The sequence below is a fragment of the Ornithorhynchus anatinus genome, chromosome 17 (genome assembly GCF_004115215.2).
Source record: "Ornithorhynchus anatinus isolate Pmale09 chromosome 17, mOrnAna1.pri.v4, whole genome shotgun sequence".
Taxonomy (NCBI): Eukaryota; Metazoa; Chordata; class Mammalia; order Monotremata; family Ornithorhynchidae; genus Ornithorhynchus; species Ornithorhynchus anatinus.
In genome coordinates this window covers 41,867,591-42,011,769 of record NC_041744.1, presented here as the reverse complement: position 1 = coordinate 42,011,769, position 144,179 = coordinate 41,867,591, and the positions used below count along the sequence as shown (strand labels likewise).

The following is a 144,179-nucleotide window of genomic DNA, read 5'->3' as shown; positions in this document are numbered from 1 at the left end:
GCAAAGGTGTGGGAGGACAGATACTTAGAAAAGGGAAAGCAAAGGCTGGCAATGTGAGTTTTAAAAGAAAATACAGTTAGATGGACAATGCCAGAAGGGAATAATGCTGATATCTCCCAGTCTTTGCTTCCAAACAGCAGCAGCTTCCTTTTCCAAACAGCTGGGAAAGGGCTATTTGGAGACCCTGACTCTTGGAGAGAGAGGTAAAGAGGGGAAGATGGAGAATGGATTTCCAGGGGTCAGGTGGGTGGGGGAGACTGCTCTGAGCAGAAGCAGTCTGCAGAGCTCCCAGTGGCCTGGCTGCTCTGGGCACTCTTCATTTTCGTTCCCTTGGATCCATCTGCATTCCTGGGAGCCCCTGGAAGCCTCCCACTGATCTTCCTAGGGTCAGGCCCCTGACTCTCCCAAATGCTTAATGATCTCCACAGGGAAAACAGGGAAAACTCTCAATAAATCTCAAGTGATTGCTTGACTGATTGCTTGCTCAGTGATTCTGAGAGAGCACTTGCTGAAGATAACACCATTATTAAGGATTGCCACATTGAGGAGTGGGGGAAGCAGATGGTCTCCAATCAGTCAGTGGCATTTATTGAGTGCTTATTATGTGCAGATCACTGAAGTAAGCACTTGGGACAACAGAATTAGCAGACACATTTTCTGCGTTTAGGGTCCTTACAAGAGGGAGGGGCCCAGAAACTTCCTAGGGGGTTTTTCAGTTTCAGTCCTCCTGGCCGGAATGAGGTGGGTGTTGGCTGACCGTGACCTCATGGAGGGTGGGAAGGGAGTGGAAGTGGGATGTAGAAAGAGAGGAAATATCTGCTGCTCCAGCTGCTTCCTTCTTTAAACAAAGGCAAACACCTCTGGGTTTGAGGGGTGATTTAAGGAGCCACACTGCCGCAGGGGAAGAGAGTTCTGTGCTTTTTACCTATGCTGGATGAGGACAAAGAAGGCTTTTATGATTTCTAATTCAGGATTCCACAGAAAGTGTAAGTAGGAAGGAAGGAAGAGGGAGATCAGATCAAAGTATAATTTAAAACCACGTGAAACTAATCAAACAGGTGGCCTTCTACCCTGCCTGGATGATAGACAGAGTTGAACTCCACTGGGCAGGCAGGAACTCTAAAATTTCAGGAAGCTGTTTTGTACCACCTTCCTGGCTGGCAAGGAGACAGGCCCAGCTAAAGAGAGGAGCCGTATGGTACAGGCAGAAACAGCCTAATAGAATAAACTGCAAAAGACAGCCTTTATTGTTCAATGGGCAGATTATAAACAGGCACAAGATGGGGTTAATATGCTTATTTAATTTTTCTGTATGTGGGATGAAGGGGAGGTGGGCCATCTAGGCATCTACCCACTCTTAGATAGCAAGAAGCAGGCACTCAAAAAGGCAGAGGCTTGGGGTGGGACAAATGCCAAACTGTACATTCCAAGTGCTTAGTAGAGTGTTCTGCACATAGTAAGCGCTCAATAAATACGATTGAATGAATGAATGCATTAACAGAGAAGAACCTGCTTTCATGTGCACAAAACACAGGAAAAAAATGTGTCACACACCAGCCTCTTCTCACACACTCACATTCATGCTATTTTCATTCATTCAATAGTATTTATTGAGTGCTTACTATGTGATAATAATAATAATGTTGGTATTTGTTAAGCGCTTACTATGTGCCGAGCACTGTTCTAAGCGCTGGGGTAGACACAGGGGAATCAGGTCGTCCCACGTGGGGCTCACAGTCTTAATCCCCATTTTACAGATGAGGGAACTGAGGCACAGAGAAGTTAAGTGACTTGCCCACAGTCACACAGCCGACAAGTGGCAGAGCTGGGATTCAAACTCATGAGCCCTGACTCCAAAGCCCGTGCTCTTTCCACTGAGCCACGCTCTTGGAATGTACAAATCGGCAAGAGATAGAGACAGTCCCTGCCCTTTGACGGGCTTACAGTCTAATCGGGGGAGACAGACAGATAAGAACAATGGCAATAAATAGAGTCAAGGGGAAGAACATCTCATTAAAACAATGGCAAATAAATAGAATCAGGGTGATGTACATCTCATTAAACAAAATAAATAGGGTGATGAAGATATATACAGTTGAGCAGACGAGTACAGTGCTGAGGAGATGGGAAGGGAGAGGAGGAGGAGCAGAGGGAAAAGGGGGAAAAGAGGGTTTAGCTGCGGAGAGGTGAAGGGTGGGTAGAGGGAGCAGAGGGAAAAAGGGGGGGCTCAGTCTGGGAAGGCCTCTTGGAGGAGGTGAGCTTTAAGTAGGGTCTTGAAGAGGGGAAGAGAATTAGATAGTCGGAGGTGAGGAGGGAGGGCATTCCAGGACCACGGGAGGACGTGGCCCAGGAGTCGACGGCAGGATAGGCGAGACCGAGGGACGGTGAGGAGGTAGGCGGCAGAGGAGGGGAGCGTGTGGGGTGGGCAGTAGAAAGAGAGAAGGGAGGAGAGGTAGGAAGGGGCAAGGTGATGGAGAGCCTCAAAGCCTAGAGTGAGAAGTTTTTGTTTTGTGCGGAGGTTGATAGGCAACCACTGGAAGTTTTTAAGAAGGGGAGTGACATGCCCAGAGCGTTTCCAAAATGAAGGGTTGATGGAAATAATTAACATTCTAATTACTAAATCTATGGCTAGATCACATTTGCAGGGTACTGTTCTAAGGAAGTGGGAAGCTTTTGGAACAAGGTTTGAAGCAGCTTATGCCCATACCATGCATCCTTAGATCAGTGGCTTAGCTTCTCCAGTTTCATTGACCCTATACATTAGTACTGGCAGGGAGATGGAGTCAGAGGGTGTGGGTTCTAATCCCAGCTCTGCTGCTTGTCTGCTGTGTGACCTTGGGCAAGTCACTTAACCTCTCTGTGCCTCAGTTACCTCATCTGAAAAATGGGGATTAAGACTGTGAGCCCCACGTGGGACAGCCTGACCACCTTATATCTACTCCAGTGCTTAGAACAGTGCTTGACACTTAATAAGCACTTAACAAATACCATTATTATTATTATTATCATTATTCCTTCATTTTGTTTTTGCTGAACCGTTTTGCACCTGCCCTTAATCTCCTTCAGTTCATTTATTACTGAGCAAATGGATGTCTTTGATTCATTTTGTGTCAGACTACTTTGTATTCCACAGCAGATTTGGAGCATATTTTACCAAGTTAGTGGAAATATTTCAACATGGTGCAAATAGGTACTAATTTCAACCTGGAGGACTACACCTCATTTAACTCCATTGACAGATTTCAATCATTGTTGTTTCAAAAAAATACAAATCGAACTATTGATGATGTTGCTAATTGGTTTTGTTGATAGCTGGAATGTTGAGGAATGGAAATTGCAAAGGATTCTTTGAAAATTGTCTTTTAGGCATTTGGTTTTCAGTATTTTTGAAATGGACCTTCTCGATGGATCTGCAGTTGGGAGCAACTGATACACCAAGATTAAAAAATAACCTTCAGAGCAAACTAACAGTTTCTGTGAAGCAGGCAACCAACATTTGGATAAAATAATTAAACTAATTGTCCTACTGTCTCCAGAGACTTTGACTCTAGGGTATGCAATCTTTAGCAACATAAATTTCTATATGATTTTATCTCATTTTGGAGTTGGAATTTTCTGATTGGAGCCTAATTAACATATCTTAGTGCTAAATAGATTCTTTGAAAATATTAAAATGTTCTCTTGCAAAATGTGTGTGTGTATGTATGTCTTTGTGGTCTCTGTGGGGGAATAGCACAGATTTACAGCGGGGAGAAGTTTGGGAGGGGAGGGGGTGGCATTTGAGAGGAGGCAGGAGATCTCCTCTGGAGATATTGCTGGGAAGGATAGGAAGGGGCAATAAGGGGAAGGGACTGAGGAGGGGCAGGGGCAATTTTAGGGAGCTTGCACTTGGCGTTCAGTTTCTTAATAAAGGGCCACATCAGTGGGGGCAAGGGAAGGGGCAGGGATGGGGGAGGAAGGAGGACAGGGAGCCTGAGGAGGGAATTAAATGTCTGGAACAACTGGTGAGGGCGATGGGCATGAGTGTCAATAAGGGAAGAGAAATAGTTTTGCTGGGAAAAAGTGTGTGTGTGTGTGTGTGTGTGTGTGTGTGTGTGTGTGTGTGTGTGGGGAGCGGTCTCTGTAGGGGAATAGCACAGATGTACAGGGAGGAGGAGTAGGGGAGAGGAGGCAAGTGGGGTGTGGGGGAGGTTGGGGTGTGCTGCTGGCTGGGCATGGGAGTGTCTCACAAATGCTGCTAGGAGGTGGCATCAAGGACATGTGCAGGTTTCTGAATTTCTGGTATTCTGCCTCCTTTGCCCCAACAGCTTTCCTCTAGGTCGACCCCTTTGGACGGTGGGCAAGACCATCTGTTTGAACTCTTGTTTCATTAGTTTCATTAATTTATTTAACCAATTTGACCCCTTTCTCACCTTCCTTTTCTCTTTTTTCATGCCCACTTTGATCCTTGAAGACTTCAACATCCACATGGATGCCCCCAGGGACCCCTCTGCTGCCCGCCTTCTATAATAATAATAATGTTGGTATTCGTTAAGCGCTTACTATGTGCAGAGCATTGTTCTAAACACTGGGGTAGATACAGGGTAATCAGGTTGTCCCACGTGAGGCTCACAGTCTTAAATCCCCATTATACAAATGAGGTAACTGAGGCATAGAGAAGTGAAGTGACTTGCCCTCAATCAGCTTCTATCACTCCTTGACTCCGCCAACCTCCTGCTCCATCCCCACTTGCCTACTCACCAACTTGGTCACATACTTGATCTCATCATCTCTAACCGCTGCACAATCTCCACCCTCACCAACTCTGAAATCCCTCTCTCTGACCACAATCTTCTCACTTGCCTCCTCTCTCACACTCCTCCTCCCCATAAATCTGTATTTTCCTCCACAGAGACCTCAGCTCTCTCAACCTATCCAACTCCGACACTACGGATCTTCGCCCAGCCACCAGCTTCCAGTCCACCCGCCCCCCCCGCCGCTCGGGCCCGGGAACATTGCGCTCCCCTTCTCGATCCTGGGGACATTGTGCTCCCCTTCTCGGCCCCAAGGACATTGTGTCCTCGGGGGACATTGTGTCCCCCTGCTCGGGCCCGGGGACATTGTGCTCCTTCCCTTCTGCCTTCAAACATGCCCACGTCTCCCCCATCCTAAAAAAACCCGCTCTTGACCCCACTTCCCCCTCCAGTTATCGTCCTATCTCCCTACTACCCTTCCTTTCCAAAATCTTAGAACGAGTCGTCTACAATCGATGCCTAGAATTCCTTAACTCCCATTCTCTCCTAGACCCCCTCCAATCTGGCTTCCGTCCCCTCCACTCTACCGAGACTGCTCTCTCTAAGGTCACCCATGACCTCCTTCTTGCCAAATCCAATGGCTCCTACTCCATTCTGATCCTCCTTGACCTCTCTGCTGCCTTTGACACTGTCGACCATCCCCTCCTCCTCCATACCTTATCTCACCTTGGCTTCACGGACTCTGTCCTCTCCTGGTTCTCCTCTTACCTCTCTGGCCGATCATTCTCGGTCTCCTACGCTGGAGCCTCCTCCCCCTCCCATCCTTTAACTGTTGGAGTTCCTCAAGGGTCAGTTCTTGGCCCTCTTCTGTTCTCCATTTACACTCACTCCCTCGGTGAACTCATCCGCTCTCACGGCTTTGACTACCATCTCTACGCAGATGACACGCAGATCTACATCTCCGCCCCTGTCCTCTCCCCCTCCCTTCAGGCTCGCATCTCCTCCTGCCTCCGGGACGTCTCCACCTGGATGTCGGCCCGCCACCTAAAACTCAACATGAGCAAGACTGAGCTCCTCATCTTCCCTCCCAAGCCCGGTCCGCTCCCAGACTTCTCCATCACCGTGGATGGCACGACCATCCTTCCCGTCCCGCAGGCCCGCAATCTCGGTGTCATCCTTGACTCGTCCCTCTCGTTCACCCCACACATCCTATCCGTTACCAAGACCTGCCGGTTTCACCTCTACAATATCGCCAAGATCCGCCCTTTCCTCTCCACCCAAACGGCTACCTTACTATTGCGGGCTCTCGTTATATCCCGGCTAGACTACTGTGTCAGCCTTCTCTCTGACCTCCCTTCCTCCTCTCTCGCCCCGCTCCGGTCTATTCTTCACTCCGCTGCCCGGCTCATCTTCCTGCAGAAACGATCTGGGCATGTCACTCCCCTTCTTAAACAACTCCAGTGGTTGCCTATCGACCTCCGCTCCAAACAAAAACTCCTCCCTCTAGGCTTCAAGGCTCTCCATCACCTTGCCCCTTCCTACCTCTCCTCCCTTCTCTCCTTCTACCGCCCACCCCGCACGCTCCGCTCCTCTGCCGCCCACCTCCTCGCCGTCCCTCGGTCTCGCCTATCCCGCCGTCGACCCCTGGGTCACGTCCTCCCGCGGTCCTGGAACGCCCTCCCTCCTCACCTCCGCCAAACTGATTCTCTTTCCCTCTTCAAAACCTTACTTAAAAATCACCCCCTCCAAGAGGCCTTCCCAGACTGAGCTCCTCTTCCCCCTCTACTCCCTCTGCCATCCCCCCTTTACCTCTCCACAGCTAAAGCCTCATTTTCCCCTTTTCCCTCTGCTCCTTCACCTCTCCCTTCCCATCCCCACAGCACTGTACTCGTCCGCTCAACTGTATATATTTTCGTTACCCTATTTATTTTGTTAATGAATTGTACATCGCCTTGATTCTATTTAGTTGCCATTGTTTTTACGAGATGTTCTTCCCCTTGACGCTGTTTAGTGCCATTGTTCTTGTCTGTCCGTCTCCCCCGATTAGACTGTAAGCCCGTCAAACGGCAGGGACTGTCTCTATCTGTTGCCGACTTGTTCATCCCAAGCGCTTAGTACAGTGCTCTGCACATAGTAAGCGCTCAATAAATACTATTGAATGAATATCCATCTCTCTCAGCGCATCACACCCCACCTAGCCTCACTACCCACTCTACTCACTCTGCATGACCAAATAGGTGCTCTCAACTTCATCCTCTCTAATAATAATAATAAGGATGGCATTTGTTAAGCGCTTACTATGTGCAAAGCATTGTTCTAAGCGCTGGGGAAGATACAAGATCATCAGGTTGTCCCACGTGGAGCTCACAGTCTTAATCCCCATTTTGCAGTTGAGGGAACTGAGGCCCAGAGAAGTGAAGTGACTTTCCCACAGTCACACAGCTGACAAGTGGCAGTCGGAATTTGAACCCATGACCTCGGGCTCTCAAGCCGTGCTCTTTCCACTCAGCCACACTGCTTCAATTCAGTTCACTCCCCTATCCCTTCGTCACTCTCGCACCACTAACCCACAGCCCTGGATCACCTCCACTGTCCATCTCTTTCAATCTTATACTCAAGCCGCTGAGCGCTGCTGGCGAAAGTCTAAACATCAGACCAACCTTGTCCACTTTAAGTTTATCCTTTCTTGCCTTAACTCTGCCTTCTCCTCTGTCAAGCAAAACTGTTTCTCTTCCTTTATTGACACCCTTGCCCATCACCCCCGTCTGCTGTTCTGGACATTTAACTCCCTCCTCAGGCCCCCTGTTACTCACCCTCCCCAGTCCCTCAGCCCCAACGATCTGGCCACCTACTTCATTAGGAAAATCAACACCATCAGATCTGAGTTTCCCCGTCACCCCTCTCCCTCCTCTATCCCCCCCCACCCCCTCTTCTACTTTCCCATCCTTCCACGCAGTATCTTCAGAGAAAATCTCCCTCCTCTTAAGTGACACCTCCTCCAAATTGCACTTCAGACCCCATTCCCTCCCACCTTATAAAAACTCTCGGCCCTTCCCTCCTCCCCTCTTTAACTTCCAACTTCAACCGATCGTTCTCCAATGGCTTCTTCCCCTCTGCCTTCAAACATTCCCACATCTTCCCCATCCTAAAAAAACCCACCTTTGACCCCACTGTCCCCTCCAGTTATTGCCCCATCTCCTTTCTACCCTTCCTTTCCAAACTCCTGGAGTGAGTCATCTACACTCTCTGCCTCGAATTCCTCTCTTCCAACACTCTCCTGGACCCCATCCAATCTAGCTTCCTTCCCCTTCACTCCACTAAAACTGCCCTCTCAAAGGTCACCAGTGATGATTTCCTTCTTGCCAAATCCAACGCCTTCTACTCCATCCTAATCCTCTTCAATCTCTCAGCTGCCTGTGACACTGTCGACCATTCCCTTCTCCTTAACACGTTATCCAACCTTGGCTTCACCGACTCCATCTTCTCCTGGTTCTCCTCAACTCTCTGGCCATTCAGTCTCAGTCTCTGGGCTCCTCCTCCCCCTCCCATCCCCTAACTCTAGGGCTTCCTCAAGGGTCAGTTCTTAGTCCCCTTCTGTTTTTCATCTATACTCACTCCCTTGGTGAACTCATTCACTCCCACGGTTTCAACTGTCATCACTACACAGATGACATCTACATGTCCCCTGTTCTCTCTCCCTCCCTCCAGGCTCATATCTCCTTCTGCCTTCAGGATATCTCCACCTGGATGTCCTCCCTCCACCTAAAACTCAGCATGTCCAAGACTGAGCTCCTTATCTTCCCTCCCAAACTCTGTCCTCTCCTTGACTTTCCCATCACGGTGGACAGCACTACCTTCCTTCCCGTCTCAAAAGCCCGCAACCTTGGTGTCATCCTTGAATCTGTTCTCTCATTCACCCCACATATCCAATCTGTCACCAAAACCTGCCAGTTTCATCTTCACAACATTGCCAAGATCTGCCCTTTTCTCTCCAAACAAACCTCCATCATGTTAGTACAGTCATTCATCATATCCTGGCTGGATTACTGCATCAGGATTCTTTCCTATCTCCCAACCTCCTGTCTCTCCCCACATCAGTCTAGACTTCACTCAGCTGTCCAGATTTCTACAGAAAATGCTCTGGGCATGTCACCCCTCTCCTCAAAAATCTCTTATCAACCTCCGTATCAAGCAAAAATTCCTCACTATTGGTTTCAAAGCTCTCCATCATCTTGCCCCCTACTGCACCTCCCTTCTCTACTTCTACAGCTCACACCGCACACTCTGCTCCTCTGCCACTAACCTCCTCACTGTGCCTCGTTCTCACCTGTCCCACTGTCAACCCCTGGAACACATCCTATCCCTGGCCTGGAATGCTCTCCCTCCTCAAATCTGCCTAACTAGCACACTTCCCCCCTTCAAAGCCCTACTGAAAGCTCGCCTCCTCCAAGAGGCCTTCCCAGGCTAAGCCCCCCTTTTCCTCTGCTCCCCCTCTCCTCCCCATAGCCCTGACTCACTCCCTCTGCTCTACCCCTTCCCCCGCCCCACGGCACTTGTGTCTATATGCACATATTTATAATTCTATTTATTTGTATTAATGATGTGTATATATCTACAATTCTTTTTATTTATAATGATGCTACTGATGCCCGTTTACTTGTTTTGATGACTTTCTCCTCCCTTCTAGACTGTGAGCCTGTGGTGGGCAGGAGTTTTCCTATTTGTTGCTGAATTGTACTTTTCAAGCGCTTAGTACAGTGCTCTGCACACAGTAAGTACTCAATAAATATGATTGAGTGAATGAATGAATTAGCTTTACCATCCAGCCTCCCTTCCTGCTGGTGTCCAGTAACTGCCTTTCTACAGGCATCCTGAAGTGATCCAGCACTTAGAACGGTGTTTGACAAATAGGAAGCACTTAAAAAATACCACTGTTATTATTATTCTGGCCCACGGAGCCATCCAGCATCTGGCCAGTGCTGAGGGTTTGACAGCTGTGGGTGGATAGATATTTCCCAGGCCAGTGGGAATTGCAAGGATTGCAGCACTGGAATTCCCTTTCTCTTCTCAACACTAATCTAGTCTGGAAGCTTTTTGTGGGTTTTTGTGCTGTATTGTACTCCCTAGTCACCAACCCCTGAATCCACCATTACTTGGGCATACCACAATCAAGATGATGCCCCCTAAAACCTAGCTGTTCTAAGAGATACCCAGTGAAGCTGAGAAGATGAGAAGAATCAGGAAAAGTCCCAGAGGGTCACAGGCCTGAACACAATCCATGTGCATCACACAGCATAAGAAGCAGCATGGTATAATAGTTAGAGCGAGGGCCTAACTAACTTAAAAGTCTAAGTCAGAATCAAGGAACTCATTGGCTATGTGCTGAGATTGAATGTTTTTTTTTTCAGTACATGCCAAGAGGGTAGTGTGGAATGTACTGTTGATTAAAGCTTAGGCATAAATTGGGCAAAAATCTCTCATGGTCACCACTCCATTAACTGTCATGTGGTAAAACAGCTGTAGATACACTCTGCCAAGGGTGCAATCGGCAAAGGAGTGAAGCAGCATGGCCTAGTGTAAAGAGCACGGCCTGGGCGTCAGAGAAGCTGAGTTCTCATCCCAGCTCAGTCACTTTTCTTTATATGATCTTGGACAAGTCACTTAACTTCTCTGGACCTCAGTTACCTCATCTGTAAAATGGGGAGTAAAATGGGGATTAAGACTGTGAGCCCCATGTGGGGCATGAATTGAGTCCAATCTGATTATCTTGTACCTACCCCAGAGTTTAGTACAGTGCCTGGCACATAGTAAGTGCTTAAGAAATAGCATTAAAAAAAAGAGGGGAGCTAGGGCTGGTTGTCTCTACACCTTTCATCCCTGAAAGACTCCAAACTCCAGGACCTACTTTTTCTCCATCTGCCACTTCTACAAATAATGCCAGAGCTTTCCCATTGTAACTCATCTATTTGCATCTGATAATCACTTAGAAAGAAAGTCTGGGGTATACACTATCAACTCACAGGTTGTTTAAGCAAGTATTGGCTCCAGGCCAGGATTCTCCAGGTTTTGACATTTTTTGTTAATGAAATGACTCCCTTTCAAATGAATGATTTGCATCAGACTCAGAAAAGTTCCAACCATAGTTTTTTTTCAACTCAGGGCCCAACTCTATCAAAAATTACCCTGCTCACTGCCCTCTCCCCAGGCCCAGTCCACTCTTCCCCACTCCACTCTGAAAAAGAATTTCTTTATTTAGGAGTTAAAGAGCAAACAGGATTTAAATTAACCGTTAAGAAACAGATGGTAAAAACAGATGGTAATGATGTTGAAAGGCAACCGTTAAATGGTTGGTTTTTATTTTATCATAGCAAGATAATTTATTGCAATTGTAAAGTATCATTATTATACATCTATTATCTTCCTTTAGTGTTTCAGTACCGGTTCATCACGTGATTTTAAGAACTATGAATAATCATATACATCTAGAACCATCTTCTGAAACTTTAAGGATATTCTAGAATGCCTGAGAAATTCATGACAAAGGAGCCTATCCTTTTCACTTGAAACTGTGGTATTTGTTAATCACTTACTATGTGCCGGGCACTGTACTAAGCACTGGGGTGGATATGAGCAAATCAGGTTGGACACAATTCCTGTTCCACATATGACTCACAGTTTCAGTCCTCATTTTACAGATGAGATAACTGAGAAACAGAGAAGTGAGATTACTTGCCCAAGGTCACACAGCAGACACGTGTCAGAACCAGGATTAGAACCCATGACCTTCTGAATCCCAGGCCTGTGCTCAATCCACTATACCATGCTGCCCACTTTTTCTGAAATAGAATAACACAACTCTTTTTTCTAATTCACTTTCATTATTCATTCTCCTCTCCATACAAAGATTACAAACAAGTGCTTAGTACAGTTCTTTGCATACAGTAAATGCTCAATAAGTATGATTAAATGTATTAATTTTCATTCATTCAATCGTATTTATTGAGGGTTTACTGTTGATATTTATGTCACTGTGAATGATTTAAGTGGTAGATTAGCAGGACTTTTAGTGTAGGAACAATATTTATTAAGCATGTGTCATTTGCAGAGCCCTGTAGTAAGTAGTAGGGTAGAAAGGTACCCAGAGAAAAATAGACATTCATTCATTCATTTAATAGTATTTATTGAACGCTTACTATGTGCAGAGCACTGTACAAAGCACTTGGAATGTACAATTCGGCAACAGATAGAGACAATCCCTGCTCAATGATGGGCTCACAGTCTAATCGGGGGAGACAGACAGCAGAGCAAAACAGAACGAAACAAAAACAAGACAACATTATCACAATAAATAGATTCAAGGGGCTGTACTCCTCATTAATAAAATTAATAGGGTAATAAATAATATGTACTAATGACCCCAGTGCTGAGGGAAGGGGAGGGGGGAGCAGGAGGAGCAGAAGGTGGGATGGGGAGGGAAGGGGGAGCAGAGGGAAACGGGGCTCAGCTGCGGAGAGGTGAAGGGGGAAAGGGTAGGAGCAGAGGATGGAGGGTGAGCAGAGGGAAAAGGGGAGAGCTCAGTCTGGGAAGGCCTCTTGGAGGAGCTGAGCTCTCAGTAGGGCTTTGAAGAGGGGAAGAGAGTTAGTTTGGCTGAAGTGAGGAGGGAGGGCATTCCAGGACAGCGGTAGGACGTGGGCCAGGGGTCGACGGCGGGATAGGTGTGAACGGGGAACCGTGAGGAGGCGAGTGGCAGAGGATCGGAGTGTGCGGGGTGGGCAATAGAAAGAGAGAAGGGAGGTGAGGATGGAGAGGGCAAGGTGATGTTCACAACCTTAAAAATGAGAGGAATAGGGGATTTGTGATAGATACCACTCCTCAGAGGAGCACAGTGTAGAAAACACCTAGCAGCTCATTCCATTCCAAGTGACTGTTCTCTCTCCTTCTTGGCAGGTCTCCACACATGATAGAGAAGCAGTGTGACCTAGTGGATAGAGCATGAGTCTTGGAGTCAGAAGGCCCTGGGTTCTAATCCTGGCTCTGCTACATGTTTGCTGGGTGACATTGGGCACGTCACTTCATTTCTCTGGGCCTCAGTTACCTCTGTAAAATGGGGATTAAGAGTGTGAACTCCATGTGGGACAGGGACTGTGCCCAACCCACTTAATTTGTATCTACCCCAGGGCTTAGAACAGTGCTTGACCCATTGTAAGTGCTTGACAAGTATCATATCTGCAGGTTCAGGCATTGAGCCTGTGTTACCTACAAATCTGGTCTTTTATAGTTTCGGTCCCTTCTCCCGGCAGTCTTGCCAGCACAAGTCCTATGTAGTCTTCCATTGGTTGCTGGGCCATCAATCCGTTCCTGCAGCCAATCAGTGGTTGCCCCCATCAGAGTTTGCTCCTCCTGGTGGGGCATATTGGGACCCGCCATCTTGGCTTTCCTTCTACCATGGGTCCAGGGTCCAGGGCTTGAGTTCTGGGTGAAGACAAGAAATGTGTGAGTTTGGGAGTAGTGGGAGAAGAGTGACGATAAGTGGCAGGGAGAGGATGAATGAGTGCCTTGAAGCTGATGAGGCTGATATGAAGAAGATTGGTTGGAGGGTTTTGACAATTGTGCCTCAGTCTCACCTGTCTCCCTGCCAACCCCTGGCTCATGTCCCACCTCTGGCCTGGAACACTCTCCTTCCTCAAATCTGCCAGACAGTTATTCTCCCTCCCCCTTCAAAACTTTACTGAAGGCACATCTCCTCCAAGAGTCTGAGCCCACTTTTCCTTATCTCCCACTTCCTTCTGCATCATCCTGACTAGTCCCTTTGCTCTTCCCCCTCTCCCAGCCCCACAGCACTTATTGTATATATCTGTAATTTTATTTATTCGTATTGATGTCTGTTCATTTGTACTGATATCTGTCTTCCCCTCTCTAGCCTATGAGCTTACTGTGGACAGGGATTGTCACTCTATTGTTGTATTGTACTTTCCCAAGCCCTAGTACAGTGCTCTGCACACAGTAAGTGCTTTATAAATACAATTGAATGAATGAATGAATGATTTTGTATCTACCCAGTACTTAATACAATGCTTGGCACATAATAAGCACTTAAATAGTATTATTATTTCTAGGAAGAACCAGTAGAATGAATATGAGAGTTGGCTGTAGATTAAACCTGAAAGAATATAGGAATGTGAGAAAAGGATTTAAGAAACACAACCAAAAGCACCAGGGAATGGAGGGACCATGTGGAACCAGAACTGGAGATAAAAATATAGGCAGGGGAGTCTTTCTCTTCTAAAGTTATTTGTTAAGTGCCTACTTTGTGCCAGCCACCATACTAAGCGTTGGAAGTGATACAGGCTGACACAGTCCCTGTTCCAAATAGAGCTCTCAATCTTAATTCCCGTTTTACAGATGAGGGAATTGAGGCACAGAGAAGTTAAGTGACTTGCCTAAGGTTACACAGCAGACAAGTGGCAGAGCTGGCATTAGAACCCAGGTCCTCTGACTCTCAGACCTGTCTTCTTTCCCCTAGGCCAAGCTGCCTTTCTGGATCGTATGTGACTTTACATGGGATCCCCACCTCAGGGGCTTCTTATGCTGTCAATTCCAATCAATCAATCAATGATATTTATTGTGTTCAAACTGATTATCTTGGATTTACCTCAGTGTTTAGAACAGTGCTTGGCACAAAATAAGTGCTTAACAAATACTCTAATTAAATGTCATAATTAAGGCTCCTCACCAACCCTCATCTTACACATCAGCCCTCTTCATTCACTACTCTCCAACTTGCTCTTTTTGTTCCTCTCAGGTCAAGCTTCTAGCTGTACTTCACTTTTGATCAATGGTATTTATTGAGCAGTTTCTGGGTGCAGAGCACTGTACAAAGAAGTGCTTGGGAGAGTACAATACAACAGAGTTGGTAGATACATTCCCTGCCCACAATGAGTTTAAAGTCTAGAGGAAAGGACAAAGGATAGAAGATATAGCTGATTTCAAAGAAATCCTTCCTACTCAAGAAGCATATTTCTCCTTTAGACTGGTGACCCTACATATTTTTGTGTTTAGGTATAGATTACTGTTCTTCACATGCTTTCTACCAAATTCATAGAGAAGCAGCATGGCTCAGTGTAAAGAACACGGGCTGGGGAGTCATGGGTTCAAATCCCAGCTACGCCACTTGTCAGCTGGGTGGTGACTTTGGGCAAGTCACTTAACTTCTCTGTGCCTCATTACCTCATCTGTAAAATGGGGATTAAGACTGTGAACCTCATGTGGGACAACCTGGTCACCGTGTATCCTCCCCAGCACTTAGAATAGTGCTTTGCACATAGTAAGTACTTAACAAATGCCATCATTATTATTATTATGACCAGGCTGGCCACTTGCCCTCATTTGATTGCCCCTCTGAAAAGGAAGTACACACACCTTCAGAAATACTCTACTCAGATAAATCGAAAAGACACCACTAAATGAATAACTTTGAGAGCTCTGTCTGAGGAAATTCATTTGCATACTCTTAACTGACTTCACATCTGTGGATTCAAGAGGTCTCAAACACATCCTGTCGTTTAAACACTGAAACAGTTTCAAAATCTCCGTTCAGTACTGTTACTTTCATGTGATATTTGTTAACCTCTTCCTATGTACCAGGCACTGAACTAAGTGTTGGGGTAGATTGAGCTGATCAGGTTGTACACAGTCTATGAACTGCATGGGACCCGCAGTCTTTAATCCCCATTTCACAGATAAGGTAATGGAGGCACTGAGAAGTTAAGTGACTTGCCCGAAGTCACACAAAAGACAAGTGGCAGAGTCAGGATTAGAACCTAAGTTCTTTGACTCCCAGGCCCATGTTCTTTCCATAGTGATTATCAGCTACTGAAGAATAGATTGTCTTGTTGTGAACACTCACTCCCAGAATCACAGAATGGCTTCAGATGATAATGTAGCACAGTGGACTTGATCTTTGCATTCTGTCAGGGACAGAATCCTGGCTTGGAGCCACACCAAGACCCGTCTGTGGTTTCCACAGACCATTCGATAGATTTCAACACCATCAGGCGGCACAGATTCTGGGAGCAGCTTAGCCAATTTGGCCATCTTGAAAAATCTGTTAAGATTCGGAGGTCATTTCAAGATGGCAAGGCTGGGCGGGGGGAGCCATAGATGCTCTGTCTGATCCACCCCGTCTTCGATGGGGCAAAACTAGGATGCAGAGTGGGCTAGACTGTAAGCTTATTGTGGACAAGGAACATACTCTCCAAAGTGCTTAGTATAGTGCTCTGCACACAGTAAGGATTCACTAAAAACCATTGATTGATTGAGTGATTATTCCACACAGCCATGCTGGAAGATGCAGAGAGATTCTGTAGCAGGTATTACAATATAATATTGCTCCTCGGGGCAATTCTTCCAACTCACCAGACTCTGAGCGTCATCCAAAGTCCTTGAGGCAGTCACTGAAGAATGACTGTACTAACATTACCACAACCTAGAAGAAAACATAAGAAGACATGATGATTAACCTCTTTGCTGAATCTGCCAGGCACCAGGTAAGCTATACACACATCTCCAAATTTGTGTTCTGTTATCAAGACAGCACACTGATTGCTGATGTAACAGTAGGCACTGGAGTAGAAAATGGAATCACTAAAGTCAGTCATTTGGGAAGCTGTCAAATGGAATGTTGAAGCCAAAAAACATTAGGGTCTAGGCTGAACGAAATGTCTTCAGAGCTGGGGGTGCTGTCCAAACTTCTTAATGGCCCTGAGACCTGGACTCTCACAATCCTTCCACAATTCTATCACTGTCATTTTGGGATGTCTTTCAACATCAACTTGCAAGGAGGGATTGAAAGCACTGATGTCCTAGAGTGGAATCAGTCTGTCCTAGTTACACTCACTTCATCATAGCTGTACTAGGTAGGATCTGAGAGGAGAATAGAAGGTGGGACCAGAGAGGAGAATGGGAGGAAGGATTTTAGAGAACACACCACAGTAGGAGACCTAAACAACTGCTGTAGAGAGTGGGCTCAAGCTGGAAAACCACAGCAAGGGGGACAGAGGATGTTTTAAGGACAGAATAGAACAAAACCTCAGCCGATGCTGAAAACTGGGAGTCAAATGCTGCTGTTAGATCAGCATGGCACACTGTAATGAAGAAAGCAGCTGCTCTTTTCACAGTGTGTTCAGAACTGTGGATCCCCCACTTGGCTTATCAGCCTCATCTACACCCTGTAGGTAAATTTGATCAAAAGTGGTGTTTTCTTTGAATATGAAGGGTATAAGCATATATACCCTTGCTTACTGTGTGCAGAGCCCTGGGTAAGATTATTGGAAATGCTTTTTAATCACTTGTCACTGAAAAACCTGCGATCACTTTAGTTTGCTTTGTTACTGCTATAGTTGTTCAATTTTACTCCTTTTATCTATTAAAAGTAGTGTAGTGATCAGTGTCCCTGCTGTCCCCCGGATTTGTTCTGTGACCACAGAAGGGGACCACACTGGCAGCTAAAGAGACAGCTGTGATTCCCACAGTGAAGACGGTTAAGGTCTAAGGTTGGTGGTCTTGTATGATTTCAGGAAAGTTGTAAACCACTTAGTCTCAGGGTACTGGGGGCAGTGGCTAAGTCACCTCTAGATTTCTGAATCTGTGGCTTCTTGTCCCCCCGTAGCTTGGTGGAGCCCCATTTGCTGACCTGTTGGGCAGGAGAGCCCATCTATTTGAACTATTATTTCACTGATTCTAAGACTCAGCCCTCTTTCCTGCTGCTGCAGGTTTTCAGCGTCTGATGCTCTGCTGGTCCCTGAGATGAGTTCACACCCAGGAAACAGCTTACACTCAGGCCCCATGCTGAAAGGGAGGCGGAAAGCCGACATTTCATGGGCCAGGGGTGTTAGAAAGAGCGGAACTGGCTGCTGCTGCAGCTTTGGCAGCAGCTCCTGGAGGCTAAAGGACAGAGACAGCCCCACCAGAACTAGGATGAATCCTGAGGACTGAACCTCACCTCCACTGCTGATGCTCTGCAGTTCTAAGTAAGTTTCTGGACACTGAAGCTCAGCTTTGTAGCTATTTAAAGATTTGAATTTCAAAGCTGAAGGGAGGCCATAAGCTTGGTTCCTGTGATGAAAAAGGACAAGTTTCCTTGCTGGAGTGATGACTCTGAGGACAGTCTTCCTGGGGTTCAAGTGGAGCTGTTGTTCCCCCATCTATCGGGGGAGGGGAGCAGCAGGCGGAAAGGATCCCTCCACCCCCCAGGGCCCCCGCACTCAGAGCCACATGGCTCTGGCCATTGCAGGATGCCTGGGCTGACCCCAGCTGGGCCACTTCAGTCCACAAATGACCAGTGCTCTCGGGGAGGGACCATGGACCTGGCAGGAGACTAAGAGGAGGAGCAGGGAGAGAGCCTGGGGAGTGGGTGGGTGCCGGGATCACTGAGCACCAAGACTTACCATGCCAGGCTGCTCTATTGGTTTTGGACCACTGCCAAGACTGGGCTGATTGTGCCATCTTCGGCTCTCTGGGCCCCTCCCCTCCTCCATGTCCCCTCCAGCACCTCCTCCATCCTCCAGCCCTCTGCTTCATAGTCTTTTCCAATCAATCAATCAATGTTGGATGAAGCGCTTACTGTGTGCAGAGCCCTGGGTAAGAGCTTGGGGAGTACAATAGGATCCCTGCCCGCCAGGAAAGGCAGTACCCCAGAAAGTGGGAGAGCAGAGCTCCTTGCCAATGGATTCTTGCTGGATGGTCTGGGGAGCAGAGGACACCAGGGGCAGAAAGTGAGCACTCTTCTACAAGCCTCGTGCTTGGACCAGCTCCAACTATGCCCAGGTTGGTGAGGGGAAGGGTGCTAGGCAGGTGTTTGGTAGAGGGGCAGGGGGGATCTTGGGCTAGAGCTGGCTGTTCCCTGCCCTCCCTCCCCACTGCCCTCCCCGCCCAGTTGAGGTCTTCCCCAAGTACTTGTAGTGGGGAGAACAACCAAGTACTTGGGGTCCCCATGCAGGAAAAGGCCCACATATGGGCTCCTTGCCAGGCCAGAGGTCATGCCTACCTGGCTTCTCTGATGCACACCTGCTTTCACCCAGCAGTGCCAGCTGTTCATCCTGGGCCCTGGATGGTTTTGTTTAAATAGGAAAAATGTTCACATTCAGACTCAATGTGAAATCATAAACCACCCCTTCATTGAGAAAAAGGCAAATAATAAAACAACACGAAAGTGGAAGTAGGAGATGAGTGCCATATGGTAGAAATCTCCAGAACCAGGGTCTCTGATAACATGAGAATTTTTTATGGTACTTGTTCAACATTTACTTCATGTCAAGCATTTTTCTAAGCACTGGGGTGTATACAAGTTAATCAGGTCAAAGACAGTCCTTGTTCTAGATGAGGCTCACAGTCTGAGTAGGAAGGAGTAGGATTTAGTCCCTATTTCACAGATCAGGAAATGGAGGCACAGAGAAGTTAAGTGACTTGCACAAGGTCACAAAGCAGACAGGTGGAGGAGCTGGGATTGGAAACTAGTCTTCTGACTCCCAGGCCCATGCTCTTTCCACTAGGCCATACTGCTTCTCTCTCTTCCTCCTCCTAAATCATCACTCCCTCCCACCCGCTATTTCCTTCCCACCCCCCACCTCTCTCCCTGTAACCTTCCCCCCAACTGCTCGATCAATCAGTGGTATTTACTGAGAGCTTACTGTGTGCAGAGCACTGTACCCAGCACTTGGGAAACTACAATTCAACAGAGTTGGTAGATGCAACCCCTGCCCAAAAGGAGCTTACTCTGCTCTTCTTCTTCCCACCCATTTTCTACTGAGATCTTTCCTTTTATTCCTGCTTCTTGCTAACTTGTTTCCTCTGGATCCTTTTCCTTTTCTCCTTTCAGTTTTCCTTCTCCACTTATCTTGCTCCTTGTTCTGTTTTGTGGGTTTTCTCCTTTCTATTGCCTTTCTCTGCATCGTTTCCTCTTGCAATGCGCCATTTGCATTTTGCTCCTTTTCACATTCCTGTGTCCTCCATCCTGTCTTTGTTTCGCCTGCCAATTCTTGAGGGTCCTTTACCCTCTCCATTCTGTTTTCTCCCTTCTCCCCCCTTGGCCACCAGAATCAGTCCTGCAGCCAACTGGAACTTCTACAGCAGAAGTAGGTCCTGAGGAGAGAGACAGAGAAAGGGAGAAGAGAAAGAAGACAGAAGCAGAGATGAGAAAGTTTCCCTGGACCTCAGGCTCACATGGAACTTTCTGGTTGACTTCCTAGCTAGTGGTGCCAACTGACCCAAGAATGTAGGTGATGTGGGGACGTACTTGTGGGGCCTAGCTTGTGTTGGCGGGGCACAGTCCTGACTGCTGGGCTGCCTTGTTGGCATCCGGGAAGAGAGAGGACTGCCTAAGCAAAGTCAATTTGAGAATGGAAGAATATGGAACTGGAAGTAGGGAGAGCCTTCATGATAACCACTTTCTCTGTTTTTGAGTTGTCTCCTGAAAAAAACAACTCTGGGCTAATACTGGTTGGGAGCTGCCCTAAGCTCCTGAGAAAACTATAACTCCCAGCCCTAAATCTTTCCCCTCCTGGCCTAGCTCCCGAATGGCTAAATAGAGAGTGTCAAGAATGGCTAAGCGAAGATCCTTGGGGATCCTGAAAAAATCTGAACAGGCCTCCTTGGGCCTTTCCAAAGCAACTCTGAGGTCAGAGCCACTTGAGAGAGAGTGGTTGAAAGGGCTCTTCCCACAGCAGGAGCTCAGTAAGTACTTTTGCAGGAGATGTGTGTGTATGTGTGTGTGTTTTTGTGTGTATGTATGTCCTTCATCCTTGAGAAAAGTTCCATGATAGTGAAATTTGCCTATGGCCAGTGTGGGTCCCTCATTCCCACTTGCATTGTGCACACCTCAAAATGTTTTGTGCTGACATGATTGTTTATAATTGACTCTGGCACTCTTTCCCCTTTTCCCCCCTTATCTCACATGCATAAGAAGCTTCTGCTCAAACAGAGGCATTTCTTCCTTGTCAGCAGTGCACCGAGCTGGGCAGACTGCAGCACTGCCTGAGGTCTTGTCTTACTCTATCACTGAAACATTTCTCCGTCTTCCTTGGTTTTGATTTCTGGATTTTCAATTATCATACAGCAGCTGGTTGGACACTCTTCTGGGGTCCTGTAGTTGGTCTAGTGATTAGAGGACTGTGTTGCAAGGCAGGCCTACTTTCAACGCAGTGGTTGTGTAGCGAGGGTGAGCTTGGAGTGTATCAGAGAAGTACAACAGTAATGTTGGTTAAAAGCATACTGTGTGCACAGCTCTGCACTAAGCATTGCGTAGATACAATACAATCTGATCAGACACAGTCCCTCTCCAACATAAAGCTCATAGTATAAGGGAAAGGGAGAACTGAGGATGAAACTGAATCACAGAGAAGTTAAATGACTTGCACAAGATCACACAGCAGGCAAGTGGAGGGGCTAGGATTACAACCCAGCCATCCTGACTTTCAGTCCTGTAGGTCACATTGCTTTTCTCTGATGATGGTCCAGCCATAATTCTGCTCCACACATGGCCGCTATGATCTGTACATTTTTGAGATTGTTTTGCTTCATTATGGTAGAATGAGTTAAATGCCACTTTAGATATTGGACGTGCTTTCTTTTTGTTTGGCAGGCAGAAGAAGGTACTTGGTGCATTCTCTCAGGAGACCATCACTGATGGCCAATCCCTTGTGGTCCCTAGTGACATTTTTCTAGTGGATGGACTTTGGTTCTAATTTCAGTGATAAAATTGTCCATCATAATTAGTTTATCCAATTTTGATACTCTTGCAATGAATTTGTTTAGAGCTTTGTATTAACAATACTTTTCTTCACCGCGGTCAGTTATTATGCAGGCATATGCCCTTCTAATGGTGGTCACCTTTCTTTGTGGGTAAATTTGGAAGGACTGATATTGGTGACTGTCAGATTGCAAATCCAATCACTCAATACCTCAATAGCTGTTATTCTGAGAAAGAATCTCCAGAAGAAGGTGCTTTCAGTTGCCTACCTGTGTGAGCTGCCTTTCATCAGGTCTTGATTAATGTTTGCATGATTGCCTCCATCTCTGGCTGGTTCATGTCTAAAACTCTTTCTCTACTAGGCCAATAACTGTTTTCATTATGGCATTGCATCCTGATGCGAAGCAGCGTGGCTCAGTGGAAAGAGCCCGGGCTTGGAAGTCAGAGGTCATGGGTTATAATCCCGACTCTGCCACTTGTCAGCTATGTGACTTTGGGCAAGTCACTTAACTTCTCTGGGCCTCAGTTACCTCATCTGTAAAATGGGGATGAAGACTGTGAGCCCCATGAGGGGCTCTCTCCCACATTCCCTAGCCAATCCCACTGATCACCTTGTATCCCCGCAGCACTTAGAAGAGTGCTTTGCACGTAGTAAGTGCTTAACGAATACCAACATTATTATAATTATTATACTATTCTCTTAATATAATTTTTTTTCTGTTATTGATTTTTGCATCACAAGTGTTCAGGTCACTATGATGAATTAATTTGTTTGGGGCAAGCAATTTTTAGGGACACATCTCTCATCCACATTCTCATCAGGGGTAAGCAGTGTGCCCAACAACAGAACTGCTCAGACATCCAGGGTACTGTTAGTTGCTGCAGCTGACTGTTCAGTGACCAAGCGACTGATGACATCTCGGACCTGGACCTTGGTGCAAGGATGATGATCTCATGACTGGGACAGCTTGAGCTTGATTTTTTTTTCAATTGGCAGTTTTGATTGTGTAGAGCCATCCACACTCTTTTACCCAATCCCCCTGTGGACAACAGCATACACTGTGAGATGGTTGTTTAGGGAATGGGATGCGGTCACGGACCAGCATATCTGTGTGCACCTCCTATAGCAGGCTTTGACCTCGTTGGTCTCTGCACTGTGACTGAGTCACTCACACCCACCCTATAAATCTTTGAGGTCTTTACCGGGGGACCAGTTGCCGTCTGTTGTTCGGGAGCAGCATATCTGTCCCTCCACTCAAACCAAGCTCACCGTGCCCTCATCCGCTCCGATCACCGATGCTGAGGGAAGCACTCCCATCTGCTGGACCAATCAGTGCGGTCTTCACTGGGAAGTCAGGTGTGGCCCATGGTGGTGGAACAGGATAGCTCTGTCAGCTAATTAACAGTAGAATCCCAGTGATGGAAGATAGATGGATGGATGCTGGAAAGATGCCTGAGACTCCTGCAGGAATGGGTATTGGGGCTTTTTCCACTCGGTGTTCAATAGGTTAGGTGGAGATGAAATTTAACTGATTTCATCAAATTATAATGGCCTCATTCTTCTCATTGCCACGAGCTACCAGCAGCTTGTCTCCATGAATTCCCAGAATGACTCTCTCCCACATTCCCTAGCCAATCCCACTTCGCCATACCTCATTCTCTAAACTCACCCTTCCCACATGGGGCTCACAGTCTTAATCCCCATTTTACAGATGAGGTAACAGAGACACAGAGAAGTTAAGTGACTTGCTCACAGTCACACAGCTGACAAGTGGCAGAGCCAGGGTTCAAACCCATGACCTCTGACTCCTAAGCCCGTGTTCTTTCCACTGAGTCACACTGACATCTTACCTGATGGTTTCAATTTTCTTAATAATGTACATGACAGAGACTCAATACCCATTCCAGCAGGAGTCATGAACATCTTTCCAGCATTCAGGTCATCATTCTTGTCTTTCCTGTCTCTGACCTCTTTCTCACATCTTTCTCCCTACCTGGAATTCCCTCCCACTTTAGATCTGACACACCACAGCCTTCCTCATTTTCAAAGCCCTTCTGAGGTTACATCTCTTTCAGGAAGTCCTGCCCCAATTAATCTCTAATCTCCCCAACTGCCAAATCAGCCCTCCTGCACCACTTAAACCCCCAAAACAATCCCAGAAGCATTTACGAACATATGTTATATCCTCTATTACTTGCTCCTGTCTATTAATTTAAATGTCTATTTCCAGGGCTAGATTGGCAACTCCTCAAGGGCAGGGATCATGTATTCTATTCTATTGTATTCTCCCAGGTGTGTAATACAGCCCCCTCCCCGGCCCCCACAGAGTAGACACTAAATACAGTTGATTGAATGATTGATTCTTCTGTCCACTCTATTTGTGTCATGCGTATGGCGTTTGTTGTGGTACTCCACAGTAAGCTTCTCATTGTGGACAGGGGATGTGTCTGTTTATTGTTGTTTTGTACTCTCCCAAGCGCTTAATACAGTGTTCTGCACACAGTAGGTGCTAAACAAATATGACTGAATGAATTAATGAATGAAAGTTTCTTCTGCTTTTGTGCTCAAGCCATGGAGTGCTGCTGAGGAAATCCAGGCATTGACTGACCTCGTCCATCTCAAACTCATCCTCACCTACTATAGCTCTGCCCTCTCCTCTGCCTAGCAACAATAGTTCTCCATCCTTATTGATTGCCATGCCCATTCCCTGCACCAGCTGTTTCAGACATCTAACTCCCTCCTCAAGCCCCCTGACTCTCCACCACCCCAATCCCCACAATAACCTGGCCACCTGTTTCATCAATAAAATTGAAACCACCATGATCGGATCTCCCTAAAATCTCTCCTGGGCCTCTCTTGTCCCAATCTCCTCCTGCTTCCTTTACCATCTCCCATCTTTCCCAGAAGTATCGAGGAGACCTCCCCTTCCTCTTAAAATCTACCCCCTCTACCTATGCCTCCAATCTGCATCCTTCTTACTATTAAAATATTTGCCCTCTACTTTTATTCCCTGCCTCATTGCCATCTTCAACCATTCACCTTCCAAGCCAATATTTTTTAATATAACCTTGTATCCCCCATCCTACAAAAGCCTTCCATTGACCTCACAGCCACCTCCAATCATCACTGCATCTCTTTTCTACCTCTACTTTCCTGAATGAGTTGTTTACAATGGCTGCTGCCACTTCCTGCTCTCCATCTCCCTTCTCAACTCTGTGCAATCTGGCTTCCTGCTCCTCCACTCCATGGAAACTGCCCTCTCTAGGGTCATCAGTGACCTCTTGCCAAATTCAACAGCCTCTAGTCCATCCTAATTCTCCTCGACCTCTCAGCTTCCTTCCACATTGTGGACCACCTCCTTGTCCTGGAAAAATTATCTAACCTTGCCTTCATTGACACTGTCCTCTCCTGGTTCTCTTATCTCTCTGACTACTCCTTCTCAATCTCTTTCACAGGGTCCTTCTCTGCCTCCCGTTCTCTAACTGTGGGAGTCCCTCAAGGATCAGTTTTGGGTCCCCTTCTCTTCTTCATCTACATTTTCATCTACACCTACTCCCTTGGAGAATTAATTTGCTCCCACGGCTTCAACTACATACATGGATGCTCCCCTTGAGCTCAATAAATCAGCTGTTGCCTGGCCAGCTCTACAAAGGCCTCCTCTCATCTGTTCTGAACACCCTCTAGCCCATCCCTGGGCTGATGGTCATGGGGCACCAGAGTTCCCAGCAGGTATTTCCTTAATCCACGAGGACCCTAGCTGTTTCCTCTTGTATTCCCAGCTGATGTCTTCAGATTCCAAGAGATCTCCCCCTGACCTGGACACCATTTATTTCTCTTTTGCCAAACCCCCGACCTCGGTGACTGCTTCCCCAGTGTCTGGTTCCTCATACCCTTCCAGCCCTGGACACAGACCTGAGCCCTCCTGGCAGCCTCTTGGGAAGCTCAGAGAAAAGTAGCCTCATCTTTCTCATTCCTTTGAGAGGCTTCACAGCCCAAACCATGGTGGTGCCCCCCGCCCAACACACATCAACCCCCCACAAGGGCTGGTTGAACCCCACTTTGTCAATATCCCCATTTCTCCACCAGCCAACAGCGTCTTCCACATTTGATTTTGGTTCTGCACTGAGTGTTCCTCCACCATGGTTACCCCTGGGACTGGCCATTCTGGAAACTCATCCCAGCTTGATGTGTAAGGGCCTCCATCCCTCCACCTGCCCCGGGCCCGGACTCCACTTCATCCTTCTCCTTCCACCCACTTCAGGGCTCCTCGTGGCTGATGGTCCTGTTCATTCATTCATTCCATTATATTTATTGAGTACTTATCATGTGGAGAGCACTGTACTAAGCTCTGTTAGAGCCATCTTGGAATGGAGGGCCACTTCCATGTCCCTACCCTGATGGGGACTCCCCCCATCTTATCAGAGCAGCACTAGCCTCCACAACGAGGGTATAGTTTTCTTCAATTTCTGGGAGGGGGGATAGGCCAAGGTAGAACCACCCTCCTACTCTCCCTGTCCTCTTTTCCACCTCGCATTTGTTCACCAAGGTGTGTCACCTCCTTGTAACACCTCCTCTCAGAGATGGTGTCCCTTTCTCCATCTCCTCCGGTGTAGCCTTCAGCGCCATTTCCTGGGGTAGTTGACTTCCAGCAGCGGCTGTTGGGATAGCAGCCGCTCTACACTATCACCTCCTCCAGTCCCTCAATGGCCTCCGGAGATGCTGTTCTCTCCACAGTCACTTCCTGTCATGGGTCACCAGGGCTGTATCTTTGGGGCCCAGTGGTTCTACAGCTGGAGACCCACCAGCTTAGGCCCTGGGCACTCATCACCCCCATATCACAGCTCCAAATCTGTCACAAAGCTTCATGAAACAGGCCCTGCAGGGACAGGATCTGGTAGCAGCAGATCAGAGTGCCCCTGCTAGCTAGTGCAGACACCTCACATAACTGTACACAAACATAAAAGGCCTTTATTCACACTCCACACCATATCCACAACTCTGGACTCACCGCTACCAGTCAGTCCGTATCTACTGAGCAGTTACCATTCATAGTGCATCATTCCAAGTGCGTGGGAGAGAAGAATTCAGTTGGTAGACACAATCCTTGCCCGCAACAAGCTTACACAGTCTAGTGAAGGAGCTAACAATCCCAGTCACGCTGAAGAGAGGGCTCCTGACTTTCCTCCTCCTCCTCCCTGTTTACAGGTTTCCAACTGGTCCCATCTCTACTCTCTTCCTCCCTCATGTCACAGTCAGACTCATGCTGCAAACAAAGGGCTTGGATTCGTTACAGCCATTTGTAGCAATCTTATTTGTAGAGATGTAAGCACAGTTTCCAGGATCGGTGACTGGAAACCTGAATTGAGAAAGAGGACACAAGTTATGTTAGGAATAAGCCAGTTTTCCCAGATCTCCCCATGGGCCTACGTTGAGAATAGGGGGTGTCTTGGGAGAGGAAGCCTCCATTGGGCTATGACCCTGCGGTCCAATCTTAAGCCCGTGGGCAATATAAGTGACACTAGGGTGGAGATGAGATAATTTTTCTTTTGTAAAAGCTGGAAAGAATAGATGCACAGGGAGGAGATTAAAAATCGGCATCTCATGTCCATTTAACAAATACTGGAACGGTGAAGAGCGGGGAATGAAGGTGCTCTAGGCTCAGTCTGCTACTTCTCAATCAATCAATTGTACTTATCGAGGATTCACTGTATGCAGAGCACTGTGTTGAGTGCTTGGAAGAGTACAATATAACTGAGTTGGTAGACGTTCCCTGCCCACAATGAGTTTACAGTCTATAAGGGGGAAGAGACATTCAAATAATTTGCAGATATATAGAGAGGTGCTGTAGGGCTGAGGGTGAGGTGAATGAAGGGTACAAATCCAAGTTCAAGGGTGACACAGAAGGTAGAGGGAATAGGGACAGTGAAGGTTTAGTCGGGGAAGGACTCTTAGGGCGGGATGTAATTTTAATAGACAAGCAGGATGACCTACTGGCCTAGTGGATAGACCATGGGCCTGGGAGTCAGAAGTTCCTTGGTTCTAATCCTGGCTCTGCCATTTGCCTGTTATTGTGACCTTGGGCAAGTTGCTTCACTTCTCTGTGCCTCAGTTATGTCATCTGTAAAATAGGGATTAAAACTGTGAGCCCTATGTGGGACATGGACTGTGTCCAACCTGATTACTTTCTATCTACCCCAGCACTTAGAATAGTGCCTGTCACATGGTAAACACTTAACAAATACCATTAAAAAATAGGCTTTGTAAAAATAATTAAAATAATTATAATTAAAATAATAATTATTATTGGTATTTTTTCAGTGCTTATTATGTGCCAAGTACCGTTCTAAGTGCTGGGGTAGACACAAGGCAATCAGGTTGTCCTACGTGGGGCTCACAGTCTCAATTTCCACTTTGCAGATGAGGTAACTGAGGCCTAGAGAAGTGAAGTGATTTGTCCAAGGTTACACAGCAGACAAGTGGCGGAGCCGGGATCAGAACCCACAACAGATCCCAAGTCGCTGCTCTTGCCACCAGGCCATGCTCCTTGCGGCTTTATAGGTGGGGAGAGCGATGGTCTGTCGGAAATGAATGGAGAGGGAGTTCCAGGTTAGAGGCAGGACATGGATGAGGAGTCAGAGCAAGATAGATGAGATCAAGGTACAGTGAATACGTTGGTATTGTAGAAGTGAAGTGAGCATGTGGGGTTGTAGGAAGAAAGGTAAGATAGGAGGGGGCAAGGTGACTGAATGTTTTAAAGCAGACGCTAAGGAGTTTCTGTTGGATCGATGGGCAACCACTGGAGGTTCTTGAGCAATGGGGAGACGTGGACTGAACTTTTTTAGAAAAATGATCTGGGCAGCAGAGTGAAGTATGGACTGAGAGAGGAGAGAGACAGGAGGCAGGGAGGTCAGTTAGGAGGTTGATGGAGTAATCCAGGTGGGATAGGATGAGTGACTTGATTCATGTAGCAGCAGTTTGGATGGAGAGGAAAGGATAGATTTTAGCAATGTTGTGAGGTTGAACCAACATGAGTTGATGTCCAAAACTTCCCATTCTCTAAAACCAATATGACTATGTGTGGAGGGAAACTTTGTACATTCAGCGTATGAAGTTCAACCTTCACAACACTATTAAAATCATCTGCCCTTTCCTCTCCATCCAAACTGCTATCACTTTGATCCAAGCACTTATCCTACCCTGCCTTGATTTCTGTATCAGTCTCCTTGCTGACTTCTGTGCCTACTCTCTCTTCCCACTCCAGTCCATACTAAACTCTGCTGCCCAGATCATTTTCTACAAAAGCATTCAGGCCATGTTTCCCCACTCCACAAGAACCTCCAGTGGTTGCCTATCCACCTTCAAACAGAAACTGCTCACCATGGGTTTAAAGCATTCAGTCACCTTGTCCCCTCCTACCTCACCTTGCTACTTTCCTACTACAACCCAGCCTGTACACTTTGCTCCTCTAATGCCAACCTACTCACTGTACCTTGATCTCCTCTACCTCATACTGCTGACCCTTCACCCACGTTCTGACCCTGGATGGGAAGGCCCTCCCTCTTCATATCCGACAGATGACTCTCCCTGCCTTCAAAGCCTTATTGAAGGCACATCTCCACATTTCTTCCCTGACTAGGCCCTCCTTTCCTTTTCTTCCACTCCCTTTTGTGTTACCCTGACTTGCCCCCTTCATTTATCCCCCTTCCCAGTCCCACAGCACTCATGTACATATCCGTAATCAATGTATTTATATGAATGTCTGTCTCTCCTTCTAGACTGTAAGCTCGTTGGAGGCAGAGAATGTGTCTGTTATATTGTTATGCTGTACTCTCCCAAATGCTTTGTAGAGTGCTCTGCACACAGTAAATGATCAGTAAATATGATTGATTGATTCAGAGCACAATTTTATTTTAAATTTTCTGCTTCTCTTAGGCCATCAGATAGAAGAGTTAAAGGGAACTTACAGACTCTCATTTAGTGGAACTCCATTCACCCAGAAGAGTTTTCCATTTTCCCTGAAGAGACCAATCCAGTGACCCTTGAATTTCTGAACAAATGACTGCAACGGAAAGAAGGAGAAATCCTGCTATTAGACCCTTACCAGAGACCCGACTGTTCTCTCTGATACAAATTCTTCCAGAAGAGTCCCATGATGTTTGAGGCTCCTTTCTCCAAAGAGAAGACCATCACAGACACAGATGGCCTCTCAGCTAAGGACATGCATCCCTCATTATCGTCCGTGCCTCAGGTCAGTTTGTCAGGCTAGAATCATGACATATTGTCCCCTCAGCTACCAGCCCAGACAGACAGAGATTCGGCCAAGTAGACTGAAGGTAAGCCCTCCACATAGAGACATGGACCTGGGTGTCAGAGCTGTCAGAGGAGTTCCTTGAAACTAGCGTGGTTGTTCTCAGACAGATCAGGGTTGACAATCTCAGTGGAAACACTAACAAAGAGTCAGTTCATCTCCTCCAGGAAACTGCATTCCTCCACCCTAAAAGCCCCCATTCACACTTATATACATATCAATCTAGATGCCTGCTATAGGCACAGGGAATTTAAGTGACTTGCCAAGGTCAAGCAAAAGTCAAGTGGGAATGGAACCCAGGTCCTCTGATGCTTTATCCACTGAGTCACACTGGAACTGCATTCTGCAATGAAGCCTAGTATGAAGATGATGGGCTGGGAGTCAGGTGACCTGGGTTTAGTCTCCACTCTGCCACAGACTGCCTATGTGACATTGTCACCTTCACCTTTCTGGGTTTAGCTGTACAATGGGGAATAACAATATTTACTTCTCTTTAGTGCCAAGGATTATTGTGAGGCAAAAATAAAAATAATGGATATAAAACTGATTTGGAATAATAATAATTAAGGTATTTATTATGCACTTATGTGCCAAGTACTGCACTAAATGCTGCATTGAGATACACAGGATAAGCAGATAAGAGATAGTCCCACGTAGGGCTCACAGTCCACGGGGGGGGGGGGGGGGGGGGGGGGGGGGGGGGGGGGGGGGGCGGGAGAACAGGTATTGGATCCTCATTTAACAGATGGGAGAAAAGGTTCAGGAAAGTTAAGCATCTTCCCCAAGGTCACACACAGCAGAGTTGCTTGGGCCCATCATTCTCAGGCCCATGCTCTTTCCTCTAGGCCAGGCTGCTTCCCATTGCACATATTCAAAGCATTGTAATTGCATTATTATTGTATGCTCAAACCAGGTCATTCCCTACTCCCAAAGTTTCTATCCTGACACACTCACCAGCTCCTGATGGCTTTCAATCACAACTAGATTAGCGCCTTGGGATTTACAGACTTCTTTGCTCTTGGGCCAATTAATGTTTCCATTATTATATGAGTAGCACTTGTTTCTGAGCTGCAGCCAACCATCTGGACAAGTTTCATCACATTTAGGACAAGTCTTACTTGCTGTGGAATAAAAGAACAGGACGGTCAGTGCTCTCAGGTGGGTGTCCACGTATGTGCTCACTTGGGCGAATGGTTCCTTACCCAGAATCCCTCTCAATAATTAGAGTCCAAAACCCTTCATTTTACAGAACATTTCTATTTTCCATAATATTCTCACACAATTTTGACCTCTCAAGAACATGGTGAGGTAGGGAAGGTCAGAGAAAATCATCCTATTTTACAGATGGGGAGTCCAGAGAGGTTAAGTGATTTTTCCAATATCTCAAAGCAGATGATTTTTCTTCTGCCCTCCTTGTTTTCCAATTCCCAATTTCAGCTCTCCATTCAGTAGCTGCTTGGGTCTCCTGCTGTTGCTCATTCACCTCATTCACCTCACACTACCCACCCAGCATAGCTGTCCTGGGAGTCAGAGGACCTGCATTTGAATCCCAGCTCTTCCACCTGTCTCTGTGTCACCTTAGGAAAATCACTTAACTTCTCTGCACCTCAGTTTCCTCATCTGTAATATGGGGATTAAGGCTGTGAGCCCCATGTGGGACAGGGACTGTGTTCAATCCAATTATCTTGTATCTATCCCAGCGCTTAGTACAATGCCTGGCTCAAAGTAAGTGCTTAACAAATACCACAATTATCATTATTATTATCATCATCAATGATATTTGTTGAGAGCTTATTGTGTGCAGAACCCTTTACCAAGCACTTGGGAGTGTACAATAGAACAGAGTTGGTAGACACGTTTCCTGTCCACAATGAGCTTACAGTCTAGAGGGCGAGACCGACATTGATATAATTTATAGCATACTATTTATATATATATACGTGAGTGCTGTGGGGCTGAGGGTGGGGCAAATGTCAAATGTTCAAAGGTCACAGTCACAGATTCAAGTGCACTGATGTCATAGAAGGGAAAGAGAGCTGGGGGTAAGGGGGTTTAATTGGGGAAGGCCTCTTGGAGAAGATGTGCACTTTGAAGGTAGAGAGAGTGGAGGTCTGGTATATATGGAATGGTAGAGAGTTCTAGGCTTGAGGGAGGACGTGGGAAAGGGGTCAGCGATGAGACAGATGAGATTGGGACACAGTGGGCAATTTGGCACTAGAGGAGTGGAGTGTGTGGGCTGGGCTGTAGAAGGAGATCAGAGAAGTAAGGAAGGAGGGGCAAGCCAGAAGGAGATTCTGATATCTGATGCAAATTCCTCTTCCTCCTGTCTCATGGAAATGAAGTTATCTGGGTGAGGAAGTCAAAGTAAATGAGCTCTTTTCCCACACACCAGGACACTGGATTTAGGAAGACTTTAACATAATTTTTTTTATCAAGTTTAAGAATCTTACCTTCCACAGTGCTGAATAGGTATGGAAAAATGGTTTTAACAGCACCCTTTTAATTCCTGTTTATCTATCAAACATTATTTCAGGGACAAAAACAAACTTATAATCACCCTTAATCAATGTCCTTCATACTTCCCAGAGAACTGTTAATTTCAGTTCCCTAGTTTTATAGCTTTATTCCCATGCTCCACAATAAAATAATTTGGACGTGACCTGCTACTCACACACAGAAACAGGATAGAAACTTACCTTCTGAAATGTAATCTCCAAAATGAAGGATAAGTGTGTATGAATGTGTGTAGGAAGATCCTGGGTGCTGCTGGAAATAACTCTCACAATCACCAAGGCCGTGTCACACTCCAGTCTCAGTGTTGCCTGAACAAAGTTTAATCCAGGAGGAGATGTGACCATGGGATTAAAGGCTCGGAATAAAACACATCCACATGCTTGAGTAGCTGTCAATCACTAGTCTTCCTGTTGGCTTCTTCCCTCAAGCAGAGGTCAGCAGGATTGGGGATCCAGGGCCAAACTAGCAAGAACTAGAAAATGTTGGAATGGCTGGAATCCAATAGCCAGTCATTCCCAGAAGCTATTGTGGAAGCAGCCAGAAGACCACAGGAGTAAAAATAGTTTTATCCGTTACCCTCCCAGCTATGCCTCATACTAAGGCATCTCATGGTTTTGGTTAAATCTTGGTGAGAAAACAGACTGAGGGTTCATTCAAACACTCACCTAGAGCAATGAGCACCACTATTAGGATAATCCCTGCGGTGCTCGGAATGAGGATTGTGTACCATTTAAGTTCAACGGTCCCATCTGAAAAACAGGGAAAATTATTCTGAATTCATCTCACAGAATAGGAAGCAAGAGCAGTCTTCTGGCCAGTCACTAAACAACATTCATGCTTTCTTGTGCCCGGCACTGTACTAGACAGCATGCAGATGCCCCATTCTCATTTTGAGTGCACAGGTGAAAAGAGGCAGGGATTTTACAGGCAAGCAAGTGGAATGGGAACTTGGAAGGTACTAGCCTTAAAAAGCTAAAAGGCCAAAAAGCCATTATTTGGGGACTTTTCGGTCTTGTTCAGAGGCTCTCAAGTCTAATCAGAGACCAGGCATAAAGAAGGCTGTGAGTTCAGCTCAAAACCCTTTTGAAGGCATTGTGCTTCCATGACTCCATGGAGTTGGCATTTAGGTTTAGGACCCAGGGGACTTCTGAAAGGCTAATATATTCATTCAAACATATTTACTGAGAGTTTATTGTGTTTAGAGCACTGTACTAAACTCCTGGGAGAGTACAATACAACAATTAACTGACACATTCCCTGCTCATAATGAGCTTACAGTCTGGGGGTGGCAGCCAGATATTAATATAAATAAATTACAGATACATACATAAGTGCTGTGGAGCTGGGAGGGGAGATGAATGAAAGGAGCAAGTCAGGGGGAGGCAAAAGGGAGTTGGAGAAGAGGAAAGGGGAGGCTAAGGAGATTTACCTTCAATAAGACTTTGAAGAGGGGGAGAGTAATTTGCATTTGAGGAGGGAGGGCATTTCAGGCCAGAGGCAGGATATGGGTGAGGGGTCAGTGGTGAAAGAGAAGAGACTGAGATAAAGAGTGAGAAGTTTAGCATTAGAGGAGTGAAGTGTACAAGATGGGTTGTATTAGGAGAGTAGCAAGGTGAGGTAGGAGAAGGCAAGGTAATTAAGTGAGTGCTTTAAATCCAGTGGTGAGGACTTTATGTTTGATGCAGAGGTGGATGGGCAACCACTGGAGTTTCTTGAGGAGACATGTTCTGAATGTTTCTGTAGAAAAATCACCCGGGCAGGAGAGTGAAGTATGGGTTGGAGTGGGGAGAGATAGAAGGCAGGGCGATCAGCAAAGAGGCTGATGCAGTAATTCCGGAAGGATGGAATGAGTGATTTTATCCAAGTGGTAGCAGTCTGGGTGGAGAGGAAAGGGTGGATTTTAGCGATATTGTGAAAGAGGGACCAACAGTATTTAGTTATGGATTGAATATGGGTGGTCAAATGAGAGAGAGGAGTCAAGGATAATGCCACCAGTACAGGATTTTGAGACAGGAAGGGAAGGACAGGGTTTTAGTGGGAAGATGAAGAGTTCTGTTTTGGACATGGTAAGCTTGAGATGATGGGAGGGCAAGAGATGTCATGAAAGCAGGACGAAATGCATGACTGCAGAGAGAGAGAGAGAGATTAGGGCTAGAGATATAGATTTCGGTATCATCCAGAGCGGTGGTAGTTGAAGCCATGGGAGCGAATGAGTTCTTATCAACAAGAAGCTCATGATCTATTGATGGAAGACAGACAAATAAAGGACAAAATTCAACAAGTTCTTGTTTACTCTATGGGAGGAACATTAGAAGCAGCATGGCCTAGTGGAAAGAGCACGGGCCTGGGAGTCAGAGGATCTGGATTTTAATCCTGGATCTAGCACTTGTCCTGTGTGACTTTGGGCAGGTCACTTAACTTCTTTGTGCCTCAGTTACCTGATCTGAAAAATGGACATTAAGGCTGGGAGCCCCATATGGGACATGGACTACATCCAAACCGATTGTCCTGTACCTACCCCAGTGCTCAGTGCGGTAAGCATTTAACAAATACCAGCAAAAAAAAATAGCAGTAACCATGAGGCATAGTTACCTATATTATGCATAAACTGTCCCTGGTGGTTTGCAAAATATAATACTCCTCAAAAAGGATATGACATTGGGAAAATAGGGCTCAATAAGAAAGCTATAAATAACATAAAATAGACGCAATAGCCAACTGATATAGATGGACTTGTGCATGCATATATACACACACACACAACGAAACACACCTCTCTAGGAGGTGTGGATTCACCACACTGCATCAGGTAGGAACAGGTCAGGATGACAGTATTTGCAAATTTTCTGCTTACTATTTTGGGAAATTTATGGTATGGTATTCTCAGTTGTCCTATCAGCGTGGTGTGAAGCTCTGAGAGCTGGTTAAAGCTCACAGTCATTTGCAAAAGGACCATGATGATACTATTTCAGCAAAGACCCACCAGAATGAGGGTTGTAATTTTCTCAAATGTTGTTCTCCGGCATGGCAGAGGGAGAACCAGAGGACAGCTGGTCTTTCTGACTTTCAGAAGGTTGGGAAACCTGTGACTGACTGTGGCTACAGCCTTCCCCAGCCCTGCAGGATGCCAGGCACCGGAAGCCCCAGTTGCTCTGCAATGGTGGGTGGGCAGGGTTTGGGTCACGGGTGGCTCGCAGCCATCATAAAATGCCAACCCATCTCTGGATCAATCTTCCCTATTGCCTTCAATCATCAATCATGAGAAGCAGCATGGCTTAATGGTTAGGGCAAGGGCCTAGGAGTCAGAAGAACCTGCATTCCAATCCTACCTCTGTCACATGTTTACTGTGTGACTGTGGGCAAGTCACTTCCACTTCTCTTTACCTCATCTGTAAAATGGGGATTAAGAATGTGAGCCCCATGTGGGAGAGGGACTATGTCCAACCTGATTAATCTGTATGTACCCCAGTGCTTGCGACAGTGGTTGGCACATAGTAAGTGCTTAACAAGCACCATAATAATAATAATATTATTATCAATCAATCGAACATTTGCTGAGTACTTGCTCTGTGCAGAGCACTGTACTGACTGTTTGGGAGAGCACACTAGAGTTAGATGTTTTACAGATTTTTAATTACCTTCCCAACCCCCTGCCTCCCTCACTCACCCCATTCCTCTTGCCCTTGATAATTCTGCCAAGTATTTCATCGATAAATTGTAACCATTGTGTGAACCCCCTAGAATCTCCCCAATATCTCCCCAGCTCCTCTCAAGTGTCACACTCAAGTCCCTCTTTGACTATCAATCAGTCGACTAATTGTGTTTATTGAGTGCTTACTGTGTCCAGAGCACTGTTATAAGCTTGGCTTAGGAGTCAGAGGTTGTGGGCTTTAATCACGACTTCGCCACTTCACTGCTGTGTGACCTTTGGCAAGTCATTTAACTTCTCTGTGCCTCAGTTACCTCATCTGTAAAATGGGGATTAAAAGTGCGAGCCCCATGTGGGATAACCTGATTACCTTGTATCTACCCCAGTGCTTAGAACAGTGCTTGGCACGTAGTAAGCGCTTAACAAATACCTAAGCTCTTGGGAGAGTTCAGCATTACAGAGTCGGTAGACGTTCCCTGCAACAAGGAGCTTACAGTCTAGATGGGGAGACAGATATTAAAATGAATTAGGGATATGTACAGTGTCTGGCACATAATGAGCGCTTAACAAATCTTGTCTTGGGTGACGCTGTCCAGTTGTCTCCGACCCCTAGTGATGCCATGAACACATCTCTCTCAGAACCCCCCACCTCCATCTGCAATCGTTCTGGTAGTGTATCCACAGAGATTTCTTGGTAAAAATACGAAAGTGGTTTACCACTGCTTCTTTCCGTGCAGTAAACTTTAGTCTCCACCCTCGACTCTCTCCCAGGCTGCTGCTGCCCGGCACAGGTGAGTTTTGACTTGTAGCAGATTGCCTTCCACTCCCTAGCCACTGCCCAGCTAGGAATGGAATGGTTATGCCTCTGTTTGACTCTCCCTCCAATAGTCGAGACTGGTAGAGAACTGGAAACTCTCCAGGGGTGACCCCGAGAGGGTCTAAATACCAGAATTATTATTATCATTATGAGTGCTATGAAGCTGACGGTGGGGTGAATAAAGTAAGTACTGCCTCAGGGAGGGGCTCCCAGCAGGGCCTGGAGGTCAGGGCAGAGAGACCCAGCTTCGGCCCAGCTTCTGGCTTCAGACCTGGTGCTGCTAGCAGGTCTCTGGATTCTGGGGCTCAATCCCTGCAGGCTGGAGATTTGGGGGAGCAGGAGCCACAGGGGAGAGTAGTAGAGTCTGGAGCTGGGCTTCTCAGCAGGACGGGCCTGGGGATACTCCCTCCAATTGATGCTGCTTCTGCTTCCCATTGTCCAAGGGGAAGCAGCATCCGTCTCTCTGCCTTCTCGGTGTTTCTCTGTAACTTGGCCTCTCCTAGGTCTTTCTGAATTGCTGCCTCTGCTATGTCTCTCGCTACCTAACGTGTTTATTAAACACTTACTCTTTGCTGAGCACTGGGGTGGAGACAAGGTAGTCAGCTTGGACACATTCCCTGTCCCACACAGGACTCACGTGGCATAGTGAATACGGTATGGGCCTGGGAGTTAGAAGGTCCTCATCCTGGTTCTGCCATTTGTTGGCTGTGTGACCTCGGGCAAGTCACTTCACTTCTCTGGGCCTCAGTTACCTCTTCTGTAAAATGGAGACTGAGACTGTGAGGCCGATGTGGGACAGGGACTATGTCCAACATGATTTGCTTGTATCTACAAGAGTGCTTAGTAATAATAATAATGATAATGATAATAATAACTTGGTATTTCTTAAGCTCTTACTATGTGCCAAGCACTGTTCTAAGTACTGGGGTAGATACAGGGTAATCTGGTTGTCCCACGTGGGGCTCGCACTTGCAGAAACTGAGACACAGAGAAGTGATATGGCTAAGACCTGCCCATAGCAGGTAAGTGGCAGACCAGATTAGAATTCAGTTCTCTGATTAGCAGACCTGTGCTCTCTTCACTAGATCATGCTGCTTCATGCTTAGACTGTGAGCCGGTCATTGGCCCTCTTCTGTTCTCCATCTACACTCCCTCCTTTGGTGAACTCATCTGCTCTCACGGCTTCAACTATCATCTCTATGCAGATGACACACAGATCTACATCTCTGCCCCGTCCTCTCCCCCTTTCTTCAGGCTCGTATCTCCTCTTGCTTCCAAGACGTCTCTACCTGGATGTCTGCCTGTGCCACCTAAAACTCAACATGACCAAAACTGAGCTCCTCATCTTCCCTCCCAAGCCCTGTCCTCTCCCTGACTTCCCTCTCACCGTGGATGGTACGACCATAATTCCCGTCTCTCAGGCCTGCAACCTCGGTGTCATCTTTGACTCGACTCTCTCGTTCACCCTACACATCCAATCTGTTACCAAAACCAGCCGGTCTCACCTTTATAATATCGCCAAGATCTGCCCTTTCCTCTCCACCCAAATGGCTACCTTACTGCTACAGGCTCTCGTAATATCCTGGCTAGATTACTGTGTCAGCCTTCTCTCTGATCTCCCTTTCTCCTGTCTCTCCCAACTCCAGTCTATTCTTCACTCCGCTGCCCGACTCACCTTCCTGCAGAAACGCTCTGAGCATGTCACTCCCCTTCTTAAAAACCTCCAGTGGTTGCCTATCAACCTCCGCACAAAACAAAAACTTCTCACTCTAGACTTCAAGGCTCTCCAACACTTTGCCCCTTCCTACCTCTCCTCCCTTCTCTCTTTCTACTGCCCACCCCACATGCTCTGCTTCTCTGCCGCCCACCTCCTCACCATCCCCCGTTCTCGCCTATCCCGCCGACGACCCCCTGGGCCACGTCCTCCCACAGTTCTGGAATACCCTCCCTCCTCACCTCCGCCAAACTAATTCTCTTCCCCTCTTCAAAACCCTACTTAAAGCTCACCTCCTCCAAGAGGCCTTCCCAGACTGAGCTCCCCTTTTCCCACTGCTCCCTCTACCCCCCCTTCACCACTCCGCTGCTAAGCCCTCTTTTCCCCCCTTTCCCTCTGCTCCTCCCCCTCTCCCATCCCATCCCCTCAGCATTTTACTCCTCTGCTCAACTGTATTCATCTTCATTACCCTATTTATTTTGTTAATGAGATGTACATCACCCTGATTCTATTTATTTGCTATTGTTTGAATGAGATGTTCTTTCCCTTGGCAGCGTAGCTCAGTGGAAAGAGCATGGGCTTTGGAGTCAGAGGTCATGGGTTTGAATCCCTGCTCTGCCACTTGTCAGCTGTGTGACTGTGGGCAAGTCACTTAACTTCTCTGTGCCTCAGTTACCTCATCTGTAAAATGGGGATTAAGACTGTGAGCCCCACGTGGGACAACCTGATTCCCCTGTGTCTACCCCAGCGCTTAGAACAGTGCTCTGCACAGAGTAAGCGCTTAACAAATACCAACATTATTATTATTATTATTCTATTTATTGCCATTGTTCTTGTCTGCCTCCCCCGATTAGACTGTAAGCCCATCATAGGGCAGGGACTGTCTCTATCTGTTACTGATTTGTACATTCCAAGCGCTTAGTACAGTGCTCTGCACATAGTAAGCGCTCAATAAATACTATTGAATGAATGAATGGGCAGGAATTCTCTCTATCTGTTGCTGAATTGTACATACCAAGCGCTTAGTACAGTGCTCTGCACACAGTAAGCCCTCAATAAATACTATTGAATGAATGAATGCTTATGCATTTACCACCAGTTTTCCTTGAATGTAGTTTGGGAAAGCTCCTTGTGGGCAGGGAATACATCTTGTGGGAAGAAAATTTGTCTACCAATTCTGTTATACTATATTCTCCCAAGCACTTAATATAGTGTGCTGCACACAGTAAGCACTAAGTAAATACCATTGATTGATTAATTGTTGGCCTCTGTACTTTTTTTTCAAACTTTCAATATATAAATCTATAAAATAAAGTGAGTTTGTCCTTGTTCATAACTTGAGAATTCCTGTTATTCTTAAACATAATTATTGCTTTCACTACTACTATCACTATTATCACTTCTTTTACCACTAAAACACTCATGTCAAAGTATACTCACTTTTTACCACTAAAACACTCACATCAAAGTATAAAAATAGTAATTATGCATGGCATATATTTTGGATAAATGATCAGAGAGGCAGCATGATCTAGTGGAATGAGCAAAAGCCCGGGAGGCAGCCCAGAAAACTCCACCATCTGTCTGCTGTGAGAGCCTGGGCAAGCCACTTAACTTCTCTGTGCCTCAGTTTTCTCATTGGCAAATTGGGGAGGCAATATCTGCTCTGTTTCCTGCTTACACTGTAAGAGGGTCAGGGACCGTGTCTTTACTTAACTTATTATCTTGTATTGACCCCACAGGTTAGCACAGAATTTGGCACATAGTAAGCACTTAACAAATGCTACAATTATTATAATTCCACTTCTGTGAACCAGGCAAGGTTTGTTAGACCAGACCATTACTCCAACAGTTTCTGACCGTGGGAAGATTTTGTCTACATGAACCGCTGGATATAACCTGTGTGATCTTTTAACTACAGAATTTATTCTGAACATTGCCTTCTGTCACCTGGAAGGGTAGTAGCACAGCTATAATACCTGTGATCACGTCTCTATGCATTCATTATTACTGTTTTTGTTATCTACTGCTCTTATATCCCTTGTGGCCACTGACATGTTCACTTTCATCACGGGTATTTGGAATAGCTACATGGGAAATACATTTCTTTCCTTGTAGGTAGAATACCTGGGTTTATATTTGTATTCACTTATTATTCCCATTGCCCGCTGCTATCACATCCCTCCATATCCTTATCATATCCACACAGTTACTGACATTAACGTAGTCATCGCTAGGCCCACCATCTGCCGGACGGGGTACTTTCCTTCAGCACACAAAGATCAATACAGGAATAGCTGCTAACCGTTAGCCTGTTAAAGGTATTTGTTGAGTGCTTACTGTGTGCAGAGCACTGTACTAAGCGCTTGGGAGAGTACAATAGGACAGATACATTCCCTGCCCACAGTTTCCGGTTTAGGGGGCAGACAGACATGGATATAATAAACGTGGTGCTCAGGGACTGGACAGTTTCTGTTCCTGCAGCTGGGCCTCTCTGGGCTGGATCTGATCCGTTTCTCCTCCTTCCTGGCCGGGGAGAGGTCAGAGTCTCTCACCCCACATTCCCCCACCCCCCCGTTTTCCGACCCCTGCCAGGCAGGATTTCTGGACTTTGCCCGGTTCATTCCCCAGGGAATGACATCCCGGACAGGAAACCCCCAGCCTCTGGAGAGCAGCAGAGCAGCGTGACTCAGTGGCAAGAGCACGGGTTTGGGAGTCAGAGGTCATGGGTTCTAATCCCAGCTCCCGACTTTGGACGAGTCACTAAGCTTCTCTGGGCCTCAGTGAACTCATCTGGAAAATGGGGATGAAGACTGGGAGCCCCACGTGGGACAACCTGATCATCTTGTATCCCCCCCAGCGCTAGAACAGTGCTTTGAACATAGTAAGCGCTTAACAAATACTATCATTATCGGTCATGCGGGACTGGACCGCGCCCCTCACACCGACTAGCATCGGGCCCCGCCGCACACAATAACTTCTGTGATTATTTTACTAAAGGATGTATTCTGCATATTGCCTTATTGTCGTCTGAAAGGTCAGTACTACCTCTGAGACTACTTCTGTGCATTCACTATGGTGATGATGATGGTATTTGTTAAGCGCTTATTATGTGCCAAGCACTGTCCTAAGCGCTGGGGGAGAATACAAGAATCAGACTGTCCCACGTGGGGCTCACAGTCTTAATCCCTATTTTCCAGATGAGGGAACTGAGGCCCAGACAAGTGAAGTGACGTCCCCAAAGTCACACAGCTGACAAGTGCCAGAGGCCGAATTTGAACCCATGCCCTCTGACTTCCAAGCCTGGACTCTTTCCATTGAGCCACGCTGCTTAATAATAATAATAATGTTGGTATCTGCTAAGCGCTTACTATTTTCAAAGCACTGTTCTAAGCGCTGGGGGTGTGGGATACAAGGTGATCAGGTTGTCCCACATTGGGCTCACAGTCTTCATCCCCATTTTACAGATGAGGTAACTGAGGCCCAGAGAAGTAAAGTGACTTGCCCAGAGCCACCCAGCTGACAAGTGGCGGAGCCGGGATTAGAACCCACGCCCTCTGACTCCCAAGCCCGGGCTCTTTCCACTGAGCCACGCTGCTTCTCTCGTTTCGGTTGTCTACTGCCCACCGGCCCCTGTGGACAGACCCGTCTCGGACCCTGCAGACCGACCAGCCCCCACCTAACAGGTCTGTAATTTTCGCTCTTTCTCCTAATGCCCGTCTCCCCCTCTAGACTGTAAACTCGTCGTGAGCAGGGAATGCGTCTGCGGCGTTGTTATAAGGTCCTCTCCCAGGCGCTCAGAATAGTGCTGTGCGCCCAGGAAGCGCTCAGTAAATAGGTGTGGCCGCGGAGAGCGGACCGCCGGGCCCGGGACCCCCAGATCCTCTTACCCCTCCACTGGCGTTTTTCTCCCGTCCTCTGCTCCTGCCGTGAAAATTGGTTGGATAAGACTTTGCCTTCCTCCTGGTGCCCGCCCTGCTCCGCCATGCCCCCCGTGCCCAGCGCGCCTCCCGTCTTCTCTCTCTGCTCCTGTCAATTCCGAGCAGGCTGGGGCGGGATTTTCTGGGTAAGAGAACCGGGGTTGGAGTGGGTGAGACGGGAATCCGGTGGAACTCGGAAGTGTCGGCTCTCGCCCCTCCGCCTGTTCCCTCCTCCCAATGAAAAAAACAAACAAACCCCGTCTCCCGCATCCTGGAAAACCTTCCCTGCATCCCACCGCCCTTCCAGCTATGGCCCCTCTTCCCCCACCCCTTCCTGTCCTCGGGATCTGGTGTTAGGCTCAGGGGGTTCTCACCCCTCCCCCTATTTTCCCTCCCTACTCCGATTAGACTGTAAACCCGTCAAACGGCAGGGACTGTCCCTATCTGTTGCCGACTTGTTCATTCCAAGCGCTTAGTACAGTGCTCTGCACATAGTAAGCGCTCAATAAATACTATTGAATGAATGAATACTCCATCGCTTAATAATAATACTAATAATAATGCTATTTGTTAAGCACTTACTACTACTAATAATGTGGGTGTTTGTTAAGCGCTTACTCTGTGCATAGCACTGTTCAAAGCACTGGGGTAGACACAGGGTAATCAGGTTGTCCCACGTGAGGCTCACAGTCTTAATCCCCATTTTACAGATGAGGTCACTGAGGCAGAGAGAAGTGAAGTGACTTGCCCACAGTCACACAGCTGACAAGTGGCAGAGCAGGGATTCGAACCCATAACCCCTGACTCCCAAGCCTGTGCTCTTTCCACCGAGCCATACCGCTACTATGTTCCAACTACCGTTCTAAGTGCCTGGGGAGATACGAGGTAATTAGCTTGTCCCACGTGGGGCTCATAGCCTTCACCCCCATTTTCCAGATGAGCTCACTGAGGCACAGAGAAGTTAAGTGACTTGCCCACGTGGGACTCACAGTCTTCATCCCCATTTTCCAGATGAGATCACGGAGGCACAGAGAAGTTGTGACTTGCCCACAGTCACACAGCCGATAAGTGGTGGAGCAGGAATTAGAACCCATGACCTCTGACTCCCAAGCCCATGCTCTTTCCACTTAACCACACTGCTCCTCCAGCAGCTTAATCACACTTCCAAAGCACTCCATCCCGATTCCTACAGAATTTATGGACATCTTATACTCGACAATTCCCCTTCCTGGAATTTAATAGTAATCATCATCATCATCATCATAATGATGTCGGTTAAGCACTTAGTACATGCCGGGCACTGTACTAAGCAGTGGAGCAAAAGCAAACAAATTGGGTTAGATACAAACCCTTGTCCCACGTGGGGTTCATAGTCTCAATCCCCATTTTACAGATGAGGTCACTGAGGCCCAGAGAAGTGAAATGACTTGTCCAAGGTCACACAGCAGACAAGTGGCAGAGCTGGGATTAGAACCCATGATATTCTGACTCCCAGGTTCATGCTGTAGCCAATATGCCATGATTTACTTTAATTTGTATCCTCCCTAGTAGTTTGTAAGCTCATTAAGAGGACAGGGATTCTGTTTTCTTACTCCATTGTGCTTAGTACAGTGCTTTGCCCAGAGTAAACACTCAATAAATATCATTGATTGTTTGACTGATTCAAGTCTCCTGACTCCCAAGCCTGTGCTGTGCACTTTCCACTAGGCCTTGCTGTTTACCATGCTCTTGCATCACCCACATCCCTAGAAATTATCCCAGACCTTCAGTGTCCGACTAATACCAGATGCTGCAGACTGAACAGCCCCACCGCACTTATATACATATCTGCAATTTTATTTATAAATTCTAACATCAGTCTGCCCGTCTAGAATGTAAACTCAGGGTGGGTAGGGAATGTGTCATACTGTTATATTGTGTTCTCCCAAGTGCTTATCACAGTGCTCTGCATACAGTAAGCGCTAGGCAGTTGACACCCAAATCTACATCTCCTCATCTCCTCCGCTCTTCTCTCTCCCTCCCTCCAGACTTGTATCTCCTCCTGCCTTCAGGATCTCTCCACCTGGATGTCCACCTGCCACCTAAAACTCAACGCGTCCAAGACTGAGCTCCTTATCTTCCTTTCTAAACTCTGTCCTCTCCCCACTTTCCCGTCACTGTAGACGGCATTACCATCTTTCCCATCTCACAAGCCCATAACTTTGGTGTCATCCTTGATTCTGCTCTCTCATTCACCCCACACATCCAATTCGTCACCAAAACCTTCCGGTCTCACCTTCACAACATCGTCAAGATCCACCCTTTCCTCACCCAAACCGCTACCTTGTTGGTACAATTTCTCATCATATCCCCACTGGATTACTGCATCAGCCTCCTTTCTGATCTCCCAAAACTCCTGTCTATCCCCGCTTCAGTCTATATTTCACTCTGCTGCCCCGATTATCTTTCTACAGAAACACTCTGGGCATGTCACCCCCCTCCTCAAAAATCTCCAGTAGTTGCCTATTAACCTTCGCATGATGCAAAAACTCCTCACTATTGGCTTCAAAGCTCTCCATCGCCTTGCCCCCTCCTACCTCACCTCCCTTCTCTTCTTCTACAGCTCAGCCCGCACACTCCACTCCTGTGCCGCTAACCTCCTCACGGTGCCTCGTTCTCGGCTGCCCTACCACCGACCCCTGGCCCACATCCTACCTCTGACCTGGAATACCCTCCCTCCTCACATCTGCCAAACTAGCTCTTTTCCCCTCTTCAAAACCCTACTGAGAGCTCACCTCTTCCAGGAGGCCTTCCCAGACTGAGCCACCCTTTTCCTCTGCTCCTTCTCCCCTCCCCATCACCCCTACTCCCTCCCTCTGCTCTACCCCCTTCCCGGCCCCACAGCACTTGTGTATATGTGTACATATTTATTACTCTATTTTATTAATGATGTGTATATATCTATAATTCTATGTGTCTATTTTTGATGGTATTGATGCCTGTCTACTTGTTTTGTTTTGTTGTCTGTCTCCCCCTTCTAGACTGTGAGCCCGTTGTTGGGTAGGGATTGTCTCTATCTGTTGCTGAAATGTACTTTCCAAACACTTAATACAGTGCTAGGCACACAGTAAGCGCTCCATAAATACGATTGAATGAATGAATAAATGAATAAATACGATTGACTGACTGACTGACTGATCTGCCCCACACATTTTCTCTCAGAAAATTCATCCACTTATGTGGTTTCAGGTACCATCTCTGTGAAGATGAATCCCCGAGCTACCTCATCAGCCTCAACCTCTCACCTGCCTTAAAATTTCTTATTCTTCCTGTCTCCAGGACGTCACTACTTGGTTAGCGACATCACTATTTGGATAACACTCTGGCTCCTTAAAGTCACCAGGTCTGAAATTGAACTCATCTTTCCTCCTAAATCTTCTCATTCTAGCTTTCTCATCATTTGTGACACCATCTCTCTCCTCCTTGTTCCAAAAGCTTGCTGTCTTGGTGCCATATTGATCTGTCCCTGTCTTCCAACTTGCATATTCAAAAATTCCAATTTCTCCCTTCTCTTCCATTGGAAGCAAATTTATCCTGCACTGCTGCCTGTCCCTTGCGTAGGGCTAGCTACAACTGCACAAGATTTAGAAACTAGTAGCCAAAGGATAAGGGGACAAGAAAGGTCAGTGGTCCCATGTGAGCATCTAAGCATGTGCTTTCATTGACCTCAAAATAGCAATGAAGGTCAGAAAAGGGAAGGAATGATTCTGCTTGTGACTGTTAAATACCCAGGTCTGTGTGGAGATGTAGGGGTTCGATGGAATCACTATGAATCTTGGACATTTAAATTGAAAATTCACCTTTAAATTTAAATTCACCAGTTGCAAAGTTTCCCCTGCCCCCTCCCTCCTTTTAGCTTCATGATGCTGGTGGTAAAGCCTTCGGATTCATTTGAACCTGAGTCAGAACTCAATCCTACAAACCTCTCGTTATTCTTGACCTCTTCCTCACTTTCCACTCCTATATTCTATCTGTCACCAAATCCTCACAGTATTTTCTCCTCAATATTTTCAGGGCCAATCCCTTCTTCTTCTTCATCAAAGTTGCCATCATGCTGGTCTAGGCGCTAATACTGCAACTTGACTACTGCATCAGCTTCTTCGTTGACTTCTTTGCCTCCAGTTTTTCTCTTCTTAGTCTCTATTTCTCTCTTTTGTCCAGATAATTTTTTAAAACATTATCTTCTCTTGCCTTTCTACCCCTCAAAAATCTCCAAAATCTCTGACTCAAATAATACAGTGTTCGCCACACAGTAGGTGCTCAGTAGATATTACTGAGAAACTAAATGGTTGATTATGTAGGTGGGATTAAATGGGAATGACCATTGAGCCCCACTGACACCCACCATCAGAATTAACACAAAGCCCACCTACCAGTGGTCCTTGGATTCTCAGCAATACAAGAAAACCTACTTTCTTCAATTCTCTTTCTCCAGAACCCACAGGGGGACCTAATTTAGTCTGTTAAAATGGGAGCATGGTGCTTCTTTCTAGGAAAGTCTTCATCCATCAGCCACATTAGCCAGATACGGTGGACCAACTGACTGATTGTGAAAGCTGAAAATGATTCCCCAGGAAGAAAAGCCTACCTGTATCACAGATAGAGGCCCTTACATCATATAGAGTAAAAGCATAGCCTAACAGAAAAAGCATAGGTCTGGATGTCAGGAGACCTGTGTTCTAATTCTGGCTCTGCTCCTTGCCTGCTGTCACTTCATTTCTCATTGCCTCAGTTTCCTCATTTATAAAATACCAGCTCTCCCATCCTCTGTATCTTTGAGCTCCTTGTAGGTTAAGGACCGTGTCCAATCTGCTTATATTGTATCTACCCCAATGTGCAGTGGTTGGCCTGAGAGAACCCTGACTAGAATTTGCCAGCAATGGCTAGAGATTCCCTTGATATTTTCTATACTCGATTCTCCCAGTGTCATCTTGAAGATGGTGATAGTAGTGGCCTCCTAGAAATCCTGGGTCACTTCTGCACTGTTCCTGAAGTTATTTAAGGGTGTGGATTCTGTCGGCAGTGACCCATGGCCTGCAGAGTGGCAAGACCAGAAATAGAGGCCTTCCAAGGAGGAGTTCGGACTGGGGTCTACTCCACCATGTGGCACTGGGACAGTGAGTCCAGACTGAATTCATCCTGCCCTAGCTCCACTCCAGGAGGGACCCAGCCACCCAACTGTCCCCCAAATCCACTCCTGTGGGCTTGTCAAGTTTGGGGAGGGGGATCCTGCTGCAGCTCAGAAAGGACACAAGGATGAGACCAGGGGCTGGCTGCTGGAAGCATCAGCTCACTTTCCAAGATGGCCACTTCCAAAGCCTGTTTCCTGGCTCTGCTCTGAAGAACAGAAAAATCACCGACCTCTGCAAACTGCTTGAGGAATAGGCAGTTGATGAGCTAAGAGTTAGGCAAGTGAATACCAGAGGAATAGAAACTCCTGACCCAAGGGATTTATACTTCATGAGCAAGGAGTTAGGCAAGGAGAATGTGAGAACAGCAGATGCTTCTAAGCAAAGTACAGCAAAATAAAAACAAAGACTAAAACAAGCAACTATCAGAGCTTTAACTTTAGGCACAAAATAACTATCAGTCAACAATAGACCATCCTTGCTATTTCATAGCTTAACAAATAATTTAAGTGAATTCTTCATAGACAATGCTGTGTATGTTTCTAGTATGTAAATCATTGATATCTCCCTGTTTTCCCCAATAAATAATGAGCTCTTTTAGGGTGGGGTTCTTGTCTTTTTCTTCTGGTGACTCATACAGTGCTCTGCTCATCATCCATATAATAAATATCATTGGAATACTGATTTACTGGTGAATCTCCTGGGAGAGAACAATGATCTCATTCCTCTTGACTGAAGGCAGAGCTGTTGGGTCCATTCTTGAAATGAAATGAAATGAAATCCATTGAAATTTTGACTACAGAGCCCATGTGAGCTCTTATTTTAGTACTGGATGGAGTGTGTGATAGGTTAGCTAAAGGCCTTTCGCTCAGAATCTATCTGCACAGTGCCACACTGCCATTTGAAAGACTTTTGTATTATTTTTTTGTCACTTTAAAATCTGTGACAACTCTGCTTTCATTACTGTTCGTTTTGCACATTGAAATAATCTCTTTTGGTTGTGGCAAGTTTAGTGTAGTGATCACTGTGCTTATCATCTCCTGGACTAAATAGTAATAATGGTAATGGTATTTGTTAAGTGTTTACTAGGTGCCAAGTACTGTTTTAAGCACTGGGGTAGATACAAGGTTATCAGGTTGTCCCACACGGGGCTCACAGTGTTAATCCCCATTTTCTAGATGAACTAAAGAGTCCAGTCAATTCTTCTTTAGCAAGGTGGTTGCCTTCTTAATAGACCCCATGTTAGAGAAAACTTGGGTTTTAGGTCCTACCCCATGGCCAAAACCGTGCATGCACAAAACCATTAATTCTGGCAGTGTTTTCCCCTAGTAAGCCAGGTGGAAAGAGTACAGGCCTGGGAGTCAGGGGATCTGGGTTCTAATCCTAGCTCTGCCTCTTATCTGCTTTGTGACCCTGATCCAGTCAATTAACTTCTCTGTTCCTCAGTTTCCTCATTGACAAAATCAGTCAATTAATCTATCAATCAATTGTACTTGTTGAGCACTTACTGTATGCAGAGCACTGTATTAAGCCCTTGGGAGAGTACAGTACAATAAGCTCACAGTCTAGAGTGGGAGACAGACATTAATATAAGCAGCGTGGCTCAGTGGAAAGAGCAAGGACTTGGGAGAGAGGGGTCACGGACTTGGGAGAGAGGGGTCATGGGCTCGAATCCTGGCTCCACCACCTGTCAGCTGTGTGACTGTGGGCAAGTCACTTAACTTCTCTGTGCCTCAGTCCCCTCATCTTTAAAATGGGGATTAAGACTGTGAGCCTCACGTGGGACAACCTGATGACCCTGTATTTACCCCAGCGCTTAGAACAGTGCTCTGCACATAGTAGGTGCTTAACAAATACCAACATTATTATTAAATAAATAAATTAGATATATGTATATAAGTTCTGTGGGACTGAGGGAGGTGTGATTAAAGGGAGAAAATCAGGGTGATGCAGAGTGAGTGAGAAAAGAGAAAATGAAAGCTTAGTCAGAGAAGGACTCTTGGAGGAAAAATGCCTTAATAAGACTTTAAAGTTGGGAGAGTAATCTTCTGTTGGACATGAAGGGGGGGCATTCCAGGCCAGAGGCAGAATGTGAGCAGGAGGTCAGCGGCAAGATAGACGAGATCAAGGTAGCGTGAGTATGTTGGCATTAGAAGAATGAAGTGTGCAGGCTGGGTTTGTAGTTGGAGAGCAGAGAGGTGAGGTAGGAGAGGGGGCAAGGTGATTAAGTGCTTTACAGTCTTAAGGAGTTTCTGTTTCATACAGAGGTAGATGGGCAATCACTGGAGGTTCTTGAGGAGAGGGGAAACATGGACTGAAAATTTTTGTAGAAAAATGATCACGGCAGCAGAGTGATATATGGACTGGAGTGGGGAGAGAAAGAAAAGAGTGCAAAATGGTGCTTCAATACCTGTTTGCCCTCCTACTTAGACTGTGACCTCCATATTGGACCTGATTATCTTGTATCTACCCAAGTGCTTAGTACATATAGTGCTTGGCACATATTAAGCACCTAATAAGTATCACAATTATTATTATTATTATTATTGTTATCAACATTCACCTCTTTGCTGGTCTCCCAGCATCCAGCCTTTCCCCACTCCAAACTAAACTACCAGCAACTGCACAGATCATCTTCCTTCCCATCACTTGCTCCACCTCTCTCCTCTCCTCAAAACCCAAAACTCTTTCCCTTTGTAATAATAATAGTGATAATTGTTAAATGCTTACTATGTACCAAGCACTGTACTAAGCAATGCTTACTATGTACCAAGCACTGTACTAAGCACTGGGAAAGATACAAAATAATGAAGTCAGACACAGTCCCTGTGACCCAAGGGGGTCTAAGTGGGTTAAAGAACAGGAATTGAATCTCCACTCTGCAGATGAGGCACAAATAAGTTAAATGACTTGTCTGAGTTCATACAGCAAATGAGTGGTAGAGCCAGGAGTAGAACCCAAGCCCTGGGATTCCCAGGACTGTGCTCTTTCCACTAGGTCACACTGCTTTCCAGGATCAAACCAAAACCCTCCATTGTCAGTTCCAAGACTACCTGCTGTCATCACCTGCTATTTCCCAACTCTCTGTCTTTGGATTTACCAGGCCAACCATCTAATTCCACTTCACTGTTGACTTTCTTGCCCTCGGTCTTGCTCATTTGTTCCTTGGATTTATCAGACAGGCCACAGCTCTACCCACAGTAAGAGCCTCATCTAAAATCCCACCTCCTCCAACAAACTCTCCCCAATTAATCTCCCAGTCCCCTGACCATTTTATCCCTTCAGTCACATTTAGCATTTATGGACCTATTTTTGCCCTCCTTTAGCACTCATGGTTACATAAAAACAACTGTGCTATACTTTAAGCATTTACTCTGTGCCAAGCACTGCACTAAGCTCTGATATGTGATAGATCCCACATGGGGCTCACGGTCTCAGTAGGAGGGAGAATAGGTATTGTATCCCCATTTTGCGGATGAGAGAACTGAGGCACAGAGAAGTGAAGTGATTTGCCCAACATTCTGCAGCAGGTAAGTGGCCGACCTGGGTTTAGATCCCAGATCCTTTGACTACCAGACCGATTCTCTTTCCACTAGACCACACTGCTTCACTATTCTATGCTATTGAATTCATTTATTTTGACCAGTCTAGTTGTACATTTATGTTTTTCTCCCTCATTAGAGTGTAAGCTCCTCATAGGCAGAAACCATGTCACTTTATTATTCTGTATTTCCCAAGCACCCACGATAGGGCACTGCATCATGGAGGCTGTCAGGAAATGCTTTTTTAAAAATCAACACCACCACCAAAACAACAACAATAACTACAACTAATAAGAACAACACACATTCTCGGGAAGAACATTCCTTAATTCAACCATTGTGCTCTCACCTAAATGTGTCAGATATTCCAGAAAAACTCTCAGAATTACTTTCTGTGGGCATCATGAGGTGACATCCACAGGAAAAATTCTTAAACTCAGGCCTGGTGTCAAAGGTTTGGTTTAGGGACATTTCATGGAGTCAGGGTGGGAGATATGAACCCCCATCACTACAGGTCCCCTCTCTATGCTGCCTCCTTCTTCTTTAAACTACCCGCAGAGGCCCCTTCCTCTTCACCACAGTCTGAGAAGGAAGGGTGAACTATTAGATTGGCAGTTAGTTTCTATTTCTGCTTTGGAAGTTTCACTACCGTCTTTCCCCTTCCCCATCCTCCAAACCTGGGCCTTGAAAATCCCCAAACACCCCAAGTAGGTCCAAGCGACAGAGATGGGGGACACAGGTGAAATGGAGAGAGGGACCAAATCAGGAGAGTGTGCCAATCAAAGAGGAACATTCGCTGCCAAGTCCAGAATTCAGTCTGATTCCCATTCCTCATGTAACAAACTGATGGGAGCTGAGCAACCTCTTCTGCCCAGAGGAAAAGTGATCAAGTAGCAGAAGGCATCAAAGAGCCCAGCCCTGCTAGAATGTCTCCTTCCCTCCCTTATCCTTCCCTATTTAACCCCTCTATCAGTCTATTGGTGCAGGTATTGCCTGCCATTTCCTTCTCTGTCATATATTTCAATAACTCCTTTTACAAATAATCACCTTTTAGTAGGATTATCTATGCCCAATACCATTTTTCAAAATCAACAGTTACTTTTAAAAAGCAACAAAGTTACTTTTGACACATAATAAGCAGTGAACAAATACCATAAAAAAACCTTCGTATGCTGCTATAAAGGAATACTTGCTTTAGAAAACCTTGTACATTTGAGGTTTCTAAACGTGCCTTTGTAATGAGTCATTGGAGTATTAAATGAAATAATTTTTACACAGATAAAATTATCAGTTCTTTTTACTTAGTTTATATGGGAATAACGAGTTCTTTGTGTCTTTCAAATAAAATAAGGCTTTCACTGGATGAAAGTATGGAGCAACTATATTCAGTTTTGTTGAGAAAACAGTAGGCTCAAAGAGTTCTCTAGACCGTGAGCTTATTGTGGACAGGGAATATGTCTACCAACTCTGAGGTATTATACTCTCTCAAGTACTCTGCACATAGAGTAATTGTACACAGTAAGTTTTCAGTCAAAACCACTGATTGATTGATGTTGTGCCTCTTAATCATTCAACCGGTGGTATTGATTGAAGACCTACTGTGTGTGACATACTGAACTTAGCCCCTGGGAGAGAACAACAGAAGCAAGACACATACTCCCTGCCTTCTAGGAGCCCACAGTCTAATGGAGAAGAGAGAGAGACCAGAATGATTCATACATATTGTGAGTAGGAGGCAAAACTGAAAGAGGGATAAGGAAAAACCCAAATATAAATTATTAGTCAGTTGGAAAATTTCTTCATGGGTGAACTCTGTCCAATATCGAGGGCAATGGGGGCCACATATCTGAGCTGTGCTGGTTGTGCTGCCAGCCAAGATCCCAGCTGGAAGTGTATCCATAGTGGCTGGGGGAGGGGGATGAGTGGGAAGTTTTAGCTTTCCTGAGATGTGGGCGAGTGGGAAGCAGCATGACCTAATGGTTAGAGCACCCACCTGGGCAAAAGGACCTAGGTTTTAATCCCAGTTCTGCCACTAGCCTGCTGTGTGACCTTGGGCAAGGCACTTAGCTTCTCTGTGTCTTGGTTATCTCATCTGTAAAATGGGGATTAAGACAGTAACCCCATGTTGGGCATGGACTTTGTCCAACCTGATTATTTTCCATCTACCCCAGCGCTAAGAATAGTGCCTGGAATATAGTAAACACTTAACAAATACCATTAAAAAAATGTGGCATCAGTGGGCAGTGGGGTTCAGGGAGGTGGGCTCAGGCAGGGCAGACCCACACACTGTGCTGAGAGTTCAGGCTGTTGTGAGACTGGCAGAGGTGGGAGGTCTCCTCAAGGCAGGGGTTTAATGAGGGAGTTAAAAATCTGAAACACGTGGCCTACACAATGGGCATGGGAGTCAATAAAGGTGGAGAAATATTCTTACCAGGCAGAGACAAGAACAGAATTATAGCAGGTTACGCTAAGTTTGAGATGGATGAGATCAGGCTGTTTGTGTGCAGAAGCTGAGGAAAGGTACTGTGGACTTGATCCAGGGTTGTGGGTTAGCGATGTGAGATCGGCAGAGGAACAGAGCAAGGGAATTGAATGCAGTGAAAAGGAAAGTGTTGAGGGAGTGGAATTTTGGGTCAAGAAAAGTTAAGTTGAGTATGGAGATTAAATGGAGCATGATGACTTGGGATAATTGGAGGGCGCCAAGAGATCAGCAGTCTCTGTGGGGGAACAGGATAGCTTTGTGGTGAGGAGATGTATGGGAGAGCAGGCTTGTGAGATTATTTTTGGAGAACAGGATTTCGGAATTGATGAGGTTGAAGATCGCACAGAGACTAGAGATGACGAGATTGAACGTGTCCAAGTTGGGAAGTTGGTGAGGCAGGATGGAGCACTAGGTCAGTGGAGATGTGGAGTGAGAGGCAGATCTCGCCTCCCACGGCTGCCAAATCAGGGGACCAGGCTGGACTGGGGTGGGATGCGGGGAGACCTGGTGGCAGGACCAGTGGGAGAAATGGTGGAGGAGGAGGAGGAGAAAAAAAGGAGGATGAGGAGGAGGAGGAGGAAGGGGAGGAACAGAGGAGAGCTTCAGACCATCTGCCCTCACCCACCCCTCCTCCACCTCCTCTTCTGTCACCATGAGAGCCATGAAGTTCTCAGCACAGACCGACAGGTAACTCCCAGGGACACAGGGTGTCATGAGGGTTTTTGCTGCCCTCTGGTAGCCAAACTGAGACCTCACTTGGATAGCATTCTGTACTCGGTTCTTAAATACTTGAACTAATCTGCAAATCAGTTTCGGGATGAAGGACCACCGCCAACCTTTGCAGAGATATTGTATATGCAGTGCTGAACTGACACCACCTGGAGTGGAGTCTCTGCACCCCCAGAACCTCCCCTAGCCCCTCCCACAGCCTCACTCACGTGCAGCCTGTGGAACCCCCATTCCATCATGGGGAAGCTTCCCTTCATTACTGACCGTTCCTGACCCAATCATTCCTCCTCCTCACCATCAATGAAACCTGGCTCTCCCCAGATGACAAGTCTCCCCTGCTGCTCTCTCTAGCAGGGGGCCTCATCTTCTCCCACTTCTTCAGACTCACTGGGAAAGGAGGAGGGTGTTGACTCCCTTTTCGCGCCTCAGTGCCGCTTTCGCACCATTCCACCTTCCCCATCCCTTTCTTTCGTTCATTTTCACCTCTACTACCCACTATCTAATAATGTTCTCTGCTAACCCCCAGGTTCTACCTCCAACTTTTGATACCTTTCTCACATTAGTTCTCTCTTTCTCCATCCCTACATCGATCCTTGGTGACTTCAATATCCACGTATATTTTCCTGACAACCCTTATCCTGTCCCTTTTCTATTACTCCTCAACTCCTCAGCTCTACTCCAGCCCGCCCACTCATCAACTTGGACACATACTCAATTGCAACATCTCTAGCCACTGCCCAATCCCTACCCTTCCCAACTCTGAAAACTCTCTCTCTGACTACAACCTCCTCACCTGCCTTCTCTCCCACACATCTCCTCCCCACAAATCTGTCTATTCTCCCACAGAAACCTCTGATATTTTGACCCCAGCCAATTTTTTCAACTCATCTTGCCTTCCCCATTTAGCCTCTGTACCCAAACTACCTTCTCTTGATGACCAAAATGATGCACTTAACCCCACTATGTCTACTGTACTCAACTCACTTGCTCCCCTATCCCTTCGTAGATCTCGTACCATTAACCCACAGCCCTGGATCACCTCCACAGTCTGCCTCTTCACTCCTGTGCAGAAGAAATCTAGATATCAGGCTGACCTCGTCCACTTCAAGTTTATCCTTGCGTGCTTTAATTTTGCCCTCTCCTCTTCCTGGAAAAAATATTTCTCCATCCTTATTGAACCCATGCCCATAGCTCTTGCCAGTTGTTCCAGACATTTAACTCCCTCCTCAAAACCCCTGTCCCACCACCTCCCCCACGTCATGCCCCTAATGATCTGGCCACTTTCTTTATTGAGAAAATTGAAGCCATCTGGCAAGACCTCCCTAAAATCTCCCCTGCCCCTTCCCAGTCCTTCCCCCATCCTTCCTCTTCTTCAACTCTCCCATCTATCCCAGCAATAACAAGACAAAATCTCCTATCTTCTCTCAAAATCCTCTCCTTCCACTTGCACATCCATCCCCATCCCTTTCCCCCTCCCTTGTTCTTTCCCTATCTTCCAGCTTTAACTGTTTGATCTCCAATGACATCTTTCCCACTGGTTTCAGACATGCCCATGTCTCACCTATTCTAAAGAAACCATCCTTTGACCCCATGGCTCCCTCCAGTTATCGTCTCATTTCCCTCCTACCATTCCTCTCCAAACTCCTTGAGTGAGTTGTCTAGGCCTGCTGTCTTAAGTTCCTCTCCTCCAAATCTCTCCTTGATTCCCTCTTATCTGACTTCCATTCCCTTCACTCCACAGAAACCACCTTTTCAAAGGCCATCCATGATCTCCTTCTTGCCAAATCCAGTGGCCTCTACTCCATCCTAATCCTCCTTGACCTCTCAGCTGCCTTCAACACTGTGACCAACCCGTTCTCCTGGAAACATTATCCAACTTCAGCTTCACTGGCACTGTCCTCCTTTGGGTCTCCTCCTCTCTCTTTGGCCACTCATTAATAATAATAATAATAACAATAGTAATTATAATTATGATATGTGTTTAGCAGTTACTTTGTTCCAGGCACTGTACTAAGTGCTGGGGAGATACAAGCAAATTGGGTTGGACACAGTCCCTGTCCAACATCAAACTCACAGTCTTAATCCCCATTTTACAGATGAGGTAACTGAAGCAGAGAGAGTGAAGTGACTAACCAACCAAAGGTCACACAGCAGACAAGTTGCAGTCGGGATTAGAACTTCTGACTCCCAGGTCTGTGTTCTATCCACTAGGCCATGCTTCTCCTCATTCTCAGTCTCTTTTGTGGGCTCCTTCTCTGCCTCCCACATGTCCTAACTGTGAGTGTCCCTCAAGGTTCAGTTCTGGGTCCCCTTCCATTTTCCATCTACACCCACTCCCTTGGAGAATTCATTTGCTCCCTTGGCTACAACTATCACCTCTATGCACCAGCACCACATATGCACTCTATCCACCAACAACAGGCTCATATTATGATCTCATAGTAAGCATTTGATGAATACCAGATATGTACATAAGTGCTGTGGGGCTAATGGTCACAAAGAATCCTCAGTTACTAATCATCATCTCTAATCATCATCATCAGGATCTCTAACGATCAATAGAATGAATTGAACACTTACAATGTGTGGAGCACTGTACTATGCACAAGTAAGAGGACAATAGAGCTAGTAGATGCAGTCTCTGTCCTCAAGGAGCTTACAGTTTTGTCGGGGAGACAGACAGTGAAATAACAGTTGTCGAGATATGTATGTAAGAGCTGATGCAGTAATCGAGTCAGTATTCATTCAATTGTATTTATTGAGTGCTTACTGTGTGCAGAGCATTGTACTAAACACTTGGGAAAATAGAATGCAACAATAAACAGACTCATTCCCTGCCCACAACGGGCTTACAGTCTAGACTGAGGGAGAGAGACATTAATATGAATATATAAATTACAGATATGCACATAAGTGCTGTGGGGCTAGGAGGGGGGATGAGTAAAGGGAGCAAGTCAGGCCCACATAGAAGGGAGTGGGAGAAGAGGAAAGGGGGTACTTAGGGAAAGCATCTTGGAGGTGATGAGACTTCAGTAAGACTTTGAAAGTGGAGAGATTCATTGTCTGTCAGATTTGAGGAGGGCGGGCATTCCAGGTCAGAGGTAGGTTGTGGGCAAGGGGTTAGCAGTGAGGTAGACAAGATGGAGGCACAGTGAGAAGGTTAGCATTAAAGGAGTGCAGTGTGTGGCAGGACTGTAGTAGGAAAATAGTGAAGTGAGGAAGGAGGGAACAAAGTAATTTAGTGCTTTAAAACCAATGGTGAGGAGTTTTTGTTTGATACAGAGGTGGACAGGCAACCACTGTAGTTTTTTGAGGAGTGGGGAAATATGTCCTGAACATTTTTTTATAATAATAATAATGTTGGTATTTGTTAAGCGCTTACTATGTGCAGAGCACTGTTCTAAGCGCTGGGGGAGACACATGGGAATCAAGTTGTCCCACGTGGGGCTCACAGTCTTAATCCCCATTTTCCAGATGAGGTAACTGAGGCCTAGAGAAGTGAAGTGACTTGCCCACAGTCACACAGCTGACAAGTGGCAGAGCTGGGATTCGAACCCATGACCTCTGACTCCAAAGCCCGTGCTCTTTCCACTGAGCCATGCTGCTGAAAAATGATCCGGACAGCAGAGTGAAGTATGGAATGGAGTGGGGAAAGAAAGGAGGCTAGGTGATCAGCAAGGAGATTGATGCAGTAATCCAGGTGTGATAGGATGAGTGATGAGGAAACTGAGTTGCAGAGAAGTGACTCACCCAAGATCATAAAGCTGGCAAGTGGAGGACCTAGGTTTAGAACCCAGTCCTCCCAACTCTCAGTCTTGTGCTCTGGGTGCAGTCTGTGGTTGTGGACCAGCATATCTGCGTGCACATCCTGTAGCAGGAGGCCTGAATGATCTCCGCACTGAGGCTGAGTCACTCATATCCACTCTATCAATCTCTGAAGTCTTCATGGGAGGACCAGGTGTTGTATTTGGTTCTGAAGCAGCATGTCTCTGTCTCCCTCAGCGACCTCACTGTGCCCTCATCCTCCACTCTGATGGCTGTCGCTGAGGGATGCACTCCCATCTGCTGTACCAATCAGTGGAGGCTTCACTGGGAAGTCAGGTGTAGCCTGTGGTGGTGGAACAAAATATCTGTCTGCCTTTAAGCACTTTGATCATCACCCTACCCCACCCCCACAGCATTTATGTACATTTCCTTGTACTCTGTCACTTCCCCTTGCTGTAAGATTTTAATATCTGTTTTCCCCACATTAAGGGCAGGAATCCTGTCTGCCAACTCAGTTGTATTGTACTTACCCATGTACTTAGCACAGTGCTTTGCACATAGTAAGTGCTCAATAAATACAATTGATTGATTACCCTCTCAGTAGCAGACACTGCTGTCATAGCAGGGACTTGTAGTTATGTCCATCTATAGCTCCAAAAACCTCAGAGGAAAAGAGTTGAGACAGGCAAGTGCCAAAAATTAATTAATACTTGTGTAACTGCTATCTGGAATCTCAGTGATGGAGGAAGGATGGATGGATGGAAGGATGGATGGATGGATGGATGGATGCTGGAAAGATGTCCAAGACTCCTGCGGGAATGGGTATCGAGAGCTACTACCAGCCACTGTTCAATAGGTGGGGATGAAATTGAACTGATTTCATCAAATTCCTAATGGCCTCACCCATCTCACTGCCATGAGCTACCAGCAGCTTGTCTCCATGAATTCCCAGATATCCTCTTCACGTTCCCTGGCCAAACCCACTCCATCATACCTCGCTTTCTCTAAACTCACCGTCTGTGATGCACTGGTCACTGTCAGTTCTAAATCAGTTAGTTCCTGGTGACACTTAAGAGAGCAGATTGGCTTGCTGGAGTCCTAAAACCTTTTGATTCTTTCCTTCCAGGATGGACAAGATTAGGGCCCACTGCTAATAATAATAATAATGATTATTATTATGTTATTTATTAAGCATTTACTATGTGCCAGGCACTGTACTAAGCACTGGGGTGGATACAAGGTAATCAGGCTGGCCACAGTCCCTGTCCCACGTGGGGCTCACAGACTCTATCCCCACTTTACAAATGAGGTAACTGAGGCACAGAGCAGTTAAGTGACTTTCCCAAGGTCATAAGTGGCAGAGCCGGGATTAGAACTCATGACCTCCTGACTTCCAGGCCTGTGCTCTATCCCCTATACCATGCTGCTTCTATACACTGTCTGTAGGGCACCAGCTTGACTCAGTGGAAAGAGCACGGGCTTGGGAGTCAGAGGACACAGGTTCTAATCCCGGCTCTGCCACTTGTCTGCTGTGTGACCTTTGGCAAGTCACTTAACTTCTCTGTGCCTCAGTTACTTCATCTGTAAAATGAGGATTAAAACAGTGAGCCCCACGTGGGACAACCTGATAACCTTGTATCCACCCCAGCACTTAGAACAGTGCTCGGCATGTAGTAAGCGCTTAATAAATACCATAATTATTATTATTATATACTTCTGTACATTTTAAGCACTTGATTTTCTCCCCACTCTCAGCCCCACAACATTTATGTATATAACTGTAATTTATTTTCATGTTGTGGGTAGGGTATGGGTCTATCAATTCTGTCAGTGTCCCATCCAAAGCTCATAATACAGTGCTCTGCACACAATACACACTCAATGAATACCATTGATTGACATTAGAGAGGGCAACTTACTGTGGAGTGAAGGTAGCAGAGGCCAGATTGGTGTGGGGGGAAGGAAAAGATTGGAGGATGGGAAGTGGGGGCAGCAGGTGTAGACAACAGGTGAGTTTGGAAAGGAATGGTAGGAGGGACAATGGGATGATAACTGGAGGGAGCTGTGGGGACAAGGGAGGGTTTTTTAAGGGTAGGGGATACAGAAATATGTTTGAAAGTAGTGGGGAAGAAACCAGCAGAGAGTCAACCATTAAAGAAGGTGACCAGGGAGGGAAGAAGGTATAAAAGGTAAAGGTCTGAGGCATAGATGGAAGGGGAGTGGGGAGTAACAGCATAGCCTAGTGGATAGAGCATGGGCCTGTGAATCAGAAGGACCTGGGTTCTAATCCCAGCTCTGCCACTTGTCTGCTGTGCAAATCACTTAAATTCTCTGTGCCTCAGTTACCTCACCTGGACAATGGGGATTAAGACCGTGAGTCCTATGTGGGACAGGGAATGTGTCCATCCCAATTTGCTTGTATCTACCCCAGCACTTAGTACAGTGCCTGGCACATAGTAAGCGCTTAACAAATACCAACTTTATTATTATTATTTTGGGGGTTCTCTTCTTGAGATACTGCTGGGAGAGATGGGAGAGTTAAAGAAGTGGCAAGGGAAGGGGGGGACTAGAGAGGAGGAGGGGAGATTTTAGGGAGCTCACACCTGATGGCTTCAATTTTTTCAATAAAGTACATGACCAGGTCATCAATCTTGTCTTTCCTGTCCCTACCTGAAACTCCTTCTCTCTTTAGATCTGACCCACCACAGCCTTCTTCATCTTCAAAGACCTTCTGAAATTACATTTCTTTCAGGAAGCCCTTACCTGATTAATCTCTAATATCCCCAATTCATAGCCTGGAACTGCCACTTCAGGCCTCCCACAAAACAATCCCTGAAACAGGAACATATGTTTCGTACTCTATCACGTCCTCCTGTCTATTAATTCAAATGTCAGGTTCCAAGGATAGATAGGCAACTCCTCAAGAATAGGGATCGTGTCTACTCATTCTATTGTGTTCTCCCAGGTGCTTAGTACAGTCCCCTGCACTAAATAAATATGATTGATTCTTCTTTCCACTCTGTTTGTGGCATGCTTGTGTCACTTGTTTGTAGTACCCCACAGGACATTTTCTCGGCTCGGGCTCAAGCCATGGAGTGCTGCTAGAAGAAATCCAGGCACTGACTGACCTCATCCATCTCAAACTCATCCTCACTTACTATAGCTCTGCCCTCTCTTCTGCCTAGCAACAATACTTCTCCATCCTTATTGATTCCCATGCCCATTGCCTGTACCAGCTATTTCAGACATCTAATTCCCTCCTCAAGCCCCCATCTCCCCACCACAACCCTAATCCCAGTAATGACCTGGCAAATGAGTTGTTTACACCTGCTGTTTCTACTTCCTCTCCTCCAACTCCCTTCTCAACTCTGTGCAATCTGGTTTCCAGTTCCTTCACTTCATTGGAAACTATCCTCTCTAGGGTCACCTATGTCCTCCTTGCCAAATCCGATGGCCTCTATTCCATTCTAATCCTCCTCGGCCTCTCATTTTCCTAGAAGCAGTGTGGCTCAGTGGAAAGAGCACGGGCTTGGGAGTCAGAGGTCATGGGTTCGAATCCCGGCTCTGCCACTTGTCAGCTGTGTGACTGTGGGCAAGTCCTTTAACTTCTCTATGCCTCAGTTACCTCATCTGTAAAATGGGGAATAAGACTGTGAGCCTCATGAGGGATGACCTGATTACCCTGTATCTGCCCCACCACTTAGAACAGTGCTCTGCACATAGTAAGCACTTAACAAATACCAACATTATTATTATTATTATTTGATATTGTTGACCATCCCCTTCTCCTGGAAACATTATCTAACCTTGCCTTCATTGACAAGGTTCTCCTATCTCTCTGCTCCCTCTGCATCTCTTTCACAGTCTCCTTCTCTGCCTTCCACTCTCTAACTATGAGAGTCCCTCAAGGCTCAGTTTTGGGTCCCCTTCTATTCTTCATCTACACCTATTCCCTTGGAGAATTCATTTGCTCCCAAGGCTTCAACTATCATTTCTATACAGGTGATTACCCAATCTTTCTCTCCAGCCCTGACCACTCTCCTTTTCTGCTGTTTCCCATTTCCTCTTGCCTTCTCTACGTCTCTCCCTGGATGTTCCACCATTACCTCAAACTTCACATGTCCAAAACAGCATTCCTCATCTTCCCATCCAAACCCAGTCCCACACCTGCATGCCATCTTTCCCAATACTGAAGAAACACCATTATCGTCTCTGTCTCATGTTTGAAAATTATTTACAAATCTTTAATTCTTTTATTAGTATTAACATCTGTCTTCCCCTCTAGACTGTGAATTGGTGTGAGCAAGGAACTTGCCTACCAACTCTGTTATATTATACTCTCCCAAGCACTTAGTACAGTGCTGTGCACACAGTAAGCACTCAATAAATATAATTGACTGAAGTAACGTAAGCACTATCCTTGACTCACCTCTCCCATTCAATCCTCATATTCAGTCTGTCACCTAATCCTGTCAGTTCTACCTTCACAACATATCTAAACTTTGCCCCTTCCTCTTCATCCAAACTACTGTCACATGGATCCAAGACTTATCATTTCCCACCTTGTTCCTCTCTGATCTCACTGTCTCCTGTCCCTCTCCACTGCAGTCCATACTTCACTCTGCTGCCAGGATCATTTATCTAAAAAGATTTCTGTCCATTTCTCCCCACTCTTCAAAGTCTCTTCCATTCTTCTCTGCATCAAACAGCAACTACCTAAGCATTCAGACCCTCAGAAACAGTGGGCCAAGTCTCAAGAGCGTGGGTCTTGGAGCTAGAAAGCCTAGGTTCTAAACCCAGCTCTGCCAATTGCTTGCTGTGTGACCTTGGGCAACTTGACTCCTCTGTATCTGTTTCCTCAACTGTGAGCCCAAATTGAGACCTAATTATCTTGTATCTACCCCAGCACTCAGTACAGTGCTTGGCACATTGTAAATGCTTGATGATGGTGATGATGGTGATGATTATTATTATTATCATTTAACCTTGCTTATTTCTGACTACAGCCCAGCCCACACACTTGGTGTTATAAAACCACCTTATTGAACCTCGATCTCAGCTGTCTCACTGCCAAACCCTTGCCCACCTCTTCTGTCTGGCTGGAACTCCCTCCCACTTCATATCTAACAGACCACTCCTCTCCACATCTTCAAAGCCCTACTAAATTCACATTTCCTCCAAGAGACTTGACAAACCCCACATTTCCCCACCTTTTTGCCTTCCCTTGATAGTAATAATAAGGACAGTATTTGTTAAGGGCTTTCTATGTGTTAGGCACTGTACTAAGTGCTGGAATGGATACCAGCAAATCAGGCTGGACACAGTCCCTGTCCCCCGAGGGGCTCACCGTCTGAATCCCCATATACCAGATGAGGTAACTGAGGCACAGAGAAGTGAAGTGACTTGCCCAAGGTCACACAACAGACTGGTGGCAGAGCTGGGACCTTCTGACTTCCAGACCCACACTCTATCCACTACGCCATGCTGCTTCTCACTTCTGTGTTGCTTATGCACTTTGTTACTTTGATATACACCCAACCTCAGTTCCACAGCACTTTTAAACACATCCTTATATTCTACCATTTCCCCTATCTTTTAATGGTATTTTTTCAGACTTACATGTCTCAAACCCTAAGCACTGAGGCAGGAACATGTTCCGCTTGGGGCTACAGTCCAGATAGGAGGGAGAATAGGCATTCCCATTTTACAGTAGAGGAAACTGAGGCACAGAGAAGTTTAGTAACTTTACCCAAGGTCACACAGCAAGAAATTGGCATAGCCAAGATTAGAACCCAGGTCCCTCTGACTCCAGACCTGTGCTCTTTCCACTAGGCCACACTGCTTCAAGGGCCTAGAAGTCAGAGGACTTGGGTTCTAATCCCAGCTCTGTGATGTGTCTGTAGTGTGACATTGGGCAAGTCACTTGACTTCTCTGGGACTCAGTTCTCTCATCTGCAAAATGGAGATTCATTACCGGTTATCCCTCTTACTTAGGCTGTAAGCCCCGTGTGGGTCCTGGTTATCGGATGCCTACCCCAGCACTTAGTAGAGCACTTGACACATCATAAGTGCTTAACAAATGCCACAACTCTAAGAGTTGTAGAGACACATAAATAAGGAAGTCTCCCTCCATACCTGGGTCCCAAGGACCATCCTGGCATCTACCTTGTGAATCTGGCACTGAGCAGGGGTCTGATGGCAAGATGGTTTGGCTGCTGTTGGGGAGGCAGCCATCAGAAGTTTGAGGAGTGGAGGAGGAGGAGCTCCAACACACCTGAGGTGTCCAGTCCAGTGCTCCCCACCCTGTGACAACTCTGGCAGCCATGCTTGACCACCGCATGATGGGCATGGTGGTGGCGGACCCCCCTCCCTTTGGACCATTCTGCAGTCTCGAGTCATGGGGGACCTCCCTGGTCAGCGCTTGCAGGCTATAAACCCAGCCATAGCACACGATCGGTCACAGAAAGTTGGTCTCCTTGTCAGAAAGTTGTGTGTGCCACATAGGGCCTGTGGCCACAGGATCTGGGGCCCCCTGGTCTGAGGTCTTTGTCGGAGGGAGCTCATTTTGGTGTCCCCATAGCTTTTCAGGCTTTCCCAGGCCAGTAGTCCCTCTTCTGTCCCCCTGACCACAATCTGATCACTCCAGATCCCTCCCCTTGAGCTCACTGCACCGAGTGGTCATCAACCTTTGCCTGGCCAGCTCTACAAAGACCCCTTCCCATCTGCTCCGAACACCCACCAGCCCATCCCTGCCTGATGGTCTTGGGACACCAGAGTTCTTAACATGTGCTTCTCTCATCCATGAGGACCCCAGCTCTTGCTCTTGTATTCCCAGCTGCTGCCTTCAGCTTCCAGGAGACCATCCTCTTACCTGAACACCATTTATCCATCTTCTGCCAATCCTCTGGCCCTGGTGGCTGCTTCCTCAGTGTCTGGTTCCTCGCACCCCTCCAGCCCTAGACACAGGCCTGAGCCCTCCCAGTGGCCATCTGGAGAGCTCAGGGGAAAGTAGCCTCATCTTTCTAATTCCTGTGACAGGCTGCACAGCCCAAACCATGTTGGTATACATGTCCCCACGCCTCCTCGCCCCCAGCCCCCCAAAGGGGCTGGCCAAACCCCACTTTATCAATAACCCCATTTATCCACCAGCCAATAGGATCTTCCACATATGATTTTAGTTCTGCTCTGAGTGTTACACTATCGTGGCTTCCCCTGGGACTGGCCATTGTGGAAACTCATCCAAGCTCGATGTGTACACAGCGTCTCTCCCAGTGGTGGTTAGTGACGTGATCGTTGAATCCACACATTCCTTGTGACTCTCAGTCCACCTGCCCTGGTCTGAGACCCCTCTCCATTCCCCTTCCACCTCTCTCAGTGCCCGATGGCTAATGGTCCTGTTAGGGCCATACTGGAATGGAGGGCCATCCCCTGTCCTCCCAATGTCAGCTCCATTCTCCTGGTCATCCAGCACTAGCCTCCACTCTGAGGGTATAGGTTTTCCTCAATTTCTGGGAGAGAGGGATGGGCTAGGGTAGAACCACCCTCCCACTCTCTCTGTGTCCTCTTTTCCACCCCATTTGTCCGCTGAGGTGAGTCACCTCGTCTCAGAGATGGTGTCCCTTTCTCCTGCCCCTCGGTGCAACTTTCATCGCCATTTCCTGGGACAGTTCACCTTCATCACTGGCTGTTGAGGGACATGACCAGGTAAGGGCAGATCAGAGTGTTCCTGCTGGCAAGAGCAGACACCACACATGGCGTGTACAAACACCAAAGGCCTTTATTCCCCCTCCACACCATATGCATAACTCTGGTCTCCCTGCACCATTCTAAGTGATTGGGAGAGAAGTATACACTCAGTACACACAGTCCCTGCCCACAAGAATCTTACACAGTCTAGTCTGGGGAGCTAACAACCCCAGCATCCCTCAACACCGAGGACTCGTGACTTTCCTCCTCCTCTTTGTTTATAGTTTTCCTGCACGTCCCACCTCCACTCTCTTCCTCCCTCATGTCACAGTCAGACGCTTGCTGCAAACAGCAGATTTGTTTGTAGAACAGCCATCTGTAGAAATTTTATCTGTAGAAATGTAAGCACAATCTCCAGGATCAGTGAGTGGAAACCTGAGTTGAGAAAGAGAACATGAGCCATGTTAGGAATAAGCCAGTTTTCCCAGATCTTCCCGTGGGCCTAGGCTGAGAACAGGGGGTGTCTTGGGAGAGGAAGCCCCCATTGTGCTGTGACTCGGTGGCCCAATCGTAAGTCCACGGAGGAGATAGGACACAATTTTCTGGGCCCCAAGGTGCCAGCAGGATAATTCACCCTTTCCAAAAGCTGGAAAGAAGAGAGGCACAGGGAAGAGATTGGAAATCAACATCTCATGCCCATTTAACAAATATTGGAAAGGTGAAGGGCAGGAAACTCAATCAATCTTACTTATTAAGTACTCACTGTGTACACAGCATTGTGTTAAGCACTTGGAAGAGTACAATATAACAGAGTTGGTAGACGTGTTCCCTTCCCACAGTGACCTTACAGTCTAGAGGGGAAGGCAGACATTGAAATAAATTGCAGATATGTAAATAAGTATTGTAGGGCTGAGAGTGGGGTGAATGAAAGGCACAAATCCAAGTGCAAGGCTGACACAGAAGGTAGAGGGAGTAGGGAAAATGAAGGATTACTCAGGAGAGGACTCTTTGAAGAGATGAAATTTTAATAGAGAAGTACATGACCTAGTGGTCTAATGGATAGAGCACAGGCCTGCAAGTCAGAAGATCCTTTGCTCTAATCCTGGCTCTACCACCTGCCTGCTGTGTGACCTTGGGCAACTCACTTCACTTCTCTGTGCCTCAGTTACCCCATCTGTAAAATGGAGATTAAGACTGTGTGCCCTATGTGGGACATGAACTTGTGCCCAACCTGATTACTTTGTGTCTACCTTAGCATTTAGTACAGTGCCAGACACATGGTAAACACTTGACAAATACCATTTAAAAATAATAAATATTTGAAGGTAGGGAGAGTGACGGTCTGTTGGGTATGAAAGGAGAGGGAGTTCCAGTCCAGAAGCAGGACAGGGGTGAGGGTCAGCAGTGAGATAGAGGAGATCAAGGTACAGTGAATTGGTTGGTATTGTAGAAGCAAAGTGAACTTGCTGTGTTGTAGGAGAAAAGGTAAGATTGGAAGGGACAAGGTGATCCAGGGTTTTAAAGCTGATGACAAGGAGTTTCTCTTTGATGCAGAGTTAGATGGGCAACCCTGGAGGTTCTTGAGGAGTGGGGTGACATGGGCTGAACTTTTTTTAGAAAAATGATCTGGGCAGCAGAGTGAAGAATGGACTAGAGAGGGGAGAGATAGGAGGCAGGGAGGTCAGTGAGGAGGCTGATGCAGTAATCAAGGTAGGATAGATAAGTGCTTGGATCAATGTGGTAGCAATTTGGATGGAGAGGAAAGGGCAGATTTTAGCAATGTTGTTAAGGTTGAAACAATGATTATGGTACTTGTTAAATGCATACTATGTGCCAAGCACTGTTCTAAGTGCTGGGATAGATACAAGTTAATCAGGTTGGACACAGTCCCTGTCGCACACAGGGCTTGCATTCTTAATCCCCATTTTATAGATGAGGTAACTGAGGCCCAAAGAAGTTAAGTGATTTGGCCAAGGCCACACAGCAGACATGTGGCAGAGCCAGGATTAGAACCCAGGTCATTCTGACTCCCACACCCATGCTCTGTCCACTAAGCCATGCTACTTTCCATTCTCTGAAACCAGTATGACAGGTGTGGAGAGAAACTTCAAACGTTCAGAGTGGTCGGCACTACTATACTTCCGTCTCACAAGCCCTCAACCTTGTATCACCCTTGAGCCCGCTTTCTCATTCACCCTACATATCCGATCCATCACCCAAACCTGCCGGTCTCACCTTCACAACATCACCAAGATCCGCCCTTTCCTTTCCATCCAAACTGCTGCCTGGTTAGTACAAGCACTCGTCATATCTCGACTTGTTTACTGCATCAGCATCCTTTCTGATCGCCCAACCTCCTGTCTCTCTCCACTTCAGTCTGTACTCTGCTGCCCGAATTATCTATCTACAGAAACGTTCTGGGCATGTCACCCCCCTCCTCAAAAATCTCTAGGTGTTGTCTATCAGCTTCCGTATCAAGCAAAAACTCCTCACTGTTGGCTTCAAAGCTCTCCATCACCTTGTCCCTTCTCACCTCACCTCCTTTCTCTCCTTCTACAGCCCAGCCCACACACTCCGCTCCTCTGGTGCTAACCTTCTCACTGTGCCTCGTTCACACCTGTCCCACCTTCGACCCCTGGCCCACATCCTACCTCTGGCTTGGAATGCCCTCCCTCCTCATATCTGACAGACAATTACTCTCTCCTCCTTAAAAGTTTTATTGAAGGCACATCTCTTCCAAGAGGCCTTCCCTTACGAAGCCCCCTTTTCCTTTTCTTCTACTCCCTTCTGTATCTTCCTCACTTGCTCCCTTTATTCTTTCTTCTTTCCAGCCCCACAGAATTTATGTGCATATCTGTAATTAATTTATTCATATTAATGTCTGTCTTCCCCTCTAGACTGTAAGCTCATTGTGGGGATAGAATGTGTCTGTTATATGGTTATATTGTATGCTCCAAGTGCTTAGAACAGTAAGGGCTCAATAAATATGATTGGCTGGTTGTCAGTCAATCATACTGATTGATTGATTCAGAGTATATTATTATTTTAAAACCTCCTACTTCTCTTAGGTTATCAGACAGAAGACTTAAAGGGAACTTACAGAGCGTCATTCAGTAGGGTTCCATTCACCCAGTAGAGTTGTCCATTTATCCTTTGGATACCAATCCAGGAACCCTGGAATTTCTGAACCAATGCCTAAACCAAGAATAAGGAGAAATCCTGAAATTAGACCCTTTCCAGAGATATGGCTGTTCTCTCACAGGAATTCTTCCAGAACAGTCCCAGGATGCTCTGACTTCCTTTCTCCAGAGACCAGCAGGAAGTGCAGCACAGACACAGATGGCCTCTCTGTAATGGAGAGCCATCCTTCATTGTTGTCCACTCCTAATGTCAGTTTGTCAGGCATTGTGTCCCCGCAACTAATGGCCCAGACAGACAAAACACTGGCCCAGACAGACAGAACACTGACCAAGCAGATTGTCCGGAAGACCTCCGCATAGATGCACATGCCTAGGTGTCAGTGCAGTCAAGGCATTCCTTCAAACTATGGGGGTTGTTCTCAGAGAGACCATCGTTGACAATCTCATCAGAAAGACACACTGTCAGGAATCAGTACACCTCCTCCAGGAAACTTTCACACCATTCACCTTTACATATGTATCAGTCTAGCTGTCCCATTTACTTAGCTGTTTAATCACTTGACTGCTCTTGCTATTATCAAGACTACATATGGTTTTTCTCCTGCTTCTTTTATTTGTGTGTAAGTTGGGTCTCCTTGTCTCCACCATTAGATTGTGAGCATCTTGAGTACTGAACCTATGTCTTTTTTTCTGTTTTAGGTTCCTAAACACCCAGTTCAGTTTCTCAAGCAGTGGACATTTAGGAAGAAGTACTGATCATTAACACTGTCAGGGAAATTGTCCTCCACACCTCAATTATGGGCTTGGGCCCAAAGGGGTCTGGGAGGGCTACCAAACAAATGTCTCAGTGGTCAGGAGATATCCATTTCCAGAGACTGCCAGAAAGCTGTTTAACTCCTCAACGCATGCAGTTGTCCAGGCCAGGGATTAGGAAGCCTTTGAGATCAAGGCAGTGACAGCTACTGGGGAACACAGTGTCTTATTCACAGGGAAGAAGGGCTCCTACCCTGTCCCTTTTACACCCCTGAAACACTAGTTGAAAAAGCTAAAATCTAGACCAAAGACAGTCATAGCCTGGGGTAGAAACATGGACAGAGTAATAACAATGATAGAAATAATTATAATAATAATGATAATTGTGTTGTTAGGCTCTTACTGTATATAAAGCACCATACTAAGCTCTGGGGTAGATAAACTATGAGAAGATCAGACATCGTCCATGTCCCACACAGAGTTCACAACCTAAAAGGGAGATAGAACAGGTATTTTATCCCCATTATAAAGATGAGCTAACTGAGGTTTAGAGGATTTAAATGACTTCCCAAGCAAGCACAAGCCAAGAACAGGCAAGTGTCAGAGTTGGGATTGGAATCCAGGTCCTCTGACTTCCAGGCCTGTGCTCTATCCACTAGGTTTGGTTGAAACTACAGTCCACAGTGAAGTCTAGTAGGAAGATGATGTGCTGGGAGTCAGGTGACCTGGGTTTAGTTGACCTGAATTTAGTCCCCACTCTGCCATTGACTGCTTGTGTGACCTTGTGACTTTCACCTTTCAGGACTCAACAAAGGGGAGTAACTATATTTACTTCTCTCTAGTTTAAAGGATTATTGAGAAACAAAAACAATAATAACTGACTTTAAAACTGCCTTGGAAAAATAATAATCAAAGTAATTATGGCATTTATTAAGTACTTATTATGTGCCAAGCACTGTACTAAATGCTGGGCTAAGATACACAAGTTAAGGAGGCCAGATACAGTCCCTGTCCCACATTGGGGAGGGAGAACAGGTACTGAATCCTCATTTAACAGATAGGGAAAAAGGCTGAGTAGTTAAGCATCTTCCCCAAGGTCAGACAGCAGGCAATTGGCAGAATCAGGCTGTTTCCCATTGCACATATGCAAAGTGTTGTAAAGTGTATTATTATTGTATGCTCACAACAGGCCTTTCCCACTGTTGTGCATTTGGTATTCATTTTTCCAACTCAAGGTACACCTGCAGGTCCAGGCACACCAGATTTAAAACATGGGAGTTAGTTCCAAGAAGGAAAATTCAACCCAAACTTTCCATTCTGACACTCACCAGCTCCTGATGGTTTTCAATCACAACTAGATCAGCATCTAGGCTTTTGCATAATTTCTGGCTCTCAAGCCAATTTTTTTTTTCAGTATCATATAAGTAGCAATTATTTCTGAACTGCAACCAGTCTCCTAGACATGTTTCTCTACATTTAGGACAAGTCTTCTTTGCTGTGGGATAAAAGAACAGGACAGTTAGTGCTCTGAGATGGGCATCCTAGCATGTGCTCGTTTAGAGGAGTAGCTCCTTATCCAAAATCCCTCTCAATAATGAGTCTAAATAGTTTTAATTTACAGAGTACTTCTATTTTCCATGAAATCTTCACACAATTTTGACCTCTCAAGAGCTACGTGAGGCAGGAAAGGTCAGAGAAGATCACTCTATTTTACAGATGGGGAGTCCACAGAGGCTCAGTGATTTTTCCAATATCTCAGAGCAGATGATTGACAGAAAATGGAGGCCTCAACTAATTCCTCAAGTTTCTCCACTTGTCCTTATGTCCCAACAACATGAGAAATGGTTTCTTTAGAATAGAAGCTCTGAGAGGGCAGGGATGGTGTCACTACCCATTTTGCGATATGGTACTCCTGCGTCTAGCGGGTGACTAGTAAACACTGGTGAGCAAACTTGTGTATTTTATAGGTCTGATTCTAAATGTCAATTACCTGTGAGCTCACCAAAATTTCCTCAAAGTTACTATTAATAATAATAATAATAATAATAATGATATTTGTTAAGCACTTACTATGTGCCAGGCACTATAGTAAGTGCTGGGGTAGGTACAAGCAAATCAGGTTGAACAAAGTCCCTGTCCCACGTGGGGCTCACTGTCTCAATCCCCATTTTACAGATGAGGTAACTGAGGCGCAGAGAAATGTAGTGACTTACCCAAGGTCACACAGTAGGCAAGCAGTGGAGCTGGTATTAGGTTAGTTAGTCTTTCCCAGAGAAGGGAGTGATCCACAGTGTTAAAGGCTACCAGGTCAGTGAGCAGGATTAGGATGGAGTGTAATCTGTTAGATTAGTCAAGAAGACCGATCTAGACTTTGGAAAAAGTGGCCTCTGTGGAGTGAAGAGGGTGTAAACTAGATGGTACAGGGTGAAAAAGAGGGTCACAAGGTAGGAAATGGAGGCAGAAAGTGGACAGACCTCATTTGAGGTGTTTGGAAAAGAATGGAAGGAGGGAGATGCAGTGATAGAGGGTGGAGTGATACAGGCTCAATAGCCAGAAAGAAACAGTGTAGCCTAGTGGATACAGCACAGGCCTGGGAGTCAGAAGGACCTGGGTTTTAATTCTGGCTCTTCCACTTCTCTGCTCTGTGAATTTGGGCAAGTCGCTTCACTTGCTCCCCTTCTTCTTCCCTGTTCCCACCGCCACAGCACTTACATACATATCTGCAATTTATTTTTTTATATTAATGTCTGTCCCCCTGACCCCCCTCCCGCACCCATCTAGACTGTAAGCCCATTTCTGGGCAGGGAATGTATCTGTTTATTGTTGTATTGTACTCTCCCAAGTCCTTAGTTCAGTTCTCTGCACACAGTAACTGCTCAACAAATACAAATGAATGAATAAATGATTGAATGAATGAAAAAAATGGAGATTGAGATTGTAAACACTATGTGGGATAGGGACTTTGTCCAACCTGCGTAACTTGTATCTACTCCAGCGCTTAGTACAGTGTCTGACACATGGTAAACACCTAACAAATACCATAAAAAGGCATATAAATCCATTTCCCTGCAGCCTGGCCTGATCCTGATATTATTTTCATTCATTCATGCATTCAATAATATTTACTGAGCGCTTACTATGTGCAGAGCACTGTACTAAGCACTTGGAATGTACAAGTCGGCAACAGATAGAGACAGTCCCTGCCCTTTGACAGGCTTACAGTCTAATCGAGGGAGACAGGCAGACAAGAACAATGGCAATAAATAGAGTCAAGGGGAAGAACATCTCATGAAAACAATAGCAAATAAATAGAATCAGGGTGATGTACCTCTCATTAAACAAAATGAATAGGGTGATGAAGATATATACAGTTGAGCAGACGAGTACAGTGCTGAGGGGGTGGGACGGGAGGGGGGAGGAGGGGAGGGAAAGGGGGAAGAAGAGGGTTTAGCTGCGGAGAGGTGAAGGGGGGTGGGTAGAGGGAGCAGAGGGATAAAAGGGGGAGCTCAGTCTGGGAAGGCCTCTTGGAGGAGGTGAGCTTTAAGTAGGGATTTGAAGAGAGGAAGAGAATTAGATTGTTGGAGGTGAGGAGGGATGGCATTCCAGGACCGTGGGAGGACGTGGCCCAGGGGTCGATGGCGGGATAGGCGAGACCGAGGGACGGTGAGGAGGTGGGCGGTGGAGGAGCGGAGCGTGCGGGGTGGGCAGTAGAAAGAGAGAAGGGAGGAGAGGTAGGAAGGGACAAGGTGATGGAGAGCCTTGAAGCCTAGAGTGAGGAGTTTTTGTTTTGAGCGGAGGTTGATAGGCATCCACTGGAGGTTTTTAAGAAGGGGAGTGACATGCCCAGAGCGTTTCTGCAGGAAGATGAGCCGGGCAGCGGAGTGAAGAATAGACTGGAGCAGGGCGAGAGAGGAGGAAGGGAGATCAGAGAGAAGGCTGACACAGTAGTCTAGCCAGAATGTTATGAGAGAGCCTGTAGCAGTAAGGCAGCCATTTGGGTGGAGAGGAAAGGGCGGATCTTGGCGATATTATAAAGGTGAGACTGGCACATCTTGGTAATGGATCGGATGTGTGGGGTGAATGAGAGAGACGAGTCAAAGATGACACCGAGGTCACCACCTTGACACCACCCTGTCAGTCTCCCAAAGGACACATGCTATTCTACTATGATGTTTGACTCTCAGCTTTCAGCAGGGTTATAACAATGACTGAGACTCACAGGTACCTTAAAATTTTTCTTCTGCCCTCCTTTTTTTCTTATTCCCAATTTTGGCTTTCCAACAAGGAGCTCCTTCTGTTTCCTGCTGTTGCTCATTCTCCTCACATTACCCGCCCAGCATAGCTGGATTAAGGGGATCATAACTATGATGTTAGGGGACTGACTGCATTCCAGAACTTCATTGTTTATGACTTTTTCTGACCATTTGATATGGAGTATGGCCGGTAAATGAAGCTGCTGGAACTGCTCCAAGAGCCAGATTTGGAGCCTGGGTGAAGCCCATGTCTCACAGCCATAGAGAAGGTTGTTCAACACTAGCTCTGTTGCCCATGAGGTTGGACTGGAGACTGATTCCACCCTACCACGCTACTCTCATAATCTCCCCAGAGATGTGCTGATCATTTTCATTCGGTTTTTATTTCCTTGTCTATTGTTATGTTATGGGTCAATGTGCTGCCTATGTAACAAAATTATGTAAGAACTTTTAGCTCTGCATTCATTCAATTGTATTTAATGAGGGCTTACTGTGTGCAAAGCACCGTACTAAGAACTTGGTAGATCAAAAGATCTATCAATCAATGGTATTTATAGAATGCTTACTGTGTACAGAGCAATAATTTTTAATGGTATTTATTAAGCACTTATTATGTGCCAGGCACTGTACTAAGCGCTGGGGAAGATACAGGCAAATCGGATTGGAATCAGTCCCTGTCCCACATGGGGCTCACAGTCTCAATTCCCATTTTACAGATGATGGAACTGAGATGCAGAGAAGTGAAATGACTTGCCCAAGGTCACACAGCAGACAGGTGATGAAGCTGGAATGAGAACCCCTAACCTCATGACTCCCAGGCCCGGGCTCTAGCCACTACGCCATGCTGCTTCTCAATTTTTGGTTGTGTGAATGGCTTCCCTGGTATCACTTCAGCTTTCTTCGGACTTTTCATAAGTCTACGGTACCACAATGAAATCCCCTCTCAGGAAACCTGAAGAATTTCCAGTACTCCACCAGTTTCGACTACAGGAGGGAGAGTCAAGCAGAGGTATACCCATTCCATTCCTAACTTGGGCAGTGGCTGGCGAGTGGAAAGCAATCTGCTACAAGTCAGAACTCATCTGTGCTGGACTACAGCAGCATGGGAGAGAGTCAAGGGTGGAGACTCAAGTTTACTGTGCGGAAGGAGGCAGTGATAAGCCACTTCTGTATTTTTACCAAGAAAACTCTATGGATAGACAACCAGACCGATTGCATATGCAGGTGGGGCATTCTGGGAGAGATGTGTCCATGTTGTAGCTATTGGTCAGAGACAATTCGACAGCATAAGACAAGACCACAATGAAATGGTTTATAAATTGGCATGTCTTCTTAGGTGTGGGCCTCTGAGGGCAGGCATCTACATGTAGTAATTCTTAAATGACTGAGAACCTTGATTTATATATTGCTATCTCAGAGACTTCAAGCATCATTCAAAGTCATTCAAAGGAATGACAGTCATTCAAGATGCTTTGATGTTGCCCGCATCCTGATTAGGTGAGAGCTTTTCAGGGGTCTGGAACTGTGTACTGTCCCCAGTTTCCAGATTCCCTGTGAAGTCTTTGGACATATAATTTATTTACATTAATGTCTGTCTTCCCCGCTAGACTGTATGCTGGCTGTGGGCCAGGATTGTGTCTATCAACTCTGTTGTATTGGACTTTCACAAGTACTTAGGACAGTGCTCTACACACAGTAAGCACTCAATAAATCCCATTGATGGCGATGATGATGATGAGGAGATAGCTGCCCAGTATTCATCCCCCATTTACTCCAACATTGGCTGACGAAAGGCTCTGACATGAACTTTCCAATTGTGACAGACAGCAGTATCATCATGGAAAAATTTAAAGTCTTTATACACGTCTCAGGAGCAGACTACCATTTTAGTAGTTAGCAGAGTCATGGTCTACTAATGGAATCGAACGGTTACATGAAGTTCATGTTTTCCATGTACAGATTTTAATGTAGTTGCCTGACTTTTCCTGAGTCTGACACAGAGCACAGATCTATCACTCTATGTGTGTGGTCTGACACTCAAGGTGATTCTGTGAAAACAGGGTTAGGAAAGTTCTTTATTAGTCAGTCTAGGAGAACTCCACCTAGTAGCTTTACCAATTGAGACGAATGGAGAGAAGTAGCATGTCCTCCTGAAAAGAGCTCAGGCCTTAGAAACAGGTGACCAGGGATCTAATCTCACCTCTGCCACTTGCCTGCTGTGTCACCTGGGAGAAGTCACTTAATTTATTTGTGCCTCAGTTTCTCCACCTGTAAAATGAGGCTAAGAAATCTGCTTTCCGTACTTGCTATATTGGGAGCCCTATTTGGGACAAGGACTGGGTCTGGCTTGATTATTTTGCATCAGCCACAGCACTTAGTACAGTACTAGTCATACAATAAGTTCTTACAATTATTATCTTTAATGGGGTCACTAAGATCTCATGCCAGTTTTCCTGGTCAGCTCTTTCATTTCTCTTAAAGATAGTGATTAGACAACTTTGATATCTGGTGACGTTACCTCAGTGTTTCCTGTATTAAGATGAGACATTTTCTGTCCAGGGAGTATACTTCCTATATGTACTTCATATATATATATATACACACACTTCCTATATAGAGGGGTATTCTCCTGTACTTCCTACCAATTGAGCTTCACCTCTCAGCAGTCATGAGATGAAACACCACTGGGGCTTTTTAATATTTTTATTAGCTTCAAAAAACTGTAAAACTCTTGTGGGCAGGGATCATGCCTATCAGCTCCTTTGTATTGTAATTTCCTAAGCACTTAATATCATGCTCTTCACACAAGAGATCAAAAAATACATTGATTGCTTGATTAATGTTGCCAAAGTCTGGTACTTAGACAGCACACTATCTAATGATTCATGGCTAGACAAAAAAGCTGAAAGAATGAAAAAGTGTCACTGTTTTTGTCAGATTGATTGAGAGTGTGTGACTTTGAGACTTCGAGCTCTATATGAACCTGAAGGTGAAGCTGTTTTGTTGTCTAATCTATCTAGTTGTGAGATCCAGATGTTGTATCATCCAGTTCCTGAAGCAGTTTTACCAGCATTATCCAAGACCCATAGTCAACATTAATAATAATAATGTTGGTATTTATTAAGCACTTACTATGTACAGAGCACTGTTCTAAGCACTGGGGGAGATACAGGGTCATCAGGTTGTCCCATGTGAGGCTCACAGTCTTCATCCCCATTTTACAGATGAGGTAACTGAGGCACAGAGAAGTTAAGTGACTTGCCCACAGTCAGCTGACAAACGACAGAGCCGGGAATCGAACCCATGACCTCTGACTCCCAAGCCTGGGCTCTTTCCACTGAGCCATGCTGTTTAAATGACAGGGCAACGAGTTTGGAAATGCATGCAGTTAGCTCAGCATCACTGAAGTAGTGCTCACAGAAACACAGTTTTCCTGGAGAGATCATGTGCACAGAATGGATGACAGCAGGATATTCGAGTAGCTGTTGTATGATGAAAGGAAAGAGATCACGGCTTAGCCTCGGAGGGAACAATGCATTATTTGAAAAGACATAGTGAAACACATTCAAAAATGTGATGTATTGGGTGATCACCTCAGGAAATTGATCAGTTTGGCAAACAGCAACCAAGAGAGTAGAGACTTCATAAAAATAGGGGTACTAGGAGACACTTAAAAACAGTGACAGGGCCTAGGATGTGCCAGGCACATTTTGGTATTTTCAGCCAAACTTCTTTTTTTTGCTTCTTTTATACTCTCCTAGATCCTTAGTACAGTGCTCCGTACTCAGGAGGTACTCAGTACATATCACTGATTGATTCATTTGACTTGTTAGGATGCCTTCAAGCCCTCATCCAGCTGAGAGAACAAGATCCACAGATTGGAGGGTACTTGGATCATGAGCTTCTTGATGACAGGAATCATATAATATCAGTAACAAGAATGATAGTATTTGTTAAGTTCTTATTATGTGCCATCCCTAAATTCTGGGGTGGATACAAGCAAATCCAGTTGGACTGAGTCTTCAAGAAGTCCTGGGTTTAGTCTGATCAACCATCAACCATCAACCATACATTACAGCTTCTCAGGCAGCCATCCTTTGATTTCTTCTCTCAGAAGAACCAAAAGAGGTGAGACCCACCATACAAAAATCTAAAGATTCTATTTTTCTCACTTTTTTTGTAGGTTTTTTGCCTTCTTTCTTAGCTTGACTAACACACTCCCCTTTTCTTTCTCTCTAATTATCCAGAATGAGATATCTGATATCCAATGCAAATTCTTCCTGTTAACTATCTCTGTCATGAGCAGAGCAGAGAAGTCAAGGTAAGTGAGCTCTGATCCCACCCACCAGGAAAATAGACACAGGAAGACCAATTTAATGTCTTTTAGCAAGGTTGAGAGTTGGCAATAACTCTGTCTCAGTGTTGCCTGAACAAAGTTTAATACAGGACCAGATGTAGCTATGGGATTCAAGGTCCAGAACAAAATTGACCCTCATGTTTGAGGAACTGTCAATCACTGGTCTTCCTGTTGGCTTCTTCCCTCAAGCAGAGCCCAGCAGGACAGGACTAAACTGGCAAGAGCTTGAAAATGCTGGCCCGAGAGAAATCCAATATCCAATGTCCCTTAGCAGATTTTGTGGGAGTAGCCAGAAGACCACAGAAGTAAGTCTAGTTTTATTCCTTACCTCCCAGCCATGCCTCCACTAAGGATACCCCATCATTTCATGGCTATGTAAGATTCATCCAGACACTTACCTAAAGGAATAATGAGCCCCAGTAAAGCAGCAATCACTATGATGCTCGGAATGAAGAGTTTTTTGAGTTGAATGGTCCCATCTGAAAAACAGGGAGAATCGTCCTGAATTCATTTCACAGCACAGGAAGGAAGAACACTTTTGCAGCCAGTCCATAAACATCATTCATGCTTTTTTTGTGCTGAACACTGTACTAGACAGCACACAGGTGCCCAATTTTCATTTTGAGTGAAGAGTTGAAAAGAAGGAAAGGAATTTACAGGCAAACAAGTGCAGTGGGAATTTGGAGGGGACTGGCCTTAAAGAGCTGCAAGGCCAGGAAGCCATCATATGAGGACTTTCAGTCTTGCTCAGAGGCTATCAAGTCTAGTCTGAGACTTGGCATAAATAAGGTTGTGAGTTAAATTCAAAACCCTGCTGTAGGCATCATGTCTCTAATGGCTCCTTAGAGTTGGCACTTAGACTTAGCACCCAGAGACTAAGCAGCATTCTCTAGTGGATAGAGCACAGGCCTGGGAGTCAGAAGGTCACGGGTTCTAATTCCAGTTCTGCCACTTGTCTGCTGTTTGACCTTGGGCAAGTCACTTTAATTCTCCATGCCTCGGTTACCTCATCTGTAAAATGGGGTTTGAGACTGATCACCCCATATGGGACAAGGACTCTATCCAACTGGATTTGCTTGGATCCACCCCAGAATTTAGGGATGGCACATAGTAAGCACTTAAATAATACTATCATTCTTGTTATTCTTATTATGATTCCTGTCATCAAGAAGCTCATGATCTAATGATGGAAGACAGACAAATAAAGGACCAAAATTCTAACAATATCTGTTTACTCTATGGGAAGAACAGGAGCAGCAGCATGGCCTAGTAGAAAAAGCATGGGCCTGGGAGTCATAGGACCTGGGTTCTAATCCTAGCTCTACCACTTGTCTGCTGTGTGACCCCAGGAAAGTTACTTAACTTCTTCATGCCTCACTTGTCTGATCTGTAAAATGGGAGTTAAGACTAGGAGCTCCATATGGGACATGGACTGCATCCAAACCGAGTCTAGGATTCGGTCATAGGCGGCTCACAACTCCCATAAGATGCTGGCCCACGCTGTGAACAATCTTGTCCACTGTCTTCAGTCTTCAATCAATCAATCATTTGTTGAGCACTTGCTCTGTGCAGAACACTGTACTAAGTGCTTCAGAGAGTACAGTAGAGTTAGATGTTGTACAGATTTTTAATTCCCTCCCCAAATTCCTGCCTCCTCCCCTCACCCCATTCCTCTTGCCCCTGATAACTTGCTATTTCATTGATAAATTAATAATAATATTGATGGTGTTTATTAAGCGGTTAGTACAGTGCTAAACACTAGGGTGGATACAAGCAAATCGAGGTGGACACAGTCCCTGTCCCATGCGGGGATCACAGTCTCAATCTCCATTTTACAGATGAGGAAACTGAGGTCCAGGGAAGTGAAGTGATTTGCTCACGTTCACACAGTGAACAAGTGGCAGAGTGGCGATTTGAACCCACGACCTTCTGACTCCCAACCCCATGCTCTATCTACTACACCAAACTGCATCATGTGACCTCCCTAACGATCTTCCCAACGTCTCCCCAGCTACACTCCAGTGCTGCACTCCTCAAGCAATGTTGTGAAGGTAGAATCAATAGGATTTGGTGACAGATTGTATATGTGGGTTGAATGAGAGAGAGGAGTAGAGGTCAATGCCAAGGTTACAAGCTGATGACACAGGAAGGATGGTGGTGTTAGCTACAGTGATGGGAAAGTCGAAAGAGAATGGGGTTTAAAGCAGGAAGATGAGTAGTTCTGTTCTGGGCATCAGAAGCATGGGAGAGAGTCGAGGGCAGAGACTCACGTTTACTACGTGGAAGAAAGTAATGGTAAACCACTTCCATACTGTTACCAAGAAAACTCTACGGATATACTACCAAAATGTTTGCAGATGGAGGTGGAATGTTCTGGGAGAGATGTGTTCATGGAGTCGCTATGGGTTGGAGAAGACTCAACAGCATAAGATGAGAGAAGACAAGGTGTTTACTATCTCTCCCAAGTCCTTAGTACCATGATCTGCACACAGTAAGCACTCAATAAATACCACTGATTGATGTGTGTGAAAATATTTTCCCATAGTGAGCATAGTTAAGTGGAATAAGGACATTTTGGTAGTGATTGGTGTGATAGGTGGGTAGTTTTGCAGCTCTCTCCCCTCTGGTATGCACAAGAGTCATGGAGGCCTGTGTGGTTGAAGGATTCTTCCCGCCCTCTTCGCTATTCTGTTCTCTTCTCAATGTGCTTGCCCCATGAAAAACAGACACGTCTAGCTCTCTGCCACTTCTTATTCCTTCTGCCTATGAGTAGAGATCTGCCAACAGGAAACACTCAATAAATATGATTGATTGATTGATTTAATGGCATTTGTTAAGCAATTACTATGGACCAGAAACTGTACTAAGTGCTGGGGGAGATGCAAGATTATCAGGATGGACTTAGTCCGTGTCCCAGACATGGCTCACAGTCTTAATCTCCATTTTACAGTTGAAGTAACTGAGCCACAGAGAAGTCAAGTAACTTGCCCAGGGTCTGCCCATAGCAGATAAACGGCACAACTAGGATCATAATTCAGGTCTTGTGACTACCAGACTCATGGTCTTTCCACTAAAGCATGCTGCTTCATGCAGATGTTTATGCATTTACCATCAGTTTTCCTTGATTGTGGTTTGGAAAAGCTCCTTATGGGCAGGAAATATGTCTACTAACTCTGTTTTACTCTACTGTCCCCAGCACTTTGTGGCTTAGTGGGAAGAGTAGGGGCTTGGGAGTCAGAGGATGTGGGTTCTAATCCCTCCTCTGCCACTTGTCTGCTGGGTAACCTTGGGCAAGTTACTTAACTTCTCTGTGCCTCAGTTACCTCATCTGTAAAATGGGGATTAAAAGTGTGAGCCCCACGTGGGACAACCTGATAACCCTGTATCTGCTGCAGTGCTTAGAACAGTGCTTGGCATATAGTAAGTGCTTCCTTCCTGTTTCTCAGGCCCACAATCTCGGTGTCATCCTTGACTTGTCTCTCTCGTTCACCCCACACATCCTATCCGTTACCAAGACCTGCTGGTTTCACCTTTACAATATCGCCAAGATCCGCCCTTTCCTCTCCACCCAAACAGCTACCTTACTGCTACAGGCTCTTGTTATATCCCGGCTAGACTACTGTGTCAGCCTTCTCTCTGATCTCCCTTCCTCCTCTCTCACCCCGCTCCAGTCTATTCTTCACTCCGCTGCCTGGCTAATCTTGCTGCAGAAACGATCTGGGCATGTCACTCCCCTTCTTAAACACCTCCAGTGGTTGCCTATCAACCTCCGCTCCAAACAAAAACTCCTCACTCTAGGCTTCAAGGCTCTCCATTGCCTTGCCCCTTCCTACCTCTCCTCCCTTCTCTCTTTCTACTGCCCACCCCGCACTTTCCGCTCCTCCACTGCCCACCTCCTCACCGTCCCTCGGTCTCGCCTATCCCACCGTCGACCCCTGGGCCACGTCCTCCTGCGGTCCTGGAATGCCCTCCCTCCTCACCTCCGCCAAAGTGATTCTCTTCCCCTCTTCAAAACCCTACTTAAAACTCACCTCCTCCAAGAGGCCTTCCCAGACAGAGCTCCCCTTCTCCCTCTACTCCCTCTACCGCCCCCCCCTTAACCTCTCCACAGCTTAACCCTTTTTTCCCCCCATTTCCCTCTGCTTCTCCCCCTCTACCTTCCCATCCCCTCAGCACTGTACTCGTCTGCTCAACTGTATATATTTTCATCACCCTATTTATTTTGTTAATGAAATGTACATCGCCTTGATTCTATTTAGTTGCCATTGTTTTTATGAGATGTTCTTCCCCTTGACTCTATTTATTGCCATTGTTCTTGTCTGTCTGTCTCCCCCGATTAGACTGTAAGCCCGTCAAATGGTAAGGACTGTCTCTATCTGTTGCCGACTTGTTCATTCCAAGCGCTTAGTACAGTGCTCTGCACATAGTAAGCGCTCAATAAATACTATTGAATGAATGAATGAACAAATGCCATTATTATTATTATTGTTAGTATTACAGTGTGCTGCACCCAGTAAGCACTCAATAAATAACATTGATTGATTGATTGATTGAGTCTTTTGTTGGCCTCTTTCCTTTTTTTCAAAGGATCGATAAGTAAATCTATAAAATAAAGGGTGTTTGTCCTTGTTCATGACTTGGAAATTCCTATTACATTTAACATTATTGCTATAGTGCTATTACAGCTTATTAGCACTACTATTTCTTTTACAACTAAAACACTTCAAGGTATAAGAATAGTACATATGTATGGCTTATATTTTGGATAAATTATCCAGTTTGGTCTAATGGAAAGAGCTCAGACCTCTTAGTCAGGAGAGCAAGTTTCTAATTTTGACTCCACCGTCTGTCTGCTATCAGGCCTTGGACAAGGCAGTTAACTTCTCTGTGCCTCAGTTTCCTCATTGGCAAATTGGGGATTCAATACCTGCTCTGTTTCCTGATTAGACTGTAAGACCCGTAAGTATCAGGAACTGTGTCTGAACCTATTGTCTTGTATGGACCCCAGAGCTTAGTACAGTGCTTGACACATAGTAAGTGCTTGACAAATGCCATAATTATTATCATTCCTTTTGTATGAACCAGGAAAGGTTTTTTTGACCAAACCATTACTCCAACAAGTTCTTACTGTGGGAAGACTTTGACTATTAGGAACTGGTAGGTATAATCTGTGTGATCCTTTACCTAAAGGATTTATTCTGAATATTGTCTTATTGTCATCTAGAAGGTTATGATCATGGCAATAATATATGTGAAAATATCTCTATGCATTCATTATTATAATAGCAATAATAATAATGTTGGTATTTGTTAAGTGCTTACTATGTGCAGAGCACTGTTCTAAGTGCTGGGGTAGAGACAGGGTAATTAGGTTGTCTCACGTGAGGCTCACAGTTAATCCCCATTCTACAGATGAGGTAACTGAGGCACAGAGAAATTAAGTGACTTGTCCATAGTCACACAGCTGACAAGTGGCAGATCTGGAATTCGAACCCATGACCTCTGACTCCCAAGCCCAGGCTCTTTCCACTGACCCACGCTGCTTTATTGTTGTAGTCTATTGCTCTTCATTCATTCATTCAATTGTAAGAGCACCTACCCTGTTCAAAGCACTGGTACTAAGCACTTGGGAGAGTACAATATAACAATAAACTGACAATTTCCCTCCCCACAATGAGCTTATATCCCTTGTAGTGATTGACATTTTCACTTATAGGTATTTAGGTTAGCTACAAGGAAAAGAACATGTTCTTTTCCTTGTAGGTATAATACCTGGGTTAATATTTTTATGCAGTTATCATTACTTTTGCCCACTGCTGTCATGTCCCTCGTAGTTACCGACATTAACATAATGATCACTAGACCTACCATTGTACTGGTTTTGGAATGATTTTCTTCAGCACAAAAAGATCAGTACAGGAAGAGCTGCTAATTGTCAGTCAGTCAAATGTATTTATTGAGCATTTACTGTATTAAGCACTTGGGAGCATATAATACAGCAATATAGCAGACACATGCCCTGCCCACAATGAACTTAAAGTCTAGAAGGGTAGACAGACATTAACATAATAAAGGTGGAGCTCAGACACTGGTCAATTTTTGTTCCCACTGCAGAGCCTCTCTGATTTGGAGCTGACCCATTTCACCTCCTCATCCCCCTCCAGTAGGGCTGCGACGCAGGGGTGGAGGGGAGGGTCAGCATGGCTGAGGACAGATCAGGGTCACCGCCCCACGTTCCTGACCCTGAGGTCCCTGGTCCCGCCCTCTCCCTGGCCTGGGCAGGACCTCAGCCTGGTGGACCCCTGGAGGCTGGGAGGGTGGGTGAGGGGGCAGCAGTGGGCAGAGCAAAAGGGAGGGAGTGTCTGTCCACGCTGCTCTGGCCCCAACGTTGGGATCCAGCCTCCCTTTCTGCAGGGCAGGATTTCCCTGCTTGGCTCTGTTTATTCCCCAGGGACCTCTGTCCTGGCCAGAAAGCCTCCCAGACTCGATGGAGCAGAAGACTTCTCATCTGCCCTAGACCAGACCTCTCACATTGACAAGGACCAGACCCTGCAGACTGACCAGCACCAGACCCGACTTGTTTCCCCACTCCTCGAGAAAGTCCACTGATACCCATCCACCTCCTCATCAAACAAAAACTCCTCACTATTGGCTTTAAAGTACGCAGACACCTTGTCCTCTCCTACCTCAGCTCACTACTCTCCTCCTACAACCCAGCCAACACACTTCGCTTCCCTCATACTAACCTACCTCACTGTGCCTTGATCTCATCTATCTTTCTGCCGACCCCTTGCCCACGTCCTACCTTTGGCCTGGAGTGCCCTTCCTCCTCAAATCCGACAGACAATTACTAACCCCCATCTTCAAAGCCTTACTGTAAGCACATTTCCTCCATGAGGCCTTCCCTGACTAAGCCCTTCTTTCCTCTTCTCCCACTCCCTTCTGCTGCACACCGACTTGCTCTCTTTATTCATCCACCCTCTCAGCCCCAAGGACTTATGTACATAGCTGTAATGTCTTATTTATATTAATGTCTATATACCCCTCTAGACTGTAAGCTCACTGTGAACAGGGAATGTGTCTGTTACATTGTTATACTGTACTGTCCCAAGAGCTTAGTACGGTGATCTGAACACAGTAAGTGCTCAATAAATACGATTGACTGACTGACTAGTACTAGCCCTGTGGAAAGACTAGAACCAGACCATGCTGATCAACTTGTACTGACCCTGAGGATGGACTAGCACCAGCCCCAAGGACTGACCAGCACCGTTCAGTGTGCAAGCAAGGCCGGGGTGGTGGGAAGGGAGAGGGGGATGCTGGGCTGTAAACCCCGAGGTTCTTACTCATCCAGCTGCATATTCTTGTCATCTGGTCCTGCCATGAAGATTGGCCAGACATCGTGCTGTCCTCGTCCTCGCCCCCGCTCTGGTCTGCCTTGTCCCCTGTGCCCTCCTTCTTCCCAGTCTGCTCCCGTCGTCTCACTCTGGTCCTTTCACCTCACTCTGCTCCTGCTGCTTTGCACCCAGAAATGAACCTTGAAGGACCCCTACAGTTAGGGGGTGTGATGGAGAGGAGGAGCCCATGAAAGGGACTGAAAATGAACAGCCAGAGAGATAAGAGGCCAAGACTCCCCATTATCAGTTTCAAGACTTTCTGCCATCTGACCCCACCCTACCTATCTGCTGTCTTCACCTGCTATTTCCCAGCTCTCTATCTTGGGTCCTTCCAGGCTAAACCTTCTAACTCTATTTCACTGTCAATTCTCCTTCCCCCAGTCTTGCTCATGTTGTTTCCTGGCTTGGAACACATTTTTCTTTTTCAGGCTCTCCCCACAGTAAGGGACCGCCTAAAATCCCACTTCCTTCAACAAGCTCCCATTTAACTTCCCAGTCTCCTGACCATTTTATCCCTTCAGCCACCTCTAACAGTTATGGACCTATTTATTACCTCCCTTAACACTCAGTGATACATAATAATAATTGTGTTATATGTCAAGTTATGCTTATGTTATGCTTTCTGCTTATGTTAAGCATTTATTCATTCATTCATTCAACAGTATTTATTGAGCGCTTACTGTGCAGAGCACTGTACTAAGTGCTTGGAATGTACAATTGGGCGACACATAAAGACAATCCCTGCCCAATGACGGGCTCACAGTCTCAAGGAGGGAGAGAGACAGCAAAGCAAAGCAAAACAGAACAAAACACAAGACAACATCATCAAGATAAGTAGAATCAAGGAGAGTGCTGAGGGGAGGGGAAGGGGGAAGAGCAGAGGGTGGATGGGGGAGGGGGAGCAGAGGAAAAGGGGGGCTCAGTTTGGGAAGGCCTTGTGGAGGAGGTGAGCTCTCAGTAGGGCTTTGAAGAGGGGAAGAGAGTTAGTTTGGCAGATATGAGGAGGGAGGGCATTCCAGGACAGTGGTAGGACATGGGCCAGGGGATGACGCATGATAGGTATGAACAGGGCACTTTGAGGAGGTGAGCGGCAGAGGAGCAGAGTATACGGGGTGGGTAGTAGAAAGAGAGAAGGGAGGTGAGGTAAGGGGGGGCAAGGTGATGAAGAGCTTTGAAGCCAAGAGTGAGGAGTTTTTGTTTCAAACGAAGGTTGAGAGGCAACCACTGGAGATTTTTGAGGAGGGGAGAGACATGCCCAGAACGTTTCCGTAGGAAGTTGATCTGGGCAGCCGAAGGAAGAATAAACTGGACTGGGGAGAGACAGGAGGAAGGGAGATCCGAGAGGACACTGACACAATAAGCCAGTCGGGATATTATGAGAGCTTGCACCAGCATGATAGCAGTTTGGATGGAGAGGAAAGGGTGGATCTTGGTGATATTGTGAAGGTGAAACCAGCAGATGTTGGTAACGGATTGGATGTGTGGGGTGAAAGAGAGAGCTGTGTCAAGGATGACACCAAAGTTGCGGGCATGTGAGATGGGAAGGACGGTAGAGCTATCACAGTGACAGGGAAGTCAGGGAGAGGAGTTTGTACCAATCATTATAGTAATGAGAAGGAGCGTGGCTCTGTGGAAAGAGCCCGGGTTTGGGAGTCAGAGGTCATGGATTCGAATCCCGGCTCTGCCACTTGGCAGCTGTGTGACTGTGGGCAAGTCACTTAACTTCTCTGTGTCTCAGTTACCTCATCTGTAAAATGGTGATTAACTGTGAGCCTCACGTGGGACAACCTGATTACCCTGTATCTACCCCAGCACTTAGAACAGTGCTCTGCACATAGTAAGTGCTTAACAAATACCAGCATTAACCACTGAGGTAGATACATGATAATCAGGTCTCACATGGGGCTTGCAGTGTCAGTAGGATGGAGAATAAGTATTGGATCTCCATTTTGCAGATGAGGAAACTGAGGCACAAAGAAGTGCCATGAGTGAGTTATCTACACCTGCTGTCTCAAATTCCTCTCCTCTAATTCTCTCCTTGACCCCCTCCAAACTGGCTTCCGGCCCTGTCACTAAACAGAAACAGCCCTCTCCAGGGTCACTAATGATCTCCTTGCCAAATCCAAAGGCCTCTATTCCATCCTAATCCTCCTCAACCTCTCAGCTGCCTTCGACACTGTCGACCACCCCCTTCTCCTGGAAACGTTATCTAACCTTGGCTTCACTGACACTGACCTCTCCTGGTTCTCCTCCTATCTCTCCGGCTGCTCATTCTCAGTCTCTTTCATGGGCTTCCCCTTTGCCTCCCACCCCTAACTGTGAGGGTCCTTCAAGATTCAGTTCTGGGTTCCCTTCTATTCTCCATCTACAATGACTCCCTTGGAGAACTCATTTGCCCCCATGGCTTCAACTACCACTTGTACACAGATGATACCCAAATCTACATCTCTAGCTTTGATCTCTCTCCCTCTCTGCAGTCTTGCATTTCCTTCTATCTTCGGGATATTTTTTTCCTTGGATGTCCTCCCATCACCTCAAGCTTAACATGTCCAAAACAGAACACAGAACTCCTTACCTTCTCACCCAAACCTTGTCCTCCTCTTCTCACCCAAACCCTATTCTCCCGATGACTTTCCCATCACTACAGATGGCACCACCATCCTTCCTAACTCACAAGCCCATGAGATTGGCATTATCCTTGACTCCTTTCTCTCATTCAACCCACATATTCAATCCATCGCTAATTGCTGTTGGGTCCACCTTCACAATATCACTAAAATCCACATTTTCCTGTCCATCCAAACTGCTACCATGTCAATACAGGCACTTATCCTATCCCACCCTGATTACCGTATCAGCCTCCTTGCTGAGTTCCCAGCCTCCTGTCTTTACCCACTCCAGTCCCCACTTTATTCTGCTGCCCGGATCATTTTTCTACAGAAACGTTCAGGACATGTTTCCCCACTCCTCAAGAAACTCCAATGGTTGCCCATCCACCTCCACATCGGACAAAAACTCCTCACCATTGACTTTAAAGCACTCAATCACCTTATCTCCTCCTATCTCACCTTGCTACTCTCCTACCACAACTCAGCCCACACACTTTGGTCCTCTAAGTGACTGAGCAAGGACTCCCCGGTTGTCGGAATGAGCTCTTGGCTCCCTGAGTGGTGGGACCCCTCATCGTGTCTGGCATTGGAAGCCTGGGCTCTGCCCAGCTGGAAGTTGGGACGTCTGCTGGTTGTTGGATGGATGATATGGTTAGAGGAAAAGGGTTTTGGTGAGGGTAGGGCTGTGGGCTGGGGCTGCGAAGCAGATAGCTGTAAATTTAGTCCTGAATTTTGGGACTCTTTGGAGGGGCAACAGTGACTCCCCCGCACCCTTCAAAGCCTCACTGAAGGCACATCTCTTCCAAGAGACCTTCCCTGACTAAGCCCTCTGTTTCTTTTCTCCAACTCCCTTCTGCATCACCCTGACTTGCTCCCTTTATTCATTTCCGCTCCTAGCCTCACAACACTTGTATACATATCTGTAATTTATTTATGTTAATACCTGCCTCCCCCTCTAGACTTCCAGCTCACTGTGGGGGGGATGTGTCTACTTATTGTTATATTGTACTCTCCTAAGTGCTTAGTACAGTGCTCTGCACACAGTTAGTGCTCAATAAATATGATTGACTGACTGACTGACTAATGCTAATCTTCTCACTGTACCTCAATCTCTTCTATCTTGCTGCTTACACCTTGCTCACATCCTGCATCTGTGCTGGGAACACCTTCCCTCCACAAATCTGAAAGACAATTACTCTCCCCCTCCTTCAAAGGCCTTCCCTGACTAAGCCCCCCCCCCATCCTCTTCTCCACTCTCTTCTGTGTCCCCCCGACTTGCTCCCTTTGTTCATCCTTCCTCCTAGCTCCAGAGCACTTTTTTATATATCTGTAATTGATTTATGTACATTAGTGTCTGTCTCCCCCTCTAGACTGTAAACTTACTGTGGGCAGGGAATGTGTCTGTTTATTGCTACATTGTACTCTTCCAAGTGCTTGGTGCAGTGTTCTGCATACAGTAAGCCCTCAATAAATATGATTGAATGAATGAATGAATTTGCCCAATGTCACACAACAGGTAAGTGACAGAGCTGGTATTAGATCTTAGGTCTTCTGAATCTCAGGCCCATGTTCTTTCCTCTAGACCACACTGCTTCACTTGTGAGCCCATCATTGGGCAGGGATTGTCTCTATCTGTTGCCTAATTGTACATTACAAGCACTCAGTACAGTGTTCTGTACATAGTAAGTGCTCAATAAATACTATTGAATGAATACTCCACTACTCAATTTATTTTGAGCCGTCCAGCTGTAAATTGGTGTTTGTATCCCTCTTTAGAGTGTAAGCACTTTGTGGGCAGGAAGCTTGTCACTTTATGATTCTGTACTTCCCAGCACCTAGTATCCCAAGTGGGATCTCAATAAATATTATTACCACAACTAAAACAGCACCTAGTTCAAGAGTAACTACTACTAACAAGAACAATACGTGTTTTTGGAAGAACATTCCTTAATTAAATCCATCATGTTCTCCTGTAGGATAGAAATTTCTGTTCTGGAAGAACTCTCAGAATTACTCATCAGCCCACAGTGGTTCTCACAGAAGTGCATCTTGGTGGTGGTTGTTGGGAAGCAGCTGTTTGTGCCCAGATAATGGTCTGTGTTGCTTACAAGGAGAGGTTTATGTTATCTTTGGAGCAAGGGGCTTTCTGCTGCCATTTCCCCACTGCCACTCAGTGAGGAGGGCTGAGGGCAAAGACATCTTTCCGACTGTGAAGTCCCCAAGTCTGTTTCTTTTCATGGGTGTCCAGGAAAAATTCTTACACTCAGGCCTGGTGTTGAGAGTTTGGTTGAAGGACATTTCATGGGATGGAGGTGGGGGTTATAAAACGTAAATCCCCTTCCCCTGTGTCTACCCCAGTGCTTAGAACAGTGCTCTGCACAAAGTAAGCGCTTAACAAATACCAACATTATTATTATTATCACTGCAGGTCCCCTTTTTAGGCTGCCTCCTTCCTCTATAAGCCACCCACAGAGGCCCCTTTCTTTCCACCTCAGTCTGAGGAGGAAGCTGTTTAGAGGTGAACTGTTTATAGCAGGGGCTATTTGACCCTTTTGCTTTGGAAGTTCCACTACCTTCCCTTTCCCCTCCCTCATCCTCCACCCTGGGATCCTGAAAATCCCCACCCGGCCCAGCAGATCCCAGCAACAGAGATAGGGGACATAGGTTAAAGGGAGAGGGACCAGATTGGAAAGGGTCCCAGTCAAAGAGGAACATTTGCTGGCAGGTCCAGAACTAAGTCTGTTTTCCATTCCTCTTGTAACAAACAGACGGGAGCTGAGCAACCTCTCCTGTCCAGACAGAAATGTAATCGTGTAGCCGCAGGCATCTCAATCACCCCAGCCCAGCCTTCCCTACCCAACTCTGTCCCTCCCTCTCTTCTTCCCTCCCTCACCCCGCCCCGTTTAACTCCTTTCAGCACCCTGTTGGTGTTGTTATTGCCGGTCATTTCCTTATCTGTCATATATTTTAATGTCTCTGTTCTAATAACTCCCATTACATGCTATCACCTTTTAATGGGATTATCTCTGCCCAACACCTATTTTACAAAATCAATAGTTACTTTTCAAAATCAACGAAGTTTCTTTTGACACATAATGAGCACTTTACAAATACCATTTAAAAAACAACCTTCATATGCTGCTATAAAAGAATATTTGCTTTAGAGAACCTTTTACATCTGTGGTTTCTAAACCTGCAGTTGCAATGAGTCACTGGAGTATTAAATGAAAGAATTTTTACAGAACCAGAATTATCAGTTCTTTGTACTTAGTTTATAAGGGAAAAGCCTGATAATGAGTTACTTGTGTCTTTCAAATAAAATAAGTCTTTCACTAAATGAAGGTATGGAACAACTATATCCAGTTTTATTGAGAAAACAGTGGGCTCACATAGAGTTCTCTAAACTGTGAGCTGATTGTGGACAGAGAACATGTCTACCAACTCTGTGATATTGTACTCTCCCAAGCTCGTAGTACAGTGCTCTGCACACAGGAAGTGTTCAGTCAAAACCATTGATTAATATTGATCCTGTTAATCAATTGTTTGTCGATAATGATTGAGGGCCTACTGTGTGAGACACACCAAATTTAGGTCTTGGAAAAGAAAAACAGAAGCAAGACACACTCCCTGTCTTCTAGGAGCTCCAAGTCTAAGGGAGGAAAGAGAGAGAGACCTGTGGGTAGGAGGCAAAACAGGAAGAGTGTTAAGGAAAAACACAAATAGAAATTGTTACTCAAGCAGAAAATGTCTGTCTGGGTGACACCCTGCCCAATACTCAGGGCAGTGGGGGGCATTTAGTAGGGATTGTCTCCATCTGTTGCCGAATTGTACTTTCTAAGCGCTTAGTACAGTGCTCTGCACACAGTAGGCACTCAATAAATATGACTGAATGAATGAATCAGAGCTGTGCTGTGCTGGTGTTGCTACCAGTCAGAGTCCAGGATCCCAGAGTGTGCCCGCAGAGGCTGAGGGAGGGCAAGAAGTGGGGAGTTTTCCTGAGATGCAGGCAAGTGTCATTAGTGGACAGTGGGGGTCAGGGATGGCAGGCTCACATACCATGCTGAGTTATGCTGCTACGGGGCTGGAGGATATGAGCGATCTCCTCAGGGCAGGGGTTTGAGGAAAGAGCTAAAATTCTGAAACATTTGTCCTATACAGTGGCCAGAGGAGTCAATGAAGGTGGAGAAATATTGTTCCCAGACAGAGGCGAGGACTGAATTATAGCAGATGAGGCTAAATTGTAGATGGACAAGGTCAGCTGATGCCTGGTTTTCTACCACAGTGCTCTGCAGCTTGTGTTCAGAAGCTGAGGAATTGAACTGGGACGTTGATTCAGGGCTGTGAGTTAGCAGTGTGAAATTTTAGCAGTGTGAAATAATAATAATAAAAATAAATAATTATTAAGCACTTACTATGTGCCAAGCACTGTTGTAAGCGCCAGAGTAGATGAAAGGTAATCAGATTGTCCCACATGGGATTCACAGTTCTAAGCAGAGGAATAAGAGAAAAAGGGAATTGAGTGCAGTGGAAAGGGGGGTGTTGAAGGAGTGGATTTTTGGGTCAAGAAAGAGTAAGTTGGACACTAAATGGAGTATGTCGACTTGGGATAATTGGAGGGGGCCAAGATATCGGAGGTCTCTGCAGGGGAACAGGAGAGTTCTGTGGTGAGGAGATGTGTGGGAGAGCAGGCAGATGAAGAGGTTGTTGTTGGAGAATGGGATTTCAGAATTGATGAGGTTAAAGATTACTTAAAGATGGCACAGTGACTACAGATGATGAGATTGAGTGTGCATCCAAGTTGGGAATTTGGTGAGGTGGGGTGGAGCAGACGGTCAGTGGAGCTGAGGAATGAGAGGAAGAGGGCAGCTGGGAGGTGGGAGAGAACATTCATGTGGCTACCCAAGTCCCTAAGGATCAGTGTAGGGATGGAGAAGGAGAGAAGGAATGTGAGACAGCTATCAGAGTGGTTTAGAAAATTGGAAGTGGGTCTTGGGAGGCAATAGATGACTGTGACCAGTTATTGGAGTGTGGGTAGAGATGGGTGACATGGGCTTCAAAGGAGAAGAAAGATGGAGGGGGTGAGATGGTGTGAAAGCTACTTTGTGGGGAAAGAAGGAAGCTAACTCCTTCCTCATTTCCAGTGAGTCCTGGGGGATGGGAGAAGGTGAGACTCACTTGGGAGAGAGAGGCAGGGGAGACAGTATCCTCTAACGAGAGCCAGGTTTCGATGATAATCAAGAGGAGTCGTGGCTGGGGAAGAGATGGGAAAGGACAAGGGTGGGGCGATTAGAGGTTAAAATGGGGGCATGGTGAGTTCAGAGTGAGAGATTGTCCAGAGCAGTTGCAGCTTAGTCTGGTGTTTCCTGCAATTAATTGTGGGTCCTTCTAGGTGGATGAGAAGGAATCTTACCAGCTAGAGGGATCCTTGAGAGTACATTAGACAAATGTTGACATGTCTGCTAGTTGTCTGCTGTGTGACCTTGAGTGAGTCACTTAACTACTCTGTGCTTCAGTTTCCTCATTGGCAAAGTGGGTATGCAATACCTATTTTCCCTCTTACTTAGGTTGTGAGCCCTCTGTGGGACAGGGAAGGTGTCTGGTGGATTATCTTGTATCTTCTACAGAGCTTAAAACAATGCTCAACACATAGTAAGTGCTAACAAATACCACAAAAATAAAACAAAACAGAAGGCACTTAATAAATGCTATTATTACAAGTATTGTATATAGTGTGTTTGTGTGTGTGTGTGTATTTGGGTGTGTGTATATGTATGCATATATATCCTATAAAGCAAACATATAAAGAACCACCATCCTTCCTGTCTCACATCCTTCTCTCTCTCATTCAAGCCACATATTCAGTCCGCTTGTCAATTCCACATTCCTCTTCAGCCAAACTGCTACCAAGTTAATACAATCACTTATCCTATGCCCCTGGATTATTGCATCAGTCTCCTTGCTGACCTCCTAGTCTCCTGTCTCTCCCCACTCCAGTCATACTTCACTCTGCTGCCCAGATCATTTTCTACAAAAACACTCAGAGCATGTCACCCCACTCCTCAAAAAACTCCAGTGGTTTCCCATCCACCTTCGCATCAAACAAAAACTCCTCACCATTGGCTTTAAAGCACTCAATCTCCATGCCCCCTCCGATCTTACACTCCTTCTAGTAATAATGTTGGTATTTGTTAAGCACTTACTATGTGCAGAGCACTGTTCTAAGCACTGGGGTAGATACAAAGTAATTAGGTTGTCTCACATGAGGCTCACAGTTAATTCCCATTTTACAGATGAGGTAACTGAGGCACTGAGAAGTTAAGTGACTTGCCCACAGTCACACAGCTGCCAAGTGGCAGAACCGAGATTTGAACCCATGACCTCTGACTCCCAAGCCCGAGCTCCTTCCACTGAGCCATGCTGCTTCTCTAACCCAACCTTCTACAACCCAACCTGCACACTTCATTCCTCTAGTGATAACCATCTCACTGTGCCTACATCTCTCCTGTCTCACCACTGACCCCTCACCCACATCCTGCCTCTGGCTTGGAGTGCCCACCCTCTGTAAATCCAATAGACAGTTACTCTCCTCCCCTTGAAAGCCTTAATGAAGACACAGCTCCTCCAAGAGTTCTTCCAAAACTAAGCCCCACTTTTCTTCATCTCCCTCTCCCTTGTGCATGACCCTGACTTGCTCCCTCTGTTCTTCCCCCTACCAGCCACACAGCATTTATGAAAATACATATCTGTAATTTATTTATTTGTATTGATATCTGTCTCCCCCTCTAGACTGCAAGCTCACTGTGGGCAGGGAATGTGTTTGTTATACTGTTATATTGTATTCTCCCAAGTGCTTAGTATAGTGTACAGCACACAGTAAGGGTTCAATAAATACAATTGATTGAATGAATTAATGAATAAATACAATTGAATGAATGATTGAAGATGGGCTTTAGTAGAGCTCACAAATGTGGCTCCTTCCCCTCTGCTTTCAAAAAACACCCCCCATCCTCCATCCTAAACAACAGACCCTTGACTCCACTCCCGTATCCTCCAGCTAACACCCCATCAGTCTCCTACCATTTCTGTCCAATTGGCCTTGAATGAACTGTTTACTTTGGCTGCCTCAACTTCTACCCCTTCCACTCCACTGAAATTGCTCTCTCCAAGGTCATCAAAGACCTTGTCATATCTAAAACACTCTACTCCATTCATCCTTCTTGACCCTGTGAGCCACCCTTTCTCCTGGAAACTCCGTCTAACCTTGTTTCTCTAACAAAGCTCTTACTTTGTTCTTCTCTTACTGCTCTGTCATGAGGGAAGCACCATGGCCTAGTGAAAGATCTCAGCTCTGGGAGTCAGAAGACCTGGGTTATAATCTTGGCTCTGACACTTACCTGTTGTGTAACTTTGGGCAAGTAACTTAACTGATCTGGGACTCTATTTCCTCATCCTTAAAATGGGGATTAAATACCTGTTATCCCTCCTAGACTGGGAGCCTTATGTTGGACAGGGCTTTGTATCTGCTTTGGAGAAGCAGCGTGGCTCAGTGGAAAGAGCATGGGCTTTGGAGTCAGGGCTCATGAGTTCGAATCCCAGCTCTGCCACTTGTCGGCTGTGTGACTGTGGGCAAGTCACTTAACTTCTCTGTGCCTCAGTTCCCTCATCTGTAAAATGGGGATCAAGACTGTGAGCCCCACGTGGGACAACCTGATTCCCCTATGTCTACCCCAGCACTTAGAACAGTGCTCGGCACATAGTAAGCGCTTAACAAATACCAACATTATTATTATTATTATTATTATCTACCCCAGAGCTTAGAAGTGTGCTTGACTCATGGTAAACACTTAACCAATACTGCAATGATGATATCTACTTGGATGTCCCACTGACATCTCAAGCTCAACATGTCCAAAACTGAACTCCTCACCTTCTCTCTCAAATTCTCTCCTCTCCATGACTTGCCTATCAGCATCATTATCCTCCCCATCTTATCAGCCCACAGCTCAATGGAAAGAGCATGGGCTTTGGAGTCAGAGGTCATGGGTTCGAATCCCGGCTCAGCCACTGGTCAGCTGTGTGACTTTGGGCAAGTCACTTAACTTCTCGGTGCCTCAGTTACCTCATCTGTAAAATGGGGATTAAGACTGTGAGCCCCACATGGGGCAACCTGATTCCCCTGTGTCTACCCCAGCTCTTAGAACAGTGCTCGGCACATAGTAAGCGCTTAACAAATACCAACATTATAACAACTTGACCCTCATCTCTTTCAACCTATATATTCTGTCAGCCTCCAAATCCTGTGGATCCTATCTTCACTGTATCTCCAACATCTGCTCCTTCCAACCTGCCACTATGCTGGCCTACTCATATCCTCACTTGCCTTCTCTCTGACCTCCCTATTTCCAGTACCTCCCCTCTTCATGTCAAAAAAGTTTACTCTGCTGCTCAGATCATTCTTTAATACATTTCTCCCCATTCCTCCAATGCTTATCCATTCCTCTCCATCAAATGGAAACTCCTGACCATCAGCTTTAGGTACTCAGTCAGCTTTGTCCATATACTTATTCCCCTGCTCTTCCACTGCTCTCAGCTCACGTATTTTGTTCTTTTCAAGTCAAAGTACTCACCATGCCAGGTTCTCAACTTTCTTGCCATCAATCTCTTGCCTCCTCCCTTTTAATTGGAACTCTCTCCCCCTTCACATCTGACAGGTCACTGCTCTTCCCCCTTTCAAAGCCCTTCTGAAATCACGACTCCTCAAGAAGGCCTTCCCTGATTTAACTCTCAACTCTACACCTAATTTTCTCATCTATTTCCACTTCAGCACACGGCCCTGTATCTTTACCACCCACCAAACTCCACATATGTTTAAACTGTTTATTCCCCAAACTTGACTTTATTTTAGGGCCTGTCTCCCCTGCCAGACTGTGAGCTTATTGAGGGCAACGATCATATCTACTAACTCTACTGCACTTTCCCAAAATGCTTAGTACAGTGCTCTGTACAGAGTAAGTGCTCAGCATGGCACAGTGGATAGAGCAAAGGCTTGGGAGTCAGAAGGTCCTGGGTTCTAATCCCAACCCTGCCACTTGGCTGCTGTGTGACTTTGGGCAAATCACTTCACTTCTCTGTGCCTCAGTTACCTCATCTGTAAAATGGGGATTGAGACGGTGAGCCCCAAGTGGGACTGGGGCTGTATCCAACCTGATTTGCTTGCATCCACTCCAGAGCTTAGTACGGTGCCTGGCACATAATAATAACAGTGAACGATACCTGTGAAGTGCTTACTATGTGCCAAGCACTGTTCTAAGTGCTGGGGGAGATACAAGGTGATCAGGTTGTTCCACTTGGGGCTCACGCTCTTAATCCCCATGTTACAGATGAGATAACAGGCACAGATAAGTTAAGTAACCAAGTCACACAGCTAACAAGTGGTGGAGCCTGGATTAGAACCCATGACCTCTGACTCCCAAACCCCTGGTCTTTCCACTAAGCCATGATGCTTCTTAGCAAATTCCATAATTATTGCTATTATTAAAAAATACTATTGACTGCTAAACAGCACTCGGCTTAGCTTTAAATACTGTATTTGAGAATCAATCATTGGTGTTTACTGGTGCTTATGGTGTGCAGAATGCAGTATTTAGTGCTCAAGAAAGTACAATGTGAGGGTGTTGGCAGGTATGACCCCTCTCCACAGGGGTCTTACAGTCCAGAGGGGGGAGACAAACATTCATTCATTCATTCAATCATATTTATTGAGCACTTACTGTGTACAGAGCACTGTACTAAGTGCTTGGAAAGCACAGATCAGCAACAAAAGAGGGACAATGCCTGCCCACAATGGGCTAGCAGTCTGGATTGGGGATGGGGTAATAGGGGAAACAAGAAGTCCCCAATTTCTGTCTTTGAGACTTTTCCAGTGAACTAACCTCACTCTTTCCCACCCCTAGCCCAGCGCAAGCTAGTCATGGTGACAGAAAAGGAGGCGGAGAATGGGTGGGCAGGGCAGACCATCTGAAGCTCTCCCCTGCTCCTCCTCCTGGTTTTTCCTCCTCATCCTAAAGCTCTCCCTTGCTCCTTGCTCCAGAAGCAGCGTGGCTCAGTGGAAAGAGCATGGGCTTTGGAGTCAGGGCTCATGAGTTCAAATCCCAGCTCTGCCACTTGTCGGCTGTGTGACTATGGGCAAGTCACTTAACTTCTCTGTGCCTCAGATCCCTCATCTGTAAAATGGGGATTAAGACTGTGAGCCCCACGTGGGACAACCTGATTCCCCTATGTCTACCCCAGCGCTTAGAACAGTGCTCAGCACATAGTAAGCACTTAACAAATACCAACATTATTATTATTATTATTATTATCCTCCTGCTCTTCCTCCTCCTCCTTCTTTGCGGCTTCTCCCACTGGCCCTGACACCAGCTGTCCCTCCATTCCACCCTTGTCAAGCCCGGCCCCCTGCCTGGACAGTCCTGGGAGGAGAGAACCGCCGGTAGCAGAGGTAGCCAGAGTGGTCATGGTGGTGGTGATGGTGGTGGGGAGGCGCCTGGAGGCAGCAGGAGCAGAGAGGTGCCAGGCTGGACTCCGCAGAGTGGGGTCTGTAGAAAAAATATAGCAGAAGGGTCAAAGGGCACAGGGGGGTGGGAGAGAAAGATTGAGAGTTTGGGATGTGACTGAGACCGCAGTGTGCCGACTGACCGATAACTGCTGGGAAGGCAGTGCTTCGTGGGCTTTAGTTAGGGAAAAAGCAGAGTATAAACTTTTTAATTCACCACCTGATGGCCATCAGCCAGAAAGGATTTGCCAGTGGAGTAGAACAGATTATTCTTGGAGCTGGACCAGTGCTTGAGAAATACAAAAAGAGCAGACAATGAGTTTATTCAATTAATTTTTGCTGCTGCCTGGAGGCTCAACCGAGTCCTCACTGGGCTAGCGTAGTGCACCGGGCTCTTCGACTCTTCAACAAATCTGCAAACCGGTTTCGGGGCTGAGGGCCCCCCACCAACTACTGCGGAGTTGTTGTATAGGCGGTGCTGAACTGACATCACCTGGAAGGTAATCCCCGCATCTCTATTCCCAAACCAAAGTCACCCCAAGTACTGACACTGCTGCTGGGACCTTGAGCTTGCCAGCCGGTCCGAGACCAGTGGTGAGACCAGGACCTGGGCCTGGGGCACAAGGATTCTTCCCGCTGCCAGGTCCGCCGGCAGGGTAAGCCAGGTCAGCTGAGATGTCGCTGGCCCTTTGACCTGGCCAGACATCGGAGGCTTGCTGGGGTTGGGCGGCCACCCTGGGGAGTTGCCTGCCACCCTAGGTGGGTGCCTTAGTGGTCCTTCTAAGATCGAGGAAATCATTGCCTCCCCATCCTGGCATCCCGCACTGTAGACCCCGGGACACATGTCAAGACGTCCAAAAGAGGGGGAGGCAGAAGGTACTAAAATCCAGTTTAAATTGCCAGCTGTCCTGAGCTGGAACAGACATCTGAATATAGAAGGCCTTTTCCACATGGAGATTTCCCATCTGTTGCAGGCCCTCCCAGCCTGTTTGCAGGGCCTCCATTCCACCTTCTCGTCCCTGTTCCTAATCTTCTCCTCCACCGCCGGGCCTCCAATCTCTGCTCTTCCATGTCCCAGCTCACTGTCTGAGCTTTCCCCTCTCTATACAGGCGCAGACTTGTCCAGATGACTCACGTTGAACTTGTACAAGGGGGACGGGTGAGGCGGAGGGGAGCCCAGGGTGGGCAATAGGTGAAGATATTCGGGGGAAGTAACAGGGAGCAGAGGCAGGTGGTGGAGTAACTGGCTGCCACACTTTGCTGCTCCTGCCTTATTTGTGTCCCAAGCCTCCAGTGGGTCAGGGGGCTATGGGTGGTCCCTGAGCACAAAGCAGATCCACTTGATGGTGGATTCTCAGTTCTGGGCCTAGCCGGCCGGCTCCTACTACCCGGGGCTGGAGACCGGCTGACGAAGTCTGGGCCTTGTGGGGAGGGGATCTGGGTGGGAATGGTGAGGGATCTGGGTGGGGATGGTGAGGGTGGGAGCTGCCTCTGTGTAAAATTAAGTCCCCAAAGATCTTCTGGCCAGCACTGGGGCGGGTTTTCTTCTCTCCCACTCACCTTTGACCTTCCCCATTCACACCCACTGCTCTCCTGAGCCCAGGGGGTGGAGTGACCCACATACAGTCACAGAGCTGATAAAGCACTCAAGCTCTGAGCAAAAGCAAGAACCTCTCTCAGGCAATGCCTCTAGCAGGTAATCATTGCCAGCAGGACTGATTCCATAATTATATGGATCCTTGTGTAACCCCTGGATTCCAGGATGACTTTTATCCCTCTCCCCCTCCTGACCTTTTACTCCATCTACTCTTCAAGGCACCTGGCAGCTACTTGCGTTTCAAATGAAAGGTTTGTTGTCGGTCAATAATCAATCAATCAATCAATCATATTTATTGAGCACTTAATGCATAATGAGTAACCTACAAAGAGCTTTGGAGAGTACAGTATAACAGAGTTGGCAGACATGTTCTTTGCCCACAGCAAGCTTACAGTCAAAACCATAAATACATTTATTTTCAAGTCAGATAATAATAATAATGATTATTATGGTATTTGTTAAGTACTTACTATGTGCCAAGTACTGTTCTAAACGCTGGATCACAAGTAGGTACAAAGTCTGTCTCCCTCCACCCCACTAATTAGTTTGTTAGAAGACTTTAAATAATAGATTTTAGAGGCATTTTCAAAGACACATCTCTTTCATAAAGTAGACTTTTAGATGCTTTTTCAATGTAACAATACATAGGTTGAGTCCTCTTCTAATAGTGTTAACATATTTTATTTCATTCTGATAACATTATTCATCTTTAATTTGAATAGATATGGACAATAAACCACATCTGTAACCATCTTCTGAAACTTCATTCAATCAGTGAATCATTGGTATTTATTAAGTAGACAAGATCTCTGCTTGCAAGGAGTTTACAGTCTACAGGGGGAGACAGACATTGAAAAAACTGCAGATAGAGGAAATAGGTGAGTATAAAGATATGTACACAGGAGCTAAGGGGCTGGGGCATAAAAAGTGCTTAAGTAGTACATAGCCAAGTGCATGGGAGACTAGAGAAGATGGTTTGGAGAAGATGGTTTTGAGAAGGTGATATTTTAGGAAGGTTTTGAAGGTGGACTGTTGGATACGAAAGGGGAGGGAGCTTAGGCCACAGGAAGGACACAGGCAAGAGGTCAGAAGTGAGAAAGATGAGATCAAGATACAGAGAGAGGATGGTGCTAGAGGAGTAAAGTGTGAGGGTTCAGCAAGACAATGTATGAGGGAGAGAGGTAATTGAGTGCCTTAAAGCCACTGGTAAGTAGTTTCTGCTTTAAGCTGAGGTGGATGGGCAATAACTGGAGTTTTGAGGACTGGGGAAGATATGGAGTGAACAGTATTTCAGAGAAGTGAGCCGAGCAGCAGAGTGAGGTATGGACTTGAGAGAGGTATTGAACATATTTAGGATATTAAAGCAGATATTTTTCTAGAACACTTGAGAAATTAACAACACCAGAGCCCATAATATTCACTTAAAATTATTAATCAGCTTCCAGTTATTTCTTAAAGAAATTAATCAGAACTTCTACTTATTAGTTTTTTTTGTTAGTTTGATTATTCAATCTCCTCTCTTCATAGCAATAAATTGTCTTATGATGATATTTTTTGTGGGGTTTACAAGACTTCTCATGAATTGTTTCAAGTTTTAATTGAAATGGACCTTTAGGAAATGGATTTTATTTTAGATTTCATCCTTTCAATTTTATTTTTCATCATTTTTGTTTGTAATCATTTAATTATTCATTCGCTCATTACGGCAATCACTTTTCTTATATTGCTTTTTGGCATGGAGTTGATAAATGCCCTGGATAATAAACCCCCATATTTCTCAGTTAAATTTAAACTAAAAACTATTTGACAACCTGCAGTTTTTAACTAGTGTTAAACCAGCCCCTGCCACTATTACAGTTTCTCAGAGTTTTTCCACACCCCTCTCTTTTTGATTATACTGAACAAGAGAAAACCCGTAAGGTGATAATCACTTTGGTAAAATAATTGGGAGTTGTTTAAACAATCAAAATTATTCTTTGCTACAGGTCCCTTACACCAAAATCAAATTCAAGCACATAGTCCCCATCTTCACTCTCACCCACTCAAAATCCCCCCATTCCAATCTCTCTTGTCATGTCTCACCCATCCCCTTTTGCTCCCCTTCCTCCCACTCATTCTCTACTAAAACCTTTCCCTTCACTTCTGCTTCTTATTACTTTGTTGCCTCTGGATGCATTTCTACTTTTCTGTTCCTTTCAATTTTCTTTTATTCCTTCATCCTGCCTTTTATCAATAGTAATTATCAATCATTGATGATTTACTAAGTGCTTACAGCACATAATTACTGCCAAGTGGGGAGAATACAATAGAAAGGGTAAGCACAATCCCTGCCTTCAAGGAGTTTACAATCTAGTGGGGCAGCCACCAAAATAAATCATAAATTGGGGGATTAACAGAGTGTAAGGATATTAGAGTATTAAATGCTCCCCACTGGGCTAAGTACCAAGAGAGGTACAAGATAATCAAACTGGACACTCCCCTTGTGCCCATACACCCCTCATATTTGATCTCCATTTTTCAGATGAAGAATCTGGGACCAGAAATGTTAAGTGACTTGCCCAAGGTCACATGTCAGGTCAGTGGCCGAAATAATATTAGTAATCAATCAATAAATCAATGGTAATTACTGAGTGCTTACTGTGCGCAGATCACTGTACTAAACATTTGGGAGGGAATAGTGTGAGAGAGCAGAACCTACCAACTGGCAGCCAGGCCTATGGAGCAGAACTGAGAGGACAAGAGTGACTCCATTTTAGTGAATCCAGGACTTCCTTTCATTTTATGATCCCCTCCAGTTTGTTTTATGATCCCCTCCAGTTTGTTTTATGATCCCCTCCAGTTTGCTTTATGGTTCCCTCCAGTTTGTTTTATGATCCTCTCCAGTTTGAGAAATTGTCGACCCCCAGACAAGAAAGATAACCACAACATTCTTTTGACTCCCATGTCAAGAATCCGTGATCACTTCATGTTGTTAACTCTGACTGCAGCTGCTAATTGTCGACTGCACATCTGCTTATCTCCGGAAAATAGGAACTGAACCCAGGAACTGATGGCGAACTCCCCATTCCTCCCTTCTTCACTAATTGGCTGTATGCTTCAATAAAGGCAATGTTCTAAGGGAGGCTAGTAGGGACTACCCGCCACTCGTATCCCACCAGGATGAACGGACGTGTAGCCACTTTCCTCTTTTCTGCGCTATCCCCACTCCTGTCTCCGAGTCTTTCTATCAATATCGCCACCTGGGGTAATCGAACCCTATGATTGGAATTGCCGATCCTCACTCTGACACTTTCAGGTTATTTTTCGAGGACAGCAGCAGTTACACAGAATCCTTGCCCTCAAGTAGCTCACAGCCTACAGGGGGAGACAGACACTAAAATAAATTACAAAGAAGGGAAGTTGCAGAGTTTGGGGGTAGGTACACAAGAGCTGGGGGCTGGCAATAGAGTGAATTATATAGTGCTAAGGGGAAACAGAGCCAAGAGCTTAAATGATGGAACACCCAGGACTCCTGACTCCTAGCCACAGGCTCTCCAGTGTGACAGTGTTTCCTTTCTGTGTGTTTACTCCTCGCTTTGGTACTGCTTCCTCTCTTGAGTTCTCCTATTAGGATTGTTCCCCACCTCCCATAAGTTTCACTCTCACTTTCCCTCTCACCCTCCCCTCAAGCTTCTCACAGTCACTGTTTCTCTTCCTCCTCCTCCTCTTCCTCTTTCTCCCCAGAACTCAATTTCCCAAACTCCCTGCTGTCAAGCTGTGAGTCTGGTCTAGTCTGGCCTACAAAGTGCTTAATGTGACATTGGTGAGTGTTTTGAGAAGTCATGCTTTCTGAAACATCTCCAGGACGGCCACGGAGGAAATCTCACGCTACCCAGGGCTGACAAGGAACTGTGGGAAGCAGAGAAGGATTGTGTCAGGCAGAACAGGCGGCCCCACTCAGTTTCTTGACCGGACTGTGCTCAGGAAGTGTCTTGATAAGGCTGTGCTGTGGCTGTCCTGGGGATGTGCTGGGTTGGGGCTGGGCTATTTTGGGGCTGTACTGTGGTGGGGTTGTGCTGAACAGGGGTTGTTTTATGCTGTGTTGGGGCTGTGCTGGAGTGGGTAGGTGCTGTGCTGAGGCTCTGTTGAAGTGGGGTTGTGCTGAGCTGAGGTTGTGCTGTGTTGGGGCTGTGCTGTGACTGGGCTGTGGCAGGCCTTGCATCCTAAGCCCCCTTTTCCTCATCTTCCACTTCCTTCAGCATTGCCCTGGCTCGCTCCCTTTGCTCTTCCCCCTCTCACCGTCCTACAACACTTACGCATATATCTGTAATTTTATTTATTAATGTTATCTGTTATCTGTTATCTGTTTATATTGATGTCTGTCTCTCCCCATCTAGACTGTGAGGTCATTGTGGGCAGGGATTGTCTCTCTTTATTGCAGTATTGTACTTTCCCAATTGCTTAGTAAGGTGATCTGCACAAAGTAAGTGGTCAATAAATATGATTGAATGAATGAATGTTGAGGTGGGGTTGTGCTGCACTGGGGTTTGCTGTACTGGGGCTGTGTTGGGGACTGTGCTGAGGTGGGGCTGTGCTGTGCGGGGGTTTTGCTGTGCTAAGGCTGTGCTGTGTTGTGCTGTACTGAGGTGGGGTTGTGTTGTACTGGGACTGTGTTGGGCCTGTGCTGTGCTTTGGTTGTGCTGGGCCTGGGACTGAATAGAGGAAGGAGCATTGCTAATTTAGAATAACAAGCAGCATGGTCTAATGGATAGAATAAGGGCCTGAGCATCAGAAGTAACTGGGTTCGAATCCTTGCTCCACAACTTGTCTGCTGTGTGACCTTGAGAAAGTCACTTAACTCCTCTGTGCCTGAGTGACCTCATCTGAGCAAAATGGAGATTAAGACTGTGAGCCCCATGTAGGATAGGGACTGTGTCCATCCTGATTAGCTTATATATATCCCAGTGCTTAGAGCAGTGCCTGGCACATAGTAAGCGCTTAACGAATACCATCACAAAATAAATAAACAAACAAATAAATAAATAAAATAAATAAATAAATAAATAAGAAACATCAGAATGTAGATAATTTCCAAACCTCATGAGGTAATGCAGGGAGGGAATTGAGGAAATATTAAAAGAAACTTCACAGAGGACCAGATGGGAGAGAGACTTGTTATCTTGTAACCCTGTATCTTTCTAGGGAAAGAGCTTTAGGGAACTTTAACCACCTTTAGGTTTTCCCTGAATGATCTGGATCACAGTCATGTGTCCTTTCTTCCCTTTCCTGGCACATCATGTTCCAGATCCACCCCTTCCTCTCCACATAAACTGCTCCCACCCTGGTACCAGATGTGCTATTGTCATGGCGAGTCTAATATATCAGCCTCGTCGATGGTCTCCCAGACTCCAGCCTCTCCCCGCTCCAGTCTAGACTACCGGTTGCTGCATAGATCACCTTCCTGAGGCATCACAAGGCCCACATCTCTCCTCTCCTCAAACCCTCCACTGGCTTCCTGTGCTTCTCCACATCAAGCAAAAAATCTCCTCACAGTCGGCTTTATGGCTCTCCACTACCTGGCCCCACCTGACCTATCTGCCTCCGTCACCTCCAACTCACCTTATTCATTCCTCTCAAGTCACTGCCTATCTGTACCTCACTCTCCTCTCTCTGGCCTCCATCTCCTGGCTCACGCTGTTCCTGTGGCTTAGAACTCTCCCTCCCCACATCAGAAAGGCCATAGCTTTCTCCACATTTAAATTCCTTCCCAAATCCTACCTCCCTCAACCATCCTTCCCCAATGAATATCCCAACACCCCGAGTCATAGCATATGACTTCAATCAGCAATAGCACTCATGGACTTATTTAACCCCTCCTTGACACTCATACATGCTTGCACACACAATTATTTATTTTGACCTCATTTTTCATAATATTTTTGTGTTGGTCTCCTCCATTAGAATGTAAGGACCTGGTGAATAGGGGATATGTCACTTCCTAAATTCTCTATTTCCCAGACACCTTGCACAGTGCACAGCACCAAGTGGGTGCCCAATTCATGCTACTGCTATTACTTCTCCTCCTATTTCTACTGCTACTATTACTACTGTCCCCGAATTGTACATTTCAAGTGCTTAGTACAGTGCTCTGCACATAGTAAGTGCTCAATAAATATTATTGAATGAATGAATGCCTTTATTACTGCTACTACTGATTTTCCAGCTACTAGTATTATTCTACTACTCTTACTCCTCCTCCTCCTGCTACTATCGTCAGATCAGTGTCGGTGGTTCTGACCCTGCTCTGCTCCTTTTGTACTGAGCAGATCCACCTGAGCGAACTGCTCGTGAGCTAGAAAATGGATGCTTCTGATGGAAACCACATGGAGGGGGCAATAGAAGCTTTGCATTATTTCTAAGCCACAAAACCCTCCTGTGGGGGAGGTAGGAAACTCCGACAGAGCACAACTTTAAGTGTAAGTTTTTGCTCAGGCCTTGATCAGAATTGATAAAAGCAATTAAACCCCAATTCTCTTAGCAAACGCTCCAGACCATGGAGCTGAAATCAGCGTCCTAAAGCTTCTCTCACAAGAGAGAAGCCTCCAGAAGAGGTTGAAAGGTGAACTTCAAAGGAAACACGCCCAGGATGTCCTGAAGCTCATTTCACCCTGATAAGGGTCCTATGATCGGAGCAGATTAAGCAGGTGTTAGAAGGGAGGAGTCCAAGTGTTAGGTTGAGAGGTAAGGAGATGTTGAGTATGGACTGAAAGACCTCAGCCATGGAGGGTGAGGTCACTTACACGGAGGTAAAGCTTGTACCCAAGGGAAAACACCGTCGTCCTTCTACAGGTAAAGTCATCTTGCATTTTACATAGCTCATTTTTTTCCTAAATGGGACAAAGTTTAAAATGACCCTGTGGAAATGGCTAGAAAGACTACCAAAAGTTCAGTCCCTGATTTGTTTGGCCCATCAGTTTAATGGCCAAATTTAATGTTGTGCTAATTAATTTCATGTTAAGTTTTGTTTTATCTTAGAATTAAATCTTATTTGGTATGAAGGAGTAAGTGTGATGCACTTTGTAATGCCTTTTGAGCCATAATCTGAATGGTCTATGAATTTAATAATTCCTGGTGAACTCCAGGATTTTAACGGGACTACAGAGATCCCTGAGATCTAAGAAACTGTAGATCAGTAGGAAAGTTTACTGGTAAAATGTTAGTTGTATGACTGTTTCATTCAGCAAATTTTTCCATCACCATCTTTCTTAAAGTATTTTTCCCCAGAGTAAGTGATGATCTGAAACTCTCAGTAAATTGAGATGCACTGCAGATTCAGATACCAGACATGAGTTTTCCTAACAACCATGGGTTGTCTCGATCATTGTGAAAAGTGGTTTATTTTCCATCATTATTCCTGAGAGACTAATGCTCTAAGCAAAATTGCAATAATAATAATTGTGGCATTTGTTAAGCACTTACTATGTGCCAAGCATTGGGGTAGATACAAGTAAATTGGGTTGGACAGTCCCTGTGCCACATGGGGCTCACAGTCTCAATCCCCATTTTACAGATGAGGGAATTGAGGCTCAGAGAAGTGAAGTGACTTGCCCAAGGTCACACAACAGACATGTGGTGGAGCAGGGATTAGAACCTGGGACCTTCTGACTTCCAGGCCTGTGCTTTATCCACTGTGTCATGTTGTTTTGTTAGCAATCATCAGGCTATTAAAGCATGTGGAAACATACAGTGAGATTATGTAGATAATATTATTTAGAAAAATTTCACATCCGCTTAAAGACATAATTCTAGATCTGAAATAGTTAATCGTTTTGGATTAGTAATTTGTAATCATGAGGAAATAAGTTTATTGTGATGAATTGTGATGAAGACTAAGGACAGTTACATGTTTTCTAGAAAATTGATTTACTAATTTGGGAGCTATTTGTTAACCTAGTCCTGGGTTGCAATCTTTAATCGTCTTCCATCATTTCAGCTTTGTCCCTTCAGCTTTGTCTCTGGGCTGAGCTAGATGGGGAGACATTGGTAGACAGAACTGAGTCAGCCTTGGATGGGGCATGGATTAGAACAAAAAAACCAAATCCACATATAAGACCCTTGCGATCAGAGAATAGATTTTGTACTCATGTTGCACTTCTCAAGGACTTAGCCTACTGCACTGCTGTCAGTAGGGTCTCAGAGGCCAGGACTTCAAAAAGAACATAACACCGTGAGTGACAAACACCATTACATAGTCAGAGCCCCGGGACCACAAGTTGCTTGAAGCAGCCCAATGCTGCTTGCCCTCCTCGACTCATCTCTTGCTGGAAGCCAGTGCTTTTGTCTTGCTTTTCTCACTTATGGAGAGAAGTATTATTGCATTTCATCTGATTGCTGTGGAGTAAACTCTTAGGCTTAATTAAAATTAGTAAATTTAAAGAACTGATCAAGTCCCGCATTCCATTTCTCCCAATTCTTTGAAGCAGACTCTGCCTGCTAACAACATTGCTTCTGACCTGTGATGAGTGCATTTTGACAGAGATTCCTTCTACTTTTATATTTTATTCCACTTTCCTGTTTTCTCCTTCCAGAACAGCATACACAGTGTGCAACTGTAAGAGTCCCTCAGAAATCAGGCAGCAGGAACCCACCTTCAACATCTCCTTCTGGTACTGTACTTTTCAACTTTCTCTTTACTTAGTTTTGTGTTCTGAATAGGGCAGGGTTAAGAGCAGAGATTGTGTCTAGCACAGCGAGTGCTCAGTAAATTCTGTTGAGTGACGTTAAAGATGCGTTACAGAAGAGCAAGTGGAAATGTTCTTGTAGTATTTCCATGTCTTTTTGTCATAGATAGGAATTTAGGGGAGCTTTGAATAAGAAATAATTTGAACTATGTAAAAAAGACTACCCCGGACATTGCCTGAAGGTTTTTGGTTTGTTTCATGATTCCAAATTCATGTTTCAGTTTAATTTAACTATTCATAAAGGGGGGAATATAGATATGCTCATTATACAGCTCTTTGAAATTGTGAGAACCTATTATTGTACCATCACTTTTCCCTTAGATGTACATATTATAAATTCGGGTCTACACTAGAATACTTAGAAAAATAACACAAAATTCCTACGTACTATCATCCTAAACATCACTGGTAATTTATTCACCTTTTTAAAAAAAAATAATTCAAAGCATAACATCACATTATTAAGGCCCAGAGGGAATGCTGATCAATAGCTTGTAAATGTGGGCAGAGAAAATGAATAATGGCATTTGTTAAGTGCTTACTATGTACTAAGCGCTGAAGACCACGGTGACTACTGAGGAAACCGCCTACCACGTCATGGTGCTACAGCACAGCATCAGAACTTTGTTATTGTCACTTTGACTGTCAAAGGGTTTTGTTCAAAAAAACCTTTTCAAGTTTAAAGAAAGCTGTGTGATTTTGTTCTGAAAATGAGAAACGACCCAGGAAGATGCTTGCAGAAATGTCCCGTGTCTGTAGCTAATTGACTCAGGCAGTTGAAAAATGCTAGGGAGATCCTCCTGCCTATTACCAGCTCTTTCAGTGACTCTTGCAGATTCCTTGGGGAGCATGTGCTTGGAAATGGCTTTGTGAACTGGCCAACTCCTCACCCACTGTGTGAGAAGCACTCTATGTCCTAGTGGGAACATGGCTGACAGAAAAGGGGGGACCGTGCAAATGGTTCAGAGCAAACCACCGTCACTGTAATCAATTCCTTCTCTCAGCTTCTCCATCTTGAAGATTCAGGACTGAGGTCTGTCCATCTTTTCAGCTGAGCAACCCCATCAACGTGGCAGCGTGGCTCAGTGGAAAGAGCACGGGCTTTGGAGTCAGAGGTCATGAGTTCGAATCCCGGCTCTGCCACTTGTCAGCTGTCTGACTGTGGGCAAGTCACTTAACTTCTCTTTGCCTCAGTTACCTCATCTGTAAAATGGGGATTAAGATTGTGAGCCCCACATGGGACAACCTGATTCCCCTGTGTCTACCCCAGCACTTAGAACAGTGCTCTGCACATAGTAAGCGCTTAACAAATACCAACATTATTATTATTATTATCAACAACTAAAGGAGGGGTTGGGATATGAATATGAGTCTTTGCAGGAGGCTGCAAAAATAGAAGCTCATTCTGGCTGTGGTAGCATTTCAATGGCTACAGAGGAGTTTTTCCATTTTAGGTTGAACAACTGCTTTCTTCATTAAGTACCTTGTATGTAGCAAAGTAACTCCTTCTGAACACCTCTGGTCACCTAGGATCACCGTTTCCATCAACACATTTTATAAAGATATCCACTTTCTTGAAAATTGACCAAGAATTTTTAATCCCAAAATCCTACTTAGTGATGGAGACCACACCTGATTCTAATAATAATGTTGGTATTTGTTAAGCGCTTACTATGTGCCGAGCACTGTTCTAAGCACTGGGGTAGACACAGGGGAATCAGATTGTCCCACGTGGGGCTCACAGTCTTCATCCCCATTTTACAGATGAGGGAACTGAGGCACAGAGAAGTTAAGTGACTTGCCCACAGTCACACAGCTGACAAGTGGCGGAGGTGGGATTCGAACTCATGACCTCTGACTCCAAAGCCCGTGCTCTTTCCACTGAGCCATGCTGCTTCTCAGATTCTGTTTTGTCACCTTGTAATGATGCGGTGAATTTCCAAACTTTGTTGAGGTCCTAATAGGGTGATCCTGTAAATAAGAAGCAACAAACTCATTAACTCCTGCATCATCCATTTCTAAATTAAGTTTCCTTCCCAGTTTAACAATTTCTCTGGTTATCTACTTTGGGGCCTCTTCTACCCCTTGAAAATCTAGCACACACTGTGGGCACAGCCTCCTCCCAAATCTATTCATTGTTGAGTGCTTAATCTCAGCCCAGGAAAGGAGGAGGCAGGGAAGAATTTACTTACTTGAATCTCTCAGTAGGAATTTCAAGGGAACTGAAAGCCTTATTCACCTGGGTTGTTAAATATACGGGGCACCAGAAAAGGTTGTTGTCATCACTCAGTTGAAAACCATGAGCGGAGTTGCTCTGTGGCGTGTGTGTGTGTGTGTGTGTGTAGATGGAGAAACCCCTTCCATTCCTGAAATCTCCCAAACCAGGTGCTGCCCCATTCAGGAGTTGGGAAGAGGTTGGGGAAAAGGAGAAGCCACTCTTACTTCGCTTATCCTGTACATTTCCTGGAAGGAGCAATTGGGAGATAAAAGTCTCAATCCAGAAGCCTCTCCAGCTGATCGTGGATCACATGACCCCAAACCTGCATCTACACAGGGACAAACGGCCATTTGGGTCCATTTCCAAGGCCACACTGAATTATGATCAGCATCCTTTCATTCTGAGTAAGAGCAGTATTGTTTATCTTGGATAGGTTAGAGGTCCTCAGTACTCTGGAGTTTTGTGAAGCCGATACTGGCTTCTGCTGGTGCAGACATGACCAATGAATACATTACTCTCTTGCTCAGCATAAGGAGGGTGCGTCCTAGCACACACATGTGAGCCATCAAATGCAGAGAAAATGGTGGAGAACAAGAGTCAGCCTGGAGGGGCCCAATCATTTGATTAATAATAGTTTCCGAGCACTTATTTGCTTACTCTCTTACTTTAGCACTGTACTAAAAGCCTAGAAGAATACAATGAGTTAGTAGACCAAGTTAAAAACTGTGTGAAATGTCAACTAAGCAGATGAACAAGGAGCAGGTCACACATGGCACCCACTAGTCTCAAGAAGCCTTCCCTCAGGCACTCACACATCTCTGAGCTGTTAATAATTCTCAGGTGCGAAAACCAAAAGCAGAGCCCAGGAGGGAAGGAGCTGTCATATTTCCTAAGTTGGTAATGTCTCACACCAAATAAAAGGAGACAAAATGTTTCTGTTGCTTCATGGAAGTTGTGCTTCATGGCATCCTTATACCATTTATTTGGTCCTCTGGGTTTTGTCTTCCTTTTTCTGCTCTTAGTTTCCACCATATCAGGCTTCAGTGGCTTCATACGCCTAACAGATAAGATCAAATAGATGCATAAATTCAGGCCATATTAATAGGTCATTTCTTAGATACACAAAATCACCTAGACTGTGTTTCGGGTTTCTCAGCATAGAACATGAAGCTGGGAGACCTGATTCAACTTTGACTGTTCTCCATTGCAGGTCCTGGGTCTCGGCATCCTTGTCGGTGGGTGGCCACTGTTCTGGGGATTGCTTCACTTTCGCTCCTACTCATCATTGTGTATCTGAGTGGTGAGTGTTCTGCCTGGGACACACCATGGCAGATCTGGTTTAATCTGGTTTCTTCTTCAACCCTAGCCTTTTGATCTTCTGGTCTTCATTCTGAATTACCCCAAGCTTCTTTAGGGGCATCAGGGAACGGCACAGGGAGAGGAGAGCAGGGCAGGCTAGTTAGCCCTACTCCACCAGAGCCCTGACTCTCTAGACACTGCATTAGACACTGCTGGTCCCCGGCTCCTAGCAGTGCTGGAAGTAGTAGTCTTAGTGCTGGATGGTCCCCAGTGACACCCTTCTCTGCTTTCTGCAGAATCTTGTTCTCTGGTGACCAACCGCTATTCTTCTAAGCACTGTGAAGGCCAGGAGACCAGCACCCGGGGTTACTAGTGCCCTCATGATCTGAGGGCCCCGGGAGGCCTGGAGTTCCAAGATCCAGATCATGGTTTCATTGTCCAGGATGGCCTGTGGATCTAACTGCACTCCCAGAACTTGAAACATGATTCAGATCCCACAGGCTTACATGGGGTCCTTCTGCCTGGATGTATCCACAATCCTCTGCCACAGGAACTCTGAGCCCATCTGAGAGTTGAGGGGGAGCCACACTGGACCCCAAATAGCAAGGAGGAATTCTGGGAACCCACAATCTCCATTTCATTGCAGCCACAGACTGGAGCAGTTGGATAAGGGAAGGAAGATTGTTTTACATTTTAGAATCATGGTTTTGTTCTCAGGGTGTATCTGTAGGTCAATACTACCTTTTGTGACTCTTTCATTGGCCTGTCTCAGAAAGCCAATCCATCCCTGGGCCTCACACTCCCAGAAGCCCCACCCAGAGTCCTGGCTTGAAAATATGCTTGGAGGTAACAAGAGTTCTCTTCTCCTTGGAGCAGGGCTCTCTGGGATCTAAGAAATGTCCCGTCCCTAAACCAGCTGTGCTAGTTTCTCCCACACCCATATTCCATTCTGTGACATCACAGAACAGGGGTTCCAGGTGATAGAGACAACACATTTTCTCATCTCAATATTTAACTTTCTTACCATTTTGTTTACAGCCCATAAGAACTGTGAAAATTCTCAGGGATCACAGAAAGGGAACACGAGTTTTTCCAACATTTCCTGTGTAGATGGTCCTGGGAACAAGAACTCAACATGGATTGCAGCCCTGAAGGAGGAGCTGTGCCCTGGCCAACAGGGTGAGGAGAGACTGTTGAATGCTGTGAGAAGCTGCCCTCAAATCAAAATTGATTCCTCTGACCATGTAGGAGAGAACCAGGGAGTTGGTAGCTTCATAAAGAGATTACTCAAATCTCAAATATTTTCCCACTGATGCTTCTTTAGAAAGATTTTTTATTGAGGAAATCTCAGCTCCGCCCTGGCCAGAACCCCTGAGAGACCAGGAAAGACCAAGGGCCAGAGAAGGAGATGGAGCAGGGAGGGGTGAGAGGAGAAAGGGTGAGCAGGGGGAACAGAGAAGGGCACACACAAGGACAGGCAGAGAGGAGGAGTTCAGGAACCAATACATTCATTGGTGTTTATTGAACAACCAGTAACACCCTTGTACAGCGCTTTGTTAACAAATGAAATAGTCAGTCAGTTTTATTTACTGAGTGCTTTTTGTGTGCAGAGCACACCATACCTCCACTACCACCAGCAATTATAAGGATAACAATTATAAGAGCAAAAAATGGATGAATATTTTGAAGCCACCCAGATAAATTCTTCAGGTAGCCCTGCTCCCTGAAGCCCAAACCTGTCATTCAGGAAGATTTTCCAATTTCTGATACACAAGGCCTCCAAACTGTCAGTCAGTCAATTGTTTTTATTGAGCACTTTTGTGTGCAGAGCACTGTACTAAGTATTCGGGAGAGTACTACGATACAACAACAAAGCAGAGATATTCCCTGCCTACAATTAGCTTACTGTCTAGAGGGGGAGACACATATTAATGTAAATACATAAAATTACAAATAAATTAAAAAACTGCTATTTACTATGCCAACAAAAAAGAAGGCACTTAGTAAGTGACCTCTTCCTGTGACACTCAGCTTATTCATTGATTCATTCAATAGTATTTATTGAGCGTTTACTGTGTGGGGAGCACTGTACTAAGCAGCATAGCTCAGTGGAAAGAGCACGGGCTTGGGAGTCAGAGGTCATGGGTTCGTATCCCAACTCTGCCACTTGTCAGCTGTGTGTCTGTGAGCAAGTCACTTAACTTCTCTGTGCCTCAGTTACCTCATCTGTAAAATGGGGATTAAGACTGTGAGCCTCATGTGGGACAACCTGATGATCTTGTATCTCCCCCAGCGCTTAGAACAGTGCTCAGCACATAGTAAGCACTTAACAAATACCAACATTATTATTACAATTCGGCAACAGATAGAGACAATCCCTGCCCAACGACGGGCTCACAGTAGTTCCAAACTTCTAATGGCTTGCAATCAGTCAGAAGCAATGTGTCCTTGGGGAAAGAGCATGGGCCTGGGAGGACCTTGGTTTTAATCCTGCTCACACTTAATACAGTGACTGGCTCATAGAAAGTGCTTAACAAATGCAGTTAAATAAAGTGATGGGCTGGAACTAAAATTATATTACTGTAATTGGGAGCTGACTGACACCTGACCCATATTTAGGCTCACTACCAAATTCATTTTTTGTCCTGTGTTCATATTTTTTTTTAAACTTGGCTATGTAACACTTAATAGGAAAACAATATTTAATCATATATTTATACAGTATAGTAATATATAACAATACATAGTATTGTTTTTTCTATATTTCAGTTCTTTTACAATATATACCCCTATTTGTAATATAACAAAATAAAAATGCTTTTTGATAGATTAACATAAATTAAAATTAATTGCTGATATAAAAAAATGGAATTGCACAGAGCTCAACTGTCCTTATTACAGTGTGGTATTCATTAAGCATTATGTGCCAAACACTGTCCTATGTGCTGTGGTAGCTGCAAGGTAATGAGATCAGACATAATTCTTGTTCTGCTTAGAACTCACTTAGAACTCACAGTCTAAGGGGGATGAAGAACAGTTGCTATGTTCCCATTTTACATATGAGGACACTGAGTCTCAGACCAGGTAAGTGACATGCCCAAGTCCATACAACAGGCAAGTGGTGGAGCCTGGATTAGAACCCAGGTTCTCTGAGTCCCAGACCTTTGCTCTTATTGAAGGCACATCTCCTCCAAGAGCCCTACTTTCTTCTTCTCCCACTCCCTTCTGCTTCACCCTGACTTGCTCCTTTTATTCATCCCCCCTTCCAGTCCCACACAACTTATGTAAATAGCTATAATTTTTAAATTTATATTAATATTTGTTTCCCCCCTCTAGACTGTAAACTCATTGTGGGCAGGGAATGTATCTGGTTATTATATTATACTCTCCCAAGCACTTATTACAGTGTTCTGCACACAGTAAGCACTCAATAAAAATGGTTGAATAAATGAATGAATGAATGAACTCTCCACTAGGCCACGCTGGAACAAAATAATATACTTTAAATACTAAAACAAATATGTAAGTTTTAAAAATAAATCACATCTCCACCAGCTAATTTATCTTCTTCCCAGAATTTATCCTGCAACTACCATTTCAATACTTCTGCACAAACAATGCATTTGTGAACTCACCAACCCTCATAACACTTCTGCCTATATTGACTTTCATCCCCTCATGCTTAAACAAGTACATATCTGTTTCTCCTCCTTCCTCCCATCTGCAAATTATTTTAGTGCCCATCTTCTGCCCTAGATTGGAAGCTCCAAGAGGGCAGGGATTATGTCTAATAATTCTATTGTACTCTCCCAAGTGTTCAGTATAGTGCTGGGCACACAGTAAACTCTTAGTAAACACTATCAGTTGATTGAATGAAAAGTCTTCCATTTCATTATTCAGCTTCTTATTGAACTAGGGAAGCATCATGGCCTAGTGGATAAAGCATGGGTCTGGGAGTCGGAAGACTTTCACTCATCAATCGTATTTACTGCGTGCTTACTGTGTGCAGAGCACTGTACTAAGTACTTGGGAAAGTACAATACAGCAATAAAGAGTGACAAAACCCCCGCCCATAACAAGTTCACAGTCTAGTGGGGGTTTTAATTTCAGCTCTGCCACTTGTGTGTTTTGTGACCTTGGGCAAGTCACTTAACTTCTCTCTGCTTCATTATGTCATCTGTAAAATGGGGATAAGAATTTGAGCCTCATGTGGGACAAGGACTGTGCTCAACCTGATAAGAACTTAGTACAATGTCTAGTACATAGTAAGGACTTTAACAAATGCCATAAAAAAAGCTCAGTACCATTATTCTCCTTAAACCTTCCATATTTACAGATTTGACTATCACTGTATCTTCAAGACATTAAATTACAAGTCAACCAAATGAGAAAATGCAAATAAAAAACACCAACCCTGTTACACATTCTCTTTCTTATACACCCTCCACCACACTTTATTTCAAATGCTCCCTCACATGCAGTGTCTCTCACAGGTCCTTTCTCACATCCTCTCTCGAGCTGTCTCACTTTTTCTCACACACAGATATTCACTTACACAACAGAGAGTCTTTCTTTCCCACAGCTCATCAGGTGCAGCAGAAGGAAAGGCAGTCATTTAGCACAGGGACAGTAGTTTGGTTAAGAGGAGAGGCTGCCGAGATTGGCTGTGTCTGAGGGAGCAGAGGAAAGTTTTGAAAGAAGAGAGTGAGCAGGATTAGGAGATTAGAGTAAAAAAGATATAATACAGAGTGGAAAGTGGAGGCGCAGGAGTTTGTGTTATCATAGGAGTTGCAAGATCTGGTAATAATGAGATCCAGGGTGGGTTCCATGTTGACTTGTGTCGGAGGTGAGTTATTGTTATTATTACTAATGTGCAAAGCACTGTAGTAATGATAACAACTCGCCTCGGCCACAAGTGCGCAAAGCACTGTAGTAATCCTTGGGAGAGTACAATATAGCAAGGAACAGAAACATTCCCTGCCCACAATGAGCTCACAGTCTAGAGAGGGAGACAGACTTTAATATACACAAATAAATTACAGATATATACTTATGTGATTTGGAGATGGGAGGGAGGATTCATGAAGGACGCAAGTCAGGGTGATGCAGGGGGAGTGGGAGAAGAGAGGAGGGGTTAGTCAGGGAAGGCTTCTTGGAGGAGATGTGCCTTCAATAAGGCTTTGAAGGGGGAGAAAGTTATCTGTCTGATATGAGGAGGGAGGGCGTTCCAGGGCAGAAGTAGGATGTGGGCGAGAGATCAACAGTGAGATAGATGACATCGAGGTACAATTAGAAGGTTAGTATTAGAGGAGAAGCAGCGTGGCTTAGTGGAAAGAGCATGGGCTTGTGAGTCAGGGGACATGGGTTCTAATCCTAGCTCCACTATTGTTTAGTGTGTGACCTTGAGCAAGCCACTGAACTTTTCTGTGGCTCAGTTACCTCATCTTTATAATGGGAATTAAGACTGTGACCCCTCCCATGGGACAATCTAATAATAATAATAATCATTATTTGTCAAGCGCTTACTATGTGCTGAACACTGTTCTAAGTGCTGGGGTAACTACAGGGTAATCAGATTGTCCCACGTGGGGCTTACATTTTCTAATCCTTATTTTTACAGATGAGGTCACTGAGGGCCAGAGAAGTAAAGTGACTTGCCCAAGGTCACACAGCTGACATAGTAAGCGCTCAATAAATACTATTGAATGAATGAATGAATGAAAAGTGGCAGAGGTGGGATTAGAACCCACGACCTCTGACTCCCAAGCCACTGAGCCTTACCTTGTATCTACCCCATCACTTAGAACAGTGCTTAGCATATAGCAAGCACTTAATAAATACCATAATTGTTATTATTATTAGGAAGAAAGTGTGCAGGCTGAATTTTAGTAGGCGAGTAGTGAGGTGAGGTAGGAGGGGCCCAAGTGATTAAGTGCTTTAAAGCCAATGGTGAGGAGTTTTTGTTTGATGCAGAGGTGATGTGGGGTTGGGACAGGAGGTCAGCGAGGAAGAGATTGGCGTGGGGACAAGAGGCCAGGAGGTCAGCGGGGTAGAGCGGGGAGTGGGGATGAGAGAAGGAAGTTGAGGGAAGGCATGAGTCTCATCTCGAAACCTAGAGATGGACCCTCCAGGCTGGGGGACCATGGTGACTAATAGCTGCAGACAGACTAGACATTTAGTGTGGAGGGAGATGATCTCAGGAGACAATGACTGTTAACATGACAGTGTACAAATTTTTGTCCATCTCCAAAATGCAAGAACTGAAATGATTGAAAACATCATAAATCTAGTTTTATTTCTTCTCCTATCCCTCAGATGCCATATGTGAGCTCTGCCCCCAGGGGTGGAAGCTGAACGGCAGCAGGTGTTACTACTTCTCAGAAGAGCTGCAAAACTGGACTGTGGGTGCCCAAGACTGTGCCAACAAGAAATCCTGGCTCCTGGTCCTAGAGGATGAGGCTGAAGCAGTGAGAATATGGAGGAGACCCCAGGGCCCCCAAAACAGCCACAAACCCCTATTCCATCCCCAAATTTATCTTGATTTGTTGTCTGTAGCTGTGTCAGTCTTGTCTTGTGGCTAAGGACTCAGGCTTTATCCTTCCAGGGGCGAGAGAGGAGGAGAGAGGGTGGGGGTGTCTGGGGAGAAGTCTGATGCTGTGTCCTTCCCAGACAGCTTAGAGCTGGTTGCTTCTCAGTGCAGGCTGGAGGGACTGTACTGACTGAGGGACTGTCAGGGCTCAGCCTGTTTCCATTGACTCCACAGGACAGGGTCCGTGCGATGAGGCCGAGAGATGAGCATTTCTGGATTGGTTACAAGTACAACACAACTCGAGGTCAGTGGATGTGGCTGGATGACTCTGGATTCTCTGGATACAGGTAGGCCCGGTCTCAGGTTTGGGACTTTGAGTTGAGGAAAACAGTACAGGAGAACAGCTCAGGGTGTACTCATAACTGAAACTTCATTGTCTGCTTTCCTTTAAATACCCAGTCCAGTCCCTTCTGCTCTTACTTCATGTTGCCTCTAGAAAACTGGTTTGAAAGGAAGATAGAGAGGGATGGAAAGAGGCTTCCAAGCTCTAGCAAGAGATTGATGGGAAGAGGACCCACCCTTGGGAGTGGCAGGTTAGAGATTCTCACAGGGAAAGAGGGCCTCAGCCCCATTCCTTCCGCATGATCTTTCTGGAGGACTTTGCCATGAACACTCCAGAAACTCCCTTCTCCACTGAAAGTGCCCTCTCAAAGGTCACCAATGACCTCCTTCTTGCCAAATCCAATGGCTCCTACTCTATCCTAATCCTCCTCGACCTCTCAGCTGCCTTTGACACTGTCGACCATCCCCTACTCCTCAACATTTTATCTCATTTTGGCTTCACGGACTCCATCCTCTCCTGGTTCTCCTCTTATTTCTCTGGCCGATCATTCTCAGTCTTCTTCGTGGGCTCCTCCTCCCCCTCCCATCTACTAACTGTAGGGGTTCCTCAGGGTCAGTTCTTGGCCCTCTTCTGTTTTCCATCAATACTCACTCCCCTTGTGAACTCATTCACTCCCAGGGCTTCAACTATCATCTCTATGCAGATGACACCCAAATCTACATCTCCTCCCCTGTTGTCTCCCCCTCCCTCCAGGCTCGTATCTCCTCCTGCCTTCAGGACGTCCGCCAAACTAATTCTCTTCCCCTCTTCAAAACCCTACTTAAAACTCACCTCCTCCAAGAGGCCTTCCCAGACTGAGCTCCCCTTCTCCCTCTACTCCCTCTACCACCCCCCCTTCACCTCTCCGCATCTTAACCCTCTTTTCCCCCCTTTCCCTCTGCTCCTCCCCCCTCCCTTCCCATCCCCTCAGCACTGTACTCGTCTGCTCAACTGTATATATTTTCATTACCCTATTTATTTTGTTAATGAAAGGTACATCACCTTGATTCTATTTAGTTGCCATTGTTTTTACGAGATGTTCTTCCCCTTGACTCTATTTATTGCCATTGTTCTTGTCTGCCTGTCTCCCTCGATTAGACTGTAAGCCCATCAAACGACAGGGACTGTCTCTATCTGTTGCCGACTTGTTCATTCCAAGTGCTTAGTACAGTGCTCTGCACATAGTAAGCGCTCAATAAATACTATTGAATTGAATACACCTGGATGTCTGCCCGCCACCTAAAACTCAACATGTCCAAGACTGAGCTCCTTATCTTCCCTCCCAAACTCTGTCCTCTCCCTGACTTCCCTGTCACTGTGGATGGCACTACCATCCTTCCCGTCTCATAGGTCCGCAACCTTGGTGTCATCCTTGACTCTGCTGTCTCATTTATCCCACACATCCAATCCGACACCGAAACCTGCCGGTCCCACCTTCACAATATAGCCAAGATCCACCTTTTCCTCTCCATCCAAACTGCTACCTTGCTGGTACAAGCTCTCATTAATATCCTGACTGGATTATTGTCTCAGACTCTTCTGTGATCTCCCATCCTCCTGTGTCTCCCCACTCCAGTCTGTTCTTCATTCCACTGACCAGATCATCTTTCTACAGAAGTGCTCTGAGCATGTCACTACCCTCCTCAAAAATTTCCAGTGGTTGCCTATCAACCTTCGCATGAAACCAAAACTTCTCACTCTTGGCTTCAAAGCTCTCTATCACCTTGCCCCCTCCTACCTCACCTCCCTTCTCTCCTTCTACAGCCCACTCCATACACTCCGTTCCTGTGCCGCTAACCTCCTCATGGTCCCTTATTCACTCCTGCCCAGCCATCGATCCCTGGCCCACGTCCTACCCCTGACCTGGAATGCCCTTCCTCCCCACATCCACCAAACTAACTCTCTTCCCCTCTTCAAAGCCCTTCTGAGAGCTTACCTTCTCCAGGAGGCCTTCCCAGACTGAGGCCTCCCTTTCTCTCTGCTCCTCCTCCCCTCCCATTCCCCCTTCTCCCGCCCTCTGCTCTCTCCTCCTTCCCCTCCCCAGAGCACTTGTGCATATTTGTATATATTATTTATTACTCTATTTTATTAATGATGTGTACATATCTATGATTCTATTTATCTTGATGATATTTACGCCAGACTACTTGTTTTGTTTTGTTGTCTTTCTCCCCCTTTTAGACTGTGAGCCAGTTGTTGGTCAGGGATTGTCTCTATCTGTTGCTGTATTGTACATTCCAAGTGCTTAGTACAGTGCTCTGCACATAGTAAGTGCTCGATAAATACGATTGAATGAATGAATGAATGAAATGATCTGTAACGTATTTTAAATACCTGAGATTAGAAATGGGCCTGGGAGCTAGAGGGCCTAAATTCTAATCCTGGTTCTACCATGTGCCTTCTATGTGACCTTGGGAAAGTCACTTAGCTTCTCTGTGCCTCAGTTACATCTGTAAACTGGGGATTAAATCCTACTCCCTCCTTCTTAGACAGTGAGCATCTTGTGGGACAGGATCTGTGTCCAACATGAATAACTTGTATCTGTCCTAGTGCTAAGAACAGTAGAACAGTGCTTGATACATAGTAATTCCTTAACAATTACCAAGCATCATATATATATACATACATATACATATACATATATATGCATATATACACAAATCAAGAGACAGATTGGAAGATGATGCCATAACCCTCTGGCATTAGAGACTGAAGACTGATGCAGGACCAGAACCAGGAGGTAGAGGAACTGCTTAAGGCCAGTGGTTGGACATCTTTTGATGCTCCTGCAATTTTCTCATCATAGCCCATTTTGCCTCCATACTCAAACTACCTTACCTTGATGACCAAACTGACACCCTCAACACCATCCTCTTTACTGGACTAAAATTATTCCCCACAGCCCTGGATCACCTCCACAGTCTGCTCTCTTCTCTGAAAGACCCAAGGTTGAGACAGAGCCAGGCAGACAGAGATCAGAGAAGTCAGAAAACCAATGGAACTTTAGACACACAGGCATCAGATGAAACCCAGGATAGCCAGCATACAGATATCGAGGCTGACAGTGGGAAAGCAGGAATTGTAAAAATTTACCCATTTTATTTGTCTGCATGCTCTGAATTTACCTATTTTCCATGAGCTACAGGACATATCACCAAATGATGATGTATTTCTGTGAAATACGTTTGATGTGGAAGCAAGTTCATATGGGGAAGTGGAAAGTAAGGGGATCTTCCTGGGGTGTGGTAGGGGGAAATGGGGTTTAGGGTCAGTGTGTTTTTCAAAGATTCAGCATTTGCTCCCTTGACAGTCCCAGGGAAAAGGAACTGGTTTGAGACATTTTTATGCCTGGGGTATGTGGAGACAGGCACAAAGTAAGAACTCAATGAATATAATTGATTGATTGATTGACTGATTCACATCAGGAGGGCTGATGTGAAATCCATCTCACACTCTGTCCTGCCTAAGCACGTGCTCTCTATATATCTGCAGTGAAGGGCAGAGGTGCATTCAACACGAGATTGGCATTGCAGCATGAGAAGATGCTGATTCAAGAGGGCTGCTACCTCTTCACCAATCACAAAGAGAAATCTTTCTCCCACCTGAACAAGAGAACTGAAAGCACTTTCTATCTAGAGCAAGATTAGGAAGCACCATTCCACCTCTCCCATCCTTTTCTTCCCCTTTCATCCAAGCCCATGACAAACACCTCAGTCACCCACTCCAGATACTAGTCATAGACCCTACCTCCAACTTTTTGAACCATTGTGATCCCTTTCTAACATCTCTTCTCTCTTTCTCCATCCTCACAATGATCCTTGGGGACTTCAATATCCACAAAAATATTCCTAATGACCCTTCTGCTTACCACTTTCCTCAACTCCACTGACTTCCTTCTCCACCCCGGTTTGTCCACTCACCAACTTGGACACACACTTGATATCATTTCTAGTCACTGTACACTCTCTACCCTCACCAACTCTGCAATCCCTCTATCTGAACACAATTTCCTCTTTTGCGTTCTGCCTGACACATCTACTCCCCACAAATCTGTCCTGTTCCCTCACAGAGATTGGCTCCAATTTTCTCAAGCCATCATAGTCCATTTAGCCTCCATACCCAAACTACCTTCCCTAGATGACCAAATTGAGACCCTCATCACCACCCTCTCTACTGAACTCAAATCACTCACTCCCCTATCTCTTTGTTGATCCCATACCACTAACCCCATAGCCCTGGTTCATCTCCACAGTCTGCTTTTTTCACTAATGTGTCTGAGCTGCAGAGCACTCTGAGCAGACACACAAATATCAGGCTGACCTCATCCACCTCAAGTTCATCCTTGTGTGCTTTAACTCTGTTCTCACCCATGCCCAGCAAAATGATTTATTTAGCCTTACTGATACCGCTGACCATTGCCCTTGCCAGGTATTCCAGTCATTTAACTCCCTCCTCAGTCCCCCCGTACTTCTACTTCTCCCATCTCTGTCCCCTAATGATGTGGCCACCTACCTTATTGAGAAAATTGAAACTATCAGTCATGAACTCCCTTACATCTCCCCTGCTTCTCTCCAGTTCCTCCCTCTTTTTGCCCCTTCTTCAACTCTCCCATCTTTCCTAGGAGTTTCTCAAGATCTCCTAAAGACATCTCCTGCCTTCTCTCAAAATCCACCCCTCCGCTTGCATATCCAATCACATCCCTTTGCACTTTATCAAAGCACTTTCCTTCTCCCTTCTTTCCTACCTGACTGCCATCTTCAACTTTTTGCTCTCTAATGGCTTTTTCCCTACTGCTTTCAAACATGTTCATAGTAATAATAATGTTAATAATTAGGGTACTTGTTAAGTGCTTACTATAGGCCAAACGCTGTTTTAAGTCCTGGGGTAGATACAAGTTAGGCAGGTTGGACACAGTCTCCATTCCACATAGGGCTCACACTCTTAATCCTCATTTTACAGATGAGGTAACTGAGGCCCAGAGAAGGAAAATGACTTGCTCAAGGTCACACGATAGACATACTATCCTAGGAAAACCCTCCCTTTACCCCACAGCTCCCTCCAGATATCGCCCATCTCCCTCCTACCTTTCCTCTCCAAACTTCTTGAGCGAGTTGTCTGTATCAGCTGTCTACACCAGCTGCCTCAAGTTACTCTCCTCCAGTTCTCTCCTTGGCCCACTCCAATCTGACTTCCATCCCCATCACTCCACAGAAACCTCCCTCCCAATGGTCACCAACGATTGCCTTCTTGCCAAATCCAGTGGCCTCTACTCCATCTTAATCCTCCTTGACCTCTCAGCTCTTTGACCCTTTGGTCCACCTCCTTCTCCTGGAAACAGTACCCAACAGTGGGTTCACTGACACAGTCTTCTCCTGGTTCTCTTGCTATCTCTCTGGCCACTCATTCTCAGGCTCTTTCACAGGCTTCTCCTCAGCTTCCTACCCGCTAACTGTAGGAGTCCCTCAGAGCTTCAGTTCTGGTTCCCCTTCTACTTTTCATCTACAACTACTCTCTTGGAGAACACATTCGCTCCTATGGCCTTCAACTACCACCTCTATGTGGATAATCCCCAAATCTAAATCCCCAGTTCTGATCTCTCTCCCTCTCTGCAGTCTCTCAATTTTGCCTTCAAGAAATCTCTACTTGGATGTCCTGCCTCAAACCTAACATGTCCAAAACTCAACTCCTTATCTTCCCACCCAACCCCTGTCCTTCCTATGATTTTCCAATCATGGTAGACAGCACCACCATCCTTCCTGTCTCACAAGTCTGTAACTTTGACCTTATCCTTGACTCATCTCTTTAATTCAACCCACATATGCAGTCTATCACGAAATCCTGTCAGTTCAACTTTCACAAAATCACTAAAATCTGACCTTTCATTTGGAGACCTCCAAAGTGCTATCACATTAACCCAAGCACTTATCCTATCTTGTCTTGATTACTGTATCGGCCTCCTTGCTGATCTCCCTGCCTCCCATCTCTCCCCAACCCAGGACATACTTCACTCTGCTGCCCAGATCATTTTTCTACAGAATCATTCAGTCCATGTTTCTCCATTCTTCAAGAACCTTTAGTGTGCCCATCCACCTCCACATCAAAGCGAAACTCTTTACCATCAACTTTGAAGCACTCAATCACCTTGCACCCTCCTGCCTCACCACACTGCTTTCCTACTACAACCCAGCCCACACAGTTCACCCTTCTAATGCTAACCTACTCACTGTACTTCGATTTTGTCTATTTCATCACCGACCTCTTACCCACCTCCTGCCTCTGGCCTGGAACACCTTCCCTCTTCCTATCCAAAAGACAATTACTCGCCTCACCTTCCAAGTCTTACTGAAAACACATTTCCTCCAGAAAGCCTTCCCTGACTAAGCCCTCATTTCTTCTTTTCTCACTCATCTGAGTCACTCTGACTTGCTTCTTTTATTAACTCCTCTCAGCCCCACAGCACTTACATACATATCTCTAATTTTATTATTAATATTAATGTCTGTCATCTCCTCTAGACTGTGAGCTCATTCTGAGCAGGGAATGTGTCTAGCAACTCCCTCATATTGTTATATTGTACTCTCCCAAGCAATAAGTACAGTGCTCTGTATAAGTGCTCAATAAATACGATTGACTGACTGATGAAACAAGTAACCAAGACCTCTCCTCACTCCCTTCAGTTTCCCCCACACTATTCCCCATTTTTTTCTTTCCTGACTATGGGTATACCATTATTTTGTGACTCTCAATTTTGTGAGCAGTCCTTGAAAAATGATCTCCCATAAACTGCCAGGCACAGAGAGATCTACCTGCCTGAGGATCTGGCTGCTAATAAACTGAGACTTCTTACACTGGCCTTCTTTCCCTTGTACTGTAGCTCCTTGAGGGCCAGGAACAGTTTCTGATTCTCACTTCTGTATTCTTTCCCAGTGCTTAATACAGTGCTATGTGATACAGATAATAAGCACTCAATCAATACTATTATTATTACTACTAAGGGGTGGGCTTAGAAAAGAACCTCAGTCACTCATCCCAGGAGCAGGAATTGAGAGCTCTTTACAGAGCTTGACTGAAATTTTTCTTTATTTTGTTTTAACAAAAATCACCTGATCAAACAAAATTCCATTAAACTATCTTAAAATGCAAACACTATTTTGCCTTTTTACAGGTCATTTTTCTGCCATCCCATTGCCTTTTTCATAACTCTATCCCCATGTCTTGTCTTCCCCAAATGGTAACTCATTCCTTTCTCTCCAGCAGCTTCCTTCTTGATCCACTATAATTAGATTTTCATTCTTTCATTGAGGTAGCACCCTACAAACTCACCAATAAGTGCCTCATAGCCTTTCATTCTTCATCCCTTCTGTCATCTATTCTATGTGTACTTTTCAACCAGCAAGACTATGTGAGTTAATAATAATAATAATAATGTGTAGTATTTTTAAATGCTTACTATATTTAATCAGTAGTATTTATATTCCAGGTACCATATTAAGTGTTGGGTTTGATATATTTTAAGCAGATCAGGTATAATCCCTGCCTTATATGGGCCTTCACAGTATAAGGGGGAGGGAGAACAGGTATTCATTCCCATTTTCATACAAAGTAACTGAGGCACAGAGAGTTAAGTGACTTGCCCAAGGTCATACAACAGGCAAGTGGTGGAGCCAAAGCTAGAATCTAGATCTCTTGACTCTCAGGCCTGAGCTCGTTCCTCTGGGCCACACTGCTTCTCTCTCTCTCATTAGCTCAGTTGCATAGACCCCCTTTCCTTCTTCCTCCCTTATGCCATTTGTTTTAGTGTATATCTTCCCCTTGTAAGATACATGTGGTCACTTTTACTAATTAACCAATCAAAAGATAATATTTCATTCATTCATTCAATCTTAGTTATTGAGCACTTACTGTGTGCAGGGCACTGTACTAAGCACTTGGAAAGAACACTTGGGCAACAGATAGAGACAATCCCTACCCAACAATGGGCTCACAATCTAGAAGGGGGAGACAGACTACAAAATAAAACAAGACAAAACAAGCAGACAGGCATCAATACCATCAAAATAGATAAATAGAATCATAGATATATACACGTCATTAATAAAATAGAGTAATACATATGTACAAATATACACAAGTGCTGTGGGGTGGGGAAAGGGGGTAGAGCAGAGGAGCAGTTGGGAGGAGAGGGGGAGCAGAGGGAAAGGAAGGGCTCAGTCTGGGATGGCCTCCTGGAGAAGGTGAGCTCTCAATAGGGCTTTGAAGAAGGGAAGAGAGTTAGTTTGGCAGATGTGAAGAGGGAGGGCATTCCAGGTCAGTGCTAGGACGTGGGCCAGGGGTCGACGGCGGGACAGACGAGAACAAGGCACAGTAAGGAGGTTAGTGCCAGAGGAGTAGAGTGTGAGGGGTGGGCTGTAGAAGGAGAGAAGGAAGCTGAGGTGAGGTAGGAGGGGGCAAGGGGATGGAAAGCTTTGAAGCCAAGAGTGAGGAGTTTTGGCTTCATGAGAAGGTTGATAGGCAACCACTGGAGATTTTTGAGGAAGGTAGTGACGTGCCCAGAGCGTTTCTGTAGAAAGATAATCCAGGCAATGGAGTGAAGTATAGACTGAAGCGTGGAGAGGCAGGAGGATGGGAGATCAGAAAGGATTTATTGAGTACCAACAGCGTGGAGAGGCAGGAGGATGGGAGATCAGAAAGGATTTATTGAGTACCAACTCTGTGCAGGGCATTTGGTTATTGAGTGTTTTATGAAAGATAGTAAGGAGTTTCCGTTTGATGCAGAGGTGTGTAAGCAATCACTGGAGGCTTTTGAGGTGTGGGGAGATAGGAACTGATGTTTTTTCCAAAAAATGATCCAGGGAGTGGAGTGAAGTATGGATTGGAGTGGGGAGTTTTGGTTTTTGAGCTTGACTGTTTTCTGTTTTTGAGTTGATTCGGTTCAAAGATTTCATTGTTAGTAATCTTCTCATGAGGCTAACATTAGTAGTAATAATAATAATGATCATTTTTAATCATTATTAGATTTGCCAAGCACTATGCTACAACCTCGAGTAGATGCAAGATGTTTAGAACAAACACAGTCCCCATATAAGATGGGATTCACAAGCTAAGAGGGAGGGAGAGCCGGTATTTAAGCCTTAATTTACAGATGAAGAAACTGAGGCACTGAGAGGTTCCTCAAGGACATACTCAGTTCAGTGGTAGAGCATGGATTAGAACTCATGTCTCCTGATTCCCAGTGCTGTCCTTTTTCCACTAGACCAAACTATTAAAAATATATATGTATACAAGTACGTATTTATACTTATAATTTGACTTATTTTTTATTAATGACGTATATATATCTATAATTCTATTTATTTATAATGATGCTACTGATGCCCGCTTACTTGTTTTGATATTTGTCTCCCCGCTTCCAGCCTGTGAGCCCATTGTGAGCCCATTGGAATTGCACTTACCAAGCACACAATAAGTGCTCAATAAATATGATTGAATGAATGAATGAAGAAAGTCTCAATAGTAGAAAATACTAAAGAAACTGTGGTTTCTGTGCTAGCTGCTATTCTAGATTTATAGACCTTCAATTTCATATAGACCTACAAGGATATATGGCATCACAGTCTTCAAATTGTTTCTGTCAATCTTCTAAAAGCCATGATGGCTTTCTTGATTTTATATTTTACTTCACAGCTTATTAGGGTATATGTAGACAGTATACTGTTGAGGCAGCACAATTTTGTAAGACTATTTAGCTCTTTGTTCCTGGGTGTATGTTGGTAAATAACAAGATCTCAGAACAGTGAATGTGTGAGAGTCCAAGGGAGTCTGGGACAAAATCTGGAATTAAATACCTGCATTAATAATGCCCCTAATGCTGGAACTGGATATTTTGGGTGTGAGATATAGTGAGGCAGACCACTTCTCTCTCTAGGCTTGATTAAGAGTCATCTGAGAGTCTCTATAAATGGAAAAGGAAGCCTGGAGTTATCTCTTCTAGGTACCATCTCTTCGTTTCCCTACCTGCAATTTAATTTAATGTCTGCCTCCTCCACTAGATTGTAAACTCCTTATGAGCAAGGATCATGTGTACCCACTGTACTTTACTCTCCCAAGCGTCTAGTACAGTGCTCTGCACACAGTTAATGCTCAATGAATTCCGCTGATTGTTTGATTGGTCTTCCAAACAATCTAGTACCTCAACCCCAGGATCCAACATGCCTGTTTCATCTGTATGTGATTTTAGATGAGATAAAATAAATTACTTGTATTCTTTCCTTTCCAGGATAGAAATTAACTATCCCACTGGAAAAAACTGTGTTTCTTCCAAAGGAAAGTCTAGCATCACCCCTGAAGATTGTGACACTTCTCATCGTGCCTGGATCTGTAAGCGAAATGTGACTGTGCTGGAGCCCTGAATGTCTACAGGGAAGCTACCAGCATCCTCTGTGATGACCCTTTCTCACTGACTTTGTGTGCTTTGATTAAGGGCTTGAAGTCCTAAGATGAAGAGTCAGGACAGTACAGAAAATGAACCAAAAGCAGGAATTGGAATAAGAAAAACTCCTGGAATGTGAATCTCGAGGTAGCAGGGATGGGGGAGATGAAGGGGAAGGTGAGGGGAGGTGGGGGGATGGGGCAAATTGAGGAGGGCATTGCCATAGTTTGACTCCAACTGGGGCCTAGCAGCTGCTGATTCTTTAGTTTTCAGTATCTTTGACCTTATCTCTTCCATTTCACTCTTTGCCCCAAGGCCATGGTCTATGTGCTGGTATCTGCTTCCCCCAAGCCCACTTTCTTACCATCATGACCATCCCAGTCACCAACTTGCCCTTCTCACCCCTGAGATTTCCCCTTACCCATGGTGCAGAGGGGTAGGGACAACTGCTGGTGTTCTGCTTGGAAATGTTTTTAGTTTCGAATTGGTTTAGAAATAACCTGGGGACAAGTCTAATCAGAATATTGGGCAGCCTGAAGAGTGTGGTACCAGGCTGCTTGGGACATTGTGTCTGGGTGTGAGTCCAAAAAGAATAAACTTTACTAAAAAAGTTAACTTGTTCTGACTTGCCTGAAACCTTTGGAATGAAGGGACTTGAAAAAGATGGACTTTGGCTTTAGAGAGATCTGGGAAATAACAAAGGTAAAGGAGGGAGTAGAGTTGGTGGGGACTCCAGTGTTCAGGCTGTTAAAGATCAATGATACTTTTAATAGTGGGAGGTTGCAGAAATGAATCTTCTGGGGGAGGTGCCAGTCTGATGGGTTGAAAATTGAAAACAAGTATCAAAATCACTTTGAAGATGTGAGTTTGGATCTGCACCGGGGGGTAATGTAGGATCAGGTAAGAGGCAAAGAACCCTGTATTGGAAGAGAGTTATGTTAATTTCAGAAGAATTTGAGGGGAATCAATCAGTGGTATTAATTGAGTGCTTACTATGCTCAGAGCACTGTACTAAATGCTTAGGAGAAACAGCATGGCCTAGTGTAAAGAGCACAGGCCTGAGAGACAGCAGATCTGGGTTCTAAACCCCTGTTCTGCCACTTGTCTATTGTGTGACCTTGGGCAAGTCATTAAACTTCTCTGTGACTCAGTTACCTGATCCTGCTCTCCCTCCTACTTAAACTGTGAGTCCCATTTGGGGTCTGATTACCTTGTATCTACCCCCATCACTTAGTTTAGCATGGCTCAGTGGAAAGAGCAAGGGCTTGGGAGTCAGAGGTCATGGGTTCGCATCCTGGCTCCGCCGCTTGTCAACTGTGTGACTGTGGGCAAGTCACTTAACTTCTCTGTGCCTCTGTAACCTCATCTGTAAAATGGGGATTAAGACTGTGAGCCTCATGTGGAACAACCTGATTACCCTGTATCTACCCCAGCGCTTAGAATAGTGCTCTGCACATAGTAGGCACTTAACAAAAACCAACATTATTATTATTATTATTATTAAAATAGACTACAATTGTTATGATATAAAGAGCTAGTAGACATAATCCCCACCCTTAAGGATCTTACAGTCTAGAGAAGTGGGGAGCTGTTAAAATAAATCTGTACAAAAGTGCTGTCGGACTGAGAGTGGCATGAATATCCAGTGTTTAAAGGGTACAGATAATAATAAAAATTATTATTATGATGATAAGGGCTTACGATGTGCCAAGCACTGCTGGGGTAGATACAGGGTAATCAAGTTGTCCCACATGAGGCTCACACTTTTAATCCCCATTTTATAGATGAGGTAGTTTAGGCACAGAGAAGTTAAGTGACTTGCCCAAGGTCACACAGCAGACAAGTGACATAGATGGGATTAGAACCTACATCCTCTGGCTCCCAAGCCACCCGTGCTCTTTCCTTAAACCACGCAGCTCCAAAGTGGTGCAGAAGGAAGATGGGGTAAGGAAGATGAGGGATTAGTCAGGAAAGGCCTCTTGGAGGAGATTTGATTTTAGTAGGGCTTTGAAGGTGGAGAAAGTGGTGGTCTATGAAAGGGGAGGGAATTTCAGACCAGAGAGAGGAAGTTGGCAAAGAGTCAGTGACAAACTAGATGAGAATGAGGAACAGTGAGTAGGTTGGTGTTAGCGGAGAAAAGTAGCAGAGTAGATCTTAGTAAGGGATTAACAAAGTAAGGTAGAAGAGGGAGAGCTGATGAGTGCTTTTAAGTCTATGGTAAGCAGTTTCTGTTTGATGTGGACGTGAATGGGTAACCAATGGAGGTCCTTGAGGAGTGGGGAGATTTGTACCAAATTTTTTTTAGAAAAATGATCCTGTCAGCACAGTGAAGTAAGAAGTGGAATGAGAACCTTGCAGTACTCAAGGTAGAAAATACATGGGAGAAAGTAATAGAGATAAAAAAATACTATGCCTTCCCTTGAGGAGTTTATAAGCTTGTGGGGAGATAGGCAAAATCTGAGCAGTAGCTTGGCCTAGTGGATAGTGCATGGGCCTAGGAACCAAAAGGACCTGTTTTATAATCCCAATTCTGTCAATTGTCTGCTCTGTGACCTTGGGCAAGTCACTTAACTTCTCTGTGCTTCAGTTACCTCAGCTGTAAAATGAGGATTTAAATAGTGAGTTCCATATGGGATAGGGATTGTGTCCAAACTGGTTTGCTTGTATCCACCCCAGAGCTTATAATAATAATTATAATAATGATGATAATGGTATTTGTTAAGTGGTTACTCTGTGCCAAGCACTATTCTAAGCACTGGGGTAGATACCAGGTAATGAGGTTGACCCATGTGGGGCTCACAGTCTTAATCCCCATTTGACAGATGAGGTAACTGTGGCACAGATAAGTGAAGTGACTTTCCTAAAGGCACACAGCAGACAAGTGGCAGAGCTGGGATTAAAATCCATGTCCTCTGACTCCCAGGTTGTGCTTTACCCAGCAAGCCACGCTGCTTCTCCATGCTTGACAGTAACTACACAAGACCTCCAGCAGCTGCTTCACCTCACTCTCCTTTTCACCGAAGCAATCTTGGTTGCATTTGGCAACCAAGAATAGTGACCATGTAGTGTCAAGATTCATGCTATCTGAATAAGAGTGTAATAAGGTATAGCCATTTACAATTCACGTGCATTTTTAAGGAGCCCATCATGTCAAAACATGGAATCTGCCTGTCTGACTTGGATTTCAGGATCTGGGAAGCGGTAGGGAAAGGGGAGGGGAGAGGTGTTATCATACCCCTTACACACTACAGAGGGTAATAATTCCTGAAGGGAACACACACACACACACACACACACACACACACACACACACACACACACACACCTTGCCACCAAGCAAACTGCTCTCAAGTCCCCCCACAAATTAATACAACTCTCCTTCACCAATATGCCTTTTTCCCCAATGATCCTATTCCGGTTTGTTTGTCCTTGACCCATTTACCTAAACCTTCTGTTCCTTGCTGGGATGTAATAATAATAGTTAATAATTATGATACTTGTTAAGCTCTTAGTATGCAGAAAGCACTATTTTAAGGGCAAGGGTAGATATGAGCAAATCAGGTTAGACACGGTCCCTGTCCCACATGGGACTCATATTCTTAATATACATTTGACAGATGACTTAACTGAGGCCTAAAGAAGTTAAGTAACTTGCCCAAGGTCACACAGGAGACATGTGATAGAGCTGGAATTAGAACCCAGGTCTTTCTGACTCCCAGGCCCGTGCTCTATCCACTAACCCACATTGCTTCTCCCTGTAGCCCCTGAGATTAATTAGAGTTCAATAAAATGATTCCTGTACTTTGCTCTGAGCTGGGTAACCCTCTGTCTTTCTTTTTGGCCCTCCTCCAATCAGAAGCTTTCCAGGCTATTGTTAAATTCTGTGAGTTACTTTCCACGTTGCATTTGGGTCTCCATCTTTACCCAAATTTCTGTCACAATTGTTTGTTAAGGCCTAATGGAAAGACCACAGGTCTGGGAGTCGAAGGACCTGGGTTCAATTGTCACTCTTCCACTTGTCTGCCATGTGACATTGGGCAAGTCACTTGCTTCCCTGTGCTTCAGTTTCACCATCTGAAAAATGGGGATTAAGTACTGCTTGTCTCTTCCAATAGACTGTGAGCCCGCTGTGGGTTAGGGAGAATGAGAAGCAGCATGGCATAGTGGATAGAGCACCGTCCTGGAAGTCAGAAGGTCATGGGTTCCATTCCGGCTCCGCCACGTGTCTGCTGTAGGACCTTACGCAAGCCACTTCACTTCTCTGTGCCTCAGTTACCTCATCTGTAAAATGGGGATTGAGACTGTGAGCCCTACATGGCACAGGGACTGTGTCCAATTCAATTTGCTTATATTCACCCCACCACTTAGTTCAATGCCGGCCACATAGTAAGAACTTAACTAATACCATCCTTATTATTTATAATTAAATGCTGGGCCTGATTTTCTTTTATCTCCCCCAGGGCTTAGTGCATAGTAAATGCTTAAATACTATAATTATTATTTTTAACAGCTTATAAGCTGGTTGCTCATTTGCTTGAGCAGCAAGATATGGGCTTAAGTGGTAACAAGGGGCAGCCCAAGGTCACTGGTATCTGTGCCCCAGTGACAGCTGTTGCCCCTGCCTTGATCTGGTCCATCCCTGTTTTAATTTCCGCAGCTGGGCTGGGACTGTGCTGAGGCTGGGGCTCAGCTGGGACTGGGGTTGTTCTAGGGCAGGGGTTGGGCTGGGCTGGGGTTGGGCTTGGAATGGGAACTGGGGTCATCAACACTCCCGAAGAGATCATGAGGAGAGAGGACTGGGACTATTCCAGGCTGAGGGTTCTCTTCAGGAGTGTTGATGACCCCAGTTCCCATTCTAAGCCCAGCCCCTGCCCTTTGGAAAGAGTGCTCGATCCAACTAGGCTCTGGATCTAACAGCTACCTTCTGTGGGGATGGGGATGGGATGAGTTTCTAGACTGTATACTCATTGTAGGGAGGGAATGTATCTATTCATTGATATATTGCACTCTTCCAAGTGCTTAGTACAGTGCTCTGCACATAATAAGCACTCAATAAATACAATTGAATAGATGAATGAATGAATGAGCACTGTGGGGACAGCCTGCGAGGCTGGAGGCTGCTGTGGTCATGGCTGGGGTGATGCTGGAGAGGCTGGCATAGCTGGGGACTGCTATGGCCACATTGGAAAGCTGAAGGGAAGGAGTTAGGAGGAGAGGAATGGTGAAAGAGGTGGGAGGGAGGAGCTGCATCAAAGGCAGTGCAGAAATGGAGCAGAACAGAAAGGGCAGGGTCTCGTCGCCAGCTTAATCTGACCCCACTCCCCACTTTCTCCTCCCTCTCCCCCTCGTCTTTTCTTCTTTCTTCCCCTGGTAAAGGGAGCCCCACTATTTGGCTGTCTCTGCCCAGAACCAGCAGGGGGCAGTAGAAGATTGTAACTTCAAGCCCTGATGGGAAAGCGAAGGGGCAGAAGGGGTGAGGGGAGACGGGCTGGAAGAAAATTGATTTTCTGTAATACTGGGGGATGGGCGAGGGGATGGTTCACAGAACCTGGGCTCCATCCACAGTTAGTGCATGACGGATCTGCAGATTTTACAACTTGTGGTGGTTCTGAACTCCATCTGTGGCATCTGTACCCCACTGACTCTTGGGCCAAATTCTTCCATCTCAGCGGATCCCTGCTTGATGTCAGCTTGCTTTCCGTTAGCCCCAGTTTTGAAACCAATCCCTCCTATTCGTCTTTAATTGCTGATTGGGTCTAAAGAATTACTATATATTGTCTGCATTGGGAGACAGTCTCATCACTTTCCCAATCAATCATTCATATTTATTGAGTATTTACTGTGTACAGAGAACAGTATTAAGATCTTGGGGGAGTATAGTATAACAGAATTGGTTGACACAGTCCATATCTTGAATGAGCTTACAGTCCGGAGGGGTATATGACATTGAGAAGCAGCGTGGCTTAGCAGAAAGACCACGGGCTTGGGAGTCAGAGGTCGTGGGTTCTATTCCCAGCTTCGCTGCTTGTCCACTGTATGACTTTGGGCAAGTCACTTCACTTCTCTGGGCCTCAGTTACCTCATCTGTAAAATGGGAATTAAGACTGTGAGCCCTAAGTGGGACAATCTGATATCCCTGTATCTACCCCAGTGCTTAGAACAGTTCTTGGCACATAGTAAGAGCGTATCATTATTATTATTATAAATACATAAATTACAGGTATGTACATCAGTGCTATGGGCTGAGAGCTGAGGAGTAAATTAGACACGAAAATACAAGTGCAAGAATGACACTAAAGGGAAAGGGAGAAGATGAGTGAAAGCTTAGTTGGTGAAGGCTTTTTGGAGGAGAAGTAATTTTAAAAAGGTTTTGAAGTTAAAGTGAAGTGTGTCTATCAGATATGAAGCAGGAGGGTGTTCCAGACCTAAGGCAGGACTTGGATGAAAGGTCAGCAGTGAGGTATGCAATATTTAGTTTAAATAATTAGGTTGACATTAGAAAAGCAAAGTGTGTTGGTTGGGTTGTAGTAGGAAATCAGGGAGACAAGGTAGGAGGGGGCAAGGTGATGAAGTGCTTTAAAGCTGATGGTAAGGAGTTTCTGTTTGTTATGGAGGTGGATGAGCAACCACTGGAGATTCTTGAGGAGTGGAGAAACATTGGTTTGGTAGAAAATGACCTGATCAGCAGAGTGAAGTATGGACTAAAGTGGAGAGAGAAAGGAGGAAAGAAGGACAACAAGGAGGATGATGGTAGTAATCAAGGTGGGATAGGATAAGTGCTTGGATTAACAAGGTAGAGGTATAGATGGTGAAGAAGGAGAAGAGTTTAGTGATGTGAAGCTTGAACCAACTGACTTTAGTGACAGATTCAGTATGTTGGTTGAATGACAGGGATGAGTCCAGCATAATGCCAAAGTTACAGGTTTGTGAGATATGGAGGATGGTGGTGCTATCTAGAGGGATAGGGTGGGAAGCTAAGGAGTTCTGTTTTGGACATGGTAAGTTTGAGGTAATGATGGAACTTTCAAGTAGAGATATCCTGATGGCAGGAGGAAATGTAAAAAAGCAGAGAAAGAGAGAGATCAGGGCTGGAGATATGGATTTGGGAATTATCTGCATAGAGATGGTAGTTGTAGCCATGGGAGCAAATATGTTTTCTAAGGGAGTGCGTGTACCTGGAGAATAGAAGAGGATCCAGAACTGAGAATTGAGGGATACCCACAGATAGGGGGTGGGTGCAAAGGAAGAGCTCGTGAAAGAGATTAAAAGTGAGTGGTCAGAGAGAATAGAGGAGAACTAGGAGTGGACAGTGTCAGTGAAGCCGAGGTTGGATAATGTTTCCAGGAAAAGGGATTGATTGACAGTGTCAAAGACAGCTGAGAGGCCAAGGAGGATCATTAATTGTTTATCATATTTATTGAGAGCTTACTGTATGCAAGGCACTGTACTAAGCATTTGAATTAGATTAGAAAGCACTTGGCAAGAAGGAGATCGTTGAAGACCTTTGAGAGTAGTTTCTTTGGAGTGAAAAGGTCAGAAGCCAGATTTGGCTGGGGGGGGGAGTCAAGGAGAGAAATGGAGGAAAGAAGTGGAGGCAAGGAGTGTAGACAAGTCACTCAAGGAGAATGAGGAGAAATGGTAGGAGGAATGGGGCAGTAACTGGAGGGAGCTGTAGGGTCAAGGGAAGGTTTTATTCTAAGGCTGGAAAAACATGAACATGTTTGAAAGCAGTGGGGGAAAAGCCATTGGAGAGTGAACAATTGAAGATGGCAGTCAGGGAAGGAAGAAAGAGGGGGCAAGCACTTTGATAAGGTATGGGGGATGGGGTCACAGGTGCAGGTGAAGGGGTGAATTTTGAGAGGAGGCAGATCTCTTGAGATAATTCAGGAAAGATGGGAGAGTTGAAGAAGGGAAAGGAGGAGGGAGGGACTGGAGAGGCTTGGGGGAGATTTTAGGAAGATCACAACTAGTGGTTTCATTTTTCTCAGTGAAGTATTTGGTCAGGTCAGTGTGGGAAGAGATGGGGGAGATGGGGGGGACAAGGGATCAAAGGAAGGAATTAAACATCTGGAACAACTGGTGAGGGGAAAGGGCATGGTAGTCAATAAGGATGGAGAAATAAGGTTGCCAGGCAGAGGAGAGGGCAGAGTTAAAGCAAGGAAGGATGATCTTAGGTGGGGACAAGGTCAACCCGATGTTTGTTTCTCTGCCAGTAGTGCTCTGCGAATCACGCAAAGGAGGGAAGGAAGCTGAATGTGAAGGTGATCAAGGGCTGTGGATTATTCATTCATTCATTCAGTAGTATTTATTGAGCACTTACTATGTGCAGAGCACTGTACTAGCACTTGGAATGTACAATTCAGCAGCAGATAGAGACAATCCCTGCCCACTGACGGGCTTACAGTCTAATCGGGATTAGTGGTACGAGATCAGCGAAGGGTTAGGGGAGTGGGTGAATTGAGTTCAGTAGAGAGGGTGACCTTCCATCAGTACTTAAAGTTGTCTTCAAGCACGAAGTTTCATCTCTGCCATTTTGCTTTCCTCATTCTTGGTGAAATCCTTAAATTGAACCAGTTAATCTTAAAAATCTTCCTGTGACTTGGTCTTATATTTGTAGTTCTGATGAGAAAGTAGATAAAGATTGTTCTTAAATCCAAACCTAACCACAAGGTTTTTTGCAGTCTTCATACCCAGAGTGCACTCGCGCAATAAGTTAGTCGAGAACAGCATCAAAAGCCTCCATGGCAAAGCTTCTCTTGGCTTGACACCTTTCTGTCTGGCTCCAGGGACTCTCCCTGCTGTTTTTGACACTTCTGCTTACGGTGCTTTTCCGATTTGTGCTGTTGAGAAGTTGGAGGTGTAAATTGTTGAGCTGTAGTTTAAAAGCTGTCAAAGTGCATGCAAAGACCAGCCACAAAATCCTGCCCAGAGCCCACCCACTTTACAGTCAGAAAGTCGATATAGGGCAGTTGAAATCTCTTTGCTCTTGAAGTTGAACAGAAGAGCAATTTCCAGCGTGTCCATTTTAATGTGCATGTTCAGTTCATTTCTGTGTCATTTCTGTGTGCATCATTGTCGAAAAGCAGCGTAGCTCAATGGAAAGAGCACGGGTTTAGGAGTCAGAGGTCATGGGCTCTAATCCCGGTTCCGCCACTTAGCAGCTGTGTGACTTTGGGCAAGTCACTTCACTTCTCTGGGCCTCAGTTACCTCATCTGTAAAATTAGGATTAAGACTGTGAGCCTCATGTGGGACAACCTGATTACCCTGTACCTACCCCAACACTTAGAATAGTGCTCAGCATATAGTAAGTGCTTAACAAATGCCAACATTATTATTATTATTATTAGTATTTTATTTCAGGCCCTTGCCCCGGCATGAGATTCAGTGCAAAAGATTAAAAATCACACTGTAAATCTCTCTTTTGTCCTCTGACTCTCCACCTTTATTGTCTTCCCCTGCCCTGTTCCTAGGGGCTTTCCTGCCCCTCAGGTCCACATATTTGCCCTCTTCTTACCCAGTTTCCCTACTGGTCATGGCCCAGCACAGTTCTTTAAACTTAATTTCATGTTGGGGCAGACTGTGGTGCCATGCAGAAAAATACTCTTATTGATGATGAGAGGACTTTAGCACTGGCAGGCAAAGTACCTGGCTGGCACAAGGTTGGGGGAAGCATGTTAAATCTGGCTGTGTTTATGGTAGCTTTCAGTGGGGCAAGGGTGGGAATGGCACAACTCAACTTACATCAATCAATCACTGAATCAGTGTGCAGAACACTGTACTAAACAATTGGGAGAGTACAATTCAACACAGTTGTTAGGCACATTCCCTGGCCACAGCGAGCTTACGGTCTAGACAGGGAGACAGACACTAATACAAATCAAGAATCTGTAAATTATTACTAAATAATCTATTTATATAGATTGTTTGACTCATTTACATGGCGTACTCAGCTTTGCTGTGCGTAGAATGCCCTGCCCCTGAGGATTGGGTGGGCAGGTGGGGATGAAGCCATGTATGCTGGTTGTTGAGGTTGTCTTTCCTGCAGTGATTGATGGATATTATGAATTTTGATGTTCTGGTTCATTATCAGGAGCCCAGTGCCCTGGGCTACAGCCTTTCAAGCCCCTCCATTAAATTGGGACAGACTCAGACATGTGCTGGGAGCCCTGACTATAGATCTACAATCTGGACTATTATTTGTTATTTTATAGCTAAGAAATACAATTACTGCATCACCAACAACAATAATAAATGGTATTTTTTAAGTGTTTACTATGTGCCAAACACTGCATTAAGGCCTGGGGTAGATGCAAGGTAATCAGGTCAGAGTGCACAAGGGACTCACAGTCTAAATAGGAGGGAGAACAGGTATTGAATCCCCATTTTGCAATTGAGGAAACTGAGGCACAAAGAAGGTCACACAGGAGGCAAGTGGAGGAGCCATGATTAGAACCCAGGTCCCCTGACTTCCAGACCTGTGTTTTTTTTTCCAGGTCACAATGCATCATCAACATAATAATCATCATAAGGACTGATTGAAACTCTATTTCCAGTTAAATCACAATCCACAGCTCTGACCAGAGCACAAAAGGGGGAAGAGACATATTCCTGGGCCCTTAGGAGGGTCAGAGTTGAAGAGCAAATGGGTGAGGGAGGCTGAAACCCAGATCATTTCAACAATCCAAAATTCATCGTACTTAACCTCCACTGGCTTTTCAGAATCAGTGCATTTTGAGGCAGAGAGGCAGCACTGGGATACTCTCAGAGGCAGGTCAGGGCAATACCTCTTGACTCGCTCTGGGCCTGTTTTGGAACCATACTAGATGTACCATCCCTGAGGTAACAAATGCCCACTCTGCCTGCCCCTAATACTCTCTGTGCTGCTGCTGCTGCTGCTATGAGAGTCAGAGCTCTGACAGGAGCAGTGAAAGAGAAGGGAGCAAGAGCACTGTGGGGCAAGGGCAGAAACAGGAACACCCAGGGGCAAACACCCAGGCTCTTTGGGCTGTTTTTCTATAGACCCATATCCAGCTACACAGAGAGAAAACCTTCTCTGACCATCCTTTCCTCTATCTTTAACATTATGCTGAGAGATTTTCTATCCTTGGGACTAAGGGTGATGGAAAGTTGGTATTTGTTAAGCACTTACTATTTGCAGAGCACTGTTGTAAGTGCTGGGGTAGACACAGGGGAATCAGGCTGTCCCACGTGGGGCTCTATTTTGTTCTAGTGAAAAGAGCAGGAGCCTGGAAGTCAGAGGATAAGGAATATTAATAATAATAATGATAATTATGGTATTTGCTAAGTGCTTACTATGTGGCAGGCACTGAACTAAGCGTTAGGGTGGATGCAAGCAAATCTGGTTGGACACAGTCCTTGTCCACACAGTCCTTGTCCCAATTCACCTATTACAGGTGAGGTAACTGAGGCACAGAGAAGTGAAGTGACTTGCCCAGAAGTCACAGAGCAGACAAGTGGCAGAGTGGGGATTAGAATCCATAACTTTCTACTTGGCAGGCCTGTGCTCTATCCACCACACCATGCTGCCTCTCTAATCCTGGATCCAAATCCCAGCTCTGACACCATTCATGGCCCTCTTCTGTTCTCCATTTACACTCACTCCCTTGGTGAACTCATTCGCTCCCATGGCTTCAACTATCATCTCTATGCAGATGACACACAAATCTACATCTCCACCCCTGTTCTCTCCCTCTCCCTTCAGGCTCGTATCTCCTCCTGCCTCCAGGACGTCTCCACCTGGATGTCTGCCTGCCACCTAAAACTCAACATGTCCAAAACTGAGCTTCTTATCTTTCCTCCCAAGCCCTGTCCTCTTCTTGACTTCTCTATCACTGTGGATGGTACGACCATCCTTCTCGTCTCTCAAGCCCGCAACGTTGGGGTCATCCTTGACTCAGCTCTCTCATTCACCCCACACATCCAATCCGTCACCAAGGCCTGCCGGTCTCACCTTTATAATATCTCCAAGATCTGCCCTTTCCTCTCCATCCAAACGGCTATCTTACTGATGCAGGCTCTCATAATATCCCGGCTGGATTACTGTGTCAGCCTTCTCTCTAATCTCCCTTCCTCCTGTCTCTCTCCGCTCCAGTCTATTCTTCATTCTGCTGCCCAGATCATCTTCCTGCTGAAATGCTCTGAGCATGTCACTCCCCTTCTTAAAAACCTCCAGTGGCTGCCTATCAACCTCCGCACAAAACAAAAACTTCTCACTCTAGGCTTCAAGGCTCTCCATCACCTTGCCCCTTCCTACCTCTCCTCCCTTCTCTCTTTCTACAGTCCACCCCATAGGCTCCGCTCCTCTGCCGCCCACCTCCTGACCGTCCCCCGTTCTCGCCTATCCCACCATCGACCCCTGGGCCAGGTGCTCCTGCGGTCCTGGAATGCCCTCCCTCCTCACCTCTGCCAAACTAATTCTCTTCCCCTCTTCAAAACCCTACTTAAAGCTCACCTCCTCCAAGAGGCCTTCCCAGACTGAGCTCCCCTTTTCCCTCTGCTCCCTCTACCCCCCCCTTCACCTCTCCGCAGCTAAACCCTCTTCTCCCCCCTTTCCCTCTGCTCCTCCCCCTCTCCTGTCCCATCCCCTCAGCACTGTACTTGTCCGCTCAACTGTATATATCTTCATTACCCTATTTATTTTGTTAATGAGATGTACATCACCTTGATTCTATTTATTTGCTATTGTTTTAATGGGATGTTCGACCCCTGGCCCACGTCCTCCCGCTGTCCTGGAATGCCCTCCCCCCTCACCTCCACCAAACTAACTCTTTTCCCTTCTTCAAAGCCCTACTGAGAGCTCACCTCCTCCAAGAGACCTTCCCAGACTGAGACTGAGCTTCCCCTTTTCCCTCTGTTCCCTCTGCTGCCTCTCTGACCCCCCCTTCACCTCCCCTCAGCTAAACCCCCTTTCTCCCCTTTCCCTCTGCTTCTCCCCCTCTCCCTTCCCCTCCCCTCACCACTGTGCTTATTTGCTCGTTTGTATACATTTATATTACCCTATTTATTTTGTTAATGAGGTGTACATCCCCTTGATTCTATTTATTGCTACTGTTTTTGTCTGTCTGTCTCCCCCGATTAGACTGTAAGCCCGTCAATGGGCAGGGATTGTCTCTATCTGTTGCTGAATTGTACATTCCAAGCGCTTAGTACAGTGCTCTGCACATAGTAAGCATTCAATAAATACGATTGAATGAATGAATGAGTTCATTCAATCGTATTTATTGAATGCTTACTTTGTGCAGAGCACTGTATTAGGCACTTGCCCACTGCGTGATCTTGGGAGAATCACTTAACTTCTCTGTCCCTAAGTTACCCCTTCTGTAAAATGGTTATTAAATCCTACTCCTTCTAATTTAGACTGTGAGCCCTCTGTGGGACTTATAATCTGATTATCCTGTATGATTTTAAGAAGTACCATAAAAAAAGGTCAAGTATATCTAACTGTAATTTATTTAAATATCTGTGTCTCTTTAGGGCAGAGATCACCTGCTAATTCTATTGTCTCCTCTCAAATGGTTGTCAATCAGTCAGTCAGTCAATCGTATTTATTGAGCACTTGCTGTGTGCAGACCACTGTAGTAAGTGCTTGGGAGAGTACAATATAACTATATAAATAGACACATTCCCTGCCCAAAGGTAGCTTACAGTCTTGATAATATTAATAATAATAATGATTATGATATTTGTTGAGCACTTACTATGTGCCAGGCACTGTACTAAGCCCTGGGATGGATACAAGCAAATTGGATTGGATATAGTCTCTTGTCATTCATTCATTTATTCAATCTTATTCATTGAGCGATTACTATTCATTCATTCATTCAATAGTATTTATTGAGCGCTTACTATGTGCAAAGCACTGTACTAAGCATTTGGAAAGTACAGTGTGGCCCCAGAGACAATCCCTAACAAATGGGGTCTCAGTCTAGAAGGGGGGAAAGAGACAACAAAACAAAACAAAGCAAGTAGACAGGCATCAATATCATCAATATAAATAAATGAAATTATAGATATAAATACATTATTAATGAAAATAAATAGAATGATAAATATGTGCATATGCACACAAGTGCTATGGGGTGGGGAGGGGAGTAGAGCAGAGGGAGGGAGTAGGGGCGTTAGGGAGGGGAGGCGGAGTATAGGAAAAGGGA

At 45.6% G+C, this 144,179-nt stretch overlaps 3 protein-coding genes, 1 long non-coding RNA gene and 1 other non-coding gene across 8 annotated transcripts; 1 reads left to right on the top strand and 4 right to left on the bottom strand.

Annotated features, from left to right (window-relative positions):
- Positions 1-26,424: 26,424 nt before the first annotated feature.
- On the bottom strand, positions 26,425-42,554 carry LOC103167278 (C-type lectin domain family 2 member L-like). Its single transcript, XM_029081866.2, has 5 exons — positions 42,371-42,554; positions 32,966-33,049; positions 30,741-30,907; positions 29,443-29,537; positions 26,425-26,834 (listed from the first exon to the last, which is right to left on the bottom strand). The coding sequence occupies exons 1-5, from the start codon at positions 42,465-42,467 to the stop codon at positions 26,720-26,722; spliced, it is 558 nt and encodes a 185-aa protein (XP_028937699.1). The 5' UTR covers positions 42,468-42,554; the 3' UTR covers positions 26,425-26,719.
- On the bottom strand, positions 36,751-36,887 carry LOC114818135. The gene has a single exon (XR_003765956.1). It is a non-coding gene; the product is annotated as a small nucleolar RNA SNORA7 (small nucleolar RNA).
- LOC114817767 (natural killer cells antigen CD94-like) lies at positions 42,027-130,132 on the top strand. 4 transcript variants are annotated; one of them, XM_029081860.2, is made up of 8 exons: positions 42,027-42,166; positions 108,998-109,075; positions 111,536-111,772; positions 112,579-112,668; positions 113,706-113,846; positions 118,983-119,134; positions 119,431-119,543; positions 129,855-130,132. In XM_029081860.2, the coding sequence occupies exons 3-8, from the start codon at positions 111,679-111,681 to the stop codon at positions 129,985-129,987; spliced, it is 723 nt and encodes a 240-aa protein (XP_028937693.1). In that variant the 5' UTR covers positions 42,027-42,166; positions 108,998-109,075; positions 111,536-111,678; the 3' UTR covers positions 129,988-130,132. The 4 variants fall into 4 exon arrangements, with proteins under 4 accessions (XP_028937693.1, XP_028937688.1, XP_028937691.1 ...); XM_029081855.2 differs by lacking the exon at positions 42,027-42,166 and adding an exon at positions 106,746-107,258; XM_029081858.2 differs by lacking the exons at positions 42,027-42,166; positions 111,536-111,772 and adding an exon at positions 106,750-107,258.
- On the bottom strand, positions 65,844-85,798 carry LOC114817771 (C-type lectin domain family 2 member L-like). Its single transcript, XM_029081867.2, has 5 exons — positions 85,622-85,798; positions 78,674-78,754; positions 70,994-71,160; positions 68,873-68,967; positions 65,844-66,207 (listed from the first exon to the last, which is right to left on the bottom strand). The coding sequence occupies exons 1-5, from the start codon at positions 85,674-85,676 to the stop codon at positions 66,093-66,095; spliced, it is 513 nt and encodes a 170-aa protein (XP_028937700.1). The 5' UTR covers positions 85,677-85,798; the 3' UTR covers positions 65,844-66,092.
- On the bottom strand, positions 112,301-113,578 carry LOC114817772. The gene is made up of 2 exons (XR_003765623.2): positions 113,409-113,578; positions 112,301-112,425 (listed from the first exon to the last, which is right to left on the bottom strand). It is a non-coding gene; the product is annotated as an uncharacterized LOC114817772 (long non-coding RNA).
- Positions 130,133-144,179: the final 14,047 nt, after the last annotated feature.

Excerpts from the sequence above, each read along its gene's own strand:
- LOC103167278 (XM_029081866.2), bottom strand. The coding sequence starts at position 42,467 with ATGGCGGAGCAGGGCGGGCACCAGGAGGAAGGCAAAGTCTTATCCAAC. Across the intron at positions 30,908-32,965 it reads AGTGGTGCTCATTGCTCTAG|CAAGTAAGACTTGTCCTAAA; the intron begins GTGAGTGTTTGA and ends TTTATTCCACAG. Across the intron at positions 26,835-29,442 it reads GTTCCACTAAATGAGAGTCT|GTTTCCAGTCACCGATCCTG; the intron begins GTAAGTTCCCTT and ends TTCTCAATTCAG.
- LOC114817771 (XM_029081867.2), bottom strand. The coding sequence starts at position 85,676 with ATGTCTGGCCAATCTTCATGGCAGGACCAGATGACAAGAATATGCAGC. Across the intron at positions 78,755-85,621 it reads AAGAATATGCAGCTGGATGA|ATGGGACCATTCAACTCAAA; the intron begins GTAAGAACCTCG and ends CCTGTTTTTCAG. Across the intron at positions 71,161-78,673 it reads GGGGCTCATTATTCCTTTAG|CAAAGAAGACTTGTCCTAAA; the intron begins GTAAGTGTCTGG and ends TTTATCCCACAG.
- LOC114817767 (XM_029081855.2), top strand. The coding sequence starts at position 107,189 with ATGGAGGGTGAGGTCACTTACACGGAGGTAAAGCTTGTACCCAAGGGA. Across the intron at positions 111,773-112,578 it reads TCAGCATCCTTTCATTCTGA|GTCCTGGGTCTCGGCATCCT; the intron begins GTAAGAGCAGTA and ends TCTCCATTGCAG. Across the intron at positions 119,544-129,854 it reads TCTGGATTCTCTGGATACAG|GATAGAAATTAACTATCCCA; the intron begins GTAGGCCCGGTC and ends TTTCCTTTCCAG.